Source organism: Trichosurus vulpecula, chromosome 7 (assembly GCF_011100635.1).
Source record: "Trichosurus vulpecula isolate mTriVul1 chromosome 7, mTriVul1.pri, whole genome shotgun sequence".
Classification (NCBI taxonomy): domain Eukaryota; kingdom Metazoa; phylum Chordata; class Mammalia; order Diprotodontia; family Phalangeridae; genus Trichosurus; species Trichosurus vulpecula.
In genome coordinates this window covers 58,692,211-58,836,389 of record NC_050579.1, presented here as the reverse complement: position 1 = coordinate 58,836,389, position 144,179 = coordinate 58,692,211, and the positions used below count along the sequence as shown (strand labels likewise).

At 41.8% G+C, this 144,179-nt stretch overlaps 4 protein-coding genes and 2 pseudogenes across 4 annotated transcripts; 4 read left to right on the top strand and 2 right to left on the bottom strand.

Annotated features, from left to right (window-relative positions):
• Positions 1 to 16,885: 16,885 nt before the first annotated feature.
• CHI3L2 (chitinase 3 like 2) lies at positions 16,886 to 33,208 on the top strand. Its single transcript, XM_036767993.1, has 10 exons — positions 16,886 to 16,952; positions 23,157 to 23,186; positions 24,737 to 24,938; positions 25,905 to 25,961; positions 26,939 to 27,089; positions 27,580 to 27,704; positions 28,012 to 28,141; positions 30,575 to 30,763; positions 31,617 to 31,733; positions 33,044 to 33,208. The coding sequence occupies exons 1-10, from the start codon at positions 16,886 to 16,888 to the stop codon at positions 33,206 to 33,208; spliced, it is 1,233 nt and encodes a 410-aa protein (XP_036623888.1).
• Positions 33,209 to 54,641: 21,433 nt separating this feature from the next.
• Positions 54,642 to 55,113, top strand: LOC118856807 (40S ribosomal protein S13-like). The gene has a single exon (XM_036767312.1). It carries the CDS (start codon positions 54,642 to 54,644, stop codon positions 55,095 to 55,097), a length of 456 nt encoding a protein of 151 aa, XP_036623207.1. The 3' UTR covers positions 55,098 to 55,113.
• Positions 55,114 to 64,844: 9,731 nt separating this feature from the next.
• On the top strand, positions 64,845 to 80,971 carry CHIA (chitinase acidic). Its single transcript, XM_036767310.1, has 11 exons — positions 64,845 to 64,869; positions 67,346 to 67,375; positions 68,842 to 69,043; positions 69,903 to 69,959; positions 71,716 to 71,881; positions 73,473 to 73,597; positions 76,257 to 76,380; positions 77,627 to 77,812; positions 78,731 to 78,850; positions 78,961 to 79,102; positions 80,715 to 80,971. The coding sequence occupies exons 1-11, from the start codon at positions 64,845 to 64,847 to the stop codon at positions 80,969 to 80,971; spliced, it is 1,434 nt and encodes a 477-aa protein (XP_036623205.1).
• A 4,088-nt stretch (positions 80,972 to 85,059) lies between these two features.
• PIFO (primary cilia formation) lies at positions 85,060 to 90,566 on the top strand. Its single transcript, XM_036767311.1, has 6 exons — positions 85,060 to 85,084; positions 85,313 to 85,455; positions 86,774 to 86,872; positions 88,950 to 89,083; positions 89,859 to 89,976; positions 90,498 to 90,566. The coding sequence occupies exons 1-6, from the start codon at positions 85,060 to 85,062 to the stop codon at positions 90,564 to 90,566; spliced, it is 588 nt and encodes a 195-aa protein (XP_036623206.1).
• Positions 90,567 to 93,159: 2,593 nt separating this feature from the next.
• LOC118857528 lies at positions 93,160 to 117,804 on the bottom strand (annotated as a pseudogene).
• A 3,194-nt stretch (positions 117,805 to 120,998) lies between these two features.
• On the bottom strand, positions 120,999 to 133,969 carry LOC118857198 (annotated as a pseudogene).
• Positions 133,970 to 144,179: the final 10,210 nt, after the last annotated feature.

The window sequence follows — 144,179 nt, the reverse complement described above, 5'->3', positions numbered from 1 at the left end:
GTTAGAGCAAGATTTTCCCTGGGCTGCCTCTGGGCTTAGATGATGCAAATCATACATCCAGAGTAGGGAATGGGAAATTCTCTGAAGGAAATCAGCAGGTTGGGCAAGCAAGGCAATCAAACGATGGCATGCACAAATAAACACACCTGAACAAGCAGACCCTATACTTACATCCTCTCTTTGAATTTTACCCTGCCCTGGAGGTTTGTTGTTCAGCTGTGTTTGACTCTCCGTGACTCCTCTTAGGGTTTTCTTGGCAAAGACACTGGAGTACTTTGCCATTTCCTTCTCCAATTCATTTTACAGATGAGGAAACTGAGGCAAACAGGGTTAAATGACTTGCCTTAGGTCACACAGCTAGTGTCTGAGGCCAGATTTTAGTTTGGGAAGAGGAATCTTTCTGACTTCAGGCCCAGCACTCTATCCACTGTGTCACCCGGCTGCTTGCAAAGCTCGGCTCAAGCCCCAGCCACCTCACACTGGGAGACTGGGTTCCCAGAGGGGGGAACTTCCCTCCTCAGAGTTCTAGGAATAACCTTGAGGAGATGGGGGTGGTTTTCTAAAGGTATTGCTTCTACTCCCAAAGCTACTAAGTGTATGAGCTAGGACTCAGATCACATCTTTTGTTGCTTCTTCTAATGACCACCAATAAAGACCAACATAATCCATGGGGTCTTCAGCTCAAGGAAATAAAAACTACTGAGAATCAGGAGATTAGTTCTAGTTTCAGTTCTATCTGTAACCTCCTGGGTGACCTTGAGCATATTTCAACTCTAGGGGCCTTAGTATTCTTACCTGTATAATGAGGCAGGTTGCACTACAGGAGCATCTTCCACCTCTAACATTGTGATTCTGTGATCACAGTCGACAATCAAGAATAGTAATTGATTTACCTATTGTTGGGACAGCTAGGTAGCATGGTGGATAGAGTGCTGAGCTTGAAGTTAGAAAGATCTGAGTTCAAATCTGGCCTCAGACACTTAGTACCTGTGTGACCTTGGGCAAGTCACTTAACCCTGTTTGCCTCAGTTTCTTCATTTGTAAAAGGAAATGGAGAAGGAAATGGAAAACGGCTCCTGCATCTTTGCCAAGAAAACCCCAAATGGGGTCATGAAGAACACAGGACTGAAACGACTGAACAATTGTCATTCCCTGCTTACTGACATCAGAACAGGTTGGTCTTTTGCCACTGTGTGAGTTTGTATGTGCATACCAATATAATGTACACACACAGTAGCAAAAGACCAGCTTCTTCCTCAGCTCTTTATGGGGTCCCTGAGTTATGCACTGCTATCCAAGGGCTTCCAGTGACTAATCTGGGACAAAACATAAAGGAAATATGGGATAGCATTGTGATGATGGGTGAATGTGTGTGCCGATGAATATATAGAGGTTCATATATATGCATGTATACATACCTTGGGCAGCTTGCTAAGGTTGTCAGTTATAGATGGAATGCCATCTGCATCAGTGGAGAAAGAGCTCACGTCAATCACGGGCCCTTGTGGTATTGATGAATTTATAGATGCAGGCGCATGGATGTCTAAGTGCTTGACTATAATTTAGAAACATGTAAATTCAAGCAAAACAAGTTCCTTCATTGGTCATAAAGAAAAAAAATCTCAACCTGCACTCTGAGTCTGTCACCTATCAAGAGATGGGTACCATGTTTCGTGTTGTGTATGCACAGATCATTGACCAAGTCCCTCCTCCTCTCTGGCCTCAGCTTCCTCATACCTAAAGTGAGAGGTTTGGACTAAGTATCTTCTTAAGTCCATTCTAGCTCTAAAGTCTATGAATCTATTATTATCAAAGGCAAATTAGGAATAGAAATAAAACTAAATGTAGGTCCAGTAGAAATAAAAATAAAGGATGAATAATAGAAATAGGAATAGAGATAGTTAACTATGGATCTAATATAGGTAAAGCATTTTAAAAAAAAATCTGAGTCTATCAGAGAGCTCCTTATGCAGCTATATCAGTTTCTCTAGAAATCTCTTCTCTTTCTTCTGAATTAATATTATTTATAATTATATAATCAAAATTTCATTTTTTTATTAAATCAAATCCTTTTAGATCTTCTATCATCCCATCTTTTCTGTTACTGTTTTGAACTTGAGTTCCTAAAGAGGATCCCAGAAGTTCCTTACCTTTTTTAGTATGACAACCCTTAAAAATGTTTTTAATTGTTTTTTAAGTATGATTGTCACTTCTTAGTGTCTACCCCCCTCCTCCATAAATAGAATCCTCCCTTTTAACAATTAAGTATAGCTAAGAAGAACAAACACATTAGCCATCTTAGACAACATACGCTTTATTCAGTCCTTATAGTTTACTATCTCTGTCAAGAGGTGGAAATCATACTTGATCATCATTCCTCTGAAATAAAGATGGACAGTTGCACTAATTATTGTTTTGGCAGCTGGTATAATGGATAGAGAGTTAAACTGGGAATCAAGGAGAACTAAGCTGAAATTCCGCTTCAGATACTTAATGGTTGTGTGATTTGGGGCAAGTCATTTAATGTCTCAATCAATCTGTTTTCTCATCTGTCAAACGGCAACAGTAATAGCATGTATCTCACAGGGTGGCTGTAAGACCCCGGTGAGATATAATGTAAAATACTTTGAAAGTCTTCAAGCACTTTATATGTGCTATATTAGCATAATTCATGTTCTTGTATCTTTCACTGTCATTTTCCTATTCACTAATTTGATCATGGTATAAGTTATCCTGTTCATACTTACCTGCATCAGTTCATACACATCTTTCCAAGTTTCTAATACAGTTTCAGATCATTTTCTAGAATGGTTCATAGCTCCATTAAAAGTAAATTGAGGTGTATATGGATCCACATGACTCTTCCAATATTTAATATTTTCATCCTTTTGTAATTTTTGCCAACATGATAGGCATAAGGGAAAATTAATTAGCATTTCTCATTATTAGTGATCTAGAGCATCTTTTCATATGATTGTTGATAATTTATATTTTTAATTGTCTGTCAGTCAGGCATGGTGGTGCATGTCTGTGATCCTTGCTGCTGGGGAGATTGAGGATGGTGGCTTGCTTAAGCTCAGGAGCTCTGAGCTGCAATGGCCTAAGCCAATTGGGTGTCTGAACTAAGTTTAGCATCAATATGTTGAATCCCTGAAAACAGGGGGACTGATCACCAGGATGCCCAAGGGAAGCTGAAACAACCTAGGTTGGAAATGGAGCAGGACAAAACACTTATGCCAATCAGTCATTGAATGAGACCTATATGTAGCCACTGGACATCCAACCTAAGTCTGAAAACAGAAAGAAAGAAAGAAAGAAAGAAAGAAAGAAAGAAAGAAAGAAAGAAAGAAAGAAAGAAAGAAAGAAAGAAAGAAAGAAAGAAAGAAAGAAAGAAACAAAGAAACAAAGAGAAAGGAAGAAAGAAAGAAAGAAAAGAAGGAAGGAAGGAAGGAAGAAAGAAAGGATGGAAGAACAAAGGAAGGAAGGAAGGAAGGAAGGAAGGAAGGAAGGAAGGAAGGAAGAGATAGAAAGAAAATGACCTGTTAGTATCCTTTGTCTACTTATCTACTAGGCAATGGCTTTTTTATTTTATGTTTGTATGAATTATCCATGTATCTTGGGTATCAGACATTTAGCAGATGTGCTTTCTGTTAAAATTTATTTTTCCAGTCAGCTCTTTCTTTTCTTATTTTAGACACATGGAGCTATTTAGTTCATACAAAAACATTTTAATTTGATCAAGTCAAAACAGCCTCAACATACAATATGAATAAATTACTTTCCCATAGGAAAGAAGAGAAATACTAATATAAAAGACTCAGAACACACTTTGATAGAATGTCTTAAAACAGAGTTAGTAACTTAACTATTGTTTCAATCTGCTACGAGTCTGTTATGCAAAACTCATCAGAACACAAAAGTAGCTTACAGTATTGCTGAGGGGGTGTTTGACAGTGCACTTTATCTCTGCACTATCTCCCTCAAAGTCCTTGGCTTCTGGCACTTAAGGCCAGGAACTTGGTCTCCTTCTGTTGATGGTAATGGTCTCCAACAAAAAAATTCCTTGTCGCTAATGGTCAGCTTTAGTCAATGGACTCAGGACTTTAAGACTTCTCCCACTCATAAGGTTGCCTCCAGCCCTTGGCATGTCCAGTTCTAATGCTCAGTCACTTATTCAGGAAAGGAAACACAAAGTGGAACAGGATCTAAGGACCCAGCTCAGATTCCCTGAGGGGATCTCCCTACTCTAGTGTAAAAGCAGTTACATGCGGTATTAAACAGTAGCATTAAATAGCAGTTTAATGATATTGTGATGGGAAAGGGCCGGTTCATCTCTTACCCTTCCTTCTATGGAAGTCTTAGAGTTACATATGCCGCCTGGAGGGTAAAAGGAAAAGAGTGTACTCAGTAAGGTGTCTCTCTTTTTAATCAACATGCCCCCTTCCCCGATTCCATTTTCATAGAGGTGGGGAAGGACCAAGGGACAACTTAGGTTTTTTGAAAGTAACAAGTCCTTTCAACCATGAGCCACCACACATCCAGAAGTATCCATTAAGTTCATCACTCCCCAAAGGGCCCGATCACTGGGTCATCATGTTCCTGGAGTCCCCAGAAGTTTCCAGGGGAGCCCTCCATGCACAGTCCCCTGCGAACGTTAATTCAACCTTTGCTATGCTGGGTTTATCGAACACTAGACTGCTATGTCCTATTCTTTGAGTCTTGCTTACATAGTCTGTTCTATTGATAAAATTTTCTAATTTTTAATCATACTAAAGAATTTTAATGATTACTGCTATTTGGAATAGTTTGAATTTTGATAATGCTAGGGTTCCTTCATTTTGACTTTTTTCATTGTTTCCTTTGAGCTTTTTCCTTTAAGCTTTAGTTCCTTTAGATGAATTTTGTTATTATTTTTAGTTCTATAAAGAAGCCCTTTAGTAATTTTCTTGTTATGGTACTAAAGTTATACATTTACTTTATATTATGTATGATATATTACATATATACATATTATGTTAATTCGTGCATTCATGTAAATTAATTTAGGTAGTATCTTCTTTTTTAAATATTGCTGAAGCATAAGTATGAACAGTATCAGTCTCTACAACAATAAGGCTTTCTTTACTTCTGTAAATAATGTTTTGTAGTGGGATTCGTGTGAGTTCTGAGTGTGTCTTCATAGGTTAATTCCCAGATATTTTACACACTTTGTAGTTATCTTGAATGTGGTTTTTCTATTTCTTCTTCCTCCCTGGATTGTATTAGCAAAATATAGAAAAGGTGATGGTTATGTGGGTTTATTCTATATCCTGCTTTGAGTTTTGTTGACTCTCTGAGATGTTCTAAGTAAAAGTTCATTAATTTCTTTTTCCTGTCTTATTGCTGTAGTTAGCATTTCTAGAACTACATTGAACAATAACCTTGACAATACACATCCTTGTTTTGCTCCTAAATTTCTTATATTGCTCCATAACAAATAATGCTAACTCTTGGCTTTGGAGAGTTTATCATATTAAAGAAAGATTCATTTATTCCTATGCTTTTTAATGCTTTGATATAAAAAAACCTGAATTTGTTGAAGGCTTTTCCTGTATCTCTTGATGTAATATCTCTTGATATAAGCCTTTTACTTTTATTTCTTTTATTATTAATACTGAAAAAGGCAACCAAGAAAACAACTGCCAACCTTTGTGGTATATAAGGACAGAGATTAGACCTGTGATTTCATTAACATAAGGAAATTCCAGGTGAGAGAAATCCTTCTATCAGTGCAGATAGATGCCTTCTCAACGATTTAAAATCTCAGAGCTGACTAGAGCATTGAGGGGTTAAGAGACTTTCTCAGAGTCACATGGGTAGTATGTGTCAAAGGCCAGGTCTCCTGACTTCCCATCCAGGACTTATTTCATTGCACCACACTGATTTATTTCTTCTTTGATTTTTCATAGTTAATACTGTTGTGTTCATTTGGGGGTTATTAATTTGATATTTTTCTAAAGGTTTTTTTTAAGTTATAAATCTTTTCAATCCCTTCATTTTGCAGATGAAGAAGGTAATGTTTAAAGAAATAAATTAATTTGCCCAAAGCAACATAGGCAGGAAGTAGGAGAGACTGGGTTTAAACCCAAATCTTTTGACTCCAATTCCAACCCTCTTTCATTCCTTCTCTAGGGAATTCTTCTTCTTCTTCTTCTTCTTCTTCTTCTTCTTCTTCTTCTTCTTCTTCTTCTTCTTCTTCTTCTTCTTCTTCTTCTTCTTCTTCTTCTTCTTCTTCTTCTTCTTCTTCTTCTTCTTCTTCTTCTTCTTCTCTCCTCTTTCTCCTTCTTCCTCTCCCCTTCCCTTCTTCCTTCCACCTTCTCCTTTCTCCTTCTCCTTCTTTCAAATTTTACCCCAAGAGCTCCAATTTCACTCATTATTTTTCTACTTGTTTCTTCCTCCATTTCTCTAATACACCTCCCATCTATTCTTGGAGTTTCTGCTGCTAATCCATGTGCTTTTATGGGCACCTACTTGTTATAATTGCAAAGATAATCTCTTTTTCAGGGATTCTCTTAACCTCTAATATTTGCGGGGGGTGCTTTCTAGGTTTACTTGTTTCTTTAGTCTCTTCACTAGCAATAGCTGGCGAGGTTCTCCCACTGGTTTCTTTCTGTAATCAACAGAGTCATTGTTATAATGATCTCCCAACACAGCACTCAGGGTTGTAGCAAAGGCCTTCTCAAAGTCAGGGAAAAGCCTTAGTTCTCAGTCTGGAGTGAGGCAGCTGGATACCTCTGCTAATGGCAGAGCTGGGGACCTTTCCCTTCATTGTGGTTCCATGAGTAAAAGTGCCTCTGGGCTCTATCTTTTCTATGTGAGGTCCAGATAGGATGAAGACAGTAGTGTGCTAGTAAATATTTAAGTACCACCCTTTCAAAAAAGTGTTAAAGATGCACTTTTAGGTGTAGTCTGTATTATTTATATTTTCCTCCATCACTTTCTTAAGTCTAGGCAATCAGCAAAACAATAAATCAAGCCCTCGTTTCATAGAATTTGTTAATTTCTAAGATGAAAATGCTCAAAATGAAAATTTAACAAACAGTTCTCCAAGCCAGTTCCAGCTGGTTAGAGACTGAGATAGGAAGATAGGAAACTGGTCTGATCTGACCTTTCCATTTCCCTCCAGGACCCAAAAGAGGGCAGAAGCAGAGCTGGAGCAGAGGTGGCCTCTGAGCTGGAGACCAAAACTGTGGTACTTTGTTATTTTGTCTTTTATTCTTGTAAAGATTACCTTGCAGTATTTTCTTTTTTTTTTCTGACTCACTTTCTTCTGATCCTTGAGGAAATTTTAGAAGGATTTAGCTGGATTCGAATGGAAACTTTCCTGGTGCCATCTTTTATCAGAAGCCAAAGATACATTTAACACCCAAAAATATCAAGGACCTTCACGTGAAGGTCACAGTCCTATTTTCATCTATTGTCTGAGAAAATACATGATAACAAAAAGCTTTAAGTCCCCCAATTAAAGTTACTTTCTATTTTATCAATCACAATAGGTTCTCTATACATTTTAAAAAATTAATAGCATGTGTCCATGACATATTACTTATTCAGTCTACAGAATGCAAACCAAAATGACTGTGCTTGTTGTCCATAAGGATTCACAGATCTGTTGCAATAAATTGTCATCCTTACCCCACTAGGGTCTGCAGTCAAACACCAACATAAACATTTAGGGTTTACAAATCGCTTTACATTTGTTATCTCATTTGAGCCTCACAATAGCCCTGTAAAGTAGGTGTTATTATTATCCCCGTTTTACAGATGAGGAAACAGAGGCTGAGATAACTTAATTGACTTGCCCAGAGTCACACAGCTATTCAATGCTCAATTTAATCTTAGGTGTTCCTGAGTCCACTGCGCCACCTGGTGGTCAAGATACATATTTGACTATACCTGGTATTCTTTTCTTTCACTACAAACTCTCGTGGTTATTTTCTTTTTCATGATTGTTATTGTGTAAATTGTTCTCCTAGTTCTGCATTAGTTCACACACATCTCCCCAGGTTTCTCTGAATCTATCACATTCATAATTTCTATAATTTCTTATGGCACAATACTAATCTGTTATATTTATACACTAAAAAAAAAGCTAGCTGTATGTCATAATTTGGTTAGCAGTCATTTTCGTGCAAGGTTCTCATCAGCTGACTTAACCAACTAACTCTTCCTTGTTAATCAGAATTGGGCCTAGGATAGCAGTTTTCTTCCTTAGTTTTTCTTCATTTTTCCCTCCTTATTTATGATTTATGATACTTTCACACTATTCTAAAAGCAACAGGGAGGAGTCTCAGAACAATCAGGGAAACAGATATGCAAATTGGGCCACATTTGAATAGCCTTAGCACCCACTCTTACTGGAAAGTTGGCCTCCTACTACCAGAAGAGGTGTCAAATTTGACTACAGCAATATTACACCTGGGCACAAAAGATAAATGTATAATTAATTTGCTTGCCCAACTGTCTTATGTAGTTGTTGAACTGGGGAAACAAGCAGCAAGATATCCATGGAAAGGATACTACCTGGGAGATTCTGACAATGAATTGATGCCCTTCCTAAGATCTAGAGGTTACCTCGCGTCCCACTTTCCCCAAATAACTAAATATGCCCAAGAGCAGGTTTGCAGCAAGCCCAATAATCTACTGGTTTCATGCATTTCCCTTCTTCTTCTGTAAATTACCCAGCTAAATGTGACATTTGAGGACATTTGGTCTTCCCCCTAAATGTGACAGCCACATGCTTATAACATCTGTACACTTACTAGCTCTGTAATTCATTGGTTCTTAGAGCCATTGATTTCCCTAGTTATTGCACTAACAGTATCTCCTCCAGGAAAAGTGGTAGGGGATTCTCAAGGTACCAGACTATCAGGAAGATTTGTCTTTATCAAGTGAAATGTCCTCAGTGTGGGCAATTTCTACTAACTCACATGCGCAGTCTCCTGGGCATCCTCCTTATTAGATCAAACTGGTTTTGCAAATGGCTTAGTGTCAGTTCTTATCTTTTATTGAGAGGCAATATGAGATAGTGGGTAGAAAGTTGGTCTTAAAAGCAGGAAGACTGGTTTCAATGCTGCCTCTGACATACATTGACTCTATAAGCATGGGCAGGTGACTTAATCTCTCAACATTCCAGTCAACCCTCTAAGACTGTATGTGAAAGGGGAGCGGGGTGTTGACAACCTTCTGTGGTAGAGGTAATTTCCATACTAGGAGTTCCCTAATCCAATGTAATCAGGTTTAGATTAAGATAGTACCCCCAGACCAGCTTCTCTCACAAACTCAAGGCATCCAGAATCTTATGTTCTTCTTATTATATTTCCTAGAACCTCCTTGTATTCTTCTCTAGCTTTCATGGTCTCTAGAACCTCCTTGAGTTCCTCTCTGGCTACCATGTTCTTTAGAACCTCCCAGTATTCTTCTCCGGTTATCATGTTCCCTAGAACCTCATATTCCTTTCTTCCTTAGATCTCAGCCATAGGCTGTTCCCTTTGTCGTTGTAGAAATGTAGGCAAACACACACCCATTTGAGGCATAAGACATAGAAGACTTAGGTGAGCTTTCCAGAATTGGGGTAACTTGTTTGTTTGTTTTGAGACTGAGTCCTCCCAGATCAACTGGGCTGGAAGTACATCGCAGCTAGGTGACATGGCAGATTGCATATGGGGTTTGGAATCAGGAAGACTCATCTTTGTGAGTTCAAATCCGGTCTCAGATACTCACTGGCTGTGTGACCCTGGGCAAATCACTTAACCCTATTTGGCTTAGCTCCTCATCTGTACAATGAGCTGGAGGAGGAAATGCCAAACCACTCTGGTATCTTTGCCAAGAACACCCCAAACACAATCGTGAAGATTTAGACACCACTGAAATGACTCAACAGTAACAAAACGTTTCATATTTCATAGCCCTGATCCCAATACTGATTGGCATGTAAGCTTTAACTTGCCTCATCTGTTCTACTTGGACTGGTCCTCCAACACTGATTGGCATGTAAGCTTTAACTTGCCTCATCTGTCCTACTTGGACTGGTCCTCCAACACTGATTGGCATGGAAGCTTTAACTTGCCTCGTCTTTCTTACTTGGACTGGTCCTCCCCTCCTTAGCCCTCCTCTCTCAGGGGCTCATCGTCTTTGTGCCAGACTTAGTTCAAATTCCCAATCAGTTTTAGCCCCGCAGTAGCTCAGAACTCCCAAATTCAAACAATTCACCTGGCTCTGCCCTCTCCAACAGCAGGCAGTACAAGTGTGTGCCACCACAATCATGGTCATAGTGTTTGTAACTCATAGATCCCAGAGTTCAATTACCAAAACATGATGATGGGTTTGGGCAACTGTCTTCTTTTTTATTATTAAGATTTTTTATTTTTAATTTACAACACTCAGTTCTGCATGATTTTGAGTTCCAGATTTTCTTCCCATGCCCCACTCCAAGATGGCATGGAATCTGGTATATCTTCTACATATAACTTCTTATTAAACTTATTTACACAATAGTCAAGTTGTAAACAAGAATTATGACCAATGGAATGAATCATGAGAAAGAAGAAAGAAAAACAAAAACAAAAGAGAAAAAAAAACAAAAGAAAAAAGAGCAAATAGTTTACCTCAATCTACATTCAGGCTCCATAGTTCTTTCTCTGGATGTAGCTCACTCTCTCCATCATGAGTCCTTTGGAGCCGTCTTTGAACCTTGTATTGCTAAGGAGAGCAAAGTCTATCAAGGTTAGTCATTACAGAATCAATATATCTCTGGTTGTGTATAATGTTCTCCTAGTTATGCTCCACTCACTCAGCATTATATTGTGTAGGTTTTTCCAGGTTATTAGGAAGTCCATATCTTCCCCATTTCTTATTGCACAATAGTATTCCATTACCTTCATATACCACAACTTGTTCAGACATCCCCCAAAATGCTCGAAATCACTACTGATTAGAGAAATGCAAATCAAAACAACTCTTAGGTACCACATTTCTCCTGTCAGATTAGCTAAAATGACAAAACAAGAAAATGATAAGTGCTGGAGAGGATGTGGGAAAATTGGAACACTGTTACATTACTGGTGGAGTTGTGAACTGATCCAGCCATTCTGGAGAACAATTTGGAACTATGCCCAAAGGGCTATAAAAATGTTCATACCCTTTGACCCAGCAATACCACTTCTAGGGCTGTATCCCAAAGAGATCACACAAGTGGGAAAAGGGCCCATATGTACAATAATATTTATAGTGGCTCTTTTGGTAGTAGCAAAGAATTGGAAATCAACTGTTTTCTTTTTTTAAGTGAGCTTGTGACTTCATATGTGGAGAACTTCCAGGGAGGAAACTCTCTCTCTACCAATGAAGATTGGTGCCTGCATTCAACTTATCATCACAGACTTAATTACCTGTAATACTAACAGGTTAAGTGACTTGCCTGGAGTTGTGCAGTCAGAAGAGGGTCAGAGAAAGGACTTTAATCCAGGTATTCCCTACCCAGAAACTGGCTTCCTATTCACTCTGACACACTGCCTCTTAATCGTCCTATATATACATGCATATATATGACATCTTTAAATGTCTATCATTCTATACTGAATAGAAGATCCTAAGTACAGAGAGGCTGATCTAGCCTGACCTGGGCTCTGGGTTCAATAACTGAGTCTTTGTTCTTTGCTGATCCCCCTGTTGCCTTCCCTCCTGTACCAGATTTAATGCAAACTGAGTGGCCCGGATTTCCTTTGCAGGTGTCGTTCTCAATCTATTAAGCCTGGCACTTGCTGAGTCTCTGACACAAGCAGGATTGCCTACTTGGTACTCCAAGGGCAGAATATTTAGAATTTTTCTTTTTTTTATATACTGTGCCCTAAAAAAGAAACAGACTTAGTACTGCTGTAGGTATACTGTGTAATAATACTAATGGATCACATTTATCTAAAGTTTACAAAATGCTTTATGTGTATTATCTCATTTGATTCTTGCAACCACTCTGTGAAATAGGGTCATCCTCATTTTACAGATGAAAACACAGGCTGAGAGGTTGAGCAAATGATCATCTTTCCATTTGGCTATTGATAGTTTGGCCTTCTTTCCTTGAAAACTGTATTAATTTGACCATTTATCAATTGGGGAATGTTTCTTACTCTTATAAATTTGAATCTGTTCCCTATACATCTTGGAAGTCAGGCTTTTTTGGGCAAACATTCTGCAAAGATCCCCCCCCCCCCAATTACTTGCTTTCCTTCTAATTTTAGCTGCATTGGTTTTATTTGTGCAAAACCTCTTAAATTTGTACAATCAAAATTGTTTATATCAACTTCAATGTGGAAAGTGCTTTTATGTAGATTATCTCATTTGACCTTCACAACAATCCTACGGAGGGTAGGTGCTATTATTATCCCCATTTTACAGATGAAGAAATGGAGTCTGGGAGTGGCTAGGTGACTTCCCCAGGGTCACACAGCTAATAAGTATTTAGAGCAGGATTTTAAATCAATTCTTTCTAAATCCAAGGCTAGTACTATGCTACTTCACCTAGTTACTTAAAATTCTTCTTCTTAATAATAATTAACATTTACATATTGTTTTAAGATTTAGTCAATATAGCACAGTATGTTAGTTGCTGTTAAGCATTTTAGATTCTTCTTGATCCCATTTGGAGTTTTCTTGGTAGAGATCCTGGTGTAGTTTGCCATTTCCTTCTCCAGCTCATTTTACAGATGAGGAAACTAAGGTAAACAGGGTTAAGAGATTGTGTTGCAAAGCAACCTTATTTGCTGCAGCTTAATTTAGTTTTGGTTTGGATTGGTTCAGAAATGACACAGAGTCTCAAGTGCATATTATATATAATGTGTATAACTACTATTCATTAATGAATAATAATATTGGTCTCAATCAATGAGTCCCAATAGTCATGTCATAATCAGTAAGCCCCAATGGGAAGATCACAATCAGTGAATCTCAGTAGGTATGTCACAATCAGTGAGTCTCGGTAGGTACCGTATTTCCCCATGTATAACATGCACTCTTTTCCAAAAAAATTGGGGTCTAAAAACTGGGTGTGTCTTATACAGCGGTTGTAGATTTTTTTTACTTGCATTTCCCACTTTTTCGCGCTTGTTGTCTTTGCGTTCATTGTTTCGCATTTGTTACTGGTATATTAGGTTACGTTTTGTCATGTTCTGCCCAGAAATTGCTCAGAGAAGATTTTAATACAGTGCTGAATTCAAGTTAAAAGTGATCCAGTTTGCAAAAGTGAATGGAAATCGTGCTGCTGAACGTAAATGTGGTCCTCCTCCAACTGAGAAAACAGTCCGAGACTGGCTATGAGAAGAAGAAACCCTACTGAAAATGCCATGGCAGAAGAAGGCCATGAGAGGCAAGTCAGCAAAATGGCCTGCTTTAGAGAGGGAATTGAAGATATGGATTGAAGAGCAAAGTGCAATTGGAATTCCTGTGTCCACGAAGATGGTTCAGCATGAGGCAAGAATTGCTGATGAAAAAGAAGTGATTGGTTTCAAAGGAGGACATAATTGGTGCTTCAGGTTCATGAAACAGAATGGACTAAGCATGTGTACATGCACCAGACTTGCCCAAAAGATGCTTGAAAGCTATGAGCAGATGAATAAAACTTGGGTTCAATAACTTTATGTAATACATTTTTTTTCAAATTTCGGGCCCCAAGATTAAGGTGCATCTTATACATGGGGAAATATGGTATGTCACAATCAGTAAGTCCCAGTAGTTATGTCACAATCAGTGAATCTCAGTAGTTATGTCACAATCAGTAAGTCCCAGTAGTTATGTCACAATCAGTGAGTCCCAGTAGTTATGTCACAATCAGTAAGTCCCAGTAGTTATGTCACAATCAGTGAGTCTCAATAGTTATCCAATCTTACCACAATTGATCAGTACCGAAGGCGGAACTATCGACATCTGTATCACGCAGCTGAGGAGTCCCCAGTCAGCCTCTAGAGTCCTGCTGGGAAGGTCCCGGGCTACGAGTCCTCACCACAAGGGAGACTCCCCAAGATAGCTTAGGACTACCTGCCTTTAATAGTTCCTTCTAACCAAGAAGGCATTTTGCCAATTAAATGCATGATCTTTGGTAAAGGAGCTCTTCTCAAAACATCCTTGAGAGCATCTCTGCTTAGAAATGCTTGGTTCCTGGAGGGGTGGCTAGCCTCTCCCAGGAGCAAACATCATAAACAGTCCTTCATATCTAGGTAGGAATAAGATTAGAGTCAGATTGCAGGCATATTGAGCAAGGTCAGAATGGCCTAATGAATTTATATGCTGGTGTCTGAGGCCAGATTTGAATTCAAGAAGATTGTTTTCCTGACTTGAAGCCCAGCACTTTATCCAATGTGTTACCTAGCTGCCCAGTACAAATATATTTGTGTGTGTGTGTGTGTATGTGTATATATGTGTATGTATGTATATATGTGAGCATGTATGCATGTATTTCTGGTTCTACTTACTTTACCCTATATCACCTCATGTAAGTTTTTCCATATTTCCATGAATATTTCTTATTTTATCGCTTTTTAATCACAAAATAATTTTCCATCATGTTAATGCCTTGCCCTGCTCTGCTTGGGTCCTGTGATTTTCTTTTTGCAAAGAGCTACTGGTAAGGAATGGGCTTCTAGTGAGGCAGAGCATTGACTGTTCTGAAATTCATAGCCTGGAATACTGAGAAATGAAGTGATCTGCCCAGGGCCACACAGCCAGCAGACTCTGAGGTCAGCCCTTCACTGCCCTCCCTCTCCAGTGTTAATGTCACATAATTGTTCAGCCACTCTTTAATTATTGTTGGACATATGGGTTGTTTCTGATCTGTTTGCTGTTGCAAACAGAGCAGATAGCAACCTTTTTTTTTCTTTTTTAATAAAGATAGTTTCTTATTTCTTTTTAATGATCTTTTTATAATCAATTCCTAACAGTGGACTTGATAAAAATTAAAGGGTCATAGTCCCAAAGACCAGACATGGAAGTGGGTGGAGGATGAACATGCCCCGTACTGGTTAGCCTTCAGAGGAAAGAAAATGTCAAGAGCAATCCATAATCAAGAAAAGAAGAGAAGGGACTGGAGAGCTTACCTGAGGCTCTGCTTCAGAATGAAACATAATGAACCCTATCCACAATTACCAAGTATTTAATCTAGTTTTTTCCTTGTGTTCAGATTTCATGTACTTCAGACAGGCCAGCTCCAGAACAAGCAAGGGGTTTTCATGTAGCATATGTGAGAGAATGAAAAGTTAAAATGGTATACGCAGAAGGATTTATCCCCAGAACCACATATTTCATCCTTTGGAGAACCTGTGTTCAGTAGTGCATATCTGTATTGTAAGCTATAACCTGAGGCCATTTCTGAGATTTTTTTGGATCCTAGGTGTGGTGTTAGCTGGGTGGCATAGTGGATCAAGGGCCAGGCCCAGAGTCAGGAAGCCAGAAGGTTAACGGGAAACAAGAGTTCAGAAGGTATGAGCGTTCACACTGGAGACCCAAGAGGGAAACTGAAAGAATAGGACTCAATAAGTGATAGGTTGACTCCTCCCAATCAAGACAGTCATCTGAGTCCCCATTTCAGAATGATTCTGATGATTCCTGGTTTACCTCAGTTCCCTCCACCCTTTGGGCCTCCAGTGAAGCTGATGTTGGCCAATTCAAAGTAACCCCCTTTTCTTCTGGTCAAAAAGGCCTCAAGTCAGCCAGAGGACTTTCCTCCAAGATAGTCTCTCTGCTAGGCAGAGCCCTGAAGAGGTTTAAGAAAGGACCAAACGGATTGGCCCAATAAAGAGATGTGAATTCAGTGTACTTAAGAGTACGCAACAGGACATGGTCCACTAAGCGTCCTTCTTCGCTGCATGGTAAGTTCCAGTCTCTACATAGATTCGAGGTTTCTCTCTAATCATCCTTTATACAAATGGTTCATCTATTTGTGTAGAAAAGAAATGAAGTGGAGAGGCAGGAATATACCAGGCAGTCAAATGAATTTGCAGGGAAGAAAACTGAGAAAAAGGGGGCCTTGTGAGTACCAAAGATAGAGGAAGAGGTTTCGAAAAGCCAGGTAGGAGGAAAAAGAAAAACAAATATGTCCCAGGTCAGGGGAATGGAAAGAGAGGAAAAGGAAGAACACAGATCACTGCCATGAGAAGAGCACAGAGCCAGTTTGGTGTGGGATGACAAGGAGGCTTGTCATTTAGGGAAGGTTCTTACTTGTTATTGTTGACTTTTGCTCATGGTCATAGATGAAAAACTCTACTGAAGTGTGAAGGAGATACTGTGATCTAGAGAAAGAAGCAGTGTGTGTTGTCATGGGAAGAGATGGAAATTTGAAGTCCAAAGATCTGGATTCAAGTTTATGTTTAACCTCCCCTAGGTCTTAGGTTCCTTACTATATAAAATGACTGTAGGGTTCACATATCTAGAGAAGAAGTTCTTAACTTGGTGCCTGAACTTTTTTTAAAATGTATTTTGATACCTGCATTTCCACGTAATTTATTTCCATTGGAATCTTATGAACGTGATTTTATGAATTTATAGAAACATCTATTTGCAAATGCATGTCAGGAAAACCCAGGATCTTGGCTTCAGAGTAAAGCATGTGGGACCAGGGAGGAGGCCAGAGTTGCAAGAGTATGTCAGCCTTATGGGGCTGTCCCTCTAAACCCCTGTGACATGTTTAGAGAAGAAAACTTGTGATGTGTTGAGAGAAAGCATTGTTTAAGTGTCTGCTTGACTTCCAGAAAATTGTGCAAGGTAAATGAAATCAGGGAGTGGCAAGGGGATTGATGGGTGGATTATACAGCCTCCTTCCTGTAAGTCAGGCTTTTAAAATTGGGACATAGAAGGACCCAAGAACATGAAGAAGACAAAGCAAGCTGGTGAACTGGGAATTGCCATCATGGGCCAGAAGTTCCTCTGGTGGGGTGAGTGTGGACCCAACAGACTCATCAGGCAGAAGATTTATGTTGGAGTAGGAATTAGATGGTGGGGAGAGAGGATGCTCTGTGGAGAGATTCAAAAATGAACATAATAGTCTAGAGAGACTAGTGGAATAATTGAGCCAGAAGTTTCATTTCATATCATTTAGTTCAGTTGCTTCCTTTTTATAGATAAGGAAAATTAAGCCTAAGGAGTTGAAATCTCTCCTGCTCTTCTTGGGGATAAAATGGAGGAATGTGGACTAGTCCACGGTCATTAAGTAGATTCAGACCTGGTTCAGAGGCTTAGCTTATGTACTCTGTGTATATGCCTTTGGCCATGTGGTATCAAATATTTTTAAAATCAGAAACTTGGATAAGGGTATAGATGCCATACTTATCAAATTTGCAAATGATACCAAACTGGAAAGGAGAGCTAACACATTAGTTTAGGGAAAAGAGAGTCAGGAATACCAAAAGATTTTGACAGGCTAGAGCATTGAGCCAAATCTAATAATAGGAAATTTAATAGGACTAAATGTGAAATTGTTGGATCATAAAGCTAGATGGGCTTTCTTTAGGGAGTAACCGAGCAACGTCTGGAAAGTTTGTTCAGAGAACTGAGTTTCTTGTCTCTTTCTACAAAAGAGACAGCAGTGGTGGTCTGAGTCCCTGTGGATAATGACCAGTGGCTTGGCCTCCTTAGTGAGCTACCAAGAAAAGTTGTGGTCCACTTTGGTTGGGGGCCACAAGATACAGGCTGTGCATAGAGATTGAGAATGAGAAATAGGACAAGGGAAGCACAGAAAGTCTATAGGTCTCGGTTTCCTTATCTTTAAAATGAGAGAATTGAAGCAGATAAACACAAAGGTCTCATCCAGCTTTAGCATTCTGTGAATCTGTCTTGAGACAAAAGGAACAAAGATGCCCTGCTTTGAATCTCTGCACTCCTCTCTTCTATCTCCATTGATAGTAGGGACTGGAGATACTGTGGAATTTCCTTAATTTATTAACGCTGGATGAAGCATACTTAACCCTAGCAGTGGGCAGGATCCTGAATATGAATTTACTTTGTATACCTTTCCTCTTCAAACCACCAAGTCCATTCATTCAGTTGATGATTCTTGGGCATCTTCTGTGTGCTGAGTGCAAGGCAAAGGACTTTAAGGTTATTTGTAATTTCTAACTATGTGCTTGGGGGATGATGTCATCAAAATTCCTGTGGGGTGGGGAAAGGGAAGGTAACTATTCACACCCCAATTATGAGAAATCACAAGTTCTTCCTCCTCTTTCTTTTCTACACTAGTGTATTCTTTTTACCCTACCTTCTTTTTTTCTTCTTAAAACCAGCAAAGCAAAACCAATCTACTCCAGGTCCTCTTTTTTTTCTTATTTAACTCACTCAGTAACCTTTGAAGACGTAAAGGTTTTGAAGAAACATTTGTTTCTTTTCTCCCTATTAGGAAGGAAGGAAACAAGCATTTATTGAGTATCTGCTGTGTACCAGGAACTGTGCTAAGCACTTTACAAATATTGTCTTATTTGATCCTCACGACAACCCTGTGAATCAAGTGCTATTATCATTCTCATTTTATAGTTGAGGAAAATGGGGCAAACAGTGATTAAGTGACTTACCCAGAGTCACACAGAGGCTAGATTATGTTAGGCTGTAAAATGTTAGCCCTTCCAATTGTCGAAATAAATCTGTTTTTCTAGGTTTTTCTTGACTCATGATTACGTGTCAAAGTTTCTGCTTTTCTCTGATCTTTTCATTAAGAATGTTAGAAATTTCTGTATTTCAATGCAGGTCTATTGTTCCCCTGTAGGATTGTAGTCAGTGTGATGGGTAACCTATTTTAGATTTTAAGCCTGTATTTTTTGCCTTTGGAAATACTGTATTCCAAGATCTCTGCCAGGTCTTATAGAATCCTGACTATGATCCTCTGGTACTTAAATATCTCCTTTCTGGATGCTTGCAATATTTTTTCCTTTTCATGGAAACTCTGGATTTTGGAGTGGCATTTCTGGGACTTTAAATTTGGAGATTTCTTTCAGGAGATATTCAGTGGATTCTTTCAATCTTCACTTTGCTCTCATTACTAATTTCTTCAAATATAGTATCCATTTAAAAAAAAATCATGGCTCTCACTAAATCCAATGATTCTTAAATTCAGTCTGCTACTGTTAAGTCAGTTGGTTGTAATATTAGATATCTTAAATTTTCTTCTGTTTATCCAGACTTTTATTTTGTTCTGATATTTCTTTATATCCCAGAGAGTCACTGATCTCTGTTTAGTCTTTTCTAATTTTCAAAAAGTCCATTATGTAAATAAAGTTTATTACTTTTTCTTCTAAGCTACTTATTTTCTTTCAAATTCTTTCTTCCAAAACTCTTATTTTTTTTTTTTTAAGTTTTACCTCATTTCTTGTGGCTGGAAATGAGTCCACTCTCCAGCGGCTGCTATATATTTTTTTTTTGGCGGGAGGGGCGGAGCGCCGATGTTAAGACCACTGTGTGCCTCTGTGTTTTCAGTTTAAAATGTAGTACTGAACTTTCTTCTTTTTAAACCTTCTTTTTAATATACAGGTCTACAAAGGGTCCCTCAGAACCTCCATTTTAAGGAAAGCACCCACACTAACCACGTCTTCATCGTTCTACAGGTTCCACTCTCGACTCTCCGAACTTTCTCCTGCCTCCCAGCAACCTCAGCCCCTACACCCCCCACACCCCGCCCCCCACACTCTCCTCACTCTCATCTGTGGATGTACTTCTCCCTCTCCTCCCCCTTTTCAGCTTCCTTTCAGGTGTCATCTTCCCCAATTAGAATGTAAACTTCTTGAAGGGAGGGATTCTCTTTCTTTTGTGCTTGTACTTTTATTCCCAGTATGTGGCATGTAGTAAGTAAGCACTTAATGCTTGTTGACTTATCTATAGGAACACACTCTTTGTGTAACACTCCGTTTTCAGCTACACGATGATTTATATTGATTCTGTTCCATTTTCCTTTCTTTCCCAGTGCCTGGACACTCTGCTTTCTGCTTATGGCTGTTTTGCTTATGTCAGCAATGTATAATTGCTTATGTCAATATGCTTATGTCAGCAGACTGAGTTATGGGATTTGGAGGGCACCTCTTACTCTCTCCCCAACATTTTTTGTTTGTTTGTTTTCATTCATCATCTTTCTTCACAGCAGCTAGATTACATTATTCAAATTACCCTGACCTGGGCTGCTTTATTTATTTATTTATTTATTCATTTATTCATTCATTCATTTATTTTTTATTTATTTATTTAAAAGATCTCCAAAAAGAGAACACGGGGTGGACTTAGGTAGGGATTAAAGTGCCCTCTGTAAAGAAATACAAAATAGTTTTTCCAGTCCCTTTTATATTTATAATGTGGTAGAGTAGAAAAAGCTTTGAAGTGGAAGTCCAGAGACTACTAACTGAACTGGGATCTGAACCCAGGCCCTCTGCCTCTAAATAAAGCCTGTTTTTCCACTCTGCCACCAGGGAGTGGTTTTACCATTTCCTTTTCCAGATCATTATACAGATGAAGAAACTGAGGCCAGATTGAACTCAGGAAGCTGAGTCTTCCTGACTCCAGGCCTGGCACCCACTTTTACCCGGCTGCTCTTGGAGGCAGTATAGGGATGAGGTAAGCTAGGTTCTCCTGGAATACCTGAGAATAGTGCTATGAATAGCAGGGAGGAGGCATGTGGCACATTAACTCTTTAGCCATCAGTGCTTCTAATTCTAATTCCAGTGGTCTCTTGGACTACAATAGTGATCCAGATGTAGATAGTCATTTGGCTCTATACAGTTCAATGTTTTAAATCAGAGTCGTGAATATTGTAAACTAATTATTCGAAATTTTTTTTGAGGGGAGAAGGCAGGGCAGTTGGGGTTAAGTGACTTGCCCAAGGTCACACAGCTAGTAAGTGTGTCAAGTGTCTGAGACTGAATTTGAACTCAGGTCCTCCTCACTCCAGGGCCTGTGCTCTCCTCACTGTGCCACCTAGCCGCCCCTATTCTAAATCTTTATTGATAAAACTGCTACTATGCATGATCCTATTTATCTATAATACATTTTTAATAAAATTGTTTATTTAGACAGAGGTCCTGCAGAAATTAGTTGCCTACCCTACCCACCCATACCTTAGGCGTGGTCCTGCCTTACTCAGCAACTTCACCAATTCCTATAGGACTTTTTGTAACTTTCAGAAGGCAGAACTAGGAGTAATGAGTAGAAGTTGAATATTGGTCAATTTATGCTTATTAGGAGAAAAAACCCACAAAAACAAAAACATCCTAAAAATCAGAGCTCTCCAAAGGTGCCTTCGTGGGTGCCCCCCCCCCCGCCCCCCTCCTTGCACTGGAAATCTTGCAGCAGCAGCCCCAGTAGTAGTAGCAGCAGCAGCAGTGGTAGTAGTAGCAGCAGTAGTGCTAGCAGTAGCAGCAGCAGCGGCAGCAAGAGCAGCGGTGTTGGTTTTTCATGATAAAGTAATGTGTGAGTTGCTCACATACAATTGGCATGCTGTGGTGTGTTGTGAGTGTCCTTGTTTTTCACAACAAAGTGTTAGCATGTAACTGGTGCATCGCTAGCGTGTAATCGGTTTGTTGTTTAGCTTGTTGGGTTTTTTTCATGATAAAGTGTTAGCATTAGGACCTGAAATATAGGGGCCTAAAGTGACAGGGAACCCACATTCTCATTCACAGCTAAGGGGAGTGAGTAAAGGAAATGAGAAGTCAGCTTGGCAGAGGCGGTGCTGCCAGTCCTTAACTTCCACTCTCTCTCCCCTTGCAGTTTGTAATTACATAGCTATCCTCATGCCCACAGAGGGGCCTAGTACCTCTATGGCCTCTAAAGCATCCAACCCAGGCTCATTAGCGAAGTAGGAGCTAGGGAGGCAGCCATTTGGGGAACGACCTTTCCCTTTCTCCTTGTATCTCCTTGAGCTATTACTATGCCATCCTTCTTTTCCCTCTTACTTAAAATTTCTTGGGGAAATAGTCTGCACCAGCTAACTTCTACTTCATTCAATCATGTGTCCAATAAACCCCGACTCCTGGATCCTTATAATGTAATTTACATTGCCACTACTTTACTGAAATCAGTCTTTCAAAAATCCCCAGTGATTTTCTAATCATCAAACCTAGTGGGTTTTGTTTTCTTTGATTTAATTCTGGCTTTAGCCGTTTTTTGTAGCCATTGACCATTCTCTTCTTCTAGACATTGTCTTCTCCCTGACTTTAGAAATGCCACTCTCCTAACTGACCTCCTATCTCTCTAGCCTCTCCTCTATGTCCTTTGCCAATTCTTTGGCCTCTTTTTTCAACTCCTTAACATGTGATGTATGTTCTTTTGAGATCTGTCTCTGCCTTCTTCAACTGTTCTCTCTACTCTCCACTTTGATAACATCACCCTTTCAGACAAGTTCAGAGACCATATCTACCCTGATATGTAGCAGGCATTTAATAAATGTGGGGTTTTTGCGTTTTACATAAAATACTCAGGCTAATGCAGGAGTAGAAGCCAGACCTTTCTCCATGAGTGGGAAGGTTCCCATGGCCAGCTCCCTGAGCATGGGAATTATCCTTTCCCAGGATGATTAGGTGTTAGTCAGACTGGAAGAGATGAATAGCATCCATTGTCCAAACAATAAATGGTACTGGTTCCCTCTTCCCACTATTCTCCCAGGTACAGAGTTCAAGGAAGGAGCTTGATTCCCCAGTAATTAGAAAGAAAAAAACTGTTCCTTCTCTCTTCCTGGCCTGCTTCCATTTCCTCATATGCCAATGGATATTTTAGGCTAGACAATTTCTTCCCCACCTCCACAAGCAATCTGAACTCATTTGCAGAAGATCAGACTCTGCAATAGACATTATGAGGTACTTAGACTTCTGCTGCTCTATCAGCCCTCAGGAAATATGAAGCAAATAGAGATGATGTCATAGTCTAGCCCCAGGGAGGAGATGCTCCATTTGCCCCTAAATGAGAACACCATCCTTGGTTAGGACTTAATGAGTGATTCCAAGGTTGCAGTGGCCCAGGGTGCTCTTTTCTGGAGTCAGAAAGTCCTCAGAGGAGCTGAGAATGACTGGAACTGAGTATATTGGGAGGTCTTGTCCTAGTGGTGGGTCATACCATGGATGGATAGTTCATCTCTGGACTTATAAACATCTCCTTTTTGGTCTTTCCTTCTGCAGGTTTCGTGACTTTGATGCTACTTCAAGGTGGTAAGTAGTGATTCTGTTACATATCTTGCTCTGGCTTTCTGGGTCTGGCATAATGGGTAGAGAGATGAACTTGGTGTGAGGAAGACCAAAGTTCAAATTCTGCTATTTGTGCTTTTCATTTAAGTTCTCCTAGCCTCAGTTTCTTCAACTATACCATAAGGATTATGATAACACCTACCTTATTGAGTTGCTGAAAAGATAAAATAAGATAACATACGTAAACCACTTTGCAAACCACAAAGCAGTATATAAATACTAGTTATGATGATGATGATGGTGACAATGATGATGATGGTGGCAATGATGATGTTGGTGATGATGATGGTGGTAATGATGATGATGATGGTGATAGTGGTAGTGGTGGTGATGATGGTGATGATGATGGTGGTAATGATGGTAGTGATGGTGGTGGTGATGATGATGATGATGGTGGTGGTGGTGATGATAACATTGATGATGATGGTGATGGTGAAAATGATGGTTGTGGTGATGATGATGATGGTGGTGATGAACCTTTTTGTGCCTCTTCCCCTTGGCCTCTCTGTACTTCTCTCTTTCTTTCTATATGTCTCCACTCCTGTGCTTCTCTCTCTCTCTCTCTCTCTTTCTCTCTCTGTATTTCTTCATCAATGTCTGTCTCTGTATTGGCTGTCACCCCTATTCATCCAGCAAACATTCTTGGAGTATTTATAATGAATTCTAGCTGTATCTGTGTTTCTTTGTGTTGGTGAGCTTCTCTGTCTCTAGCTCTGCCACTATCTTGAGAAAGGAAGTCAGATGTGTCAGAGCTAAGACTCAAACCCAGTTCTTCCTGGCTTTGAAGCTTGTTCTCTAGACAGTATGGAACACTAATTCTCAACACCATGATATAAGTAGTCAAAAATTTAAAGGTATCTTAGGCTGAATGAATAAGAGCATGGTGTCCAGGACCAAGGTTGTTATAATCCTGTCTTCTCAACTCAGGCCAAAACTAGAGTACTGTGCTCCCTTCCTTACTGGGCAAAGGAAAAAACTTAGACAAGATAGAGCCTCTTCAGACTAGGGTGACTAGGATGGAGAGCATGGGAGGGACTAGAAACCACGCCAAAAAGAGGAATGGTTGAAATAACAGGGGATGTTTAGCCTAGAAAAGTGAAGGCAATGGGGATGTGACAGTTGTTTTCAAGTACTTAAAGGTCTGGCCATTAGAAGAAGTATTCCACCTGTTCTGCTTGGTACCAAAGAGCAGAACTAAGAAAAATGGGGTAGGAGGGAGGAGTGACTAGGCTTGATGTGAGCAAACGTTTCCTAGTAATAGGAGCCGTCTGGGAGTGAACTGAGCTGCCTCAGGAGGTAATGAGTTCCTCATTCTATTGAAGCTCTCCAAGTAGAGACAGATTCATCACTTGTCTGGAATGTGGTAGAGGAGGATCCTATTAAGATGTGGGTTGGACTGAATGATCTCTGAGGTTCCTTCAACTTGGAGACTTTGTCATTTGTCTAAGAAAGACTCTAGCAGTTGATCAGGTCCTACAATTGGTGCCATGAACTCTCTCCTTTCCCCTTTACAGGCTCTGCCTACAAATTAATTTGCTACTTCACCAACTGGTCCCAGTACCGACCTGGGCTGGGATATTTTGTTCCTGAAACCATCGACCCACATCTATGTACCCATCTTATCTATTCTTTTGCCAATATCAACAACAACAAGATCACCCCTAACGAGTGGAATGATGTCACCCAATATCACTCCTTCAATGATCTCAAGAAAAGGCCAGTGGGATAAGGATGAGCATGAATGGGGTGTGGGGTGGGTATCTAAAGCCATTGGATCAGGAATACCCATCTTGGGTTGGTCTAGATCCTTGTTTGCTCATCTAAAGCAGGATGGGAGGAAAATGGGAGAGCCTTGATAGTAGGATCCCCCTTTCATGCAGGGGCGGGGGTGGGGAGTGGGGAGTAGAGCAGAAAAGATGAGGATGACTTCTCTCTCTTATTCCTCTTGAGTGGCCTGGTTTGGGCAAAATTGTGTAGTAAGTGGTCATCTCCATCATCTACTATTTTCCTTTACCTCTCTTCCCAAGTCCTGTGCTTAGTGTCCTTATACTGACCCTGGCTGCTCAAAATACACACACACACACACACACACACACACACACACACACACACACACCCAACTCTGATTCTAGCCAGGACTGCCCTCTCCCATTCAGCACCTCATGTGCCTTTTCCCACCTCTTCTCCATCAAAATCTACTTGTCCTTCGTTCTAGTCCATCAAAACCACATTTGGGTGTCTAATGCCCGCTATATGACAGAGGATGATGAGGAGTTAATGCTTCTTCTCCTAAGTCATTATGAGAAGTTATTAAAAAGATTACTGAAAAGACACAGGCAGCCCTAAAGAAATTTGTGTCTCATTTGGTTGCTGTGACCATGACAGTTTGGGCTGTTAACAAACTAGCCCCAGCTCAGTACATCTGGCAGATACCATCTTAGCAAGGAGTAACTTTCAATTATGGAACTAAGCAAAGAGTTATTTGGTTGTTCAAAATGCAGAAAGAGCCAATGGATCCTCCAAGAGTCAATATTAATTAGAAAAATTGCATCTTAATGAGGATTTTCTAGAAACATAATGTCTAAATTCAAAGAAGTGTTTCTAAGTATGGCGATGTGGGGTACCATAACAAGATGGTAATGAAGTCCTCAGTGAATCAAGCTCAATTTCCTTCCATTGCAGAAATCCCAACCTGAAAACTCTGCTGTCCATTGGAGGTTCCGTATTTGGTTCCAAAGGGTAAGCACATAGCTTCTATTATTTATTTCAAGTGGTCAATAAATGTTTATTAAGCCAGTACTATATGCCAAGTATTGTGCTAATCGCTGGGGGTACAAAGAAAAAGTAAAAATAGTGCCTGCCCTCAGGGAGATTATATTCTAGTGAATTTTATATATATATATATATATATATATATATTCTCCTGGGGAGGGGTAGATGTGCTCTCGGTCAATCCAATTCTGTATCCTCAGGGTTTTCTGAACAGTAGTTGACATTTATATTATAAATTTTAAGGTTTATAAAGCATTTTACATACATTGTTTCATAACAACCATATGCGGAAAATATTACAAAAATTGTCTGCATTTTACAGATGAGGAAACTGAGGCTGGGGGAGGTTAAGTGAGAACTATGGTTCCCCAGTTAGGATGTGTCAGAGGGGAGATTTGAATCCAGGTCTTCTTATCAAAGGGTGGAGGAGGTTGCAAGTCAAAGGATAAATGAGTGAATTAAAAGCACTTATTAAACATTTACTGTGTGCCAAGAACTGTGCTAAGATGTCAATAAAAAGTTAAATTGTCCCTGCCCTCAAGGAACTTACATTCTAATCAGTGGAGATTGCACACAGAGGGGAGTGGTGTTCAGGGAAACCTGTTTTGATTTAGACTCTAGGAAATCATAGGGATACAATAGTCAGTCCCTTGACATGCCTTTTACAGAGGCAATGTTGGTATTGAGTTGATTATAGTTCTTGGAGAAGATGTGGGAGAGGAGCGAGGCACAGAAAATTGTTGGAGTGAAGATGGTGATCCATGAGCCCATGGAGCTCAGGCCTACGGGGTTTGTGCTCTGCTGAGCCATGGTTTCTGGAGGTCCTCTTTAGACAGTAGAAATGAGACTGCAGTTGGGAATGAACTTCCTTGGGCTCTGGGGTAACATGTTATGCTGGCCTCTTACCAGTTCTTTCCAAAAGATAGCAGACTTGTTTCTACCAGGTTCCATCCCATGGTGGATTCTTCTGAATCACGATCAACATTTATCAACTCTGTGATCCCATTCCTGAGGCACAATGACTTCAATGGGCTGGACATAGACTGGATCTTCCCTGAGCTGAATGAAAAGCCTTTTTTTGCTTCTCTGATTCACGTATGGCCAAGTCCCATGGAGTAGTTGGTCCATTCCCCATATTGGGTGTAGAGTCTCATGCTGGGTATTACAAAAAGGAGGAGCCTTGATCCTCAGCTGCTGGCATCTCTAAGGTCTATTGGGGAAAACCCAGGCCTCTCCCTCTTAGTATGACAGAGCAGATCAGATCTTCTCTTTGGCCAGCTCCCAGAACAATAGGGGTATAGTCTAAGTCCTTGAGGGCTAAGGAGAGGTTGTTATGAATCATGTGGGGCATAAGAAGCTTGGGGCAGACTCTGTTCTGATTCTTGAGGGGCCTCAGGAGGACAAGGATGGGTGGCCCACATGGGTGGCATCTGGGCTTCTGTCCTTTCCTAATCAAAAGATTCCTGGATTTCTAAGGCTTTCTCAGGAAAGGAGAATAATTGCTTTGTGGTATTTCCAAAGCCCCAGGCTAGAGTCTTGTTCTCAAATTCTAACACTTAGGCATCTCTCTTCTTATGTCCCATAGGAGCTAGCTATTGCTTTTCAGGAAGAGGCCAAAAAGTCTGGGAAGGAGAAGCTTCTCTTGTCTGTGGCGGTGGCCTCAGGAAGGCAGAAGATCGATAACAGCTATGAGATTAAGGATTTAGCAAGGTGAGCATAACTGGAGTCAACTGATCTACTCCTCTGCCTTTAATCCAGTTTGGACAAATGATCTGCTGGCTGTGGGATTTGAGGAAGAGGAGGATACTTCTTGTTTTTAAAGGTTTTTCTAGAAGGCCTTCTTTAATCACCTGTCCAGACCCTGAACTCGTCACACTCAGGAAGTTTTTCCTTCTATCAAGCCTTAATCCTTCATGCTATACCTTAAGCTTAATATTCATGATCGCTTATAGCTTCTTATGGATTTTCAGGAAAAAAAAGAGCTTTTTTCACTTCCTTTGCCCTCTGGATTCTCTAGTGATGTGGATTTCGTCAACCTCCTGTCCTTTGACTTCCATGGATCTTGGGATAATCCCTTGGTTACTGGCCACAACAGCCCTCTGAGGAAAGGGAAGCAGGACCAGAGGAGCAGCGCTTACTATAATGTGGTAGGACTGAAGAGCTGAGATGGATGGCCAAAGGAGAGGGGCTTTTTTTAAAGCACAGTCCTAATTAATCTCTATACAATATGCATTGTGAGCTCTAGTACAGTGATATGATTCATAAATATATCATTTAAATATGATATATAAAAGTTCATAATCTTCCTCTTAATTTCCCCTTCAAGTGAGAAATAGGATTTATAAATATATCATTTATATATGGAGCAGTTAGGTGGCACCATAGTGAATAAAGTGCTGGGCCTGGAGTCAGGAAGACTCATCTTCCTGAGTTCAAATCTGTCCTCAGACACTTACTAGCTATGTGACCCTGGGCAAGTCACTTAACCCTGCTTGCCTTGGTTTCCTTATCTATCAAATGAGCTGGAGAAAGAAATGGCAAACCCTTCTAGTATCTTTGCCAAGAAAATCCCAAATGGGGTCACAAGGAATTGGACATGACAGAGCATTCATATATAATATATAAAAGTTCACAGTCCTCATGTTTTACTCTTCAAGTGAGAAATATTATTTATAAATATACCATTTGTATATCAGATATAGATATACACACATACATATATGTTTATATATGTGTGTATGTATATATACATATTATGTATGCATACATACACACATATATACATACATATTATATATATGTATATCTACATACACACACACATATATGCTTTGAATAGGGAACCAATAAAACTGCAACTGTAGAGACATAGAAGATGCTGGCCAGTCAAGACTCATGAGCTCCTTATCTCAGAAAAGAAGGAAACAAACATATATTAAATGTCTAACATGTGCTAACATGTACTTTAAAAATATCATCTTACTTGGTCCTTACAACCACCCTGGAATGTAGGTGCTGTTATTATCCCCACGAGGCAGATGGTCACACAGCTAGGCCAGACAGGATTTGGACTCAGGTCTTCCTGACTCCGGGCCCACCGTTCCATTCACTACACCACCTAACTGCCTCTTCACAATGGGGCCTATGGCAAAACTAGCCATCATCTTCACCAAATGGCAAAGTATGTGCTGGCTCGTTCTTCATCTCCCAGTTTGAACATCCCATCCTGACCCATCTCTACTAAGTAACAATCATGCCTAACCCCAGTCCATCCTGAACCCCACCCCTACTAAATGAGCATCTTTTACATCATCATGTTGACAAAAGAAGTGGGCATCTTTTATCTGATTTGATCCAAATGATAACCCTTTAACATAGGCAGAAGAGGGATATCTACACTTGACAGTGAGGAGATCGATTTATCCAAGGTAGACGTATAGACATATAAAGGTCTGGGAGAGGTGGTGCAGACAAAGGCTGGGAAAAACCCCATGACTTTTAACCTTAACCTCACCCCACCTTAACGTTGCTCTTTTCAGAATATGCAATTTTTATTTTCCTGGAAATTTATTTTGGGGGAGGGCGAATGTTTGTTTTTTTTTCTGAAAAATTTTCCAGGCCTTCACATCTTTCTTCATTTGGCTTGTCAGCTTGAGAAACGGTGCCATGATTGATTTATGTCTTCCTTGCTCCCACTATGTTTCTGTCTGGTCTCAGTTTGATGCAGTACAAGGCGCACTGGATTTGTAATTGTGGGATCCGGGTTTAGAACTTGGCTCTGGTTTTTTACTCAGGCCACTTGGGCTCACCGTGTGTTCATTTACATCTGAAAAAAATCACCAAAGTAGGTAACGCCCAAGGGCCTTTCCCAGTTCTGAGTCTTATGATTCAGAGTGTTTTCCACTGTAGGGGACTCTCCGCATCAGGTACCTACCCTCCCACTTCTCTGATCAGTTCCCATAATTCATTCAACCAGAATTTGACGAGCACTCACCGTGTGTGAGGAGCTGGGAATAAGGAGAACAGATCCCATCTCACAATTTCTTTCTGGCCTCCATTGTAGCCCAAAGAGGAAAAAAAGTTCCAAAACTAGTCTCTCTTCTATGCTTATCTGTTAAAGTGGGTGACTCTTTTTGGAGATCAGAAAATGACTAGTTCTGTTCCATCCCTATCCCCAAGGCAAATGCCATAAGCAGTCAACACAAAGAAGATAGAATGAAATTGGCAGCCTTGGTGACAAAGACCTACATGTCTGGCTTTCTAATTTCTTCTTACATTTCTTGCCTAGTTTTTTTTTTATGTTTTAAAATTCATTCATTCATTTATTTTAAAAATAATATCCTAGCTTCTTTAGGGCCAGAGAATCATATGTGAAGGACAATGATCAACTTATTGCCAGGGATCAAAGCACTCCCCAAATAAAACTGTGTCTCCATGCCTTAGAAGATGAATTTAGAACAGAAAGAGAGAGATGTGTTGGATCCCAGTGAGTCAGGGGTGGAGGCAGAGACGTACTAGGTCCCTTCATTTCTCTCCACACTCAGGCCTCAGTTCAATCTCAGTTTGCCTTCCCTCCCCAGGAATATGCTGTGAACTACTGGAAGACTCAAGGCATGCCAGGGGAGAAGATAATCATGGGTATCCCTATGTATGGCCGCTCCTTCACCCTCTCCACACCTGCGTCTAACTCAGGTGTGGGGGCCCCTGCCAACGCTGCTGGCACTCCTGGCCAATTCACTGCAGAAGCAGGCTTCTTGGCCTACTATGAGGTACCCAAGAATTTTTACCTGCACTAGACTTTCTGCCACACATTACCGTCACGTGGGATGCCCAGCACAGAGTAGAGAGAGGAAATGAATCTCCAGGAAGCCAGTATACTTGCTCAGAAGGCTCCAAGACTCAGGTCGCTGGTAATCTGTGCTGGTCTGTGGATGGGAATGGGAGGAGGGAGTCCCTTGCTACCTTTCAGTCTTTCCCAGAATGCATGCAGAAAAAGTGGAGATGACTCTGGAAGTCAGTGAATCAATCACTGAATAAACATTGAAAACCTACTATGTGTAAGGCATGGTAGGTGCCACAAGGATGAATAAGGCTTTCTCTGGCCTTATGGCATGGTTGGGAAGACACAACATGACCGATTCTATTCAGACCCAGAGGGCTGAACTATCAGAAATGGGTAGAAGCTGTTGATTCAGATTTCAGTGGCTATAAGGGAAAACTTAACAGTGAGAGCCCATCCAAAAATAGAATGGGTAGTCTTGGAAGGAATCTCCTTTGGTAGCCGACTTCAGGTGGCCACTTGAGAATTCTATAGCCAGGTGTCCTTGCTTAGTTTAGGACAATGTTTCAGAGCAGAGTTCCTTAACCTTTTTTTGTCATGGGCCCTTTGGGAGTCTGGTTAAGCCTCGAGGTTCCTTCTCAAAACAATAATATAAACTTGTAAAACGAAATACATCAGATTGCAAAGGAAACCAATTATCAAAATATTAAAACAAAACAAATCCATAGATTCCCCAGAAATCCGCAGTGATTGTGGATACCAGGCTAAGCATCCCTGCCTTAGAAGACTCCAGGGCTAACTGCTTTCTCCACCCTCTCCCTACCTCTTCTTCATTCTCTTAGGTATGCCAGTTCCTACAAGGTGCCACAGTCAAAAAAATCCCAGAACAACAGGTCCCCTATGCAGTCAAGGGCAATCAGTGGGTTGGCTATGATGATGTGGAGAGTGTGGATATCAAGGTAAGTACCAAGGTGATTGAGACAATGAGAGAGCCCTAGCCAAACTCAGGACACAAAGAAAGGGGGCATAGAAGCCCCCAGGGTGGCTCTAGGATGAAGTTCCAGGGACTTCTTTAGGCTGGAGTCAATAGTGAATCTTAATAAGGCCTCTGAGGACCTGAGGCATAGAAGATTGAAAGGGTAGGGGGAGGGAGAAGAAAGAGAAGAGCAGAGTAAGGGAGCAAGAAAGTAGGAAAGAAAGAATGAAAAAAGGAAAGAAGGAAGGGCAGCAGAAAGGAAGCAAAGGAAGGAAAAAAGATGGAAAGGAGCAAAGAAGCAAGGAAGAAAGAAAGGAAAGAAGGAATGAAGGAAGGAAAGAAGCAAAAAAGGAAGAAAAGAAAAAGGAAAAGGAGGGAAGGAAGGAGGGAGGGAAAGAAGCAAAGAAGGAAGAAAAAAAAAAGGAAGGAAGAAGGGAGGGAAGGAAGGAAGAAAGGAGCAAAACAAGGAAGGAAGCAAGAAAGGAAGGAGAAGAAAGCAGAAAGGAAGCAAAGAAGGAAGCAAGGAAGGAAGGGACAAAAGGAGGGAAAGAAGGAGAGGACAGATGAAACAAAGAGGGAAGGAAAGCAGAAAGGAAGTAAAGAAGTAATGAAGGAAAAGAGGAAAGAAGGGAAGCAAAAAGGAAGGGAAAAGGAAAAGAAGGAAGAAAAAGTGGAAGGAAAGAAGAAAGATAGTAAAAGAGAGAAACAGAGAACAAGAGAGAAGAGTAGTGATGATGGCAGTGAGCAATGAAGTTCTCTCCCTTTTAATCTCAGAGTCTTCTCTGGAGCACTACTAGGACCACCAGTTATTTGCCCCTGTTCTGGGCAGGGGTTGCTGGGAGCATCTCTCTTGTTTCCATTCCCTTCTATTCTACTTTTGCTCCTCACAGTTAGCATCGCCCATCTGGCCATCTCCAAGGCCACCGTAACTGAAGCAATTCCCTTTATGGTCCATGGTCCTAGAGTCCTAAGCACTTTCAAACCCCCTGGGATCCTGATGTCAGCATCTGCTCAATTATTCCATGGAGCATTGTTGTGTAGGGGAGGAAATGGGGGAAAGAAATTAAGGCATCTACCCTGTCCTCCAAGGATGTAGGGTCTGTGGGCTCTCTCAACTGTCCCTTCATACCAGGAAGTCCTTTTCTCTGTCTAATCTAAATGTTTGCTGGTAAATTATTAACCCATTCCCTCATCTGGACCAGAGTCTGCTTTGGAGTCATTCCCAGAGACCTAGGAGGACCACAAGGTACTCTTTTCAGCCTCCCTACCCACATTCCTGTATATTTCCTTCAGGCCCAGTATTTGAAGAACTCAGGATTGGGAGGGGCCATGATTTGGTCCATTGACCTGGATGACTTTACTGGTGAATTCTGCAAAAAGGGTCGATTCCCACTCCTCCAGGCAATCAAGAAGACACTGGACTCTGCCAATAAAGGTATTGGAAGCCAGAAGGAATAGTTGCCCATCAGAGGTAGTTATGGGAAGTGGGAAGGGCTCTGGACTTCAAGTCAGAAGACCTAAATTCAAATTCCAACTTTGTTGAATACTAGCTGTGTAACTTTGGTCAAGTCATGTCTCTCAGTTCATTTACGTAAAAATGAGGGAGTTAGACTCGATACCTTCAAAGATCATTCTGAGTTCTGACATTCTACGATAGTACAAGATTAGAGAAACGATATACAAATACATTTGGGTATTTGCATTGTTGGGCTTCTAGGTGGCGCAATAGTACATAGAGTGCCAAGACCAGAGTTGGGAAGACTCATCTTCATGAGTTCAAATCTAGCCTCAGATACTTCCTAGCTGTATGGCCCTGGGCAAGTCACTTGACTCTGTTTGCCTCAGTTTCTTCATTTGTAAAATGAGCTAGAGAATGAAATGGCAAACTGCTTCAGTATGTTTACCAAGAAAACTCCAAATGGGGTCATGAAGAGTCAGACATGACTGAAAACAACAACATTTGCATTGTTATACAGACATTCATTCCATTACTTCTCATCTCTGTCCCAGGGAAGTTTTTCTAGACGCTCTTGTGATCTCTGATTCTCTGAGGCTTGGCAAATAAATAAACAGACAAAGACAAACAAAACTAAACAAAAACAAAACCAGAGCCCTCTGACAGAAGGACTTGATGAACTATTCCTCAGATTCTAATAGGTCGTGTCCTTGTTTCAAGAGCAGAGGGTCTTGGTTTTGACTATTTTCTTCTCTTTTAATTCACAGGTTGAAGTACAAACCGAACATAGGGACATTCCGCCATCTTAGCAATGCTCACAGATATAGATGCCCTAAGGCTGTGCGTATCCTTGCCTCCCTACCCACTCCACCAGACAGCCTCACTTCATTCTCAAACTGCTGAATAGAATAAAATATAAATGATTCTACCTAAGAAAATTGAGTGCTGCCAATTTACCCTTACAATAGCATTCTGTCTTCACATTCAGACAGTCCCAAATCTGATGGGGCTCAAGTCACTCCACCTCCTAATTTGAGACCAAATTGTACTTTTCTCATTATCCCACCCAACCTTCCACTTTCACCCCTGCTTTCTGAAACCTCGTCCTGCAGGACTAGGAGACATTTGCCAGGTATATCTATCACTGACTACAGAAAGTCTTTTGCTTTCTTCCACCCAAGGCTTAGGGGTGGACTCGAGAAAGAGAGAACTAACATACTAATTTGCTTCCTAAAGGCCACACAGAAACCAGTGATCAGCTCAATGCATCTCAAGAATTCTTTGGGGTCTGTTCCTTGGGCCCTAGACTCTGAACTCTATAGAACTATCCCTCCCTCACACCTGCTTCTGAAGGGAGGGAGGAGGCATTTACCTTGCAAACATCCTGGAGCAGATAAGGAAACTAGAAGGGGGTGTCAGTATTTGACTTAGAGAGGATTCTGACCTGACCCTTTCTTCCAGTCTTACCACCCTGAAGAGGTCCCAGGATCATTGTTCATGGGAATAGGGAGTCTCCCCAAAGGGTGACAAACCTGATTCTTAGAGGCAGTGGTGGTGGTGATAACCAATGATGGGGCAAAGAATGGAAGGGTTACCTGACTTGAAACTCCCCTCCTAGAGTCATACTATATACCAAAGAGTATTTTTAAGGACAAAATAAGAAAGAAAAAGAAGAGAAAAAAGTCTGACCAATAAATACATTGGGAAAAGTCTGGAAAATACGTGTAGACCTTTTACCTCTGTAAAGGGCTGGGGTGGGGTGAGTGTGGTCTCTTATCTCATTCTTCAAGTTATTCTTGTTCTTTATAACTTTCCAACACTCACTTTGTTTGTGTGTGGTTGTTCCTTCCATTTCCATCACTGTAGTCATGTCTGGCTTTTTTTTCCATTTGTATCCCCAGCTCTTGGAACCTAGGAGGTACCTAATAAATGCTTTTTCATTAATTAATTAGTTCAGTCATTCGTTCATGGACAGGAACAAAGCTGATAATATCATGAAGAGCAAAAGTTGGCTACTGTTGTGGCCACTGTTGGCCACTTTAGTGTGGATCTCAGGGTTCAATTAAAATTCACAGAGTTATTAGTTATGAGGCAAGGTGGTAAGCTATAGAAGTACAAACACACACCAAAAAAAAAATAGTTCCTGTCCTCAAGGAGCTTGGTTTTACTAGGGGATACTATAGGAAAACAGATAAGTTAATTCAAGATAAATTGAAGAGAGAGTGCTAACAACTATGGGGAGGAGGAAAGGATTCTTAGAGGAGGAAGCTGTTGAAGCAGTTAATTGTGTAATACTGCATCTAGACATCCTTTAGAGGGAAAAGCCCTTCAGAAGCTTAGATCTGCACCTGGGATCTCTGCCCTATTAAGCATCGACCTAAATCCTTAAAGGTCCTTCACTCTACTCACATTTTCATGAGATTATTTTGAGATTAGAGATTGTTTCACTCTTTGTCTTTGTATACTCAGAGCATTTGTATTTGTGTTCTGGCCCATAGTAGGCACTTAATAAGTGTTAGTTGATTGATGGGTGAAATGAAAAGGTGGTATCCTAAAAAAACAATTGCGAACTCCAAATCAAAAGATACCCAGAGTCATTTGGCATCAGGAAACCATGGAAATTGCAGGTGTGGGAGAAGGAAGTATTGGGACTGAGGGTGCACTGGGCAGTACCAATGGGAATGGCCATAGCCACTGATTCAACAATCACCAAAACTATTCATTCTCTACCATATGCCAGGCATATATAAGATTCAATGAGTTCAATCATTTTCAGTTGCCACTCTTCAAGACCCCATTTGGGGTTTTCTTGACAAAGATACTGGAGTGGTTTGCCATTTCCTTTTCCAGCTCATTTTACAGATGAGGAAACTGAGGCAAACAGGGTAAAGTGACTTGCCCAGGGTCACACAGCTAATAAGCATCCGTGGCTGAATTTGGATTCAGATCTTATGGAGTCCAGGGCTGGCACGCTATCCACTGCACCACTTTGCTGTCCTACCTTGTATAACAAATGCTATTTTTGAAGAAGGGAAAAAAAGAAAACCAAAAAGGAGAAATCAGCAAAACTGATCCATCTATTAAAAAAGTAAAAATACATGCACTATACCATACCCCTGCATTCCCTCTGCAAAGAGGTGGAGTAGAAATATCTTTTCCCATCTCTTCTTCAGAGCTAAGCTCCAAAGCTCTTCATCATTTTGTAACATTCATTTTTGATGGTTTTGTACAGGTGTTCTTCCCTTTACCTTGGTGTAGTCATTGTGCATCCTTTATAGAAGCCAAAAAATGACAAAGCAACCCAGTGAGTAGGGATTGAGCTGGTCGAGAGAGCCTGAGGTGAATGGTATAGAGGGGAAAAGACCTCATGATGGTCAAGGCCCAGGGAATACAGACCGTAAGGGGAGGGGAGTACAATCCACAGAGGGAGTGGAGTGAAGACCATGAGCCCGATCTTCCTTGGGTCACTTCTCTCCTTTCTTCCTCACTCTAAGATACATGGATCTTATCAATGTGATGGCTTATGACCTGAGGGGCTCCTGGGACGGCTTTGCTGGACCCAGTGACCAGGGTGACTACATCTACTTTAATGTGGTAAGGAAAGCTCTGTCATGAGGGCTTGGACATGATATCCACCGTGAGCTTTTGGAGAGAGGAGAGGAGAAGAGGGGAAGGGAGGGGAGGGGAGAGGGAAGGGGAGAGGAGGGGAGGAGAGGTTTCCCCAAGAAGGGAAACCTTTTAGACTTCTATCTGAGGTCAGTCAGAAATGTGATGACTGGACATGAAAGCCAGCTCAGAATTTTAAAACTGGATAATAACAAAAGTGGATAACAAATATACAGACAATGGAGAGTAATTTGTATAATCTATTAAACACCAAAAGAGAAAAGAAATGGCTCCATTTGAGGCCTCAGTTGTACTTTAATTGTTAAGATTAGAGGGAAAACAACAAATTGAGAACATTTGTTTTCCAAAGTCATTCTCCTAATAAGTCTTTCTGTTAAGTACCTCATCCTTACCTCTTCTGGGCTAGGTGCTAAGAAGGCTATAGAGATAAAGAAGAAATGGCTTCTTGCCCTCAGGAAGCTTCCAGTCTACATTTTGAGCTCCTCCACTAGACTGTGAACTTCTCAAGGGCTGCCTTTCTTTGTATTTTTAGCGCTGGCACATAGTAGGCACTTAATAGGTGCCTATTGACTGACTGACTAGTACAAAATTGGAAGGCCAGTGCGGTGGTCCTCTTTACTTAGGAAGCCTGTCCACCTGCTCCAAATAGAAGCTTCTTGCTTCCCTCTTTCCTTTTCTGCCAGACTATCTTGTGTCTATGGGCTGGCCAGGACCTGCGTCCAGAGATAACAGTATTAGCGTGAAGTACAGACAGGATGGATTACCCCCACAAGCTACAGGGCACATACCTATAGCTGTCCCAGCTGGATAGCTTTCTAACTGCTTCCCCTCCTTTGTGCCTGAGGACTATGTCATGAACTACTGGAAGAACAATGGAGCTCCTGCTGAGAAGCTGGTGATTGGGTTTTGTGCTTATGTCCGGACCTTCACCCTCACCAACCCCTCCAACCACGGCCTGGATGCTCCCACCTCTGGCCCTGGTACTGGTGGACCCTACACCCAGGAGGCTGGGACCCTTGCCTACTTTGAGGTAAGGTCCAGAGGGGGCTCAGCGGATCCACAGGGATCTCTACATCTGCTCAGCTTGGAAAACAGAGTATGAGAGGCTCCACTCTGTCTCATAGAGTGCCAAGTTGCTGCTTTGGGTGGATGTGGGGATATGGGCACAGAGAGGGGTGGGGATGGGACTGTTCAATTCAATTTAACAGTTTTAGTAAGTACCAAATTTATTAGGCACCAAAAATGTGTGTACAAGGCACTGATAAGTATGCAAACACAAAAAGACTCAAAGAATCTCTACTCTCAAAGGGTTTACAGTCTCCTGAGGATATAACAATCCCTGTGTTGATAGCAGTACCCACCATTTCCACTTTCCCAAGCACTGTGATACCTGTCCTCCCATATTAGATCCTTCCATGAGCACAAGGCAAATTGTATCATTTACATACATAAAATGAGGCCCAATGAGGTTAACTTGCCTAAGGTCACACAACTCATTAAAGGCATAGTCACGACTAGATCTCAGGTCTGCAGGCTTGAGTTTAGTGAACTTTTTAGAGGTTATTCAGTTTGAAACCAAAGGAGGGGGATTTAGTTGAGACTAAATTTAGTTCAGCTTCCCTTCGATCCGACTAATACCGAAGTAAGTTAGAGGGCAGTGCATTCTCCCAGGAGAGGAAAATGGTAGCCAGGTTTGATGGAAGAAACGGCCAGAGCAGAAGATTGTTCTGGAGTATAGAATGTGTTGCCCCAGAACAGCTGGAAGGGGACTAAGAGGTTGTCAAATACAATCCTAGAATTTCACAGATAAGGAAACTGAGGCCTAGAGAGAAATGACTTGTTCAAGGTCTTCCAACTATAAAGCAATAAAGTCTAGAACCTAGTTCTCCTGACGTCTAGATTTTGTTATTTCCTGTCCTAAGTCTGTGGCTTCCTGAGAGGTGCCACCAAAGTGTGGAATGCCCCTCAAGAGGTTCCCTATGCCTACAAAAGAAACCAATGGATGGGTTATGACAATCCCAAGAGTTTCACTATCAAGGTGGGTCCTGCTTCTTTCCCTTATACAGTTTGATGTAGGGGTAGGGGTCCCACAAATCCATGCCTACAGTAATCATTAGTGGTATCCTACCATCCTTCTGTCTGTGCTACATTCTTCTATCCCTCTCTCACGTGTTTCAAGTCATTTTTTTCTCCCTCTTCTTTCTTTGGTCTTAGTGATTCACTGCTATTGGCTAGCTTTGCTGGCATCCTCAGGATCAAAGGAATTGAGTTATGAGTGACCTGGGGGTGGTTTAATGATGCATAGAGTGGCTGTATATCCCCATGCATTTTCTGTCATCCCAGAGGCCTTCTCTGTCATGTAGTTCTGAATCAGGGGTTCTTAATCTTTTTGTGTCATGGACTCTTTTGATTGGAGTTTGGTGAAGAATCTGGACCCCTTTGCAGAATCATGATTTTAAATACAGAAAATAAAAAACATAGGATGACAAAGGAAGCCCATTCTATTAAAATGAGGATGTTATTTTTCCCATCTTGTTGTACATTTGCCAAGATATCCAAAGAGGCAAGCTCAGCTCCATTTTCCAATCTTTGGGTTACACCCTTCTCACCCCCATTCTCTACTTTCACCCTGTGGTGGACATGCTATATCTCTCACAGCACAATCCCACCAGGAATCCTAGGGCTGGCATGAATCATTCAGAGAGCATTCTCAGCTGGTGTGACATCAGGCCAGAGTTGAGAGAGAAACTGCTACTTTGGATCCAGGACTACCTCCTTTTCCTCCTTGGCAAGACTTTCTCATTAAAAAATCCCCATTAATCCATTTAAAGTTGGACAGCTCCTCACAAATTCTCCTCCCTTGCCTACACACCATCTCCTTCCTTGTATGGAGCCTGGGGGTAAAGGAAGGTATATTCTCTACCTCATAGGATCATAAATTTAGACCTAGAAAGTACCTTAGAGGTCATTGAGTCAAACAAACAAGAAAACTGAGGCTGAGAGAAGTTATGTTACTTGCCCAGGATCACATAACCAGTAAGTGTTCAGGGCAAGATTTGAACTCAGGACTTCCTGACTCTAAATTCAGTATTCTATTGATTAGGGCACCTCACTAGCTCAGTCTGCCTTTCTCTCTCAGCTTCACTCTCTTTTCTCAGCCCCTAGTTCACACCTCTTAAGACAGTAACTCTGAAGGTCCCAGGGCTTTGGCTGTCTGGAAATTCCCACTGACCGTACACTTACATGCTGTTGACTCCCCCAATAGGCAGATTGGTTGCTTAAGAACAATTTTGGAGGAGCCATGGTCTGGGCCATTGACTTAGATGACTTCACCGGCACTTTCTGTGGAGAAGGGAAATACCCACTCATGAACGCCATCAAATCTGCCTTGGGTGGCTCCACTCCCAGTAAGTAGTGATTCCACCATCCAGGGAGCCCCAAAGCAAAAAGGTTGCTGAGGAAGAGTATCAATCTGGAACTCTTCCCACATTGATTCTATTTTAAACACTTTTAAACCTATTTTTTTCTACTTGCCTTAGCATGTCTAACTTGGAACTGGCAAAGGAGATGAGGGAAGTCTTATAAGATCATAATTTACTGAGTGAATGTCCCTTGTGAAAATGTTCTCCCCACAAACGGGTTTCAGTAAAATGGGCCAAGCAGGTAGAGTATTTGAGGGTAGAGGAGAATCATTCCCTTTTCACTTTAATTCCTTTGAAGCCTACCATTGGCCACTGGAATTGATGAGGAGACAGGAAAAGTAAGGAGAAAAAGGCAGAGAATGGGTAAGACTAGAACAAAGAGAAGTTGGGGTGGGACAGGAAGGGCTCTCTAGATCAGTTTGCAGCCTGTTCAGGAAGTAAGGCAACAGAATTATGCCAGTTTGAATCTGTTTCCAGGCTAAAATAACAGTGATAATTAGCAGAACACTATGGGAGAAAACTGGTTCTCGGAGGCTATTATCTAGAATGCAGGGTGTTGCTTCTGTTGGACTTACCCTGAAGGTAAGCTAAGCTACAAGGTGCCGCTAGCTTTTGGTAGAGTTTGTTGATCCCTGGTCAGGAACTGACTAGTGAATTTAGGTGTACTGACTCCTTCACTTGCTTTCCTTGGAAAGCTAGGAGGCATCGCAGCACACAAAGCACTGGTCCAGGAGTCAGGAAGAGCTGAGTTCAAATCTAGTCTCAGATAATTCCTAGCTCGGTGACACTCGACTGTAAAATAGAGATGATCACAGCACCTATCTGGCGGGGGTGTCATGAGGATTAAATGAGATCATGTTTGTAAAGTGCTGGGGCTCTTAGTAGAACCTGGGTAAATGCTTCTTCCCTTAGATTGCTGAGTGCCAACCTCTACCCTGGGCACTAGTGTTGCCCCCGTCACAGCAGCCCCTGGTGGTGGCAGGCAGCAGATTCTGTGCTGGCAAGTCCAATGGCCTCTATGCAAACCCCAAGAGCAAGAATGCCTTCTACAACTGTGTGAATAGGAAGACCTACAAGGAGGCTTGCCAAGCTGGCCTAGTCTTTGATACCAGCTGTTCATGTTGCAACTGCTCATGAGCTTTCATGAAGGAATGATCATTAAAGACACTCTTTGCAACTAAATCCTGCTTTGTTTGTCGTTCTGAATTAGGTACCTGGGCATTAGTGATCTGCAAAGCTCAGGGGATTGCTGTGGACACTGAGTGGATCATGGAGCTGTAACTAGCATGGGCCAAATACAACTTTGTCCTCAGACACTGACATGTGGAGGGGGGAGCAGAGGAATGAACTTTTTAGGGGTGGGAGACTTCCTGTCCATGGTAACCACTATCCCCACTCCTCACCTTTCAGTCTTTCTCTCTGGGTTGCCTTCTAACCCTTACAGAGGTGAAGGCAAAAGTTCCATTTCCCTCAACTCAAATACACCAGTCACCTTTGCAAAGTCCTTTGTGCAGCTGCCCTGCCACCTGGTGGCCTCTTCCTCTATGACAAACTATTTTTATCCTATGAGACAAAATTCGTACTTATGCCTCTTGTGGGCTAAGACTTCTCCTCCCTCCCCGCACCATGGAAATTTGTCCCCATGCAATGTCTGTGGCAGCAGGGGGTGGACGGATATTTATCCTTTGCCCCTTTTCCAAAACAGCTGCAATGGCCCAACCCTCTGAAGCTTCTGCCCAGTGGTCTAAGGATTGTCTTCACTTGGTTAAAGGAGATATACTCCCCGTCCCCTAGGGAGTGATTGCATGGAATGGGAGAAGGAGGAATTGCATGATCCACACCTATGAGTGGTCCTCCCAAACTGGTGTGGTGGTTGGGGCAAGGAGAGAGACTGGAGTGTTGTGAAGAAATATCTATTACCTTAGCAGCCTTTATTAGGTGAACGTGGGGAGGAGAAGTACCAATACTTCTAACAGCAATAGTCATTGAGTCACAGAAATGTGACTCAAGTTCAGTTCTTTAATAGTGTATTTAAAAGAAGGAGGGGTGTGTGTGTGTGTGTGTGTGTGTGTGTGTGTGTGTGTGTGTATGTGTGTTTTAACATTGCAGGTATACCCATGCTTTATGCAATTGAAACTCTGGTATGTACAAGAATGATCAGATAGGGGGTGATTTTTCACTTTACAAAAACTTTTATCACAGAGGTACTTTAACAGACACTCTTCTAATGCTTTGAGAGTGATTCAATTTTTTTCTTAAAAGCTGAATTCTAGGTCTGGTACTTACCACCTGTGCATTTAAAATGCACTTGCTATGAACCAATCCCTCAGCTTCTCTTGGTCTTGTTTTCCTCATCTGTAAAGTGAGAGACGATATTTAAGCTTCCTTCTAATGTTGATGCTATGATTCCAATTTTTCAGAAATACATCTACTGAGACAAAGAACACGACTGAGTGAACCTTTAACACATACAATCCACTTTCATTGATATGCTCTAGGGGGGAGGGAATCAGCATCATAGATGGAGAGCTGGAAGGAAACTCAGAATCTAGTCCAACCCATTCATTTTATAAATGGAGAAAGTGAGGCATAGGGACATTAAATGGCTTGCCCAAGGTTATAAACTAAGAGTTAGGATTTGAATCTGGGTCTTCTGAATCTTGAACTTTGATTCTTCCTACTTCCCCCATGAAGTTTCAATCCTAAAAGTTGTATTCTAGGTCTGCTTCTTACCACCTGTGCATTTATTAATTGCTTGCTATGCACCAAGCACTGAGACAAAAACAAAAATCATCCTTGCCTACCAAGAGCTTATACTCTACTGGAGGGCAAACAGTTTTGCCCAAAGAAGTGAATACAAAATACATACAAAATATAAACCCATGCCCCAAGGCCCTCCCCAGACTCTGGGTTCACATGGACTGGTTCTAATCCTGGAACTGATCCAGAAAGGGCATTTTCCCTTTGGCTCATTATCTTGGAGCTTGGAATGTACCCTGGAAAAATATACAAACATATTTCATATCTAAGTTTCCACAGACTTGGGTTGAAAAAGTCCTCAGTTCTTATAGAACTTATAGAAACACCCAAGATAACAAATGCATATGATTGGAGGCAATCTTTATTTCACCCCACAGAAAAAAAGAAGGTGCAAAGGCTTTATAGGAGCCCATCAACAGCACCAGCAGCAACAACACCAACATCAGCAGCAGCAGCAGCAGTGGTAAAACATATAAAGCACCCACATTGGTTCGCAATGGAAGAATTGGTCTCGGTTTTTCCCTAGGGATAACATTCTGATCTATATTATCTCCCACACGTGTAGCACCACCTATACTTTAAAATCTCCCCAGAACAGAAGCATATTTGGAGGCTATTAGATAGGTGATTACTTTCCCACCAGAACTACAATGTCCAAATAAGTTACTGTAATAATGGTGGTGATGGCATGGTCATGATCTCTTGTGCCCCTTTCTTCCATATTAGAGCTTTAATCCTTAAGCAATAGGAACCATATGAACGATCCTCCTTTCCTCCAATAAGTATACTGGGAAGTAAATCCCCTTCTCTCTTTAATAATAGCTAGCATGTATATAACACTTTTAGGTTTTCAAAGCACTTTATAACTATCATTTTTTTATCCTTATAACAACCCTGGGAGGTAGGTGCTATCATCTTCATCACTTTACTGATGAAGAAACTGAGGCAGAAAGAGATTAAATGATTTGCCCAGGTTCATACCGCTAGCAGATTTCTGAGACTGGATTTGAACTTAAGTCTTCCTGACTTTAGATCCAACCCTCTATCCACTGAGTCACCTCACTGTCTCTTTAGAGAGAATTTGATCTCTAGTTATGCCCTTGGTGGGCTAGGGTTTCTCATAGCACTCAGTACTCTGGGCAACCAGGGGTAGAATGGAGCCCATACTTTGCCCCCTTTCCAAAGTAATTGCAATGGACTGAGCCTCTGACAACTCAGTCTAGTGGCCTAAGGATTTGCCCCACCTGCTTGAAATAACTTGGGTTAGTTGCCCACAAAGCAACCTCCAAGGTAAGATTTGCCCAAGAATATCCTTGCTCTTGGCACAATGCTAAATTCTAAGACCATGCTGCTCTGGAAATGAAATATTCCCTATTCTACTGCTTCCATTTGAATTATCTTAGGAAAGTTCTGAAGGGCACTGGCAAGATGAGGTAATGGACCCTGAGGTCCTTTCCTGAGCTGAACTTCCAAGCATTCAAACTCTACTGCAGAGGGCAGCGGGGACCAATGGACTAGTCTCATTGTTGAATGCCAAATTTATGCTTGCCTAAAAGACTGTTTTACAGAGAACTCATGCAAGGCAGGTGATCACCTGGTGATCAGAAGAAGCAATACAAAGACACTCTCCAGATCTCTCTGAAGAACTTTGATACTGATTGTAAGACATGGGAGACACTGGCACAGGATCATCCAGGATGGGATGCCCACATCAAAGAAGGTGCTGTGCTCTATGAGCAAAGCAGAATTCTGGTAGCTCAAAAGAAGCACAAGGTGTGCAAAGTTAGAGACATCTACCTCCCAAATGGTCATATGGACTATTTGTGCCCCACCTATTGTAGAGCCTTCTGAGTTCATATTAGTATGATGTCATTTTGGTCCTCTTCAAGCATGAGGGACAAATAACACACAAGAGGTTAGTGTTGAGGAATGTTCTCCACAAACTTCTCTCTCATCTCGGTTTCTACCATGTGTTTCTGCAGGAATGCTATAATGTCCCTGACTACAGTTCCCTCATAGGTTAGGAAAGTCCATTCTCAGGAACTCTCCCCTTATCCAAGTTAATTGTAGGTGAGCCTTGACATAGACAATTCAAATGACAGGTTATACTAAAAACCATTTCTATTTGGCTTTTGAATGTATCACTAGAGAGCATCTGTGTTGTAACAGAAATCAGAAAAACAGTGCTTAAGTCTCAGTATTACAATGTGTGACCTCAGTTGAATTATTTAACCTCTGGGTTTTAATTTTTTTCATCTGTAAGATGAGAAGGTTAGCTAGAAGAAATTATAGAGTCCAGGAGAGAAACGAACAGTGGCCATGTGAGTGAACAGAAGGGGACAGATTCCAGAATGATTGTAGAGGTAGCCTTGATAAGACTTGGCAATTGATTGGATATTGGGAATGAGGAAGAGAAGAAAGTCAAGAGTGAGCCCTTGGTTGCAAATATGGGGTGACGGAAAGAAGGGTGGTACCCTGAACAGAAACAAGAAAATCTGGAAGAAGAATGAGTTTTGGAGGGAAGGTAATGAGTTCCATTCAGAATGCAGTGACTCTGAAATGCTAATGGACCTTCAAGTAGAGCTTTCCATCAGGTAATTGATGATGTGGGACTGGACACTAGAAGAAATATTAAAAATCTTTGCCGAAATCTTGGAGTCATCTGCTTAGAGGTGATAATTTAACTCAAAGGAAACTGTTGAAATCATAACAGAAAGAAGAAAAGAGAAGAGAAGGAAAAATAAAAATAGTAAGAGGGCTCAGGACAGAATCTTATTGCCCACTTGGCCCAATACAAATGACAGAAGTAGATACCATGGCATAATACTGGGAATTTCCCCAAATGCGGTCTCAAGGAACTTTTATAGCCTTGAGGTCTTTACCACTATGATGATGCACCATACTTCCTTTGGCCCTTTTTTTTTAACCTCAAGCCACTATCCCACAATAGCTGTTTTAGCGGCTATTTCTTTTCTGTCTATTTAGTCATCCCATAATTTCTTTGGGAAAAAATTGCCTAGGAATCAATCAGAATGAGCCTGGGTACCATGTTGACCATAGAGACCTATATATGGGCACAGTCAATGGTTTGTGGTTGAGGGATTCCCCAGTCAGACTCTGTGGTCATCCTGTGGTTGGTGTAGTCTACTTCTCATTGTCCTCACTGATACCAGATAACTCCACAAGAGCAGAAGCATCCTGGCAGTTTAGCTCCTAAAGGCAATTCTTTCCAGATAATGTTCTGTCAAGCATAAAATGCAGCCCCTTTTTTAAATACTTACCCACCATCACCCCCACTTGCTAAGTCTGTCATTTAGTGGGTATACCCATCAAATTACAGAGCTAGAAAGTGGGGGATTTTAAAATGGGGAGTGAGGAGAAAGATGTACCCCATATCCTTACTGACAGGACAATTTCTTGCTGAAAGTTAGCAACAATAGTGGGAGAACATTAAAGTTAAGAGTTAAATGTCTGGAACTCAAATCAACTCTGCCTTTTTCTGGCTCTGTGGCCTTGGACAAGTTTTTAAACTCTTTGAGTCTCAGTTTTCATGTATCCAAAATGTAGATAATGGCACCTGCCTTACTTGGAAAGATGTTGATACTTGCCTTAAAATAATACATCATCACATGATGGTCAAATGAGAAAATATTTGTGAAATACCTCTATAAGCCATCAAGGACTACTAAAATGTCAGATTCAACTTGATCCCACAAACATCAAGTGCCTCATATGTACAAGGAACAATGCTAGACATAGGATAAAAAAAATAAAACAGTACCTGTCACATACATGATATACACATGTCATACACATGCATGTACATCTATGCATACATACCTGCATGTATATATGTTTTCTGTTGTATACCATACACACATTAAGATATATTGATATACATACTATGTACATATGCGTATGTGTATGCATATGTATGTATGTGATGTATTTATACACATATACAAACATACAAACATACACACACACACATATATATAAATCCAATCTCAGACACAAGCCATGTGACCCTAGGCAAGTCACTTAACCCTGTTTGCTCATTTATAGGAGAGACTGCATTTGGGTCATGTAATATTAATTCAGCTCTTCTTCCCATCTCGTGATTCTTTATGATTGAGAGAAATGATTATCAATAATCAATGATTTAGGGAGATTCAGAGTTTCCCCCTTTTGTATAGTCCTCATTTCAAAGTCATCTCTTGAAGGACATTACTGATAATGAAATTGGATCAACTCTCCTCTATTTTGGTCAAATCCCACTCAATCTTACAAAAAATTTGATCCCATTGTGTGTGCTCTATCAGGTTTGAGTGGAAATAAATTCTTTGGTTAGATTGCCCAAGATGGTGGGGGGGGGGGGGATGGTCTTGGGTGTAGATAGTCTCTTTGTACAAGAATGACATGTCACTCCTTCAGCACCTCATTGGAGGAAGCCCACTTCTCATTGTGATGTTCATTCTCTCATTAATTGTTGACCAATCAGAGTTGATTGCCATCGTCAGGTACATCTACTCTTCCAAGGGCATATAAATTGTGAGCCCACTGCCATGAGGGGTCTTGGGCAATCAAGAGTTCTACTGACCTCTTTTATTATAATGCTACCCTTATTTTTTTGATAATTTTTTAAATTTTACACTTAAATACTACTTAAATCCCCACTGGCCAAAGGCTAATAAGCAGCCTAGGAGAGCCAGGATGATAACCTACTAAGTGCTCATCCATCGTGCTTTCCACAGTAGCACACCTGCTGGTGCTGGAGGGCTAAGCTGGTCTTATCTTAGAAGAGGTGATACAGTGGATAGAACTCTAAACCTGGAGGCAGGAAGACCTGAATTCAAATCTGACCTCAGACACTTATTAGCCATGTGAGTAAGTCACTTAACCTTGTTTGCCTCAGTTTCCTCAGCTGTAAAGTGAGAATAGTAATTGGCACCTACTTCCCAGGATCGTTATTATGATCAAATGAGATAATATTTGTAAAGCACTTGGCACAGTGCCTAACACATAGTAGGTACTTAATAAATGCTTGTTTCCTTCCTTTTGTACTTTGGGAAAGGTTTGACAAACTTTTAAACCAAAGCATCTGCAGGACCCAGTGGCCACTGTCCTTGCTCCCACGACCTTGGGTCAGGTAAGTATATCTGGTAAGGGTCCCAGAATATTGGGAATATTGGGGAATATTCCCCCAGAGAATTGGGAATCCCAATCAATCGACAAGCATTTATTAAGCACCTACCATATGTCAGGCACTGTGTTAGGGGCTGGAGGTAAGACATAGATAGAAACATCTATCTATCTATTCATCTCTTTATATCTATCTATTTGGCAGCTAGGTGGCACAGTGGATAGAGCACAGGGCATGGAGTCAGGATGGCATCTTACTAAGTTCATCTGGTCTCAGAAACTTTCTAGCAGGATGACAATGGGCAAGTCGTTTAACCCTGTTTGTCTCAGTTTCTCATCAGTAAAATGAGCTGGAGAAGGAAGTGGCAAACCACTCTAGTATTTTGCAAGAAAATCCCAAATAGGGTCTCTAGTTGGACAGAACTATAAAACTGAATGACCACAAGATTCTATCTATAAAAACAGACATATATATATATATATATGTACATATACATAGATAAATATAGATAGACATAGATATATAAAGAACACACACACACATATATACAGAGAGAGAGAGAGAGAGAGAGAGAGAGAGAGAGAGTGAGAGAGAGAGAGAGATGACTAGATAGACCTATCTATCTAGATGTAGATCTATCTCCTATCCAGCTACATGACATAACCTGGCCAATATACATTCTTCATCCACCTGGTTTTTCCTAGGTACAGAGATAGGCTAGGTTGATCTCTCTTCAGTGGTCCTGGATACTACCAGCACCATTTGTCTGCAAAGAAGAACATATGGCTGACCTTACAACCTACAGGGAATTCCTAACCTGTTTGGACTCTGTGCAGCACATATAGGACTTAGAAGGAATCATAGAAGCGGGTTCTTGGAGACAGAAGGGATGCCTGAGGCCACCAACCTGTACCTGAACCCATACTCCAACAATGTCATCAGTAAGCAGTCAGCCAAGCCTCTGCTTGAGGACCTCTAGTGATGGGGAGCCTATTACTTCCCAAGGCAGCCCTTCCCAAAATTTGACAGCTCATTGTGAGGACATTTTTCCTTATCTCAAACCTAAAACTGCCTCTCTGTAATTTCCTTCCATTGTTCCTACAGCATCCCCACAAGTGATCATCCGATCAGAACTTGAATACCCCTAGGGCTGAGGAACTCACTACATCAAGAGACAACAGGTAGGATTTTAGAAATAATTTAGTTCAACTTTTTCATTTTGCAAATACAGAAGGTAAATGATTTGCTTAAGTTCTCACAGCTAGTAATACAAGATTTAAACTTAGATGCCCACACTCTGCCTCAGTTTCTTCAGCTACAAAATAAAAGTGATAATACCCAAAGCACTTCCTCCCTCACTGGGAAGCTGTGACACTAAAATGAGGTGAAATAGGTAAAATACACTGAAAGCTTTAAAATATAATGTGGGAAAAAGAGTTAGAACTAGAGAGGAAGAAAACCTGAGTGCAACTAGGTAGCTCAGTGTTGTGGATCAAGGGCAGGACCTGGAATCGGGAGGACCAAAGCTCATATCCCACCTTAGACTCTTCTTAGCTGTGTGATCTTGAATAAGTCACTTAATTGATGCTTGCCTCAGTTCCCTCACCTGTAAAATGGGGATAATAATATTATCCAGGGATGTTATGAGAATGAAATGAGTTGTTTGTAAAGTGCTTTGCAAACCTTAAAGCCCCATATAAATGCTAGCTATTATTATTATTATTAAGTCCTACTTCTGATGCTTACTACATGAGTGACCTCATGCAAGTAATTTAACTTCCCTGGGCATCAGTTTCCTCATATGTTAAATGAAAAAGTTAGACTATATAGTTTCTGAGGTCCCTTCTGGATCTAGATTGATGAATCCATGTGAGGGAGAGGAGGAGGAAGAGGAAAAGATGAGTGGATGAACAGATGATTAAAGGGTGGAGGACAGTAGGAAGAAGAGGCTGGCTATCTGGATGCATGGGTGGATGGGAAAGTGGGAGACAATGGGAGGAGGAAGAAGAAGATTGATGGAGGGATGGTTGATGGATGGATGGGTGGGTGGGTAGGTGGATGGATGGAGGGATGGATGATGGATGGATGAATGGATGGATGGATGATACGAGAGTAGAGGACAATGGGAGGAGGGGGAGGAAGAGGATGGATAGGTGTATGGATGGGAGAGTGGAGAATAATAAGAAGAGGAAGAAAATGAGAACTGGCTGGGTCTGTGGCAGGAATGACCTCATTGGAAATTGTACATCCTTGAAACATTAATATAATTTTTCAATTATCAAGGAGCTTTCAAAATGACTGTCAAAGCAGTAAAAGTTTCTTGTTTAGGAACAAAAGTAAACTTTATCCTGTCTCAATTCTTTATGTTTTCTGGGGGTTTTCCCTCCCTTTTACAGTATTTTGGAGAAGCCAGTGTTGCTAGACACTTTGATTTAAAGAAAGTTGCCCTAGGAAGACATTCTAAGCCTAATTAGGAAGCAAAAAGGAGAGTGTAACAGTTTCCCTCTTCAAAACTGCTACATCCAAAGCTTCAAAGAAAAATGTGAATTGGTCTCAGGCCCAAAAAGAATTATTGGAAAAGCTCAAAAATGATTTTAAAACTGAAATAAGAGAGGTGTAGGAAAATGTGGGAAAAGAAATGAGAGTGATTCAAGAAAATCATGAAAAAGAGTCAACATCTTGGTAAAGGAGGCACAAAAAAACATCTTAAAACAGAATAGGTCAAATGGTAAAAGAGGCACAAAAATTAACTGAAGAGAAGAATGCCTTAAAAAGCAGAATTGGCCACATGGAAAAAAAGGTACAAAAATTCACTGAAGAGAATTCCTTAAAAAGTAAAATCATCCTAATAGAAAAGGAAGTAAAAAAGCTCACTGAAGAAAATAATTTCTTAAAATTAGAATGGGTTAAGTGGAATTTAATGACTTCATGAGACATCATGAAGCAACAAAACAAAATCAAAAGAATGAAAAAATAAAAGAAAATGTGAAATATCTCACTGGAATAACAATTGACCTGGAAAATAGATTGAGGAGAGATAAATTAAGAATTATTGGACTACCTGAAAGCCATGATCCAAAAAAAAAAGCCTAGACATTATCTTTCAGGAAATTATCAAAAAAACTGCTTTTATATTGTAGAACCAGAGAGTAAAATAGAAATTGAAATAATCTACCAATCACCTCCGGAAAGAGATCCCAAAATGAAAACTCCCAGGAATATTATAGACAAATTCCAGAGCTCCAAGGTCAAGGATAAAATACTTCAAAGCAGCCAGAAAAAAAATTCAAATATCATGGAGTTACATCAGGATAACACAAGATTTAGCAGTTTCTACCTTAAAGGATCAGAGAGCTTGGAATATGATATTCCAGAAGGCAAAGGAGGTAAGATTACAGCCTATAATCACCTATTCAGCAAAACTGAGTATAATCCTTCAGGGGCAAAAAATGGATCTTTGAGATGTGGAACCCTGCTTGAGCCTCTTTGAAACGCAGTCTGTGTGAACGCCAAAATTAAGCTGACTGGGAGGATTCTCCAGTTTATGACTGATAAGGACCAGGCAACCCGAGCCAGATACTATCTTGATTAATGGCATTTCTCTTATCTTGTTTTATGGACACTGTCCTGTTGTGACAAACTTATTATGACAGTTCCTTATTTATGGCTGACAGACCCCAGACATCCTGGGGGCACTCTCTTGTTCTATGGAAGCTATGATTTTGTTGACACAAGGCATCCTGAGTCACAGAGGAAGGAGGGAGACACTTCCTTACTCTATGGGTATATAATCTGTGCAGCCTGGCCCCAAAGTGAGGTCATTTCTAATGAATTCCCATGCATGGGCACATGCATGTCCACTGCTTTAAGAAAAATTAACATGCACCTACAACCTGACCCTGTTTGTGTTTCTTAGAAATATATGATAGAAAATATTATGGAAAATAGAAATATATATAGAAATATAGAAGACATAAAAATATAATAAAAGAACAAATAGTTCTTAGAATTCTGGCAAGTTGACAGTTTTGGTGCCACATTACTCAAATAGGACAGCAACTAGAGACTGTACCCTTCCCCTGACAATGCTGGGATTGGCCCCTATAGGACTTATTCTCCTGAAAAGTTCCCACCCTGATTGGGTTGGGGTGGGGTGGGTAAGTCCCTTCTCTATCCCCTGCTCCTATCATCACACTGTGCTTGTTCATTGCAATCCACATTTTTCTCTCTAAGCTGGCTCTGGGGGCAAAGGCCACTTGAGTAGGTCTCCTCTGAAAGGTAATCAGATATCCTCGCAATTCAGCCCTTAAAAACAAACAAAAAAAAGACCTTTAAAAGCCAACAAGACATCAAGACTAAGGTGGGAGAGTTTCCACCACTGGTTTGCTGAAATGGCAGAGCAAGAACTTAAGGCAGAAGCTTCTTCCCTTAAAGTTTGTAAAGCCACTTCAGCTTCAGTACCCTTTCCCCAGCACCATCTAATCCCCTTCTTCCTCCCCTTTCCTTTGAGGGCTACAGTCCCTCAAGCTCCACCCTGCTTAAAGACCAGATCCTTAAACTTAACCGCACTGAGACCTGCCCCTTTAAATCTGCAGGTGCTCTGAGGAAAATTTGTGGAATCAAGTTCCCATCTGCCCCTTTTTCTCTCTCTCTCAACTAGGAGAGGTGTACTGGGCCACTCTATCACCACGTTGGTGGATACAGGGGCCACCCTGCTGGTCTGGGACCTTTGCAAATTGCACTCCCCTTTTCCTTGGAGTAATGATATGCATGATGGGGGTTTCTAACAAGCTCCTCCAAATCTTTCTTTTCCCTGTCATTCATATTTGTCTGTGTCTGTGTCTTTGTGTTGTAAAATGTTTGTATCATGTTTGTGCTGTGAGCTAGAGATTCTGTCACCTTGAAAGATTTAAAATGCAGCCATCCAGAAAAAAAAACTTTTAAGGGCTGTAGCTAGAGAAAACTCTGGGTAAGATTAATGCACTTTTCTGTTATTTTAAGGTCATAGCTGAAAGCAGGATTAACTCCCACCTTAGGCTTTCCATGAAAGATTAAATTATTTTAAAAGAGGAAAACCTTTTCTCTGTGATCCCAACACTGGCCAAGTTAGGGGCTACAGAGACAAGTTAGATAATTAAAGTTGTAGGGCCACTAAAACAAAATATCTTAGCAGATTCTGGAGGTTTGGAGATTAATCATTAAAGAGTCTAGAAATGAATTGTTTTAAGATTGCAGGGGGGAAAAACTCCTGAGACTTTGGGATAATTCCAGAAACTCACCCCCTTCTGAAACACCTCCTCACAATTCTGATCACTCAGCACTCTCCACTCCCTCCCCCAGAGTCAAGTGTATCTCAATATGTGGATTTCTAACAGCTTATGTTTCCCTGTTAATCCCTCACATCTCAGATTAGATTAGGCAAGTTATTTTATCTCTGTTTGCCCCAGTTTCCTGATTTGTAAAGAAGAAAATAATAATGGTTGTTGTTGTGCGATCAAAATGATATAATGATTATAAAGTGCTTAACACATGACTGGCATACGCTAAGCACCACATCATTATCATTTCTCTAATTTAATGTAATTTTTCATACCTGATAACTTTAAAGTGGCTTTAAAATGCCCAAGGTAAAAAGATCAATGATTTCTATATGTGATAATTTGGAAATGCAGCTGATGTCATCTGAAGTTTTTTGTTTGTGTTATTGTATTTCTAAAATTCTCTTATATTGTAAAATTATCTTTTTAAAACAGAAATGGAGTTAGGCAAATCAATTTCTAATCTGGATTTTGTTGCATATGGATCAGGCTTTTAAAAGGGTGTGATTTAAAAAACAGATAATTTGGGGGTGGAGCTAAAATGGCAGCTGGAAAGCAGGGACCTGCCTAAGCTCTCCCCCAAATCCCTCCAAACATCTGTAAAAAATGGTTCTGAACAAATTCTAGAGCTGCAGAATCCACAAAATAGCAGAGGGAAACAGGTCTCCAGTCCAGGAGAGCCTGGATGGTCACTGGGAAGGGGTCTATCACACAGTGCTGAGAGCGGAAGGCAGCCCAGCATGGGCCGTGCTGGGACAGACCATACCCAGAATCAGCCAGCCAGAACAGGCCTTGGGGCCATGAAACAGTGAGCTGTGGCAGTTACCAGACTTCTCAACCCACAAACACCAAAGAGCAGGTTAGGGGGAAACTGCGGAATTGAGTTCAGAGTGGTCCGGCCACCAGCTCCGGGGGTGAAGGAGGTAGTGCAGCGTTAGCTGTTTCCCAAATCCCTGGATCATACCATGGGAGGAATCTAGCGGCAGATCAGTGAGGGAGTGCAAGTAGCACTTTGTGGGCACAAAGACAGATTCTCTTGCTGTGCCCTGCTTGGATCTGTATTGCAGTCCTGGTTTACAGTTCTTGGGGAGGAAGAGTGCTCCTGGGACAGAGCCTGGGGTGACAGTAGAATAGAAGTAGCTCTGGCTTCCAGATCGTCGCCATCATGGGTCACATGCACGCTCCCAGGAAGGGCCTGTCCCAGTCTGCTCTGCCGTACCACCACAGCATGCCCACGTGGCTGAAGCTCACCTCGGACGATGTGAAGGAGCAGATCTACAAGCTGGCCAAGAAGGGCCTGACGCCCTCCCAGATCGGTGTGATCCTGAGGGATTCTCATGGCGTGGCACAAGTACGCTTTGTAACTGGCAACAAAATTTTGAGAATTCTAAAGTCCAAGGGACTTGCCCCTGATCTTCCTGAAGATCTTTATCACTTGATCAAGAAAGCTGTTGCTGTTCGAAAGCATCTTGAGAGAAACAGAAAGGATAAGGATTCTAAATTCTGTCTGATTCTGAACGAGAGCCGAATTCATCAGCTGGCTTGGTACTACAAGACCAAGAGAGTGCTCCCACCCAATTGGAAATATGAATCATCCACAGCCTCTGCTCTGGTTGCATAAGTTTTGGTTTGTGTACTAAAATGATAAAGTCACGTCTAACTGAAAAAAAAAAGAATAGAAGTAGCTCTGAAAACAGCAGTGCTTGGACCCTAAATCTTGGGACAAAGTACTCTCTACTCTACAAGCAGTCATATCCTGACAAAAAGCTCAAGGGTCAAGTAGTTGGCTGGGAACATGAACAGGCAGCAAAAACAAACTCAGACTCAAACTCAAACTCTAGATTCCTTTTTTGGTGACAAAGAAGAGCAAAACATACAGCCAGAAGAAGTCAACAAAGTCAAAGAGGCTACATTAAAAGCCTCCAAGAAAAATATGAATTGGACTGAGGCCATGGAAGAGCTCAAAAAGGATTTGGAAAAGCAAGTTAGAGAAGTAGAGGAAAATTGGGAAGAGAAATGAGAGTGATGCAAGAAAACCATGAAAAACAAGTCAATGACTTGCTAAAGGAGATCCAAAAAAATACTGAAGAAAAGAGCACCTTAAAGAATAGACTAAATCAAATGGCAAAAGAGCTCCAAAAAGCAAAGGAGGAGAAGAATGCCTTGAAAGGCAGAATTAGCCAAATGGAAAAGGAGGTCCAAAAGACCACTGAAGAAAATATCACCTTAAAAATTAGACTGGAGCAAGTGGAAGCTAGTGACTTTATGAGAAATCAAGATATTATAAAACAGAACCAAAGGAATGAAAAAATGGAAGACTGTGAAATATCTCATTGGAAAAACCACTGACCTAGAGAATAGATTCAGGAGAGATAATTTTAAAATTATTGGACTACCTAAAAGCCATGATCAAAAAAAGAGCCTAGATATCATCTTTCAAGAATTGTCAAGGAAAACTTCCCTGATATTCTACAACCAGAGAGTAAAATAGAAATTGAAAGAGTCCACCAATCGCCTCCTCAAAAAAATCCCAAAAAAGAAAACTCCTAGGAATATTGTCGCCAAACTCCAGAATTTCCAAGTCAAGAAGAAAATACTGCAAGCAGCCAGAAAGAAACAATTTGAGTATTGTGGAAGCACAATCAGGATAACACAAGATCTAGCAGCTTCTACATTAAGGGATCAAAGGGCTTGGAATACGATATTCCGGAGGTCAAAGTAGCTAGGATTAAAACCAAGAATCACCTACTCAACAAAACTGAGTATAATGCTCCAAGGCAAAATATGGATTTTCAATAAAATAGAGGACTTTCAAGCTTTCTCAATGAAAAGACCAGAGTTGAATAGAAAATTTGACTTTCAAATACAAGAATCAAGAGAAGCATGAAGAGGTAAACAAGAAAGAGAATTCATAAGGGACTTACTAAAGTTGAACTGTTATGCTCACATTCCCACATGGAAAGATGACGTGTGTAATTCATGAGACCTTTCTCAGTATTAGGAGACTTGAAGGGAATATAGACATAGGGCACAGGATGAGTTGAATATGAAGGGATGATATCTAAGAGAATGAAATAAATTGAAGGGGTGAAAGAGGAATATATTGAGAGAAGGAGAAAGGGAGAGATAGAAAGGAGTAAAGTATCTCACATAAAAATGGCAAGAAAAAGCAGTTCTGCTGGAAGGGAACAGGGGGCAGGTAAGGGGGAATGAGTGAATCATACTCTCATCAGATTCAGCTTGAGGAGGGAATAACATACACACTCAAATGGGTATCTTACCCCACAGGAAAGTAAGGGGAAGGTGATAAAAAAGGGGGGATGATAGAAGGGAGGGCAGATGGGGGAGGAGGTAATCAAAAACAAACACTTTTGAAAAGGGACAGGGGGACAGGAAAGGATGGAAGGAAATATAGTTAGCCTTTCACAACATGAGTATTGTGGAAGTGTTTTACATAATGATACATGTGTGATCTATGTTGAATTGCTTGCCTTCCTAGGGAGGGTGGGTGGGAAGGGAAGAGGAGAGAGAATTTGGAACTCAAAGTTTTAAAAGCTATCCTGTCCTATAAGAAAGTAAGGGGAAAGGGAATGGGAGGGAGTAGGGTGAAAGAGGGGAGGGCTGACTGGGGAATGAGGTAATCAGAATATGTGCCATCTTGGAATGGGGGGAAAGGTAGAAATGGGGAGAAAATTTGTAACTCAAAATCTTGTGGAAATCAATGTTGAAAACTAAAACATTAAATACATTGAAATAAATTGGAAAAAACAGATAATTTGAAAACTGTTGAATATTTAATGAGGCATATTTAATTTTGACAAGCAATAATAATAGTGATAATAATAATGACACTTATTGTAATAGCAAATTTTCATTGAAAATCTTGGTTATTGTGAAAGCATATAAGGTGGTTTAAAGATGTAGCTTCAAGCATATTAGCAATGAGATGAATGATTTTCTGTGCAAGGTAATTTGGAAGTGCATTCACATAGAGTGACAATGGGTTTGTTTCAAGTTTTGAATACATAATATTGTTTACAGTATTGTTATTTCTCTAAATTTTCTTACATTGTGTAATTTGGTAAACAATTATATCAGCTATGTTGTTGGAAAAGAAATTCCTCTTGTAATCTTTCTAGGTCTTAGATTAAGAAGGCCTGGTAAACTTTGTCATTGTGATAAGGCTAATCTAATTGGGTATGTTCTTCTTGGTTTACAAAAACCGAATCACCTCCCCCATTACAAACAACTTTTTGATTAGAGGGAGGTGGTAACTAGGAATTTTGTGGTAACTAAGAATTTAATTTGTTATAGTACTTTAGGGATTTATTTATGTTACTGAAAGACATTTTACACAAACTTAGTTTTGATAAATTCCGGTTTTAAAGATTTATTTTTGCTTTAAGGTTGAAAAGAGATAGCTATCATTTTAGAGGTTTCCAACTTTATTTAATTTATTTCATAAAAGTTTAGTGATTATTCTTTTTAACATCAGGATAAATTTTAAGCTGTTTTAAGAAAGGGAAATACTTTCTGGAAGAAATGTTTTGTAAAAAATCTTTTGTGTGATTTTTAGAAGGCCTAGTAGATTTTCATTTGTAAGCTAATTTATTGCTAAATTACTGTGATGAGCTGTAAGTCGGAGAGATCTTGCAGTTTTGATCTGAATCAGTAGTCATGGTTGACTGTCAGCTATGACTCATGTCTGGAATCAAACAGAGCTAAGGAAGTTTTCCCTTCTGTTATGATACATGACATTATTATACCCATGTCCCTCTTTTTCCTTTTATAGTAGATTTCTATAAACAAGAAGTCTTATAAGTATAATACTAAGTCTATTAAATAATAGATTGATACTGGAACATCTCTGAGTTAATCTTACAGTTCTAGAATGGGTAAATTATCTCATGTAAGAGATGCAAAAGAGCAGCTTGTACAGTGGAGGAGAAGATGGGGGAAATGAGGGGGTGGTGCTTGAACCTTACTCTCATTGGAATTGACTCAAAGGGGAATTAACATACACACTTAGTTAAGTTTAGAAAGCTACCGCCCTCTACCAGAAAGTAGGAGGGGAAGAGGAAAAGAGAAGTGGTGTGGGGTGCTAATACAAGGAAGGATGAAATGGTGGAGGCTGTAGTCAAAGGCAAAATTCTTAAGGATGGACATGGTAAAAGGAGAGAATAGGATAAACAGAGTGGGAGCAATAAGAAGGGAAATACACAGTAATCATAAGTATGAAAAAAATTTGCAGCAAGTTTCTCTGACAAAGGCCTCATTTCTCAAATTTATAGAAAACTTAGTCAAATTTATAAGAATACAAGTCATTCCCAAATTGATAAATGGTCAAAGGATATGAAGATGATGTTTTCAGACAAAGAAATCAAAGCTATCTACAATCATATGAAAATGCTCTAAATCACTGTTGCTTAGAGAAATGCAAATAAAACAACTTTGAGGACACACCATGTCTCTCAGATTGGTTAATATGACAGAAAAGGAAAATGACAAATGTTAGAAAAGATGTGGGAAAATTAAGACACTGATGCACTGTTGGTGGAGTTGTGAACTGATCCAACTATCCTGGAGAGCAATTTGAAACTATGCCCAAAGGGCTATAAAACCAGGCTTCCCTTTGACCCAGCAATACCACAACTAGATCTGTAACCCAAAGAGATAAAAAACAAAAAAGGACCTTTATGTGCGAAAATATTTATAGTAGCTCTTTCTGTGGTGGCAAAGAATTAGAAATTGAGGGAATGCCCATCAATTGGGGAATGGCTGAACTAGTTGTGGTATTAGATTTTGATGTAATACCTTTATGCTTTAAGAAATTATGAACAGGATGCTTTCAGAAAAACCTGGAAAGTAGTATATGAATTAATGCAAAGTGAAATAAGCAGAACCAGGAGAACATTGTACACAGTAGCAACAATATTGCCTGATAATCAACTGTGAATGACTTAGCTATTCTCAGCAATACAATGATCCAAGACAATTTCAAAGTACTTAAGATGAAGTGCTATGTACCTCCTGATAAAGAACTGAAGCATCCTTTTTTTAACCTTTATTTTTATTTTTTTTTAATTTTGTGTTTTCTTTCACAACATGACTAATATGGAAGTATGTTTTGCATGACTGCACGTGTATAACCTATATCGAACTGGGAGAGAGGGACAGAAAGAAGAAAGGAGAGAGAGATTTGTGTATCCCAAGGCTGTGCTGGGCATAAGTCTAGGCATTCATGGAAAGTGAGAGGGGGGAAAATCTCTCCATCTCCTCTCCTGATTGCCTTCCTGCCTGGGAAGCCAGCCACAGTATCCTCCAAGATACACTGACTCCCACCACTTCCATTCATGCAACAGACTTTCAGCAGGCAGGCTAAGCATATGATAGAAGGTCTGCCACAACTCTAGCTGTGATAGAAGGCAGAACTTGATGTGACTACATCCCCACATGAGTACAAGCAAGTAGACTGCCTTGTCTTCTGGGATAATTCATAGCTCTTGCTCCCTCTTGAAACTGTTAACCTCATATATACTTTTCTTTCTCTTGTGTATATGTTATAGCCCCCTGGAAAAATGTAAATTCTCTGAGGGCAGGGGCAGTTTCATTTTTGTCTTTGTATTTCTGAAACTCAGCTCAGTTCCTTAAGTGAATTGAATTGAAATCAGGTTGGATTGGCAAAGGGAAGTCCTGCAAAATATAGATATATATGCATATATACCAGGGTTGAGATCTGACTTAAGAGTTTAAAAGAAGGTAGCATGAATTGTAGGTAGGTAGATAGAAAGAGAGAGAGAGAGAGAGAGAGAGAGAGAGAGAGAGAGAGAGAGATTGAAGCAATGGGCTAGGTAAGAGCTATATAAATAATGAGATAATGAAATAGTGAAATAGACTAATAGACTGATATATAAGTGGATAGTGATGAGATAGGTGCAAAGATAGTGAGAGATATATAGCGAGATAATGAAATAGTGAGAGTAAGATAGATTCATAGACAGAGACAGACAGACAGAGCATTTCTCATTTATTAAGCACTTAGTACGTGCCACCTCTGTGTAAGTGCCAGGCATATAAAACAATCCAGCAGGACAGTCTTTACCTTAAGACTTTAATCAGAGAAGCCAATAAAGTAGTGTGGGGAGGGGAATATGTGTTAAAGGCATGGGGTGGGTCTGGTTGCAAAGTGACTGGTAGTCCAGGTTCTGGGCAAGAGAAAGCAAAAGCTCACATATCAGAGCCTGGTCACTATGGGCACAGACCAAGGTTGTTCGTGGGGGAACACCAGAAGAGAGTTGGGGGTGAGAAATGAGGATGACGGCTATAGTCCAGCCAACATGGTACACTGAAGGCCTAAGGTTCCCAGCATGGGTGCTCCAAGTCACATTCTGACTTGGGATCCAGAAGGAGGTAGGGTGTCATACAGTGGTCAGCAGGCCCAATGAAACTAGAAAATTTGCTGGTTAGCAATCTTAGCTTTAAAGTGGGGGAGGGGACCTCAAAAGTTGAGCATGGCTACAGATGCCATGACTCCTGACCTCTAGGAATTCATTGATTCCTCTGCCTATCCCAACTCAGATGGAGAAAAATCTCTTGGGAGAACATTTTTTCCACCTTAGTTCAAATTAGATCTTTTCCCCTCGGTTCAAATTAAACAAGATTAGAATATTTCAAGGGCACCTAAGTGGTTCAGTGGATAGAGTCCTGGGCCTGGGCCTGGAGTCCGGGAGACCCGAGTCCAAATCCAACCTCAGACACTCAATAGCTGTGTGACCCTGGGCAAGTCACTGCATGTCATTTGCCTCAGTTTTTTCATCTGTAAAATGAGCTGGACTTAAAGGAGCCAGCAAACCACTCTAATATTTTTGCCCAAAAAAACTCCAGATGGGGTAACAAAGACTCAGACATGACTAAATGACTAAAATGACTGAATAACAACAAGAATTTTTCAAACTTTTAAAAAATGAGCTACAAATGTAATAGAAAGTAAATACAAAACCACAGAAATAAATGTTTACAGAGTGCAGATCTTTTATCCCATTTTTAGGTAACAGTGAATCATAGATTGTCTTGGCTGGTGCAGTTCATGGGGCACCATGCCATGGTTTCTTTTCCTTGGTTCAACCTTTTCTCCAGTATGCACTAAAAGATAGATTCTAGGCGATGGGCATGACTTTGTAATTGTAAAAGCAATCTAAACTCTATACAATATTCATGAAAACACAACTCTTCGGCATAACTGTTTTATAATAATTGTAATTCAGGGGTTCTTAACTTTTTATATTAATTCAGGGGGTCTTAACCTTTTTTGACTCATGGATGCCCCTTTGGCAGTCTGGCAAAGCCTATGGCCCCCTCCTCAGTCAGTTAATAAACATTTATGAATGTCTCCTACATGCAGAGCACTGAAATAAGCAATGGAAATACAAAGAAAGGCAAAGGATAGTCCCTGCCCTCAAGGAGCTCACAGTCTGATGGAGGAGAGAAGATGCAAGCAACTATGGGCAGACAAGCTACATGAAAGATAAATTGGAGATAATCAACAGAGGGAAGGCCCCAGCATTAAAGGGCATGGGGCAAGGCTTCTTAGGAAACGAAATATATGGAAATACAGATATCATTTTTTTTAAGTTCATGAACACTAAGTCAAGAACCCCTGTATTAATGGGATAAGTACACATTTTAGCCTCCTTAAATTCCCAAAGGAGTACCTCTGTATTGTCCAATAGGGTGATATTATCTGGGAGATAGGTGGTAACCCAGTGGGCATCTAGCATAAAGAAAAGCTTAGCCTAGTTTGTGGTGAATTTTCAGGGAGAAAGAAAGCCATAGATAGTTACAATAGTCCAGGAAGCCTTGGCAAAAAACATCTAGAGGATTTACAGGGGCCATCGTCAGCCAGGGCAGCTAGCTCCAACCTCCTTCCCACAATTCACAATTTACATAGCCACCTGTTCTTCCCCTTAGGTTTGTTTCAGCTGGTCACATAGGTCCTCAGCTTCTGAATCCCTCCACCCAGCAGCTTTCTGAATAAAAAACAGTTCAGTCATTATCAGTCACATGTCAGACAATTCTGCAATATCCTTCCAGTGGGGAGGGCTATTGATTAAACAGTAGGACTGGGTAGGGACAATGCCCTCTTGAGAATTTTATTGAAGTAAGAAAGATTGTGTCCATATCAGGATCCGACTGAATGCAAACCAAGACCAATCTGGGCCAATTCCAGCTTTTCTTTGGAGCAGGAAAATCTAAGGAATTGATATGAAAATTGGAAACTATTCTCACAAGGGGAAATCCAGGCCAGAAGCTCAGTACCTAGGAAAGGACACAAGTAATAGGTAGTATTGAAAAGGTGACTCTTTGTTAGATTCAATCTGTCTCCTCAAAGACAGGCATGAAGTATTCCAAAAGTCTCTGGAGTTTTAAACCTAAAGCTGTATTAAGTTTTTGGGACATACTGTATGTTCCCAGCTCCTTCCTGGCACTATTAGGTTGATATGACTATGGACTAGGTCCTTCATGTCCCCTCCTGACCCAGCTGTGCCAGTAAGGCCATGAGGCTGGGTGGTGACATATGGTAAAAAGAAACTGAGGAAGAAAAAGTTCTCTGTGGAGTATTCCTGTGAAACATGGCTCTTTAACAAGTAGCTCCGGACTTCTGAAAAACCCTACTCATGGAGGGGCAGCCTTCCCTGACTTTACAGGGACCCAGACTCCAAGAGACTCCAAGGTCTACTAAGTTAATCAATGCAAATGATTGGCACTTTGCTGCCAGGGTTATCTCCCATTGTTAATAAATTGCCACCCTGGCTTATAAATGTATCTCTTGTGAAATTGATCATGGTTTATGACCAAATCCCTAAACCCTAGAAAGTAAGTCAATCAGTGAATATTTATTAAGTATTTACTATGTGCCAGGCACTGTGGTAAGAGGTGAGGATTAAAAAAAAAATAAAAACACAGTCCATGCCCTCAAGGATCATAATCCAGAGCTCACATATTGCACATGGGGGATTCCATTTAGACGCAGTCTCAGACGCAGTTTGAATCAGCTGGCCAGACTAGACATTACATGATGGAAAACAAGACATTATGCCATTAGGCAATTCCAAATGAGTGGTAAAAAGAATAAGTGTTAGGAAAGTGGACCTGAGCTGAGCCTTGAAGGAGAGGTAGCATTTAAACAAGAGAGAAGTAAGAGAAGGCATCTGAGGCAAGGGGAAAAGCATGAGCAAAGTTATGGAGGTGGGAAAGTAAAAAATATACCTGGAGAATCATTTTCACTAGAGCAGAGGATAGATTTTAACTAGCAATTCTGGGATCTAGGGAAACCACCACAGAATGGATTCGGGCCAGCCACTGTGTGATATATTGATAAGGACTTACCTGGGATGTAGCTTTGGAAGAAGGGAAGAGGTAGCACCATCTATTAGCTTCCTAGTTTAACTCATTATTTTTGCTAAGTGTGTTGTATGTGTGTTAAGTGTTTTATCTATAATTTAACCTATAAAACTGTATTTCAGTATAATCAGGTGTTCCTATCTATTGAAAGAATATAGGTACTCTCTAAATTTTGGTACCTTGGGATAAAGTTCTGGCCTCGCTGCCATAATTATGGTCTAGGCAGAGGGAAGTAGCAAGAGATCAAATCGGAGAGTTGGGCTGAAATTCTTACCAGACATTAAAGTAATTTCATTGTATTGTAAATATTAACAGAATAAGAGATTACTTTCATCATTATTAACCATCATTTATTGAAAGTAGATTCTGTGCTAAACTGTAGAACAGTCAGGGACCCTCATGTCCCCCACTTTGAGAACCAGAGATCTCTAGATAGCTTTATCACAAAATCATGACTTGAATTTATTTCAAAGAACAAATGTATGTACAATGCTTAGAAATTAATGGAGTCAGCCTCTAGAGGGGAGAGGATTTCCTTGACCTTCAACCACAGCAACTGAGGCTAAATGATTACACGTAGAGAAATCATTCGTTAGTCCGATGATTACTTTCCAAGCTAGTGGTTGCTTCTATGCCGGGGCAAACATGCTTTTATTCCAGGTACGCAATGTCCACAGCACAGAACCCAGCTAGACTCCTTTTCCAAAGGCTTATCAGCTCTGGAAACTGCCCAAAGAGCTATTAAGCTGGTCCTTCCATGGCACTATCATCACTGTCCTTTGAAGGGGTGACTTTATTGTATTCCCTTTATTATGTGGAGTTGAGGGGAGGTCTGTTGACTTACTGATTAGCCACATGAACTTCCGGGTCAAATGCCCCCATACTTTGGTGCCCTCCTGATAAGATTTGGGTCAGGCACTATAAAACTTGGAGACCAACCCCTGCTAGACCAGTACCTACAGCAGCCATGGCAAAGTCCATCATCCTCACTGGTAAGTCAATGTTCTAAGGGGAAACTCAATCTCTGGTGACTTTCTTTCTTCCCTTTTCTTTCTGGGTCTTTAGTAAAGAATCACTATGTATGATAATAGGCTCAGAGACTTAGAGCTAGAAAGAGATCTTAGAGCCCATCAAGTCCAATCCTTTATTTTTACAGATGGGGAAACTGAAGGACAGGTTGGTTAAGTGACTTGCCCAAAGGTCACACATCTAGTAATTGTCTGAGGTGGCATCTGGACCCAGTTTTTCTTGTGTCCAAGCCCAGTGTCCTGTCTATTTTAATCTCATAATACTTTATCTTCTTCCATTCCACCTCTGATACTTTCACAGCCTGCCTTACATAAGCAACTCCTGGACCTGTTTTCTCATCTGTAAAATGTAAGGGGTAGAAATTCTTAACCTGGAGTCCATAAATTTGTGATATTATATATAAATATATATATGTGTGTGTGTGTGCTAGGTAGGCAATAGGACAGAGACAAAAGTGAAACAATCCCTGCCCTGGAGGAGTTATTGTACACAGTTAATAAATGCCTGTGTGTTTAAAAGAATTCAAAGACGTTCGAGATTCTGAAATGTCCTCCTCATCCAACCTCTGGTTTTCTTGCTCCCATGACTGACTTCCTATACTTAACTCACGAAAGACCTCTTCTCTCTTTGCTCCTGACGTAGACACGGCCATATCCTGGGGTGACTTGTTGGCTCCCCCTCCCACCTCCTTCTGGGTTTTTTTCCTATTTCTTCAGTAACCACCCTTGGTACTTCCTCTTGATTTCTCCTTAATTTTATTTACCAAATCAATTACAACAGCCAGGAGAAGAAAAGGAAAGCTGAAAAGTAAAGGTTGATGTAGTAGAGAAGACTCCAGGATGATTCATTTGCTCAGCTTGGTATCATCCTTTGTGGAAGCGAAAGCAGCACAGAGAGAACAAGTCAACTGTACACACACACACACACACACACACACACACACACACCACTTTTTTCAGATTAACTTTTCTTTGACAGTCTATTCTAACTCGTTTGGTTACATGCACCATGGAATTTGCACTGTTCCAGCAGTCACTCAAGACTCCATTCAGCACATTCTTCTCAGACAAATGAGATCTGATGCAAATGAACTGAATGGTCTCAGCCTAAGGCAGATGATGGATAGAAGGAAAGGACGATTCTGCAGACAGAGCCTCTGTGTGTTCTGGGAACCCTGGACAATGTATTGAGGAAGCCCGGACAATAGCTCTCTCATAGATAGCAAGCACCTGGCCCCCCAGTATGACCTCTGGGCTCCTAAAGAGTCTATCTGTGACATGGGAAGGTGGAGGCCTGGAATTCAGACACCTGCAGGGAATGTCCCTGCTATCCTCTGCCCTAGGAAGGAGACATGAAAGCAGTCTTTAGTTATGTTAATATTTTGTAGGAGAGGGATTAACCTTATTCAAGTTTGCTCCAGAAGTCAGAACTAGGGATTTTAGGTAGAAATGTCAGAGAGGTAGATTTTGGCTCAATCTAAGTTACATTTAGAGCTGTCCAAAAGTAGAAAGGACTGACTTAGAAAATAATAATAACAACAACAAAGCATTTATATAGTACTCTAGAGTTTGTAAAGGACTTTACATAGGTTATCTCCTCCGATCCTCACAACAGCTCTGTCTTGGATCATTGTATTGCTGACCCATTCACAGTTGGTCATCATGCAATATTTCTGTGACTGTGAACAATGTTCTTCTGATTCTGCTCATTTCACTTTGCATCAGTTCTGGTAAGTCTTTTCAGGTTTTTCTGCTGCCCATCATTTCTTATAGCACAATAGTACTCCATCACAATCACAGACTACACCTTGTTCATCCATTCCCCATTTTACAGATGACCAAACTTAGAGGCTAACTGACTAGCCTAGAGTTGCAGAGCTCATATATATCTGAAGCAGAATTTGAACTCAAGCCTTCCTGACCCCACGTCCAACACTCTATCCACCAATCCATCTAGCTGAAATAGTAGGCTCTCCTTACCTGGGAGCTTCCCAGCAGAAGCCGGGTGATCATTTATCAGGGACAATCCCTGCATAAGGTTAAGCCCGATGGCCTCTGAGGTCCCTTTCTTCTTTGGAATTCTGTGATTCTGTAGGAGAGCAGCCTACATACAGAGTGGGAACCTCTGTATGAGTGAAGAGCTCACCATCTTGACTATGGTGTGCATTAACTTTGGTTTTCTCCTTTGGCAGACGATAGTCTTAGCTTCCCTGAAAACCCACTTAGAACACTATGACTGAGATGAATTGGACCCCAAGAACTCACAGGACTGGGGGCATGAAAACTATTGGAACCAAATAGGATGTTCCCTGACAGAATGCAAGCTCCTTGACGGCAGGGACTAGGCAATTTTGCTGTATCTTCGGCACCTAGCAGAGTGTCTGGTATGTATTAGGTATTTAATAAATGTTTGTTGATTGATTTTCTCTTTCTTCTCTAGGTCTGGCCCTGGCACTGCTTGCTCAGCTGGGTAAGTCACAGGCTCCTGCTTCCCCACTGCCCACCCTACACAAACACACTCGTTTTTACAAGATCCTTGTAGACCTAGCCAATTCTCAAATATACGAAGGACAGCTAGTTGTCACAGTGGGTAGAAAGCTGGCCCTGAATTCAGGAAGAACTGAGTTCAAGTCCTGTTTCAGACATTTATTATCATCTGTGTGACTCTGAGCAAGTCACTGAATGTCTGTCTCAGTTTATTCAATTGAAGAATGTAATAAGAATGTAGTACATAGTAAGGTAGTAAGAATGTAATAAAGGTATAATAACGTCACCCGCCTCCCAGGGTAGTTGTAAGGATCAAATGAGAGAGTGTTTGTATAATGCCTGGCACCTAGTAGGCACTTTATAAATCATAGCTATTATTTTTGTGACCCTTCGTGAGCCCATTTGGGGTTTTCTTGGCAGAGATAGTGGCTCGGTTTGCCATTTCCTTTCCCAGCTCATTTTACAGATGAGGAAACTGAGGCAAACAGGGTTAAGTGACTTGCCCAAGGTCACACAGCTAGTAAGTGTCTGAGAGCAGACTCCAGGCCCCGTACTCTATGCACAATGCCCCCTAGCTGCCCCTAGCTATTATTAAGCGCTGATAATTTCTTTGTACATTATATAGGTCATTATTCAAGCTCAGAGAAGGCTAACTTACTTTAGTAGCTGGAGCTAACCACATTCAGAGTAGTCACTCTACTAACAAGGCCTGCTGCCCTCCACCAGATCATTGAGAACCGCCTGTAAACCCCCCACTGGGCATTCCATTAGCCTATAGAATGCTGAGCTTTGAGCTCAGTACCCGCTTGAGACACTTCCTAACTGTATGACCTTGGACGGGTCACTTAAACTCTTTCAGCCTGAGTTTTCCCATCTGTAAATAGGGATCATAATTGTATCTACTTCACGGAGTTGTTACGAGGATCAAATGAAATAACGTACGTAAAAAATGCTTTACGAACCTTAAAGTGTTCTCTGAATACTAGTTTGTTATAATTGTTATAAACTCCACTTGAGTGCCACCCCCTAAAGGAGAGCTGACCACCCTCTACTCTCTTACCCCCATTTATTAGTGCCCACCTCTACCCTGAAAGTTACATTTTATCTAGTTTGTATTTATATTACCTTATAATATATAAATATACCTTATACATAATTATGCTATATAGCTATATATAATATAATATCTTATATTTACCTGTGTACCTGTTGTTTTCCCCAGTAGAATGGAAGCTTCTTGAGGACAGGGACTATTTCATTTTTGTCATTGCATTGCCAGTGTATGCATTGCGCATAGTAGGTACTTAATAAATGCTAGTTGAATGAATGTGTAAATGAATGAATGAATGAATGTGTAAATGAATATGTGAATGAATGAATTGTGAATGAATGAATGAGCAGGCTCTGCTGCTGTCCCTCGCCATGACATCTGCTCCTTGCTGCCAACAGGCTCCGCCTACTACCTGACGTGCTACTTCACCAACTGGGCCCAGTACAGGCCAGGCCTGGGGAGCTTCAAGCCCGACAACATCGACCCCTGCCTCTGTACTCACTTGATCTATGCTTTTGCGGGAATGAGTGACAATGAGATCACCACAACGGAATGGAATGACGTGACCCTCTACAAATCCTTCAATGGTTTGAAAAACAAGTAAGGAGGTGGGAAAAGGAGGTGGTGGGTGGCCCAGTGGTTAGAGTGCTGTACCTGGAGTCAGGAAGACCTGAGTTCCCATCTAGCCTCAGACATTTAGCTGTGTGACCTTGGGCAAGTCACTTAACCTCTGTCTGCCTCGGTTTCCTCATCTGTAAAATGGAGATAATAAAAGCACTCACCTCCCAGGGTTGTTGTGAGGATCAAATGAGATAGTAACTGGAGCAGCTAGGTGGCACACTGAGTCAGGAGGACCTGAATTCAAATCCAACCTCAGACACCTGACACACTTACTAGCTGTGCAACCTTGGGTGAGTCACTTAACCCCAATTGCGCCGCCTTCCCCCCTCCAAAAAAAAAGACAAATGAGATAGTCACCGTAAAGCATTTAGCACAGTACCTGGAATAGAAGGTACTTAATAAACGATCATTCTCTTCCATTTCTTTCCATTCCCCACTGGTCTAGAAATCCCCATTGACCACAGAAATTCCTTCCTGCACTAAGATTTACAGATTCCTCTGAGGGAACAGAAGCTACACACCCTCTACTAATGAAACAGCTATGTTTGTAAATCAGGCACATGGCAGGTAACCAAAAAGATGCCGATGGTACTTTCTGTCTTCAAGAATAAACACACTTGATCTTGGTCCCAAAAGGCCAGGGGATACTCACTGACCGTGTTCACGCCACGAGGAATGTATAAATAAATGGAGGACAACAACCTCCCACAGTCCTCTGGCACCTCGTCAATCCTGCTTCAGGGACCGTCCTGTTGAGCTACCCAACCAGTCTCTCTCACTATGAGAAACTAGTCAATGCAAGGAGGTTTTTAACATTTGCTCTTTATTCTCTCTACAGAAACAGTGAACTGAAGACTCTCCTGGCCATTGGAGGCTGGAACTTTGGAACTGCCCCGTAAGTCCAGTACCAGAATCAACACCAGAAGGACTTAAAAGCTTCGTCTTAAGCAGGGAGGTGCTTTGCAGAGAGGTTAGGTCAAATTTTCCCCTGCCCTGAGGGATCTTACAGTATAAGACTGACACCATAACTGAGATGCAAAAAGGCCAAGATTAAAAGATATATACATAAAATAAGTAAATAGAGTAGAAATTGTCTGAACCAAGGACATTCTTCCTTGGGCTTCCTTCTAGATTTTTACTAACCTAGGAGAAGGGAAACTGGGTCCTATTCTCAGCTCTGACACTAACCAGAAATGTGGTCTGGAAAAACTCACCCTTTCTAAATCTCAAGTTTCTTCTCCTGAAAAATGAGAGTGTTAGATTCTTTGATCTCTGAGACCTCCCCAGATCTGACATTCTATAATTATTGAAGTAAAAAGGGACTCTGCCTGGCTTAGACCACAGCAGGAACATGGTATTTAGCTCTAGGTATCACATTTAGAGACAAACATGACACCCTGGAGCACATCCAAAGGTGGAGAAGGAGCTCCTAGACCATGATGAACAAGGATCTGTTAAAGAAACTGATCCTGGACAAGAAGCTACTTAAGGGGAGCCATAATAACCATCTTCTAATATTTAAAGCGTAATCATGTGAAAAGAGTTCATTTGTTCCACTTGGATTGGGATGGAAGAAATAGGAGCAATGGGCAGAAGTTGCAAAAAAAAAAAGGTAGATTTTTGACTCAATAGAAAGAAAAACTGCCTTTAAAAAGTAGAGCTATGCAGAAGTAAAATGGGTTGCCTCAAAGGGTGATAAGTTCTCCTTCACCAGAAGTATTCAAATGAAGAGTGAATGATAACTTGCTGGCAACGCTCTAGAAGAGATTCCTACTTAGGCAGAGGTGACATCGGATGACTTCTGAGGTTTCTTCCAATTCTGAGACTCTTTGTGATTTCTAAGGATCTGGTTATAATATGATCCCACAGCATGAACATTGAGGATCTGGTGTATTTGGTGTATTGGATAGGGGAGTGAATAACAAGGAAATTTTAGAGATTCCCCATTTGAAGTGTTACCATTTTACCTCCAATTAGTTGGGGAAGCTATAGGAATTCAGAAACTCTTTGAATGATACTAAATAATGATGAATTAGAACAGGAGAGAATTGTTAACATTAAATAGGAAGAAGGACTAGAAGGGGGAAGGGAGGAATATATAAAGGGACTACTATGTTCACATGAGTAGATAGAGCTGAAGTTAAGAGAGCAAGGGTAGCAGAAAACTGGAGAAGGGAACTGGTCAGGGCTGGGATGTACTTAAAGCTTTGAAACGACAGCGAAGAATTTGGACTTGTTCAACCATAGAGGACAGTACAGTGAACCCAGAGGAAGATCAGGGTCTAGACATGAAGAGTGACTAAAGAGATTTTTAAAAAGCAATTGCCTTCTAGAAATACTGGGAAAATTAAAAACAACAGGCTTTGGGAACAGAGACGATGGAAGGAGTGAAGGACACTGAAGAGCTGCCAATCATCAAAACTTTGTGGAAGTTTCCACCTTGAGAATAAGGGACAGTCACATGGTTTTACTATGATGACCCAAGAAAGGACCATGCTCTCTGGTTTCAAAGTGTGAGCTGGAGATGGGCACAGTCTGAGATGCATATCAACAGAGCTTTACACGTCACTCAGAAAGAAACGTGAAGTTTCACAGATTGATGTGATCTGCTTATGAATTTTCTTACTCCATATTCTTTCTGTCTCCTTCAGATTCACCACCATGGTTTCCACTTCTGAGAATCGCCAGACCTTCATCAAATCAGTCATTAAATTCTTGCGCCAGTATGAGTTTGATGGGCTGGACTTTGACTGGGAGTACCCTGGGTCTCGAGGCAGCCCTGCTCAGGACAAGGACCTCTTCACTGTCCTGGTCAAGGTAAGCTGGACACATCTCATTGTGATTTCCCTTCCTACTCCTTCCATCATCTGACTCACACTGAGCCCTAGCTCTCTCCTGATGGCAAAGCCTCTCTGGCCACCTTTCCAACACTGGCTGTGGTTTTGCTCATTCCCCCTAATTCACTGGTATGGAAATTGGAATACTCATTGCTTCCCATTGTCCTTCTAGGTTCTCTTTCTACCACCAGCAATCCTCCTCTGAGGCTCATTCAATCTATATTTATCATCCAATCAAGATTCTGGTGACTGTTGGCTACCACCTTCCAAGACCCTTCCTTTCTTTCCTAAATGAGTTAAGTGCCTAGCCCACAATATTTCTCTCCTCCCCAATTTTGGCTCTCATTCTAGGGGACTTCAACATACATACTTCAACTCCCCCAAATATCCTAACATCCCAGTTCCTCAATCTGCTCATTTCCTATGACCTACTCTTCCACCCCACCTCAGCCACACAGAAAGCTCATCATACCCTTGATCTTGCCATCACTTACAAATGTACCACCTTCCATGTTCATTAACTCTGAAATGCCCTTATCCAATTACAATTAATTGGCTTTCCCCCTCTCCCTCTGCTTTCTAATATCAAACTCTGTTCTTTATCCATACCATGACCCCCAGTCCCCCAGCTCCTTAGTCCTCTCCCAGGCCATCACCTCTGCATTAGGCATTCTCTCCTCTTTGCCCCACCTGGACTTTTTGGAATCAGTTCAGCTCTATACTGCCCTCTTCTCGAGTCCCTTGACCCTGTACCGCATTGCCAATCGTGCCCTGCCAAGTCTCGGTCTTGCCATCATCTATTGCCTTCACTACTGTATATGTGCCATTGAACAAAGGTGGAGAAAATCATATAATTGTTATAACTGAGTCCATTGCAAATTTTTGTTGCATAATCTCAACCGAGCCCTCACTGTGACTAGGCAATCCTTTTATACCTCCCTATTAATTCACCATCCCACCCACCACAGATATAAGATTCCCTCTCTCTTCTCTGTAATGTTGCATAGTCTGTGCCCCATGCCTGGAACAGTCTCCCTCCTCATCTCAGCATCATGGAATCCCTGGCTTCCTTAAAGTTTCAGCTCAATTACCAACACTTCCAAGAGGCCTTTCATGATTTCCTCAGTTGTCAGTGCTTTTCACTCCCCCAATTACTTTGTATTTATCTTGTATGCATTTTGTATTTATTTAACTATGTATATGTTCTTCCCTCCACCATCACACACACCCTCCCCCAATAGAATGTGAGCTTCCTGAGGTTAGGGACTGTTTCATTTTGGTTTTGGTTTTGGTTTTTAATCACTGATGCCTGAGATTTAATAAATGCTTGATGATCTCTGAGGTTCCTTGCAATCAATCAAGCAACAAGTATTTATGAAGTGATTACTATGTGCCAGGCATTGTGCTGGGCACCAAGGAGAGATCTATGTTCCCATGATCCTGTGAACTAAATTGAATTAGTGATGCATATGAATGAATCATCAATGGAAGAGCCTGGTTGAGTCCAGAGAGAAGGCAGAGAAGTCTAACTTTGGGCTACTGGCTGCTTGCTCTCTTCTGTTCACCCCCAGGAAATGCGTGAAGCCTTTGAGGAGGAAGCCAAGCAGATCAACAAACCCAGGCTGATGGTCACTGCTGCTGTGGCTGCCGGCATCTCCACCATCGAGTCTGGCTATGACATCCCCCAGCTCTCTCAGTGAGTACAACAGTTGGTTCTCCAAGTGTCTCTCTGGGGTTCAGTTGTTACTTGTGTTAGGACAGCCAGTTGTCGAGGTCTGTCTCAGAAGGTTCCAGGAAAGGTTCCCAATTTCCTATTTATCCCACAACTCCTTGCAATCTGGCCTTTGCTTCCGTCCCTCCAGTGAAATTTGTCTTCAAAATTAACAATGACCTCTTGAAGGCTAACTTGAATAGTCTTTTTACAATCCTCAGTGCCTCCTGTACCTAGTACTGTGCTTAGCATAGAGTAGTCACTTAATAAATACTTATTGATTGATCTTCAGCATTTCTCAAGTATTTGATGCCGTTGACCACTCCCTCCTTCCTATTATTCTCCCCTCCCTTGTTCTTTTCCCTCTCCTGGTTCTCTTGCTAGCTCTTTGCCTAGTCTGTCTTATTTGCTAGTTCATCCTCATCTTCCTCCCCCTTAAGTAAACATGTCCTCCAAGGATCAGTCCTTGACTCTTTTCTTTCTTTATTCTTCCATCTTATCCACTCCCTAATGTTGAATTGGTACCTCTGCACCCATAATTCTCCAATTTATCTAGCCAACCCCAGTATTCCCTTTGATTCTCAGCCCTTCATGTCTAACTACCTCCTGGATATTCCTTCAATACCAAAGCTAAACACATAATCTTCCCCCCAAAACTTGCATATCTTCCCAACTTCCTTCTTTCTACCCATAGCAACACTAATCTCCAAGTCACTCAGGTACATAAAGCTTGAAGTCATCTCTGGCCCTTCTATCTCCCTCATCCCTCACATCTAATCACTTTCCAAGTGATTGGTATTGGAAGTGGCATTCCAAGTGAAGTCTTGGCATTTTTATCTTAGCAATCTCTATCCTTGCCTTTCCACTCACTCAATCCTTCACCCTAGTTCATGCCTTTGTTACCACTTGGCTAGACTATGATAATAGCCTCCTAAAGGACCTCTCTGCCTCCAGTTTGTCCTTTATACTTCTTCCTGACATCATACCCATACATGTCACGCTTCTGCTCAGTAACTTGTTACTAATAATACACTTGGAAGAGAGTTGGGAGTATAGCTGGTTCCCCTTTCTGGTCAAACCTGGGAACTTTTCAAACAAATGGTTAACAGGAGATCCTACTTAGTCGAACCCTAGTCAGTAAGAGTAGTAATCTGCTCTAAATAGAGGAGAAAGGGTATTCCATAAGGACCTGCAGTTGCATGAGATTTTAGCAAAATTCTTAGCTCAATACAGATTTGCAAATCTAACCCAAAATCCCTCCCAAATTGAAAATACAATTCTGAGCAATAACCCTAAAGACACAGACACACATTCCTGTGAAGGGTACGCGATGACGTAGGCCCTGTTGGTCTGCCTGTTACAAAGCCACCCAACCTCCCAGAGGGGCTGGAGGGTAGTTGCTCCTGGCTCCCCAGCCACCCTCCAAAGTTCTGGGCTCTCTAATACGGCTACCAAAGGAGAGAGAAAAACGAAAGGAAGAGAATGAAATAGCTGCATGCATCTTCCATCTGCTCTGTGACCACTCCTTGTCCTCCCTCATGATAGAATTCCCACAGCACCTTCTACATTCTAAGCATATTACAGCTCTGGCAGCCTGGAGGGTTCTCTAGATTTACAAGGGGCTGATAGAGTTAGGATACATAGGGTCTAACCCTATGAATGGAAAGCTACCTCCTTAGACCAGTCAGTTGGCCTCTCACTGCTCCCTTTTCCAATATTTATCAGTCTGTTAAGGAGCTGAAAAGGGGAGGGTTCATTATTACATCTGATTTCCTAATAGCTAGGAAATAAGGAAGTATTAATTAATCATGGATGACCACTTTCTTTATTTTATCATGGGTTGTTTTTTGTCTGTGTTTTCTTTTACCACATGACTAATATGGAAATATATTTTGCATGATCACACATGTATATCTTAGATCAAATTGCTTACTGTTCAGGGAGAGGGAAGGGGAGGGATGGAGAGAATTTGGAAATAAAAATTTTTAAAACAAATGTTAAAAATTGTTTTTACATGTAATTGGGGAAAAAATAAAATATTATTAAAAAAGAAAAGAATCATGAATTAAAATATTGCCATGGATAGTTGAGGAAATATGTTCTTTAAAAACAAAAGAAAGAAAGAGAGAGAGGAAGGAGGGAAGAAAGGAAGGAAGGAAGGAAGGAAGGAAGGAAGGAAGGAAAGAAGTGGGGGAGAGAGAGAAAGAGAGAGAGAGAGAGAGAGAGAGAGAGAGAGAGAGAGAGAGAGAGAGAGATCAAAATCTATACCTGTGCTTTAAAGCCCTCTGGAACCTGGGCCCAGCTTACTGTTCCAGGCTAATGTCACACTACTTCTCTTTTATTCACCCTACATTCTAGCCAAGCCACATAACCAATCAGCTGTTCCCCACTTTCCTGTTTCCATGCATTTGCACAGTCCTGCCTCCATGCCTGGAATGCCTCTATATCTCTTATCTGTTGAAATCTTCTTCTTCCTTCAGAGCTCAGCCCTGGTACCACCTCCTTCCTGAACCTTCCCTGATTTCCCCAGCTGAAAGTCCATAGTGATGGCACTTATTTGTTTAACAGAATTGAGTTGAATGGGAGGCTGTCCCTGACAGGGGTACAGGAAATAAATAGCCATTAATTCTGTTCTCCAATCTAGGTATCTGGACTTCATCCATGTCATGACCTACGACTTCCATAGCTCCTCGGAGGGCTACACTGGAGAGAACAGCCCCCTGTACAAAAACCCCAGTGACACCGGCAGCAACACCTACCTCAATGTGGTGAGTGAAGCCCCTGCATAGACTCCAAGGACGACTGGAGGTGAAGAAGATCACCAATATGGGGCACAGAATGCACTGTCAATTCAGCTATCTGATCAAGTAATCAACTAATCGTTTCTAATACATGGCAAAGGCATTAAATTGTTATGCTGGGGAAACCGATCAGGTCATCAGTAATTAATTCTGCAATGTCAAGCTTACCACTACCATGACCACCACCATCACTCCTACTGCTGGAGGCCGCTAGGTGACACAGTAGATGGAGCAGTGGGCCTGGAGTCAGGAAGACCTCCAGCCTCAGACTCTCAAACATTGTGTGACCCTGGGCAAGTCACTTAACCTCTATTTGCATCAGTTTCCTCTACTGTAAAATGGAGATTGTAACAGCACGTATGTTGCAGGCGTTGTTGTGAGGACCAAATGAGATGATAATTGTAAAGTTCTTAGCTCAGTGCTTTGTACGTAGTTGGTGCTATATAAATGCTCACTCCCCCTGAACTAGGGAAAGGGAAGAGAAGAAGGATTTATAAATGCCTACAATGTGCCAGGCACTGTGCTAAGTGCTTTATAAATAAGATCTCATTTAATACTACTACTGCTACTACTAACTTATCTTTATAGAGGGCTTTAAAGTCTTCAAAGCACTTTCCGTATCTACTTTGATCATTTGACTATGCCAGGTAGGGCAGTAAGCTAACAATTAAGAATCTGCCTCCTGGATGGAATAAGTGTTCATTCAGCTATTCGTTTATTCAACCATCACTTGTTAAAATCTATTATATGTGAGGTATTGTGTTGAATGCTGAGGAAGACAATAAAATAAAATTTAAAAATCTCTTTGAGGGCAGATTCTCAAAGAGCATACCACCCCAAAGAAGAGAAAAGACAGTTCTCTATTCATTAAAATTAACTATAATTAATTATAGTTGTTACTTCTAATTAACTATAATTAACTATTATACAAAACATAATATGACATGCTTAAGAGAATTACAAACTGCTCTTGCTGATAGTAGACCCTCACTCTGGCCACAGAGAATGTCTGAAGTTCTCATCTGGAGATTATAGGAGAGCAAACATTCATCATGGAATCTTTGTAAATCTATAGAGTCCTAAAAAGTGCCAGGCCAAAATTTATATCCTGGTTGTTATTAATAGGGAGTAACCAGGGAAGGCTTTAAGAAAGATGAGGTATTTGAACTGGGCCTAGAAAGATGGGCCAAGTTTAAATGTGCTTCCATTGCAGGATTATGTTATGAACTATTGGAAAAACAATGGTGCCCCAGCTGAGAAGCTCATTGTTGGATTCCCATCTTACGGACACACCTTCATCTTGAGCAATCCTTCTGAAACCGGCATTGGTGCCCCTACCTCTGGCCCTGGTCCTGCTGGGTCCTACACCAGGCAGGCTGGCTTCTGGGCTTACTATGAGGTATGTGTCTAGAAGTTGTGTGAAAATGGGGAAAGACTGTTGTCGACCCTTAGCCTTCTTATGCTGTCCCAATTTCCTCTAATTCAAAGCAGAAAGTAGAAGGGAAATACCATAGAGCTAGAGCTAGAAGAGACTCCAGACGTCATCAAGGCCAACCTCTTCATTTTAGAGATAAGAAAACTAAGAATCACATGAATTCTTTGGGTCATACAGAGAGTTAAGTATCAGAGGCTAGATTTGAACCTGGCTTCTCTTTCTCTCTTTCCACGGTACCACACTGCCTTATTGTTCTTGTCTACCTTAGAAGGGCCACTGGAAGACCAGAAAAATCTGACTTTTAGGTAGACCCTCACCCAGGCCACAGAGAATATCTGAAATTCTCACCTGGAGACTGTGGGAGAGCAAACGTTCATCATCACAGAATCTTTGTAAATCTATAGAGTCCTAAAAACCGTCAGGCCACACCTTACATGCCAGTTGTTATTGTCATAGAACCAAAGAATGTTACATTGGGAAGGGATCTTGGAAATCATCTCTCTGAACCAGAGGTTCTTAACCTTTTTATGCTATAAACATCCTTTGGCAATCTGGTAGTCTGTGGGCCTCCTCTCAGAGTGATGTTTTAAGTACTTGAAGGAAATGTTAAGTTCCAGTTAAAGGACAATGAAAGTAAAAATGTAATTTTCCCACCTCAAATCCATGAACCCTCTGATACGTCGCAGCCTAAACCCCTTCTTTACATCTCTCAGTATCCTTATAATTACTAAAAATAATGATCAAAAATTTGTAAGGAATTAGAATCCCGATGTAAGGTGTTCACCAATAGGATTACAAGCTCTCCCCTTGAAGTCATTTCCACTCAACCCCTTTCTTGAAAACTTTTCTCAATTATCCTGCCTCATTGTTCTCTTTTCTCAGATCTGCCCCTTACTGAAGGATGGTGCGACTCAGGTGTGGGAGGCTTCTGAGGACGTCCCCTATGCTTACAAAAGCAGTGACTGGGTTGGTTATGACAACCCCAAGAGCTTCCAAATCAAGGTAGGGTATTTCTCTGGGCTCCCCTGAGTTTGTTCATCCCTATTTGTAGCCCAAAGCCTTGGGAGAACCCAAGATTGGGCCTGAAGAAAACATCTGTCCTGCCCCTACAGGCTGAGTGGCTGAAGAAGAATAACTTTGCAGGAGCCATGGTCTGGGCCATTGATCTGGATGACTTCACTGGGACTTTCTGTGACCAGGGAAAATTCCCCCTGATCAACACCTTGAAGAAAGCCCTGGGTCTGGAGAGCACAAGTGAGTAGGAGCTGCAGATGTTCCCAGGGTCCCAAAATGCCCCTTGTCTACTTCCCACACCCTACGACACATGAAAAATAACTGAAACAATCAACCACTAAATGCCTATCCCCATTCTGAGAATCAGATATTCACGTGTGTCCTCATCCTTGTAATGTCAAGAACATAGCTTGTGATGTAAGTGGAAATCAGTGATGGAGTAGGTGAAAAAAATGGCCAAGTTTGTTGACTTTGGACAGTTTTAAGGCAGAATAATGGACCATCGTGGCTTGGATTTATGGGGCCACAGACCTAGAGCTGGAAGGGTCCTCCAGCATCATCTAAGTCAACCCTTTCATGTTACAGGAAAAAAAAATGGAGGTCCAAGGTAAAAGAACACTGACTCTGCAGTCAAAGGTCCTGGATTCAAATCTCACCTTTGGTGTTTAATTACCTGCTTGACCTTGAGCAAATCATTCAGCTTCCCTGGGCCTCAGTTCCCCCTCTGCAAAACAAAGGAGTTGGAATAGCAGGATTCTTGTTATTTTTACATCATTTCAGTCATGTCTGACTCTCTGTAATGCTATTTTGGGATTTTCTTGGCAAAGATAACAGACAGGTTTGCCATTTCCTTCTCCAGTTCATTTTACAGATGAGGAAACTGAGGCAAACAGGGTTAAGTGACTTGCCCAGGGTCACACAGCTAGTAAGTGTCTGAGGTTGGATTTGAACTCATGAAGATGAGTCTTCACGATTCCAAGCTAGATTTTCTTAGGTCCCTTCAAACTCTATACGGTATAGACATGACTTGCCCAAAGTATAAAGCTTTACAAAGCACTTTTCTTATAACAACAAAATGGTGAAGTGGCAAGAGTACTGGATTTAGGATCATAAAAACTGGCTTCAGATCTAGAATCAACCACTTATTATCTGTGTGACTTTGGGTGAGTCCCATAAGTTCTCTGAACTTCAAGTGTCTCCTTTACAGGCTAGATGATCTTTCCGTTCCCTTTCAGATCTAAATCTAGTTTCCCATGAGTTGTGTGAGGTAGGTAGTACAAACACTAATTTTACAAATATTATTAGCCACAATATACACCATAAATAATCTTATTTCATAGTAATGGGATCATGGCTCAGGAGTTGGAAGGGACCTCGGAGGCCATTTAGTTCAGCCCATTCATTTTATAGAGGCAGAAATAAATTCTATACCCCAGGTGACAAAAATAGCATCAGAGACAGGACTCAAACAAAGGTCCTCCTTCTCCAGAGTCAGTGAATATCCCCTTCAGCCATGTCACCTAACTAGGGTTTATGTGATGTTTTAAGTATATTATCTTTATTTTTTATATGTTACATATCCTTACAACCATTACAATGGTTGCATTACTTACACAATCCTTAATGTAATGTATTACATTACAATCCTTACAACCATTTTTTGGTAGATGGTATGATTTTTACAGGTCAGGAAACTGAAGTTCAGATAGGTTATAAGGGGCTCTTTTAAGGTTACAGAGTTTGCCATTCAAATGTAGGTAACCTGACTTTCCAACCAGTGCTCAAACCTCTCCTTCCCTAGTGCCATGAGCCTTTGTTAAGGCCACAGCGATTTTCTGCTCTGATATTCCAGGCTGTACAGCCTCAGCTGCAAACACATCAGCTTCCAGCAGTGGCGGAAGTGGCAGCTCAGGTGGGAGCAGTGGGAGCAGCAGTTCTGGGAGCAGCTCTGGGAGCAGCGGATTCTGCGCTGGCAAAGCTGATGGTCTCTACCCTGTGGCCAATAACAAGAATGCTTTCTGGCATTGTTTGAACGGCATCACCTACGAGCAGTATTGCCAGTCTGGACTTGTCTTTGACACCAGCTGTGAGTGCTGCAACTGGGCATAAACTTGACCTTCCTTTCCTTTTCCCATTCTCCCGACTTGATACCCTTTGCTTATAACTCTACAATAAAAGCCAGCAATGAAAACTCAAATGGTCTCCACCTTGTGTGGCTAATACAGAAACATTTTAGGTGAGAATGTTGGTATGAGGCAGATGTTAAAGACTGCATGGGCACACCCTTTGGGGTATACGTGGGAAGGGACAGCTTTTTTTTCCCCTTGAAGTCACTGCTGTGATTATAGCTTATATTTACAAAAGCTCAGTGGGAGTCCATCTGCTGGACTGTGATCTTCTTGAGAACAAAGATTTGTCTTTTGCCTTTCTTTCTACCCCCGGCTCCTGGAGCACAGTGCTGGGCACATAGTAAGCACCAGACAAATGCTAATTTGCTGATTGACTGAGATAACGAACAAAAGATTATTATCCCCATTTTACAGATGGCACTGAAACTCATTGACTTGACACAGAGTTAGTATATGGCAGATCCAAATTCAAATCTAGGTTTTTTGACTTGAAGTTAAACACTATTTTCACCTTGCTCCCCGAATTCTATGCCAACCCAATGCCTGTTCATCTCTGTGGTTATTTCAAGGTACCCAGAAATCTTATATTCCAGAGTCATTCATCATTTCCCTCTCCCTGATCATCTGAAGCGTTTCTCCGATCATTTAGCTCATAAGGTGATAGATGAAAGACCCAAGTTCAAATATGGCCTCCGACACTTACTAGCTGTATGACCCTGGGCAAGCAATTTAACTTCTGCTCACCTCAGTTTCTGCATCTGTAAAATGGAGCTATTAATAACACCTACCTCCCAGGATTGCTATCAAAGGAGATATTTGTAAAGTTTTTAGCATAGTAGATGCTATGAAAATGTTAGCTATTATGAAGACAGAGACACACAGAAACAGAAAAAGAAAACCAAAGAGAGGCACAGAGACATAGAAACTTAAAGAGAGGAGAGAGATAGAAAGTCAGAAACAACAAACTGAGAGGCGAGACACAAAGAGGGAGGAGATGCATAAACAGAGAGGAGAGAGAGACATAGGGAAGATTGAGGCATATTGGCCTGATTCTAAAGGCATGGTAAGGAGTTTTTCAAAAAAAAAAAGAGGTTTCTTTCTTGTATAATGTCTGATGTGGCTTTTAACCCCAGGCCAATCCACTACTTTTGGTGTCCCACTAGCCTGGATGGAGTTTGGGGGGGAGGGTTACAAATAGAATGAAATCTTTGCTCAAGTTACAAAATCTAATTACTTCCAGTAGCCCTGATCTCGTACTCCAGTGTTGTGTCCCCTAAATACTAGCTATTATTATCACCATCATCATCATCATCAGGGCAACTAGAAGACACAGATGATAAAGTGCTGGGCTTAGAATCAGGAAAACCTGAGTTCAAATTCAGCCTCAGACACATACTAGATGCATGATCCTAGGCATGTCACTTCACCCTATTTGCCTCAGTTTCCTCATTTGAAAAAGGAGCTGGAGAAGGAGATGACAGACCACTCCAATGTCTTTGCCAAGAAAACCCCAAATGGGGTCACAAAGGGTTGGACACCACCAAACAACAACAGCTCAAATTAGCACATGTGCTGTCTTCTTTTATTATCCAGCAAGATAGTGAAATAGCAAACGACTCCAGTGTCTGCCAAGAAAACCCCAAAAAAGTCACGAAGAGTCAGGCATGACTGAAAATGACTAAACAACAACAAAATTGTCATCATTATTTTTGTTATAGCATAAATATAAAGTGAATAAAAGTATAGCCAAAGTAGTTAGATACAAGATAGCTGGGGAGGGAGGGCACTAACAGCTGTGGGAGGTGGGGAAAGGCTTCGCGCACAAGAGAGTTCTTCAGCTCTGTCATAATGGACGAGAGGGACTCTATGAGGTAGAAGTGATGAGGCAGTGAATGCCAAGTACAGGGGCAACCAGTGCAAAAGCATGAAAAGGGGAGATGAAGGTTAATGGGTGAGGAACAGAGCCTGTGTAGTAGGACCACAGAGCGCAGGATGGGGAATAATGTTCAATGGGGTTGGAAAGACAGGCTGTGGTCAGTTGTGTAGGGCTTTCAGAGATAAACAGGAGAATTTAAATTTTATTCTAGAAGCAATAAGAAGCCAGTGGAGTTGGTGGAGTAGAAGAGTCAGGGCATCAGGTCTGTGTTCAAGAAAAATTACTTTGGCAGTCGTGTGGAGGATGGACAGGAGAGATAAAAGATAAGATAGGGAAATCAATTAGGATTAGTAATTATCAATTAATAATTAGTAACCTAGGTGAGAGGTGACCAGTGCCCAAACTAAAGTTGCAGGCTATAGGAATGGAAAGAAGGGTCAGGTGCAAGAGATGTGGAAGTACGCAGCAAGGTTTAGCAACTGATTGTTCTACGTGGGGTGAGAGTCAGTAAAGACTTAAGGATAATGCCGAGAGGACCTGAGAGATGGTGACGCTTTCAGTAGCGATAAGAAAGGATGGAAGGGAGGGTATCATTCAGTTGTTTCCATCTCTTCATGACCTTGTTTAGGATTTTTTTGGCAAAGATACTAGAGTGGTTTACCATTTCCTTCTCCAGCTCATTTGACAGATGAGGAAACTGAGGCAAACTGGGTTAAATGACTTGCCCAAGGTCACACAGCCAGTAAGAGTCTGAAGCCACATTTGAACTCAGGTCCTCCTACTCCAGGCCCAATACTCTAACCACTACACTCCCCTAGCTGCCCTAGGAAGGAAGGATGAGTTTAAGGGAAAAGATAATAAGTTTAGTTAAGACATCTCCAGGACATCCAATTTGAAATGTTCAATACGCAATTGGTGATGGAGGATTGACGTTCCAGAGATGGGAGCTGGATATACAGCTCTTTGGAGTCATTTACTGAAGGGATGATAGTCAAACTCATAGGAGGTGATGAGTTCACAGAGAGAGCATAGAGGGAGAAAAAAGCCTAGGACAGAACTTTTGGGAGCAGCCACAGTTAGGGAATTCGATATAGCTGATGAGCCAGCAAAAGAAACTGAAGAAAATCGGTCACACAGAAGAAACAGGTAAGAATGGTGTCCAGAAAAGTGGGGGGGGGGGGCGGTGCGGAGATTTGATTTATTAGAGCAAAACCTTCGGGGGTTCTTCTCCAACAGGGTGTTGTACGTCCGTATGTTAAAATCATTAAAGATTCTTCCAAAACTGTTAACAGAAATAAACCTACTGAATGACTCTCTGATTACAAAGGACAGGTAAGTAATCAAACTGAGATAGATATACAGATACAGAAATAGAAATGTATAGATATAGATATATAGAAATATATATGCACATTGTGATGGAGAGAATCCAAGGAGAAGAGTTTCCCTGAATGTCTTTGGTCTTTCTTTCGTTTTGTCTTGTTGTCCTTCATTAAAACAATCATTTATTATTATTCTGATCTTACTAAATTCCGTATAACACGAGTATTTCCACATACACAGCGGAAGAGAAAGAAAAGACTGTACACGAAACCGGAGGTCTCTGTTATGCTCTCTTTCTACTAGGACCCCCTTGCCTTCCTCTTCTGTAGAGAACACCAAAGTTACATTTTCCCAAGCACCGGGGAAAGCTCATCTCATTAGATGACAGAAGCCGAATGAATGATGAGTCTAGAAAGAAGAAAATTAAATGAGCTTTCTTTTCCCCTATTACAAGTATTAGCTCCGTCCCCAACCCACACCCCCCAAAAAAGACACACTTGAAAACACGTTCGTTAGGCGTTTGCAGGTTAAATTTAAAAATCGAGTGGCATCCACCTTTTACAAACCCGAAGTCTGGTGACTTTCAGCAACGGAGCTGAATTGAACAAAGACAGTTTAGTAGTATTGCCGCCTTATTCCTATGATGACTGAAGGAGAGAAGGCGAAAGACAACTCAGCGCATTTGGGGAGGGATCTCTACGCACATCGGTTCAGCTCGGTGCTGCCTACCCCGCCCCGCCCCGCCCCGCCATGCCTGGGGTACCTGGACTTCCACGCAATCGATGCCGCAGGCCTCTCCCCGCTCCTCCGCCCTCCCCCGCCCTCCCCTTCTGTTGTCCTGACAACCCACAGTACACATAGCTAGCGACATGAACTGGGAATGGGACGTGTCAGGTCAGTGGGTTTCCTCCGATCAGCTTTTGGACTGGGTAGGGGTGGCGTTGGGGTTCAGACAGAAGAGAGGACACGGAGGAGACTTTGGCACATTGGCTTGCCATACAGTACTGCCGTATGGAGGCCACCACTAATGACCCTCCCCACACACACACACAGCCACACTTTTGGTCCGTCGGGGACCTGCACACTCTGCATTGGGCACTTCTGCTCTTTCTTGACCTTTAGAAGCGCAGCTGAAATATTGTTTTGGATCATGCCAACCGAGGAAAATCTTCCCCTTCTTCCACCCTCCAACCAGACTAGGTATTAAGAATGTGCCCCTTATGGGGGCACCTCACAGAGGACCTGGATGCTACTTTAACGATGAGGTGAGTATCCTATGTAGGGTATGATGTGAGTATCCTCATTGTGCTCTCTGGGGTTTAGTGGTCCTCCTTTCTCAATTCTCTAGGATCCAGTGTGTGATGGGAGAATAACTGCCCCATACCTGACCAATCAAATATCCCACCAGTGGTTTGTTTAATGAATCCCCTCCTTGCAACGATGCTGAACCTCCCCCATCTCAGCATGAATCTATGAGGTGAACTCCCCCAGTTCCTCACTGTTATTGTGTGCTCACCCTGCCCCTCCATAAGTCAGTCCCTTGTCTTTCCACTCCTCTTCATCAATTCTGTGTGCTAAATCTTCCTCACTTCTCATATTGCCAATATCCAGTGATATGGTGTGCTACCACCCCTTTGAGAGTGTTTTCTAAAACGACCCAAATAATGCTATATGCTGAACTTCCTCCTTCTCAATGACATGGAGGGCTGAGCATCCACTCCCTCTTCCCTCCAATATGATTGCATGCTGAATCTCCATACCTCTGGCCAAAACCCAGTCATTCCGTTGTTTCCTGCCTCTTGTAGCCCTGACCCCACTCATGCCCTCTACCCAACAGCCTCAAGAAAAGCCAGAAAGCGGGGCAGCTAGATGGTTCAGTGAGTACAGCACCGGCCCTGGGGTCAGGAGGTCCTGACTTCAAAGGCAGCCTCAGACACTTGACACACTTACTAGCTGTGTAACCTTGGACAAGTCACTTAACCCCAACTGCCCTGCCTTCTCCCCTAAAAAAAAAATTTTAAAAAGCCAAAAAGCCAGGATTTCCCTCATAGGCCTTTGGGACAAACCTGGTGCTTTCTCAGACACCTAATCTATGAAATTCCCGAAACACAGGCAATTAGGTACTTTCTTATAGCAGGCTGGACCAGCTTTCATCAGAAAAGCTCTGGGGAAAGGGCTCCAAAAAGTTAAAGGTTTGGGGGACCAGGGAATGGGAATGAACTATTTTGTGGCCTGAACAGTATATTTGCACCTCAATAACTTCTGAAAAATTCTTATAAATTTATTTGTGTCATGTATATAAGTAAACCTGGACAGGTTAGAATCATACATTAAGAGCTGGAAAGAACCTTAGAAGTCCCTTACTTCAAACCTCATCAGTAAATTCCAAATCCAGCTGCTTTCCTATGACTCTACATTGGTGTGCAAAGATTAGCAGGGCAATGGAGGAGAAAGGAGGAAGGAAGGTCTCTTTGGTCCAGGTACTTCAGAATGAAAGAAGATCCCACATTCATTGATGCTGGGGTAAGCAGCTTGGTAGGACTTGCTTCCTGACATTGTCTTTTTACATGTATAAACCTGTAGAAGAATAACCTGGCATACAACCTTGCTAAGGTCCCTATGAGTAATAAGGGCTATATCATTGGATCCAGGACGAGCCAGCGATTTAAAGCGGATCGTAAGGTGAGTGACAATTTTGTATACTTTGATTTAAAGGTCATCCATGCATCTACACTAGGCTGTGAGTTCCTTGAGAGAGGGAATTCCTTGTGCCTTTCTTTGTCTCCCCAGTACTTAGCATGGTGCCTGGCACATAGGGGCTGCTGAATAAATGTTTAATGCCTAGATTTGACCACATGCATGTATGTGAGAGAAAAAAGATGGGAGAACAGAAAGGCAGAGGTCTCAACCCCTCTCATGGAACTGTATTTTCAGGGAGGGAGGACAAGGTGCTTGATGATGAGATCGCCTGATCTATGTCCTTGTGATGGCACAATAATAACAATGATAGTAGTCCCTTTTTCTATAGGGCTTTCAGATTCACCAAGTGACTGACAAGATCCCTGGGAAGGAGGTGGTATTATCGCCATCTTAATATGAGCAAGCAAGGGTCACACAGCTTGGAAGCATCACAGCAGGGATTCCAAATCAGTTCTCTGGCCCAGCACTCTTTCTTTTTTTTTCTTAAGATTTTATCAGTGCTCTTTTGTTTATATTATTGTCGCTTCCCAATGACTCCCCTTGCCTTCCACTAATACAACCTGCCCTTGTACAGATAGGATATCTGTAATATCTTGTGAGGCCAGCGAGGTGGCACAATAGTAAGTGTCGGGCCTGGTCAGGAAGACATCATCCTGAGCTCAAATCTGGCCTCAGACACTTATTAGCTGTGTGACCCTGGGCAAGTCACTTAACCCAGTTTGCCTCAGTTTCCTCTCTGAAAAAGGAGATGATAAACCACTCCAAGTATCTTTGCTAAGAAAACCCCAGATGGGATCAGGAAGAGTTGAATACCACTGAACAACAGCTGCTATTGTGCCACCTTCATTTATTATCCAGCCAGATAGGGAAATATCTGAACTGTTCGCCCGATGGCATACCCCTGAAGTCGCCAGCCCAGCGGTCTTGTCTGAGGTTCTCAGCTCTATATCCATGAGGGAGTCTTCCATATCTGAAGGGCAGTCAGAGGCATTTTAAACAGCACTTGCCACTGACATGAAGTATTACTCAGATAAATACAAAATGGGAAATATGTGGCTCTGCTCTTTGCCTTCGCCCTGGCTTTTTAGTTCCTTTTTCTGTATCTTCCCTCACTGGGGTTTAAGTTCCTTGAGGGCCAGGACTATTTTTTTGTTTGTATTTGTATGCCCCGTACTTAGAAAGGTGGCACATAAATGCCAATTTCCTTCCCCTTTCTTCCACTTCCACCTCACATCTGGAATTTCCTCCTTCTTTCAAATGACTTCTTTCAAATAATCAATAAATTATTATTGTTTAGATTGGGGCACCTAGGTGGTACAGTGGATAGAGCACTGGACATGGAATCAGATATCTGGCCTCAGACACTTATTAGCTATATGACCCGGGGCAAGTCACTTAACCCTGTTTGCCTCAGTTTCCTCAACTGTAAAATAATGAGTTGGAGAAGGAAATAGCAAACCACTCCAGTGTCTTTGCCAAGAAAACCCCAAATGGGGAATCAAAGAGTAAGAAACTACTGAACACCAATAATTATTTAGATCTTTAAGGTTTTCAAAGCACTTTACAAATATCTCAATGGATCCTCAGAAGTCTGTGAGGCGGGTAATATTTGTTGTGAGGTAGGTCATACAAGTATTGCTGTGAAGAAGGAGAAGGAGGAGGAGGAGGAGAAGAAGAAGAAGGAGAAGAAGAAGAAGAAGAAGAAGAAGAAGAAGAAGAAGAAGAAGAAGAAGAAGAAGAAGAGGAGGAGGAGGAGGAGAAGGAGGAGGCAGAGGAGGAAGAGGAAGAGGAAGAAGAAGAGGGAGGAGGAGGAGAAGAAGAAGAAGAAGAAGAAGAAGAAGAAGAAGAAGAAGAAGAAGAAGAAGAAGAAGAAGAAGAAGAAGAAGAAGAAGAAGAAGAAGAAGAAGTTGTTGTTGATTCCTGTTTAGCTTGAGGTTGATCTGCCCTCCAGATCTACACCAACTCCCCCCCACCCCCCCAAGCACCACCACTGAAAGCCTGTGTAGCCCACCTTTGTATATGTAAAATCTGTTCAATGACTATATTTTCTTGTAAATAGGAGGTGAAGCCCAGTCCACGTTCATATGACTTACAGAAAATTAAGTCCCAATGTGCTCTTCCTCCTTATGCTCCGTTTAACTCCATCTCAAATCGATTTGATGAGAGAGCCACAGACTCATCTTACTTTCCTGGGTATGTCAAATCTTTGGTTCTCTTTCATGTCACCACGGCGGTAAGGAAAGTAGCCAGCTAGGGGTGATCAAACTCTGTCAGAGTTAGCGATTCATTCCATATTTAAATCCTCTGAGAGAAAACATGAAATACCTGCCTAACAAGGAATAAGAGGTGGAATAAGAGTGTATTCATAGTTCTGTGGGAAAGAGCTAGCTTGGGTCTTCCTAAGACCTTTCCTCAGGGAATTGATGCTGTTGCTAATTATTAGTGGACTTCCAAATCCAGCAGTTCTTAAACTTTTTTGTGTCCCTTTGCCAATCTGGTTGAAGCCTCTAGACCCCTTTTTAAAATATATAAAATAAAATTCATAGGGCTACAAGAAAAACAATTATTAGTTATTTAATTTTTTTTAAGTTTACTGACCCCAGGTTAAGAACCCCTGTTGCATCATGGTAGATTTTCAGGCAAAACTTCCCAACTTCATCTTGGATACCTGCCATTAGCCATGAAATTTGCAATCTTGGGGATCCCCAGTCACCTCTTGGTACAGAATAGTCACAGGAATGTTTTGTTCTGGGGACCCTGGTACTAGGGAAAGGCAAGGCAGAGCATCTTAAATCCTAGCATTCAGTGAAACATCTAGCTAAAGATCCGTTATTCCTTCCCACCCAAACAGGAAATCAATCAGTCAAGCCTTCCCCAGTAGTCAGAGTCCTGGGAATTCTGCAGTAATGCATGGGTTCACATAGGTGGTAACAAAAATATTAGACATGGTATGAATTTGCCTCCTTAGCCCTGGAACCTACAATCCAGAGACCGCGATTTCCCGGAAAGTCACTTGGCCAATGAAATTTGGGTCTCCAGATTGGGCTCAAGTGCCAGTCCTAAAGAAAAGGACCCTAAAAACTGAGGTACGAATTAGAGAGATGTTCATTCATTCAATAGACCTTTTAAGTGTGAGCGTCACCATGCTAGGTTATGTGCAATACTTGCCTACCTTCAAGGAGTTTAGAGTCCAGTTACTAGAAGAATATGTCAAGTGAGTTAGATGATCTCCACACACACACACACACACACATACACACACACACACACACACACACATATCTGTGAATTCATGATCTGGGTACAAATATCGGGTAATTAGAAAAAATTCTAAGACAACATATAAATATTTGTATATTTGTATAGTGAGAGAAATATTACTGTGGACCATGTAAATGTAAAATTTATGTTTGTAATTTTTCATTTGAGTGATTAGCTATTCCCCAGGAATAGCTAAAGATCAGACCCTGAAACTATATTCCCCAGGAACAGACGCAAGCAAGGTAGCTGCAAGAACTAGGGACAGAGGACATAGTCTCCTTGGACCACTGGGAGGGGAAATGTTACTTTGAATACCTGATACTCACTAGCATCATTTTCATTACAGCTGATAACAGACAAAGAATTCAGGATACATCGGAACCGAGTGGCCTACCTAAGCCTATATTACCGCTGAGAGATCTTTCTGACATCTTGTTCATTCCCCCCAACCCAACTTAGTCTTAACGCCATGAGGCAAGGTACCCCTGTTACCCTCTTGTCTGCCGGGGTTGAACCCTAGGCGGGGAGTGGTTCATTCTAAGTTCCAAAATAGTACTTCTTAAAAACTCAAGAGTGTGTTGTCTTCATGTGTCAGTTTGTCAAATATATGTGTCAAGTATATGGGCCTAGTGATCCCTGCTGTGAGACCCCTAGGATGGGTTTATTTGGAGGGAACACAAACAAATAGCCACCCTCAGCTCCCCACCCCGGTGAGGTCAACAGGATCCTAGATTTAGAGCTAGGAGGGACAATAAAGGTCATTAGCCCAACACTCTCATTTTACAGATGAGAAAAATGAGGTTAAATTACTTGCTTAAGGTCACCCGGGCAGGAAGTGACAAAGTCCAGATTTGAATCCAGAATCTCTGCTTCCTAAACAGCACCCTTCATACTTTAGTATGTTCCTCACATTCCATTTTGTTACTATCTTTTTTGTCCCACTTATGCGTAGGAGGTAAGGCTAGGGTCTGGGTATGCCTGGAAAGTCCAAAGCAGGCCTTACCTAGGCCCAGGCCCCCTCTAGGTGCAAGGGACCCTTTTTACTGGTTTATTAGGACTCGTTAAGGTTTTTAAGTCACTCTAGGTCTCTGTAGCATGGACCTGGTGGTGGTTTTTTTTGTCTCTCCAGTAGTGGCTCAAGAGCCCTAAAACCAACCAATCTCCTCCCCCTCCCCCAAGGATCTTCTAGTACTAGTCCCAGTCTGAAGGCCACACAGCAATGCTGCTAAGTATTTCATGGACCAGAACCCTGAGGGCCCCCCAAGAGTCATCCCAGCAGGTACCTAGGAGCTCTTCGAAGCCACATTTAGGGCAGTTAACCAATTCAAGCTGAACAAAGCTGCTGGAGATTTTTGGCTACCAGAATTATGAAGAATCTCTCCTTGGATAAGTGGACTTTGTCAAACTCTTTACCAAACTCCCATGGCATAGAGGGGCAGCTATGGTCTAGTGATAAGAAAACTGGGGAGAAAGTAAGAGAAGCTTATTTCAAGTCCCACCTCTGCTGCTGATAATCTGTTGATGTCAGACAAGTAATTTTCTCTGGACCTTAGTTTCTTCATCTGTAAAACTGAGAAGCTGGTCTAGATGACCTCTGAAGCCTCTTGTCTCTCTCTAGGCTATGGCATGGATCCTTCAGGATGCACAGTCTGCATGTTCTGCTTTACTCTTAAAAGCAAAGATCCTTTATTACCGTATTTAGGCTTCTATGGGTGGCTATGGTAGGGGAGAATCTTAGGACTCACCAGTGGTTATAGGAAAGCCATTGGCTTTTTCCTCCTAAGTGTATTCCCAGCCACAGGTTCCTGGAATAGAAATGGTCCTGAATGATTATGTGAGGGAGCCAGAGATGGTGGAAAACTCTGCTGCTGCTGCTGTTGCTGCTGCTGCTTCAAAGGGTCAACCAGAAAAGCAGCCCCAATGGTTTAAAGGCTGGGATTAGAGGCAGCTGAATGCAGTTGGAAAGGCCCTTGAGGGCAAATTAAGTCGGAGAACAGAGATTCAGCACCACCCAATGCCCCTCCCCCCCTGCCCCGCTTCTCACACAAGCCCGCGGTATTCTGGTCTATGTTGACCAACATGATGATGACTATGGCTTCAGCCAGAAATGACCTTGACATTATCCTCATTGAAATAAGAATATTTCCCTTTCCATCTGCTTGTGTGAATGTGCCTACATGTACTTGATGTGTGCCCTTGTATGTGCTCATAGAGGGTTGGTGTGAAGTGGACATTCAGCCCTAATTTACAGTTTAGGCTCTACAGAGTGTTAGCAAATGTAAATGTAACACCCTCTACAATAATAGTCTGTGCTCTGAGAGCTGAGTTTGATCTGGGGGAGTTTTCCCGACCCTTTTCCCCAGGGAAGATCCCAGGGTTTTCATTTTGCAATTGGCTTTTATAAAAGAATTCTTCAAGATGGTATTAGGGACCCACAAAGCAGAAATCGAGCAAACCACCATGCTGTCCTCAAATCTTTACTCAACACAAAATACCAGTCTCTGCACCAGTTTTTTTTCCCTAGCTGTTACAAGCACAGTTAAGTCCTTTTTGTAATGTAGACGCTGGAGAGGCTGAACTAACACCCTTAAAACGTTTCCCTGCCCAATGGAGTTAGTTACTTTTCAGATAATGTTAGGAGGAATATGTACTGGGCAGGTAGTTTTTAAAAAATATTCCACTGATGTTATCCCATTGGTATCCTCATGATGTTAGGAAAAATTGGGAAAGGCCCTGAGAATGGATGAGGATGAGCCCTTGTGGTGATCATGGGAAGACACACAAGGCAGTCATCCATGGATGGACTAAGATGCCAGACTGATTAGATCACAGGTATATGGGTGTTTGGGAGAATATTTGTGGGGTGCCTATTATGTGCCAAGCACTGTTGGGGAAATTCAAGGATCAATAAAAAGCAAGTCTGCCTTCTAGGAACTTGTCATTGAGTGGGGCTTGGGGCGGGGTGGGGCATAACCAGAAGGCTTTTTAACAGCGTATTACTCTTTGTTTTAAGGCCAGTCACAGCACATTCAGTTCTCCTTAAAGATCAGGCCCTGGGCACACTGGAAATGAAAGGTCCTGCCTCCGGCACACTGGTAGAACTTGGTGTTGTTTTCAGGATGAGGCTTGGACGCGGTGTGGTGCAGGTGCAGGGGCTGTGCAAAAACTGCTGGACTTGAACCCAGAAGACCTGGGTTTGACTCCTGGCTCTCAGAGTTAGGAGCTATGTGACCATGGGCAAGTAATTTCACTTCCCTGAGAGCCTCAGTTTCATCATGTGTCTAATGGGGTTAATAACAACTATATTGCTTACCTTATATGGGTTTCTCATCAGGGAAGTGTTTTTAAACAATAATAAAAAACTCCTAAGGACATTTCAAGGTCCTTAATTTAGGATCAGTGATCAGATCATTTTTCTAATACATTGATAACTATATTTAAATATAATTGGTTTCCCATGTAGCCCTATGTATCTTTGTACATTTTTAAAAATGATTCTAAGAAAGGGTCCATAGGTTTCTCCAGCCTACTAAAGGGGTCCATGCCACCAAAAAGATTAAAAACCCCAATATAGAGCTTTAAAGTTTGCAAAACACTTTCTTCAAAACAACAATCAGTGTAAAATTCTATATAAATAGAAGGTATTATTATCCTAGTCCTCTTTGCCTCTACTCCATCATCACAGCTGCCACTGACCCACAAAGTGGGAGGAGGGAGCCAGGTGGCACTGTGCCTGTGCTGGCAGAGGCAATATCCTGGGCTTTCCCCCTTAGTGTCCCTCTCCCTTCCCCACCATACACCCTTCTGGCAGGAGCCGGATAGTGATCATGGGGCTAGAGGGTGGAGGAGGTGGGAAGAGTGGAAGGAACAATTTGTCCTATCTTTGCTAGGGCTTAGCTCTCTAGAGAAAGAATGTCTTGGGTGGGGGGAGGGAATGAGGAGGGCTAGTATTCTTTCTCTTCTGATTTGCCCCTTCCAAGGTCTGTTTATCAAACAGTGGCTTGATCAAGGCTAAAGATTTATAGTTGCCAACTGCTGTACTCTAAAAGCTAATGCTCTGCCAAGCTGATAGCAATGGGCACAGGTGCTTGGGACAGTTGCCAACCTTGGACTTGAGAATTTTCCTCAGTGTCCCTTAACACCTCTTCTCCTAGGCTTCCAGTTTCATCAGTTCAGACATTGTACTGTCCTTCTCTACTGTACTGTACTTCTGGCTAGTCATCTCAGCCACCAAGCATACTAGCCCTTCTTCTGAATTCCCTCCCCTCACTCACCCACCCACTGTGTAAGAGCTATAATAGCCACTTCTGGAAGCAACAGGAACCTTCAGTACTGGCCTGGAGCACAAGTTTCCTTCTCTTTGACAATGACATCCTTACTAGGCCAAGTCATTTCATTCAGGTTCAAGTCCTGGAGTCTGAGCTAAAAGATGTCTAGAAATGTGTCTTCCAAAGCTGGCACCTGTGAAGTTGATGAGTGGGGAGCAAAGTGACTACAAAAGCCCAAGGATTAATGTGTTTGGGACAATATGTGTATTACCTTCCCCCAAAGTAATAGATTTTTCTAATCATCCTCTTTAAATAATGTCAAAGCTGGTCTCCTCTCTTCTCCTCACTTCTCTCCTCTCTTTATATTCCTTTTTCCTCTGTCTCGGTACTTCCATCTCTTTGACTGCTTCTCTTCCCATGGACCCGAGGCAGGACAATGACTATCCCTAAACAAACCTACCTAGGATTCTCTTAATTTGTTCAACAATCCCTGTGTGTCAGGGGGTCTCACATGTCCAAAAGTCCCAGCTACACTTCAAGAGATTTCTACCACCTCTGGCTCATTGCCCCTACCCAGATCTGGGGACTTACCTATATGGCACTACCCATGATGTTGTCACCAAGTCCCCATGAGAGCAAAAAATAGCTACCAAAATTCAAAGAAGAAAAAAAAGCTTTATTTACAAGTTGAATGAAACAAAGAGAACTCTTATCTGAGCTCATGAAAATATTGACACCCTCCAACAATTAATGTTTTTCTCTGAAGACCTTTATAGCCTTAGACTCTTGTAGTCAAGTATTAAGTAGGGTTTTCTGGGGGTGGTGCCTCTTATAATTCCTCAGAGTTTGGTCCCTACTGCAGATCTCTAGAGCACCAGCACCATTCACTGCATCTCTGCTCAGCTGGAAATCATGGACAGCTTAGTGTAGCAGCATTACTGCCTGTGTTTCCTTTATATCCCCAGTGTTGGCACATAGTAGGTACTTAATAAATGCTTGTTGATGGATGGCTTAGGCCAGGGATTGTCAAATACTCTTTGATAGGTATGTGCATGGAAGAGAAAAATTTTCAATCCCTGTTGGACCTTTACATTCAATACCTTACTTGGTAATTCCCCAAAACTAAGTGGCAGTTCCTTCTTTGTTGTTATTAAGTTGTTTTTCATTCATTTATGACTCTTCATGACCTCATTTGAAATTTTCTTGGCAAAGATACTAGAGTGGTTTGTCATTTCCTTCTCCAATTCATTTTACAGATGAAGAACTGAGGCAAACAGGGGTAAGAGTTAAGTGACTTGCCCAGGGTCACAAAGTTAGGAAGTGTCTAAGGCTGTATTTGAACTTGTGAAGATGAGTCTTCCTAACTCCAGACCCAGCACTCTATGCACTATGGTGCCACCTAGCTGCCCCCTTAGCTCTCTTACAATGCTACCAATCTTTATCTTTGGTGTGGACTTCTATTTCTATTCCCCTTTGTGAACTTAAGGCAGAGGTCTTTTTTTCTTCAAAAAAAAGTTTTATTAGCAATTAAAGAAACAAGATAATAGGTTCCAATTTTTGTCTGGAAGGGACCTTCAAAGCCATCTTATTCAACTACCTCATTTTACAAATCAGGAAACAGAAGCCTAGAGAGGTTAAATGACTTTTCCAAGGTCACACAGGGGACAAACGGCAGAAAAATAATTTTAACCCAGGTCTTCTGACTGCAAATCCAGCATTCATTCCACTAATTAAGGTAAAAAGAAAGCAAACATGTAGAAGCACAAAAATACTAAATTACAGAATGCAGGAATCAAAAACTGTGAAATGTTTAACCTAATTATAGGAGCTGGCACACAGTTTTTCAGCTAACTAGCCCTGTTTCCATCTCCAAGGATTACAGTACCATGAAAATAATCATAGATGTTCCAATATCCATTCTAGGAGCTGAAGAGATGTTGAAAAATCTCTGATAAGGATTCTTAAACTTTTTTTGTATCTTGGGTCCCTTTGGCATGTTGGTGAAACCAGTGGACCTCTTTTCAGAATAATGTTTTTAAATACATAAAATAAAATACATAAGATTGCAAAGGAAATAGATGATTTTTTTAAAAAATGTTACAAAACTATTTTTTAAAACAACTTCATGGGCTCTAGATTCAGGATCCCTGTTCTGTGAAGGACTCAATAATATCCTCCAAATTAAATAAACATATACATTGATATTCAAAGACTTCAATGCAAAAGTAGACACCTGTTGAGAAGAGCAACAAAAAAATACACCAAAAAATATAGTTTTAAGGAGTAAGAAATGAGAGAAGTAGAGAAAGTGCAGGCTACACAGAAACTCATACTTCATGAATAATTTCTTCAAGAAATGAATCAAACATGACTCATCGACATTGACATCCATTGACATGGCATTGAACATGAGTAATAGCTAGCATTTATACAACTCCAAGATTTGCAAAGTGCTTTATGTGATTATTTTCTCATTTGATCCTTAAAACAACTCTGAGTGGCAGCTAGGTGGTGTGGTGAGTAGAGCACCAGCCTTGGAGTCAGAAGGAACTGAGTTCAAATCCAGCCTCAGACACTTGACTCACTTACTAGCCCTGTGACCTTGGGCAAGTCACTTAATCACCCTACCCACACCAATCGTCCTGCCTTCCCCCCTCCAAAAAAAAAACCCACAACTCTGGGAGGTAGATGCTATTCTTATCTTGATTTTACAGATGAGAAAATTGTGGCTAAAAGGATAAGTGACTTGCCCAGGGTCACAGAGATAGTAAGTACCTGTGAAAGAATTCAAACTCAGTGCTTCCTCACTCTAAGTCTAATATTCTATCCACTATGCAACTTAGCCACCTCTAAATACCAAAATATGTAACCAAAATTGGAATTCATTATATTTTAAGGGACACAAAATGACTTATGATGTGAGACATTCTCAAATCAGCTTTCTATGTACTGTTAAAGAATGACTTGTTAGAGTAAAGATCGAAATTAATATAAAGTTTATGTGAAAAAATGCTACAAATCACTAATAATTAGACAAACGCAAACTAAAGCAACTCAGGTGCCAATCAGATTAGTAAAGGGGGCAAAAAATGAAAATGACAAATGGTAGAGAGGTGGTAGGGAAACAGGCACATTGATGCACTGTTTGTAAAGCTGTGAATTGATCCAATCATTCTGGAAACAATTTGGAACTATTCCCCAAAAGTCACTAAACTGTGTGTACCTTTTAACCCAGTGGTACTATGACTAGTCCTATACCCCTAAAGAGATCAAAGAAAGAAGAAAAGGTCCCCTAAGTGACAAAAATATTTATAGTAGCAATTTTTGTGGTGGTAAAACTGGAAACTAAGGGGGAGCCCATCAATTGGGAAATGCATGAACAAATTATGGAATATGAATGAAATAAAATTCCATAGTGCTATAAGAAATTAAGAAAGAAAACCAATAAGACTGATAAACCTTTGGTCAATTTGGTTTAAAAAAAATAAGAAGAAAGCCAAATTACCAGTATCAAAAATGAAAAGGGTGAATTCACCTCCAATGAAGAGGAAATTAAAACAATAATTAGGAATTATTTTGCCCAATTTTATGCCCATAAATTTGACAATGGTAGGGAAATGGATGAATATTTACAAAAATATAAATTGCCCAGGTTAACAAAAGAGGAAGTAAAATGCCTAAATAACCCCATCCCAGAAAAAGAAATTGAGCAAGACATCAAAGAACTCCCTAGGAAAAAATCTCCAGAGCCAGATGTCTTTACGTGTGAATTCTATCAGACATTTAAAGAACAATTAATTCCTATACTTTGTAGACTATTTGGGGAAATAGATGAAGAAAGAGTCCTACCAAATTCTTTTTATGACACAAATATGTTAGTAATACCCAAACCAGGAAGAGTCAAAACTGAGAAAGAAAATTATAGACCAATTTCCCTAATGAATATTGATGCAAATTTTTTAAATAAAATATCAGCAAAAATATTGCAGCAACTTATCCCAAGAATCAAACACTATGACCAGGTAGGATTTATTCCAGGAATGCAAGACTGGTTCAATATTAGGAAAACTATCAGCATAATTGATTATATCAACAACAAAACTAGCAGAAACCATACGATCATCTCAATAGATGCAGAAAAAGCCTTTGACAAAATACAACACCCATTCCTATTAAAAACACTAGAAAGCATAGGAATAAATAGAGCCTTCCCTAAAATTTTAAATAGCATCTACCTAAAACCACCAGCAAGCATTGTATGTAATGGGGATAAACTAGATGCATTCACAATAAGATCCGGGGTGAAACAAGGATATCCATTATCACCCCTATTATTCAATTTGGTAGTAGAAATGTTAGCCATAGCAATAAGAGAAGGAAAAGAAATTGAAGGAATTAGAATATGCAAAGAAGAAACTAAATTATCACTTTTTGCAGACGATATGATGATTTACTTAGAGAATCCTAGAGAAGTAAAAAACTACTTGAAATAATAAACAACTTTAGCAAAGTTGCAAGATATAAAATAAACCCACATAAATCCTCAGTATTCCTATATATTACTAGCAAAACCCAACAGCAGGAGATAGAAAGAGAAATTCCATTTAAAGTTACTAGTAGACACTATAAAATATTTGGGAATCTACCTGCCAGGACAAACCCAGGGCCTATATATATCACCAAACATTTTTTCACACAAATAAAGTCAGATCTAAATAAATGGAAAAACATCAGTTGCTTGTGGTTAGGCTGAGCAAATATAATAAAAATGACGATTTTACCTAAATTGATTTACTTATTCAGTGCCATACCAATCAAACTAAGAAAAAAATTGTTTTACAGAGCTGGATAAAATAACAACAAAATTCATCTGGAAGAACTAGAGGTCCAGAATATCTAGGGAATTAATGAAAAGAAATGCTAGGAAGGATGCTTAGCCACACCAGATATTAAACTGTATTATAAAGCAGCAGTCATCAAAACTGCTTGGTACTGGCTAAGAAACAGAATGGTGCATCAGTGGAGTTGGTTAGGTACACAAGATGCAATAGCCAACAACTATAGCAATCTACTCTTTGATAAACCCAAAGAATCCAGTTTCTGGGCTAAGAGTTCACTATTGCACAAAAACTACTGGGAAAATTGGAAAATGGTGGGGCAGAAACTGGGCATAGACCAATATCTTATACCATATACCAAAATAAAGTCAAAATGGATTCATGATTTAGGAATAAAGGCTGATACTATAAGCAGTTTGGGAGAGCAAGGAATAGTTTACCTATCGGATTTAAGGAAAAGGAAAGAATTCATGACATGAGAGATAGCATTACAAAATGCAAAATGGATAATTCTGATTATGTTAAATTGAAAAGTTTTTGTATTTAAAAAGTCAATGCAACAAAGATTAGGAGGGAAGCAGAAAATTGGGAGAAAATCTTTACAACCAGTGCCTCTGATAAAGGCCTCATATCTAAAATATACAGAGAACTGAGCCAAATTTATAGGAATACAAGTCATTCCCCAATTGAGAAATGGTCAAAGGATATGAACAGGCAGTTTTCAGAGGAAGAAATTAAAGATATAATATAGGCATATGAAAAATGCTCTAAATCACTATTGATTAGAGAAATGCTTGGCTAAGAATTCACTATTTCACAAAAACTGCTGGGAAAATTGGAAAATGGTATGGCAGAAACTGGGCATAGACCAATTTCTTATGTTGTATACCAAAGAGATCACACAAGTGGGAAAGGGGCCCATATGTACAAAAATATAGCAGCTCTTTTTTGTGGTAGCAAAGAATTGGAAATCAAGGGGATGCCTGTCAATTGGGAAATGGCTGAACAAGTTGTGGTATATGAATGTAATGGAATACTATTGTGCTATAAGAAATGGGGAAGATACAGACTTCATAATAACCTGGAAAGACTTACATGATATGATGCTGAGTGAGTGGAGCAGAACCAGGAGAACATTGTACACAACCACAGAGATATTGCTTCTTGATGACTAACTTCGATAGACTTGGCTCTTCTCAGCAATACAAGGTTCAAAGACAACTCCAAGGGACTCATGATGGAAAGAGCTATCTACATCCAGAGAAAGAACTATGGAGTCTGAATGCTGATTGAAGGAAAACATCTGCTCTCTTTTTTTTCTTTTGGTTTTGTTTCTTCTTTCTCATGATTCATTCCATTGGTCATAATTCTTCTTTACAACTTGACTATTGTGTAAATAAGTTTAATGCAAAGGTATATGTAGAAGATATATTGGATTTCATGCTGTCTTGGTGAGCAGGGGGGGAGGGGAGGGAGGGGAAGAAAATCTGGAACTCAAAAACATGCAGTACTGAGTGTTGTAAACTAAAAATAAAAAAATTTTAATTAAAAAAAAGAAATTAAGAGACAGTTTCAGAGAAACCTCAGAAGGCTTGTATAAACTGATGCAGAATGAAGTGAGCAGGAGTATGAGAAAATTGACACTATAACATCAATATTGTAAAAATAAACAATTCCAACCGACTTAAGAACTCCGATCAATGCAATATTCAACCATTATTCCAGAAAATGGAAGATGAAGAATACTATCTATCTCATGACAGAGAATTTGTGGACTCAATATGCAGAATGAGAAACACATTTTTAGATATGACCAATGTAAGAATTTCTTTTTCAGTAGACAGGGGCTCAGGAAAAGAGAAAAAATAAATGCTTAATAATTGAATAAATGAAATTTATTTAATAAAAATGAATACAAAGCTAGAAGGAAGAATGAACATGATTTAAAAAAACTGGAGTGCTATGAAACAATTCCAATCTCGCCTGTGAGACTGGAATTTAATAAAGTGATTGACACCATATTGGGAAATGGATGGTGGAAGAACATCAATACTGAATACAACAATTTCATACAGAAGTTTAACTAATGCAAATCAATTGCCATAACAAGGAGGTCAAGAGAGCCTAAAAACTGCCTTGGTTTTGGACAATTTGTCAAGTGGAAAGGTAAGGGCAATACCAGCTTAGACCATAAATCCATTTGTACAATCTAAAAATTGCAGGAGATTATGATCAATATTGCTTCATAAAAGGCAGTGATTAATAACGGAAAGAGACCTGACCTTGAAGCTACAATTGCCTGTGTTCAAGTCTCACCTCTGACAAGGTTTGTCTGTTGAGTTTTTAAAAAATCACTTAACTTCTCAATGCTATAGACAATTCTCTGAACTATAAGAGATGGTACAGTATCTGATACTGAGTAAATTTCCTCACTGGCAGTTTTCTACGTCAAAATCACTGGACCAAAAAAAGCTTTATAAAATAGCAAGAAATAGTAAAGAGAGGGAAAGGTAAATGGCACAGGAGGACCTAAGTTCCAATTCCCTCAGACACTTACTAGCCCTGTGACCCTGGGCAAATAGAAGAGAAGAGGAAGAAGACAAAGAAGACGATGACGATGATGATGAAGGAGGAGAAGGAGGAGGAAAAGGAGAAGGAGAAGGAGAAGGAGAAGGAGAAGAAGAAGAAGAAGAAGAAGAAGAAGAAGAAGAAGAAGAAGAAGAAGAAGAAGAAGAAGAAGAAGAAGAAGAAGAAGAAGAAGAAGAACTAGTTAAAGAAAAGAAGAAGAACTAGTTAAAGAAAACTTGGTGAGAGCCAGCTATACAAAGTCATCTGAGGGCATTTAAGGATGAAACCTGAAGGACAATAAATAGATGAAGCATGGAAAACATCTGCAAAGAATCTCATAACAAACTGCACCATGAAGGAATGTGGAGTCACATTTGGATGCCAACTTGACAGTCCCAGATGTGTTTCTAGATGACAGAAATGACATCGAAGGAAAAAAAAGATGTAAAAAGCAGTTGTATGAAGAAAGAGAATATAAAGGACATCTATGCTGGAAGTTTTATCATCACGGCACTAAGGGATTGATTTTCAAGGTTTCTGAAGGAGAAAAAGACAACAAAAATGAGGGAGGGGGGAAATCTCTTACATTATTTCCATCCCTCACTCAAACAATTGAGAGAATGCCAATAATTCCCAATCCATTTGCCTATTTTCTCTGCTCTATAAAACTTTTATGAGAATAATCTATACATAAGTCAAGGGCATTCTTATAGAAGAAGAGGTACTCGAAAGGAACAGATAGGCTTTATCAAGCAAAAATTCTTGCAAGACCATGTGTTTGGCATCATATAAATAAGTGAAAGATGTAAAGAATACAATATCCCAAACAATGATTATCATTTGTTTAATTATGAAAAAAGAGTTTGATTTGGCAAATCAAAACACCTCCTTAAAGGTTCTTCTTCAACCAGGTGTCTTCCATGCATATGACAAAATCATACCAATATTACTTGAAAGATGTAACAATAGAGATTACCTTGTTCAACGACTTTCTGATTATTAAAAGAATGGGTGACGTAGAATAAGCGGGAGTAAACAAACAAAAGATGTTCACCATTGGACTGGAGGAAATCCAGAACAGAGTCCAAGGTTGAAGAAGGATCCCTTGTTGATAGTGGGGTCCTCTGGGTATTCCTCTTTGTGGATAATATTGTGATGATGCCTCAAGCTCTGAAACATTGAGATCCCTCATGGCTAACAAAGATTTTGGACTACATCTCTGCACAGAAACATCCAAGTGAATGATCCTATTGCCAAGAATGCCTATGTGATATGCAAGTTGCATGGGTAAGCCTAAGAACTCATCAATTTCAGATAGAAAGAGATATATAGATATGTATGAGTCTAGAATTCAATAATATCATAGAACTAGCATTGCAAGAGGCCTCACAAGTCACATAGTCCAATCATTCATTCTACAGATGAAGAAACTGAGTCCTCCTGTTGACTTACTCACTTGCTCAAGATGGAGTAGGTACACCAGAGAAAGCATTTGAACCCTCATTTGAATTCCTGCCTCAATAGGAAGAGGAGGGAGGATTATTTAACTATTTTAATGACTCAAGTCTTTCCTTGAAAGGTCCATCTTTTTCATTTCACTGCTCTTCTGGAGATGTTGTATGAATGGGAGTCAAGGAATAGTATGACACAGAAAAACTGAAGCCAAGGCTCAGCGTGATGCCATTGAGGGCAAAGCACCGATCTTGGAGTTGCAAGACTTGGATTTAAAGCCTGGCTCTGCTACTCAATAACAATGTGAGTGACCTTGGGCAAGTGACTTTCCTCTCTGAGCCTCAGTTTCCTCATCTGTAAAATGAGGCGAATGGAATAAGGTCTAAGCTCCCTTCCAGCTCTAAACACTATGTTGTTGTTCGGTCATTTCAGTTGTGCCCAGCTCTTTGTGACCCCGTTTTGGGGTTTTCTTGGCAAACATACTGAAGTAATTTGCCATTTCTTCCTCCAGCTCATTTTACAAATGAGGAAACTGAGGCAAATAGGGTTAAGTGATTTGCCCAGGGTCACACAACTAGTTAAATTTCTGAGGCTGGATTTGTATTCACAAAGATGAGTCTTCCTGACTCCAGGACCAGCACTCAGTCCACTGCACCACCCAGCTGCCCTAAACTCTATGATTCTCCTGCAAATCAGAAAAGCCCATTACAACCTTGACGATTGAATTCAATAAACATTTATTAAACAATCACTGAGTAAAAGACATGAGAAGCAGCAGGGGACATTGCATAGAGAGACAGTCTTGAGTCTGTTAGACCTAAGTTCAAATCCATTTTTGACACATATTGGCCAGTAGTACAAGCCTGGGTAACTCATCTAACCGTTCAGCAGCCCCTGAGGCAGCTCGCTAAAGTTATTAGCTGTGCATTGGTAAAGAAATTCTTCCCCAAGACCTTCCTACGTTGATGAAATAGGCAAAGCACTATACGTAAACCCTACTATCAAAGAGCTCACATTTACCCACTTACTTGGATTCTCTTACCACCGTAAGAGGGTAAAGGTCACTCTAGATGGGTAACCGTACACATAGCACCAGAGTGCCCTGAGGATGACAAGCCCATGTTCTCTCTCCAGGGAAGATAGTACAATGGATCCAAGTGAAATAGATCTTATTTCTCTATATTCCTTCTGGTTTTACTGTCTTGACTCTCAAGAATGGGAAGACAAGTGTTTAGATAATCTTGGGAAATGAAAGGCATGGCTTACACAAACCAGTCTTACCTTTAACAGAGGCTTGAGTTGAAATTCTAGGTCTTGTGGGAAAATATCAGAACCCCCTCCCCAATAACTTCCTTTACCTTTGTTAATCAGGCCCAATAGAGCCTGCTCCTAAAGCTGGGGCCCCCACAGATACATCAGAAGAAGTGAGCTTCATGGTATGTCCATAGGTGAAGAACCCCATGATGAGCTTTTCTGCAGGGACTCCATTGTCTCTCCAGTATTTCATGGCAAATGCCTGTGGGAACACCCGGCTTGAGGCGCAGGAATAAGTTACCTTGCCTTTCCCCACCCTCCCCAGAGGGGAGCCATGGTCAACTTCATCTACTTTAGCCTTACTCTGTTAAAGTAGATAAAGTCACCATGGTCAGTAGAGCCCAGATACAGGGGGCTGTTATGTCCTGTGACTGTGTCCCAGCCCCCATGGAAGTCATAGGTCATCACACTGATAAAGTCCAGGAAGGAAGCATACGTGGCCCCTTGGTCTTCGCCAGCTCTCCTGGCAAAGAAAGAGCACTGAAAATATTAGTTATGATTATATAATTCCATGAAGGGAACCTTAGTGGTTATGTAGTTCTCTGTCCCATCTAATGCAGGCTTCCCTTCACCAATACCTGAGACACAGGGCCGTCCAAATTGTTTTTTCCAAACAGTGGACATAAAGGGTGTCAACCAGTCTTACACAAAACACTTGATCATTCAGACTTTCGTTGCAGACCTCCAGCGAAGAAAGAGCCCAGTACCTTCTGGGCACCCCATTCCCCCCAAGAGAGCTCTAATTGTTAGGAACTGCTTTTTTCATTTGGTGTCAGTTTGCCTCTTTACAATTTTTAGCAGCTGTTCCCCCCAATTCTACCCTCTGGGGCCACGTAAAATGGTTCTAAACACTCTTCTGTATGATAGTTCTTCAGATACTTGAAGACAGCTCTCAGAGGAGAAAGGAAGAAAGGAAGAATAAAAAGGATATAGTAGAACATAAACTCCTAAAGGGCAAAGACTTTCACATTTGAAGCATAATAGGTGCTCAATAAATGCAGAAGGAAGGAAGGAAAGAAAAGAAATAGAAGATAGACACAGATCCAGGATCCATTCATCTGAATATTTGGTCCAAAGCCTTACATAGAGTAAGCAAGTATAACTAGGTCCCAATTAGTGCAAATAATGAAGCTTAGAAAGTGATCACTTACATCTGAATCACCTTATTCAAAGTTATAATTATGCGAAATATGGTCATTGGTTCCAGCCCAACAGAAATATGCAGTGTGAATTCAAATAATAGAACTGATAAATGGGATGTATTATTCCCACTAATTAGGACCTATCTGTAATACTTAGTTGAATTAAATTGACTAGTCTGGTTGAAGTTGTAGGTGCCCTGCGAAGGGAAGGACAATGGGGTCAAATCCATGCCCTGGGTTAGAATGGGCTGGGGCAGATAGGTGGTGCAGTATGGGACAGCTAGGTGGTACAGTGAGTAGAGTGCTGGCCTTGGAGTCAGGTGGACCTGAGTTCAAATCCGACTTCAGACACTTGATACACTTACTAGCTGCGTGACCTTGGGCAAGTCACTTAACCCCAATTGCCCCGCCTTCCCCTCCTGCAAAAAAAAAATGTTTTTAAAAAGAATGGGCCATTTGTTCTTCCATGCCCAACTCACGCTCCAATCTTGGCCATCTCATAGCCGGCATCAAGAGTCCCTTTGCCAGCAGACGCAGCTGCTGAGACAAGCAGCGAGGTCTGTTCTTGAATTGGGCCTCAGCCTCAAAAGCTGCTAACATTTCCTGGAGAGAAAACAAGAATGATGGTGATGATGATGAAAATGTTTGTTCTGGGTCAGATAGAGATTTCCCCAAATGACCCAGGTTGGATTTGAAGTACAGCATTATTTTAAGGAAGACAACCTTCTAGGGAATACTAATAGCGGACATTTGTATAGGTTTACATTATAGACAGATAGATAGATGATATAGATAGATATTATTACATGTCATATATTATATATATTTTATATAAGGTTTACAAAATATATACATTAGTTCATTTGATATTCACAACTACTTGAATGAAGTAAGCATCCCGTTTTGCATGAAGTAATTGCAGCTCAGAGAGGGTAAGTAATTTGCCCAAGGCCACACAGCTATTAAGTATCAGAGACTGAACTAAAACCCAGGTTTTTATCCTACCTCTAAACCCAATTCTATATAGCACTTTGGAGTAGCTGGGTGGTGCAGTGGACAGAGCACCAGACCTGGAGTCAGGACAATCTGAATTCAAATCCAGCCTCAGACACTTGCTGCGTGACCTTGGGCAAGTCACTTAACCCCTCTTTGCCTTAGTTCCTCCTCTGTAAAATGGACACAACCTGGAGAAGAAAATAGCAAACCACTTTAGCATCTTTGCCAAGAAAATCACATGAACAAAGTCCACGGGGTCACGTAGAGTCAGATACAACTGAACCACAGCAAATATAGAAGTTTATAAGCACTTGCCATACACGAGGCCTTTCTAGATGGTACATGGACACATGTGGGGGCTAGGATGCTTGTCCTCTTCCTGCCCTTAAGATGTAAGATCAGCTTTGGGACCTGAAATATCTGGATAGTTGCCTCCAGCTTTCTGCTTCCATTTAAGTGAGGGGCTCAGGGCCAAAGGAGCCCAGCAGGGACAAGTAGCAACAGGGGCCACACTAATCCCATCTCAGTCAGAATAGTGAAGTGCTGCTTGTCCACAGGAGGGCTGCCCCGGGACCCTGGGTACTCAAAGTCCAGTTCGATTCCATCAAAGCCATGCTGCCAGAGGTATTCAATCACAGAGTCAATGAAAATCTTATGGTGGCCAGCTGTGGCCACCATAGTGGTGACCCTAGCAAGAAATGTAGTCATAGAATCACACAGCTAGAAGGAGTCTTAGAAACCATCTTGTCCAACCCATTCTTTTTAAGGTTGAGGACCCTGAGGTCCAGGAAGAAAAGTGACTTTTTTTTGTGGTCATGCAGCTGGTTAATGGCAGAACTGAGACGACTAAGATCTCCCAGCATTCCCGGTCCAGAATATGGTCATTACACTTCTCCTTTCTCTAATTTGGACTAAGCTCAGGGGCAGACTACCTAAATAAGCTCCATAAATCATACTATTAATTCATATTTCTATAGCATGCTAAGGTTGGCAAAGTTCTTTTTTCCCCAGTGCCCCATGGAGTCGTACAAATATTATAATCCTCACATTTTTCTTATTGGAGAACTGAGAGATTTCATCAGAGAGGTTAAGCAAGTTGGCTACAGTCACATAGCTATTAAGTGTTTGAGATTCAGTTTAACCAAGGTCTTCCGATCCCAGCTCCAGTACTCTTTCCACCAATACTGCACTGCCTTTCAGAGAGATGAAGAGGACCAGTATGGATCCCTGGACTTAAGCAAATGGATGATAAAAATCCAAGACAGATGGTTATCCATCCTTTTCTTAAGGCTAATGTTTTTGCCACTCCAGGGTTATTGTCCTGATTTCCCCCTTTCTATTCTATCTCAGTCATTGATTGCCCTCTTCGGACTCTCCTTATCCTCAAGCTTCTCTTCTCCTTGAGACACCAGAGCTAACCCTGCCTCCCCTCCCTTCATCCCACCCTCAGGGGCAGGAAAGGTTCTCACTTCTGAGTGCCAAAGTTCTACCTGCCAATAGCCAGGAGTGTGACCGGGTTCTTGTTGCTGATGAAAATGGAGAGAGAGATAGCAGAAGTTAATTATCCCCAGCAAATACCCTGGAAACTGCTTACTATCATATCTCAGTCTTCAAGTTCTGGTGGAGAAAGAGCAATATACCCAGCAGTGACTCCATCTTGAGAATTCCCTTCCTTAAAGGGAGTAACCTATCTTGGAGAAATGGCCATCCCACTTTCCCTAGCAGCGGCTGAGGCTAAAATTGGAACCTCCATCCCTGGAATTCTCAGCCCACCAGACCACATTCCCAAAGTGAGTAAGTGGGGAAAGGAGCAGGGAGTGTAGAGGATAGCCCAGGAAGTATTTCCTATTCTGCAGCCACAAATGTGCATCTAACTGATAAAAGCATTTATATTCTCATAATCCAAGGATAAACTCAGGGGGACTCAGTCAGACATCTATAGATACCTCAGAAACATTTACTTTTTCTTTTTTAGTCCAGATTATAAAAGGATTTTATTCCTCTTTAAATCAAGAAACGAAGTAGGCTCCCCATGTGGATTTGAGTCCTTCCACCCTAAGCCCCCCAAGACAGATGATTTCCAGAGATAATGCCAATCCATAGGGCCAGGTTAGGAGTCATTGCCTCTTCCCTCTTTCTTGTCTCAGTCTTGCTGGACTTTACCATCATCATAATACTGAGCAGTCTTTGACAGGAGTGGGGAACCTGTGGCCTCAAGGCTACATGTGGTCCTCTAGGTCCTCAAGTGTGGCCCTTTGACTGATTTCAGCTTAGATCCATACATGTGGCCTCGAGGTCACCTAGGCAATAGCAATGCTTGCAATTATCAATATCTCGGGCATGAGTGTCGTGTGATTACATGAGCAGAATTAAGTGGAGGATTGAAGTAAAGATCCAGATAATTCAGGCAGGGAGAAAAAAATGCCAAGTAGTTGTTGAGAGAAAAGAAGATGGCTTAGCCTAGGTCACCCAGAATTAGGAGTTCTATAGCCTAAGGTTTTCATTCTCCTCTCCCCACATTAGCTCTCTTCATTTTGTCCACATTGACCTAGGCTACAGCCCCAGAGAACAGATTGGGGGTCCAGGCTTCCTTCTGATTCATGCTTCCCACAGTCTGCCCTCTCCACCCTCCTTCACTCCTCGGTCCCTTCCCCATCTGTTCTCAGAGCTGGCTACTGACTGCTCTTTCAAAGCCTGGAATCTCAGGTAGAAAACATCATCATTCTGCTCATGGGGGCTATCTTGTTATTGCTCATGGTGGTAAAGGCACAGATGAGGTGGGTACACATGTATGGGCCCACATTCTCATGTACTTGGCAGGGTCTGGCTGGTACTGGGCCCAGTTGGTAAAATAACACACGAGCTTGAAGGCTGCACCTGGTGAAGAGGAAGAGCAGATGCCATGACTCAAGAGCATCCCTCTCAAGGAGTACCTTCTGGAAAGCAGACCCCCACGTTCTCAATGAGCCTAAGAAGGGCTCAGATTGAGGCAGAGGCTCATAGGAACTAGAGTCAGGAGGAACTTTGAGGCTCAGCTACTCCCTCCACAATCACACACAAGGCTGACAGATTTAGAGCTGTTTACAATGAATGCTTTGAGCATAAGCCCAGAAATGTGATTCTCTCATGAGAACAAAATTTAGTGACGGCATAGCTCCTAAATGAACAGCCTGCTGGTGCTTTTCAGTTGTCTCTTTAGAGGTGGACTTCAGAGGCTATCCATTCCAACTCCCTCTTTTTACAGCTGAGGAAACTGAGGATCAGAGAGTTTAAGGCATGGAGTCTATGTCTCATTGTCTAATTCCAGAGCTCCATCCATTGTACTATCCTGCTTCTCAAATCAAATGGGACTAAAAGCTGAGGTTTTTCCTGGACCATATCTCCTGTTGACCTAAAGTGGGGTAGGGCTGGGTGGCAAGTGTGACATATCCATTGCCTTCTTGGAACCTTTGCTCCTGACATCCAACAGTCATGTCATCATAAAGACTGACCCCCAAACCTCACCAGAGTTCATCTACTCCTTCCTCAAGAAGAGATCCTAAGGACCACAGAGACACCAACTCAGGTGCACCCCTCCCAATGGGTGCTTTCTAGAAAGCAACCCCTCCATCTCCCCAGACTTCTTCTGTACATTGATTTAGGGAGTGGGGGGAGGAGGACAAAGGAAGTATTCTGATTTATAAGTAGGCTCTTGGGGATTGGAATTATAATGAGATCGTCTAATTCACCTCTTACTACAGACAGGATTTGGAACTTACAATGTCTTGAACCTTAATCGGAAAATGGAGGCTACCCCTTCCTCTAGTGCCCAAAACAACCCTGGAGTCCCAGCAGGAACTCAGGGACCCCACGACCCGTCCATGAGCCAATTGGTGGCCACTGGAGGTGGGGGTTAGGGGGGTGGAAAGGAGTTTACTGTACTTATCAAGCTGCAACTGAAGCAGCAAGACTAGACCTGCTAAATAAAGGAGAAACCAGGACAGTGTGCTTTCCACCTGCCCTGCCTGCGGTGGCCACGGGCTTCCCCTCAAACATGGAATAGACCTGCTTTGCCACTCAGCCCAGTATATTCATTCATCTCCCAGTTACTCCTGTATAGATAATGTTCACTGCCGACTCTACAACCCCTTTACAACTTCTCCAGAGCCACACGGCCTCCTGAACTGAGAGGGGCAGCTCCTAAGCTTTTAGGAATGCTTTCAGATCTTATTCACACACTGGTATAACAAGCCCTCTGCTTCTCCAATTCTGGGCCTTGAACTTGTGGAGGAGAGACAGAGCACCAAAGACAATGAATCAGGAGCTGAGTGTGGAAGACTCACCCAGCCCAATGCACTCCACTCGCCTTGACTGATGGAGCAGAACTGCAGGATGGGCAATCCAAAAATTGGCTTAGATTTGCTACAGCCAGCTTCAGGCTAGAAGGGAACCATTTGGAGTCAAAGAGGAGGAAAGAAATGGTTTCGGGGCTTGAGCTACTTCCCAGACCAGAGCAACATCTTTCCCACTTACTATGTGGCCCCAGCCCACAGAGCCTTGTTGCCTGGAGCTTTCTATATAGGCGGAGAAAGCAGTCCTTATCACTATGGAAGGCAAACGCTGCCACAGGCAACACAGCTGTGGGCACTCAGGGACTACAACTCAAATTTGTTCTGTTCCCAAGGAACTAGGGGTCAGCCTGTTCTATAGCTGTAACTATATTAGAAGTGCCCCTCAATCTCCTATGAAGAGATCTAGGGACCCCTAAACATCTAGCTCTGCCCTCCCCCCATTTAAAACAATTATAGCAACATTGGAATTGTTTGGGAATAGATTAGGACTGTTCTGAGGGTCATTGATAAACTTAAGAGTGTCCAGGGGCCAGCCAAGATGGCAAAGGACCTCAAATTTATGTCTGTCCTTGGTTGAAGAAACTGAGAATATTTAGCCTAGAAAAGACATAGAGAAGATGATGGATGCTTTCAGTATATTCAGTCATTAAGTACCTACTATGTACCAGGCATTGTACTTGCTAGGTGCTATGGATGCAAAGAAAGGAAAAACATTGCCTTCTTCTCAAAAAGTTTACCATATAATAGGGGAGATAGGCAAACAAACAAGATATATACGGGATAAATTGGAGATAATCTCAGAGGAAGGCACTAAGATGAAAAAGGACTGAGAAGGGCTTCTTGCAGAAGGTGGGCCTTTGAGGTGAGATTTTGGAGGAAGTCAGGGAAGACAGGAGATGGAGATCGAGGAGGGAGAGTGTTTCAGGAATGGAGGAAAGACAGCAAAAACATTCTAAGTCAAAAAGAGGAGGTCGAGGATTAGCAAGGAGGATCAGCAGGTGTCACCAGATCATAGCATAGGTGGAGAGGAGTTAGGTGTAAGAAGTCTGAAAAGGAGGAGAGGGGGCAGGTTATGAAAAGCCACACATATATTTGACCTTGGAGTTAAAAGGGAGCCACTGGGGATTCTTGAATGGGGTTGGGGATATATGGTCAGACTTGCAATCTGATGGCTAAGAGGAGGATGGTTTGGAGTAGGGAGAGACTTGGAGCAGAGAGACTAGCCAGGAAGAGTTAAATGTGTCCTACTGGGCTCCAGAGGGCAGAACCAGGGGTGGTGTGTGGCAGATAGAGAGAAACTAGTTTTGGCTTGATATCAGCAAAAAACTTCCTCACAATTAATGCTATTTTATAGTGGAATTGGGCTGCCAAAGGAGGCATTACACACATACATACATACACACACACACACACACACACACACACACACACACACACACGCTGTGGCACTGAATGGCCAGAGGTGGCTGAATGCCATGGAGAGTGAAAAGAGTACACAGACCAGGCGAGAGAGTACAGTACAGCTCCGTTTATGAAGCTGAAGAAAAGAGCTTATACACCTTTTTAGGCAAGCAGATCAACAAGTTCACGTGCGAGACATTTGTTACATTGCATGACTTCCTCATGCTTTGTTCCCCTTCTTGCTGTAACAATATTGTGTTAACAACTCACAGGTGGCATTTAGCACGTGTGTGCCAGGAGGCTTGGAGAGCCTTCATCCTGAGCAGCAAGTGTGTGACAAGGTGGGGTTTGGAGAGCCCAGGTGCTGAGTTATCAGCCCAAGGGCAAGAACAGGCTTCAGGGAAAACCTGGTCTGTATCTTACCCCAGAATGGACTTTCTCAGAGCTGGCCCTCTACACACACACACACACACACACACACACACACACACACACACAGAGAGGAGGTCTTCAGGCAATGGGTAGATAGCTATTTGTCAAGTTGGTCGTAGAGAGGAATTCTTAGTCAGGTACAGGTTAGACTAGATGCTTTCTGAAGTCAGTCCTAACTTAGGAATTCTGTGATTCTGTGAAAAGGGACCAAGAAAGAAAAAGTAGAAACAATTACACCCACCCCCCACCCCAGCCCCACCGTTGAAGGACTCCACTCTTCTTACTCCAGACACTGACCTGGACACTTGAGAGGGAGAGAGAGAGAGAGAGAGTCAGAGAGAAAGAGACAGAGAGAGACAGAGACAGAGACAGAGAGAACTGAAAACCCCAAGCAAGCAACAGGTACAAAACATCCAACAAGCTAAAAACAGCCCTCAGTCTCTGTTAATGAAAGGAATGGATAATCCTCTATTTAGCTTAATAGTGGATGAGATATTTTCTGCAGCAGTAGATTAATCCCTTTAATTACTTACAGTTACAAGGTGATAAATACCCTGGTTATAGTAAAGGTTAAAAAAAATCAAAATATTGTTAACAGGATTTTTCCTGAGCCAGTCTCTAACCTGAGAATGACTTAACAGCAGGCCAGAGACAAAGTGCCAGTAATCAGGGAGCCATTTAACTAATTAGTTTCATCATGAGGAACAGATTTGCAAATTGAGAATTCTCCTGATGAGAATTCCACTTTGCTGAAGTGAAGACAGAGATTATATTATATAAATCACAAGTGGGAAGGGAGGCGGGAGGGTGGTTTACAGACCATTGTTCCCAGGGCCAGAGTGGTTTCCCACGACCAGCCCATGAATTCCACAATGCCAAGGTACAGGTGTCCTGAAGTTCTGTGGGAACAACATTGTTCAAGTCTTTGGGGGTCGTTCCTTGGTGGGTCACAAGACCAGAGTTCTGTGACGGGAACAGGTTCTACAATCTTTGATTCGCTTCACTTCAGGTACACGGGCAGAAGGATGCCAGTGATTGTGAGTGCTGTCAAAGGTTTGATTTATCCTTTTTGGCTGCCGTGTGAGCTCTCTCATGAGAGGCAATTCTGGAAAATTTAATCTATTAATATATTCATTACACATATCATATTGATTATTATAAAAATCATAATTCCCTTTACAATATCAATTAAGTAGTTGATAACTCATTTATTTTAAGTTCTAGTCCCTAAATACCTACTTGCTTATCATCCTGTTTATGTACAAGCTGACCCATTGATTACAGTTTCTATTTAGGGATTTTTTTAGGTTCAGTTCTCTAGTACAGCAGGCTTGGGCTGAGACCGCAGAGATGAGCTTCTGCCTACCCTCCTGGTTTGTATCAGCTTCATTGCTCTGAATTTTTCTCTCTTCTCAACAGGTAAACTAAGGTCTCCACTGCTTCAGTCCCAACTTTCCACCTTTGGTTCTGTTTTTGGCTATAGACTCATGAATCTTCCCCAACAAAGGGGGAGGCAAGGGTACAGGGGGTATAAAAGTTAGCCAGAGTGTAAACATTAATCTGATATGATATGAGGAAGTTTTATTCCCACAGAGAAAAGGGAATGTTAAATAGCAGAAGATCGTGGAGCTTCCCACCTTCCCACCTCAAGCATCCATACCCCCAACTCAAATGCCAACTGAAGATGCCATAAGGGAGAGGGGTTCAAGCGAATGCCACATCTCCTTAACACCTACCACTGAGTTATCTACTTTGATCCTTGAATTCCCTAACTAGCTCCTAGGACACCAAAGCTTTGCCTCTTTTCTCTCTTCCAGGTATTTCTAAATTGCCTTTTAAAGGATACACATCAAGATAGTTTCCCCTAACTCAAGAGAGTACTTGGAGTTGGCTTGTAACAACTCATGGAGAGCTGGTTGTTAAATCTTCACTGTGAGCATTTATACCTCGAAAATTAGTGAAAGCTGCAAACCAGGACTTGATTTATTGTTTCATTGATTGTCTAGTCTTAAGGAAACAATGGAGGGAGTGTTAACAATGCAGATGAAACATAAAAGTGTAACAGTGGCCTACATTTGAGTAGGGGGAGCTGGTTGTTAAACATTTACCAGTTTAGAATTAGGGTTAGAGTTCCTACCCTAACCCTACTCTAACTGTTCTGAATTTCACTTCTCAGAAGAATTATCATTCTAGTCTTCCACTTAACCTCTCAAAGGGGCCAGACCCTTATTCCCTCTGAATATTTTGAAACAATCAAGAGAAATTACTGGTTAAACAAATTGAATTAAACAACCCAAGTCTGAAACAATCTGTTTTCTGCCCTGTGATTTTCTGGATTTTTTTAGGCTTGGAAAAAGAATGGGAGCTGTATGATGGAAGCTGAATTGTCTAAGATATTTTAACATAAAGGCAGTGCCCTAAGATCATTAACGTTAGGCTATGGTGGAACTTTTAAAGAAAAGACAGTTGACTTCTTGTCCCTGATAGTCCTTCACAAACGGCCCCATGGTTTATCTGTTCCCTTGGAGAAATCAAAATTTGGGAACTCAGCTCTTAGTGGAAGTGGTTGGAGAGGGGAGATTTCAGACCCTTACCAGAGAACATTGTACTCAGCCACTCCAAGGTTGAATGTATCTTTTCTCTTCAATTTCATTCAATTTAATGTGTGATAATCTATACCAGTCGGTAGCCCTTATTCACACAAGTTGAAACAGAGATGAGATCTATGTAGGAATCCAGAGAGAGGGAATCAGAGCAGAAATGCAATCAAAATAAGTTATAGCATTTATATTTTCAACCCTGGACTAAATAAGATGAGAAAGAACCAAGATTAAGGCATTAATAAGCTGAGAGCCACAAAGAACTCAAGCCATTTTCCCCCCCACTATCTCAGAGGAAAGGACACTTAAGGAGGGCTGAAAGCCAGAGGAACCCAGTTCAAGTCCACGGAGACAATCCATGTCTACAAATGTGCTAGAGAAAATACAGACATTGGAACATCTGGAGCTGGGAGTGCCATGTTCAGATTCCTCATTGCTAAGATCCCTTTCTTAGCAGCAGCTCCAAGCCACATTCCGTCATGCCAGAAGAATCACTGTTCTCTGGGGACCCAGAATGTCCTTGCATGTGGGCAAAAAATGGTTCACAAAGTCGCACCAATTCCTTCACATGGAAACTGTAAAATGAAATTTAAGTCCTCAGGAATTTAAGTCTGTTGCTTATCAATGGAAGGCAGCCCAGATGTAGCCTGGATTTTTATAGGAAATGATCTTGAATTCATTGTAAATGAGTTTGCTCTATGGTGGGAAGTGATGAGGAGACCCTCCCAGGTACGTGAGATGGGGAAGTATGAATATCAGGAGGATGGTTGATAAGCTCCCCCTTTCAATTTGATGAGTTTGCAGGGTCGTGAACCTTTGGGGCATCCTTTGGGAGCCATCCCACAGAGAGGGGAAAGGACAAACATTTATTAAATGCCTAGTGCGTGCTAGGCACTGTTCTAAGCACTTTACAAATATTATCTTTGATTACCAATGGACCATCGGTACCTTGCTGGGAGAACAAAGGACTTCTCCCAAGATGAACTGGTCAGCTAGGGCTCTGGGAAGAATGAGCTCTTGTCAGAGGAGTCAGCCCACCAACAGCTAATATTTTTCCACAATTGAAGAGTTTGCAAAGAGCTTTATGTCTCATCTGATCCTCCCACAACCCCGTGAGAAGGGCTATTATTGTCTTCATTTTATAGAAGAGGAAACTGAGGCTGAATGAGGTTAAATGACTTAGAGTCACACGGTTAGTATTTGAGGCAGGATTTGAACTCAGGGCTTCCTGACCCTAGGTGCAACATTTCTATTCACTCTGTCACCTAGCTGCTAAATGATTCTCCTTCCTGTTTGCTTTTTCTCTTGTGCCTTTCTTCTAGAGTAGGGAATTGGGGTGGGGGGTGGAGGATTTGTCTCTCCCCTCCTTCACCCCATGCGGCAGAATCGCATGCTGAGCTTCATGTCCTTGTCCAGGTGGCTTGAGAGGGAAGTTCTTGGAACTCAAATTGTTGGCCACTTTCTGCCTTTGTTTTCCTTTCTAGGTACAGAACTCTTTTAGGGGTAGAGGTTAGGATATTACTCCTACCCCAGATGGTCAACAGGACAGGGGGCAGAGGGAAAGCTCTGGTGGAGGCAGAAAAACTACAAGGCAAATTGCCCCTTGGGATAACATCTACTTACCCCTTAACTCCCCCTGGAGAAAACCCCACCCTGGGGCCCTGCTCTCTCGCCTGGTGACCCCCTCACCCAGACCATCATTTCATGAGGTGCCCCAGCCATGCCCATGGCACTTCTGACAACCCACAGATGAGTCTGGGCTTTCCCACCTCTTCACAGGCCACCTGTCCTCCCCTCCCATCTCCCCCCTGCTCCCCAGATCCCCTTCATATGTTGTCTTTCTCTATTAGAATATAAGTTCATTGAAGATGACTGTCTTTTTTAACACGCATTGCTTATCATAGCTCCACCACAGTAATCATTTAATAAATGCTTTATCATCTCAATCATCTATTATCTTTGTATCCTTCTTCCCTTCTTCCCTCTTGCCTTCTTCCTCTCTCTCTCTCTCTCTCTCTCTCTCTCTCTCTCTCTCTCCCTCTCTCCCTCCCTCTCTCCCTCTCTCTCTTTCTCTCTCTCCTCTCTCTCTCTCTCCCTCTCTCTCTCTCTCTCTCCCTCTCTTTATCTCCCTCTCTCTCCTCTCTCTCTCTCTCTCTCTCTCTCTCTCTCTCTCTCTCTCTCTCTCTCTCTCTCACATAAGATCCCAGAGGTAATAGGGGTCTCAGAAGTCATTGAGTCTAATACATACCTGAAGCAGGAATCTCGTCTTTAACATTCCCAACAAGTGGTCATCTAGTCTGTACTTGGACATCTCTAGTAATAGGAAATGGACTGCCTCTTAGGGTATCTCATCTTACTTTGAGACAGCCCTAATTTTTAGGAAACATTTCCTTTATTATATTGAACTGAGATCTGCCCCTCTAAAGCTTCCACTCATTGACTTACCCTAGTTCTGACCTCTGAGACCAAGCAGAGCAAATATAATCTTTCTTCCAAGAGGCAGACCTTTATGTTCTTAAAGATTATGTCTTTTCTTTGTCTTTTCTTCTCCAGGCCAAATACCCCAGTTCTTTTGTTTTGTTTTAGGTTTGGTTTTGGGGGGGGGGGTTGGTTATGGTTTTGAATTCTTCAAGATCCTGGTCACTCACCTCCAGACACTTTCACTTTGTCAATAGTTCTCATATTGTCATTGTCCTTGTCCTTGTCAACGTCCTTCTAAAAATATGATACCCAGGGATGGACACAACATTCCAGATGTGATCTAACCAGAACAGAATACAGTTGGGCTGCCCTAACTATGGACACTGTGCTTCTATTATGGGAGCCTGTGATGGTATTCAATGTTTGGCAGCTACTGAGGATTACAGTAATTCACTGACCCTTGAAAACAACTGTTGCTAAGCTTTAATTAAAAAAAATTCACTAAGAATGGTCCAAGTAGGGGCAGCTAAGTGGTGCAGTGAGTAGAGCACCAGCCCTGGAGTCAGGAGGACCTGAGTTTAAATCCAGCCTCAGACACTTGACACATGTACTAGCTGTGTGACCTTCGGCAACTGCCCTGCCTTCCCCCTTGCAAAAAGAAAGAAAGAAAGAAAGAAAGAAAGAAAGAAAGAAAGAAAGAAAGAAAGAAAGAAAGAAAGAAAGAAAGAAAGAAAGAAAGAAAGAAAGAAAGAAAGAAAGAAAGAAGGAAAAGAAAAAAAGAAAGAATGAGCCAAGCAGAGAAGGGTTTTAGAGGAAAATCTGATGCAGGATGGTTAGACCAGGCCTTCTCACCCATTGGAGGAGCAGTGATCTACAGATAAGGACAGCTAGGGCAACTGATAAATAACTATGACTGATGTCTATGATTCCAAAGGAATCCCATCATCCGCTGTGTTTAACCTTATCCTGGTGTATTCAAAGCAGGAGTTTAACAATTGGCCGGGGAGGGGTGGGGGTGGGGGGGAGATGTGTATATGCACATTTTAAGTTTAATTTCTTCATTGCTTTCTTAAATCAAGACAACACACAATAAATCAAGCCCTGATGTGTAGTGTTTGCTGATTCCTGAGGTGTAAAAGCTCAAAATGAAAACTTAGCAATCGATTCTCTTTCCAGCCAGATCTGGTCAACTCTAACTCACCCCTGATTCAAAGGTACCTGAGATCTGGTTATCTCCAGACTGTTCTAGGGGCTCCAGCTCTTCTTGTCTACCCCAAGGTAAAGCCGTACTACTCTTAATTCCTACAGGCCATTAAGAGCTGGCCTGCTGCCTGGATGGAGCTGGTTGCCTGAGAGAGGGTTGTCCATGGGGCTTCTTTTCCTCAAAACAGGCCAAAGCAAGGATTCAGGATAGCAGTGAAACTTGAATCTCTCTTGTATGAATTTGTCTCCTGTGTTGGCTTACTTGCTATTATTAGCCCTATGAGACATAGTGTAGCATATTGGACAGAGAGACAGCTCAGGAGTCAGGGTTCAAGCCTGGCCTAGTCATTCAACCTCTTAATTCCCCCCAAGCAACTCTCTAGCTATATCTATACAAAGATATACACAATTATAGGATCACAGAACTAGAGCTCGTTAGATTGTAAGATCCCTGAGGCAGGGATTGGTTTTTGCCTCTTTTTGTGTCTCCAATGTTTTTAGCAGTGCCTAGCACATAGTAGGTGCCCAATAAATGTTGATTAATTGACTGATTGAGGTGAAATGCTTCATAATCCTTCTAGTCCAGGAGTTCTTAACCTTTTTATGTCATGGAACCCTATAGCAACCTGCCAAAGCCTATGGATTCCTTAGCAAAATGTTTTTAAATGAATAAAATAAAACATGTAGGATAACAAAGAAAACCAATTATATTGGAATGTAGTTATCAAAACATTTTTTGATGTGCACACCCTTTGACCCAGCAATACCACTTCTAGGGCTATATCCCAAAGAGATCACACAAGTAGGAAAGGGACCCGTATGTACAAAAATATTTACAGCAGCTCTTTTTGTGGTGGCGAAGAACTGGAAATCAAGGGGATGCCCATCAATTGTGAAATGGCTGAACAAGTTGTGGTATGTAAATGTAATGGAATACTATTGTGCTATAAGAAATGGGGAAGATACGGACTTCATAATAACCTGGAAAGACCTACATGGTCTGATGCTGAGTGAGAGAAGCAGAACCAGGAGAACACTGTGCACAACAACAGACATATTGATTCTGTGATGACTAACCTTGATAGACTTGGCTCTCCTCAGCAATACAAGGCTCAAAGACAGCTCCAAAGGACTCATGATGGAGAGAGCTAGTTACATCCAGAGAAAGAACTGTGGAGTCTGAATGCAGACTGAGGCTCTTTTTTCTCTTCTTTTTTGGTTTTGTTTCTTCTGTCTCAAGATTCATTCCATTGGTCATAATCCTTCTTTGCAACTTGACTATTGTGTAAGTAAGTTTAATGCGAAGGTTTATGTAGAATCTATATCGGACTGCATGCCATTTTGCGGGGGAGAGGGGAGGGGAGGGAAGGGAAGAAATTTTGAAGCTCAAGAACATGTAGAACTAAGTGTTGTAAACTAAAAATAAAAAAATCTAATTAAAAAAAGATAAAAACAAAACATTTTTTTAAAAAGTTCATGGATTTGATCTAGTCCAAGGCACCCCATTTTGCAGATGAGAAAACTGAGACCCAAGGAGTTTAAGTGACTTGCCCAAGGTCACATGGTATAAGTGTTTAAACAGATACCAATCCACATCAGTGGAGGGAGTTCCCTCACCTGGAAGAAACCAATTAAATCTAAGTCTGGTTAAAAAAAAACACCCCATAGAACAAATAAAAGGCTTTATTTGAGAAATATTTCTGGAATTTAAATCTGTAAACTGACCTTTTCAAAGGCCAAAAATATTGAGAGTTTTACATCTTATTACATTAGGTAAAAGAACACTAAATTCAAAACCATTGAGAGGAACATGACCCATCTACAGTCTCCATAGACAACCTGAGAGGAGACAGAGAGAAAGGAGGCTAGCCGGCCTCTAATCTAGGCAGAATAGGCAAAGCCCACCCTGTTGTTGGCCATGTCATAGGCAGAGTAATATTCCTTGAGGAAGACATCTCCCAGAATCCACAGAGGCTGCCCATCGGGGGAGGGCAGATAGGTGGCCTCGATCCCAAGTCGGCAGTAGCCATCGTTCTGTTAAGGAGAAAAGAGAAAGGATTAACTAAACCTGGATCCTTTCCCAGGAACTTCCCCATTCCATGACTCCCCTGGCTATACCTCTGAAGCTTTGTTTATCCTCAACCAATCTCCTCCAACTGATTCCTCAGAGCTGCTGAGATGTTACCTGGGACACAGAGAGGGTTAGCTAGGCTCACCCTCCTTAATCCCTGCCAAGCCTGGAGGCCAGGATACTTACATTAAAGACATAGGCAGAGGGAGGCAGAGGGAATTGGTACCCATTGATGACAAAGGCCATGGTGGGCATATCCTGGATGTAGCTGCAGTTGACCACAAACTATGGAAGGAATGAGCAGAGCAGATGTGAGCCTTGGAGCCAGAGTAAGGCACTACCCACCCCTCACCCCAATTACCCCGGGTCATCCTGTCAGATTCCCCCATGCCTAGCACCTACAGCAAAAGCTGTCATTGAGCTATACTGTTGGTTCATAAGAAGACTCATGACCCTGAGCTTTCCTTGTCTCTAATCTCTAAACAGTACCAGCCAGAATCCTGGAATTGAGTGTGAAAACAGGCTGTCAGAAACACAGAGGGGCAGACTCTGACCTCAGAGACCTCTAGTTTAATTTTTAAGAGGACATTTAGACACCCCCAAAACTCACATCACCTGTTATCACATATAAATATAGATAGCCACACATAAAAGGTTATGTCCTTGTCACTGTAAACCAAGATTTGGACTAGCAACAAATAACTGTTTACAGAAGGGGCTCAGTCATCCCAGGCTTCCCACAGGAATGGAAGTGGGGGAGCAGCTAGCTACCTTCCCTGCCATATGCTTCACAAATAACACAACCCTGAGAATTACACAATTTCAGACTTGAAAGATTCTTCAGAGGCTGCCTACTAAATCGTGCCTCGAAGCAAAAATCCCCTCTACAACATCCCCAACAAGAAGGATGCCAACTTCTGGGGATGGAAATTTAGGATTTCCTAAGACCTCTTAGTCTTCGTTGAAGTGGCTAATTGTTAGGAAGTTCCCCCTTAGAGCAAGCCTAAAATCTTCAACATCCCCCCTGTTCTGGCCCCTGGGGCCAAGCAGAACTAGGCTAGTCCTTCTCTTCCATATGACAGCCCTCCAAATATGTGAAGACAGCAATTATTTCTCTCCCTCTTCTCTCCTCCATTCTCATGAACCCTCCACCAAAGCTTTCTCTTCGCCAGTCTCAAAATCTCACCCTCTTTGTGAGGTAAAAGAAACATACTTCCCAACAGCATCAATGAGTCTATTTAGTACTACCTAATCTCTCTCCACTTCTCTCTCCTTCCCTCTTTCTCCCTCCTTTTCTCTGCCTCTCTCCCTTTTCTCTCCTTTTCTCTCTCCTTCCTTCCTTCTCTCCTTTCTCACCTCTCTCCCTCTTTTCTTCCCTTTCTCCTTCTTTCTCTCCCTCCCTCCCTCCCACCTCTCTGCCTCTCTCTCCCCCCTCATTTTTACAATCAGTTTAGATGAACTGTGTGGCTCAGATCACTCTCTCTCCTTTTACAGCTGAGGAACCCAGTAACCAGCACTCTATGTTATCATATACTGGTAGGTAATACTCAGCAGCAGCTCCTGCCCATCCAGGGATACTCCATATTCAAAGATCCATTCCCCTCTGCTCTAACCCCCTCTTGTTCTCTGCCCACCCACCCCTGCTGCCACCCTTCATAGGCTGAGTTCAGGCTCCTCCTGGCAGCTCATCCCAGACCTCCAGAGATGCCCTCAGCCTCTGGTCACTCACGTCACCATTCTGAGCCTGCTGGGCTCCTGTCGCTTGCAGGAAGGCATTCATGTACTGCTGAGGAACAGCCAGAAGGAGGGTTCCTGTATCCACAATGGCCTGGCAGCCCTGGGCACACCAGCCAGTGGCCTGGTTACCCATCGCAAACCTGAGGGGGAGACCAGACCCAAGGCTGTCAGATTGTTCAGCAGGCAATTGAAGTAGTCCAGAAGCCATATCCCTCCCCACCCCAGCAGGCCCTGAAATTCTACCATTCAACTGGAGAAACAGGACAATACACACATGGAACATGAACTAAACTAATAAATGCTAAGCCCCAAGTGGGTGAGTACTGGGAAATGAGTACTGGAGACATTCAAAGGAAGGAGAAGTCATCATGGGCCAAGATGGCGCAGAGGCAAAAAGCCACAGAACTTTAGAATCATTTGACATCTTAGAGACCATCTAGTCCAATACTTTGATTTTACTGATAGGAAAATAGTGACCATGAGAGGTCAGGTGACTTGCCCTAGGTCTCAAAGCTCATGAGTGGCCACACTAGGATCAGAACTTGGGTCAGAGTTGGCTTCATGAAGGAGGAAGGATCTGATCCACCCCTTAGAGGATGAGCAACAGTGGTGAGATAGAGAGAAGAAAGAGGGGAATTTCTAGTAGGAAGTATGGAAATGCGGAAAGATGTGGCAAGGTACGGGGACAGTAAAAAGACAACTGTGAATGGATAGTTCACGATGGGGAGTAGTGGAAAATGACTTTGGACATACTGACTGGAGGAACTTGTGAGATCCTCGAATGTTAGGCAAAGGGGGTTAGATTTGATTCTGTGGACAAGGAAGAACTACTGAAGATTTTTGAGAATAATTAAAATCTTATTGGTAATCACAGGCTTAATACGCTACAATTGTAAAATGTATTACTGTTTCTAAAAGGCTTTCTCGTACATGACCTCATTCGAGCCTCATAACAACCTTGTGAGGTAAATCAAAGCAGGTATCAGTATCATTCCCATTTTATAGATAAGGAAACTGAGACTCAGAAAAGCTAAGGCAGGGACCCAGATTCAAGAGGCCCAAGAACATCAAGCTGCTGGTTTCGAAAGATTCAGGTGACCAGCCAGGGGCATGCTGGAGTCACTTTGAATCAGCTACAGATTAAGGGAGTGCTTATGCTTCAGAAATCAGCAAATTCTGTGAATCAGGGCTTCGTTTAGCATTTCACTGATGGTCTAGACTTAAGAAAGAGATGGAAAAAATTATACTAATGCAGATTAAACCTGAAAGTACATTATGCACACACACACACACCCCCGCCCCGAAAGCTGGTTGTTAAACATTTACCAGCACACTGCTGCCAGCAGTATTAAAATGTAAAGGGTTAGAGGTCAGAGGACCAAGAGTTCAGATCTACTTTGGTCTTTAACTCACTCAAGAGACTGTGAAGTCCTTAAGAGAGTGTTCCATCATCCTCATGACAGGAGAAAATGTCCCCATTACCCACCTCCCTTTCTTCCATACCCAGGAAATAATAATTGCTAGCAACATACAGCATTTTAAAGTTTGCAAAGCTCTAAAGAGACCAGAAAACAGTTTCTTATGAGGGAAAGGCCGTGGAAACACTATTTCTTGGCTCCTGGACAGATCAATGAAGTGACTTACTCCTCAATGCCAATCTGCCAGTAAACTTGTTGAGTCACAGGGGTCCAGGTGATCTGACCAGGGTAGAGCTGAGGGTCCACACCTCCAAGGATGAGCTCCCCTCCATACTGCTGAGTTGGTTGGCTGGGAACAGAGAAAGAATATGGCAAGTTCCTCTGGCGTGGGGCTTTAGGAGGGCTTCCCTGGGTATTAGCTGGCCAGAAAGCCCAAGTTTAGAGTTAGGTTGGACAGTCAGGGTTAAAAAAGAGTCATTAATCCAAGAAAGAAAAAACAGGCCTGGGTACCAATGATGTTCTTGAATGCAAACTATATGAAGACCCCCTAAAGCTGAGGTCAGGATGTTTGGGACTGGGGTCTAGGTGGAGAAACCTCTCCAGCATCACTTGGAGCTAGACCTGATGGCGATTCCAAGTGTGTTCTTCATAGGCTGTCCTGCCCTTGGTACCATGGAGGGCTAGTGGCTTTATACTGACCTTGGCTCTGCTGGCTCACTGCCCTTGGTGGGGAGTGTCTTATAAGAAACACCCCTGGGGGTGGGGGAAGGATTAGGGGCTCTATGGATACAATGACATTTGGGGTAGGCAGAAGCTGGTAGAGAACAATTTTCTACATCACGGTCCGATTTGGGGGACTCCCGCCTTCTGAGTTCCCTTTAAATAACCACAGGCTTGCCCCACTTTAAGCAAACCCAAAATATGAAAATCCAGGTATGCCAAAAAGAGTATCAGTGGGAAATGATTCATTTTACAAAGGTTTCAGATTCTTTATGTTACAAAATGATTTATCCAATTATACTTAAAAGTTAGATTTAAAATATGATTTCCAAAAATTCAATTTACATACAACTTTTAGGAACTTGCCTCTCATGTAAAATGTAGACCACTTGACTAGTGCATAAATTAATTCAATGCGAAGTTATACATGATAGTTATATGAGACTTCATGCCGTCTTGGGGAGGGAGGGGGGAGGGAGGGGAGAAAAACTGGAACTCAAAACTATGTAGAACCGTGCGTGGTAAACTAAAAATAAATAAAGAAATTTATAAAAAAAAAATGTAGACCACACATGTCTTATTCTGAAACCCATAGTGTCAGAGCCTTTTGTGATTAATAAGAACAGTAATAGCATTTATATAGTGCTTTAAGATTTATAAAATGCTTTACATCTGTTATCTTACTTGATCCTTAAAACAACCCTGGGATCTTTGATCCTCATAACAAACCTCATTTCACAGATGAGAAAACAGGCTGAATTATATCTGCCCCCAGCCCCAGAAACATGATTTCACTTTTGGTTGTAAGGCTCTAGGGCAGGGGTGGGAAACCTTCATCCTCAAGGCCACAGTTGGCCCTCTAGGGCCTCAAGTGCAGTCCTTTGACTGAATCCAAACTTCACAGAACAAATCTCCCTTTTAAAAGGATTTGTTCTGTAAAACTTGGACTCAGTCAAAAGGTCACACCCAAAGACCTAGAAGGCCACTTGTGCAGGCTGCAGGTTCCCCACCCCTGCTCTAGGGCAAACATGACTGGTTTCAGACTAAGCCTATAGGCATGATATGATAGAAAGAGCTTTTGAGTTGAAGTTCCAGGACCTCGATTCAAATCCTAACTTCCTCAGAATCATAAAACTATAAGTATCTGAGGCAGGATTTGAACACAGGTCTTCCTGACTCAGGTCCAGCAGTCCAGCCACTGTACCAAGTAGCCTTTCTGACTGACAAGTCCCTGGAGCACTAGGCACACTGAGGCCCTGAAGGCCTTGATCCTTGACTGGCTCTCACCGGGAGAAGTAGAAGCTAAAGATGGGCTCTGTGAGCTGTCCCTGCTGCAGCAAACCCTGCATCACTGTTGGAGAACTGCCTACAGCCATTGCTGGGTATGCCATGCTCATAATCCCATCAAAGTCCGAATAGTAGAAGGGGTTGGTGGGCTCGTTCTCACTCAGGCCAAACTCCTGGTTATGGACAACAATGTTCTGAACCTGGGGAGAGACAAATGAATTGGGTCAGAAATCCCCACCCCACAAACGAGCATCAGGACAATGGAGCCAGAGAGAATCCAGATGGGGAAGCAAAGGAAGCCAAGTGGTGGTGGGTCTATGAGGAATCAAATACAGCTTAACAAATAAACAGAGGGATTAAATAAAGCCCAGGACCAGAAGGTGAGGCTAGAAACCTCGAGAGACCTGAATTTCTCCCTGGAGAATCAGAAGCATTATGTAGGTGGCCTCTTCCAGGGCTAGACCACAGCTGACCTTGGGTCTGACCATTTATGATGTGACCATGTAGGACGGAGCAGAGAAGGACCAATAGATTTATATCTGCCCTCTAACTCTGATAACACGATTTCCCTTCTGGCTGTGAGAATCTATAAAAATGAAACTGATTTTAGATTAAGATGTGATTTTAATTTGGAGTCCCAGAACTTCCATTTACACCCAGGCTTTGCTACTCACGACCCCTGTGATCTTGGCCAAATCGTTTCTGCTCTCTGATCCTCAGTTCACCAATTTGTAAAATGAGAAGATTGGGTTAGATAACCCCTAAAGTTGCTTCTGGCTCTAAGTCCACAGTCCTATGAGGAATAGTTAAAAAAAAAACTCTAGGGAAGAGAAGATTAAAAGGGGGGAATGGTGAAACATTGAAATATTTGAAGTCACCTAAGACTTGTACCATCACATGGAGAACAGAACCCACCGGTTTATTGCGCTTCTCCAGAAGGGAGAGATTTTGACTCAATATAAGGAATGTCTGAAAGACAAGTGGTATCTTGGATTGAGTGCTGGCCAGAGCTCATCAGCTCCTGCCTTACGGAGGTGATCACAGGCCATCCAATTTCTCAAGGACCCAGATATGCTCTAAGACCATAAATTAACAAGCCGAAATCACAAGGCTGGACCACCCCTCCTAACCTATACCCATGGGGGTGCTGGAAGCAGCTCAGAACCACCAGCTCTGTAAAATTTTCATTGTGAGCATTTACATCCAGGCAACGTAAATGCTAACAGGATTTGATTTATTGTTTTGTTGACCGTTGTTGAGACTTAAGGAAGTGATGGGGAAAATGTTGATAAGACAAATTCCATTTAAAAGTGTGCTGTGCAGACTATTTTTTTTTTCAGAGAGCCAGTTGGTAAACATCCACCAGCACACCCCTGCATCTGTCACACTAAAAAGTATCTAATAGAGCCATCCAATCACGGAACATAATGCCTAAAAGATAGAAAGAAATATGCAGGTGGTGCCTGGACCATTCCCACCCCACTTCTTTGCTGAGGTGGGAAATTATGGGTGTGCAACACTGCACATAAGGTCAGACTTTTTTCAGTATGTTGATGAGTTTCAATGAATTAGGCTTTTTTTTTCTCTTTTGTAATTTTTCATTATAAGGTATGGCTCTGGGAGAGAAATGAGAGGGGGGAGATACTAAAATGCAAATGATTGAAATGCAAAAGAGATCAATAAAAAATTAATTTAAAAACTGTCCTGGATGCTCAAAGATATCAATAAAAAATTTTTTAAAAATCTGCTCTGGATAGATTTTAATAAAACAAAATTAACCTTAAAAAACCTACCTGTCTTGGATGCTGAAAGATATCAATAAAAAAATCAACATAAAAAAAAAACAACTGCTTGTCTTGGGTCTAAAATATATCAATTAAAGAAAACTGTCACGGAAGCTGAAAGATATCAATGAAAAAAATCAACTTTAAAAAAAGAAACCACCCTTCCTGGGTGCTAAAAACTAACAATTTCATTTAAAAATTTAAAAAAAAAAACACCCGTCATAGATATTGAAAGATGTAAATCAAAACACAACTCTCCCGGATGCTAAAAGATATCCACCAAAACTCAATTATTAGAAAGGGCCACCTGTCCTGGATGCCGCAGGCGGGGCCCTTGAACCAGGGCCAGGCGGCTTCCACAGGGCTGTGGGCTTTCAAGAATCCATGGTTCAGTGCCCAGGGAGGGGCTGCTTTCTCGTCGCGGAGAGGTGCGGGAGGGGGCGATCGAAGCACCCACTCTGTGCAAAACACGCCTCATTCGAGTCTCGACAAGCGTGGGAGGCTGGTGCCGCGGTGATCTCCATCTTTCAGTTGGGGAAACTGAGGCAGGCGGCGGTTAACTGACTCGCCCGGGCCCCCACGGCTCCTAAGTGGCCGGAGCGCTCTCGGGACCCGCCGGGGTGTTCTATGTTGGCTCCTGCGCTTCCTGGCGGGCAGCAGGATTCGCACAGTGACCGTGGCCGGAGCGGACTACTCACGGTCACGGTGTCGTGGCCCAGCACCGCAGTCCGGCCGCCGCTTTCGCAGGACAGCGCCTACGTCCGGCCGCCGGGGCTGAAGGTGGACGACCGGCCGGGGCTGAACCTGCGGTGATTGGCTGCGGGGACACAGAAGGTGTTGGCGTCTCCCGGGCGGGGTGGCGCCCCTCCGCGCTGGACCGCCTGCTTCCCGTCGGGCAGGCCGTAAGCATCTATTAGGCGCCTACTGTATACCACGCATCGTGCTCGGGTCGCCTTGCTGTTTCCCCGCATTCATTAAGTGCCTGTTCCGTGCCAGGCACTGCCGAATGTGGCATTAGAAGCCCTTTCCTATAACCCAGTCCTCCCGTCCAGTCTTTTCCCCCTAACGCCCAGCCCCCCATGATCTTTGCTCCGCTAACACCAGCCTTCCATGTTGTCCCTCGAAGCAGTCAGTCAACGAGCATTTATTAAGCACCGTCTAGGGGCCTGATATTGACGTTAATCACTCCATGGCCTTAATCGGGAGAGGCAGGCTTTTCTCCGTAGTCCCTCAAGCCTGGGGTGCTCGCCCTCCTCCCCCCTACCCCCTCTCCTGGCTTTGCCCTCCTTTCCTCAAGACCCTCCTCAAATCCCATCTCCAGCAGGAGGCCTTTCCCAGCGTCCTCTGCTCCACCCCAGGGGCTAGGGCCTTACGGCAGAGGTTACCCTCCACACAAAATCGTGTCATTCAAGGCCTTCTAAGAACCTGCTCTAACGCACTCTGTCTCTGTCTCTGTCTCTCTGTGTGTATGTGTGTCTCTCTGTGTGTCTCTCTGTGTGTCTCTCTGTGTCTCTCTGTCTCTCGGTCTCTCTGTCTGTCTGTCTTCTGTCTCTGTCTCTCTGTGTCTCTGTGTGTGTCTCTGTGTCTTTCTGTCTCTGTCTCTCTCTGTATGTCTCTGTCTCTGTGTCTTTCTGTCTCTGTCTCTCTCTGTATGTCTCTGTCTCTGTGTCTTTCTGTCTGTGTCTCTCTCTGTCTCTCTGTGTCTCTGTCTCTCTCTGTGTGTCTCTGTCTCTGTCTCTCTCTTTGTCTCTCTCTGTATCTCTGTCTCTTTGTCTCTGTGTTTCTCTGTCTCTGTCTCTGTGTCTCTGTCAGTGTGTGTCTCTGTCTCTGTCTCTCTTTGTGTCTCTGTTTCTGTCTCTCTCTGTGCCTCTCTGTGTCTCTCACTCTGTGTCTCTCTCTGTGTGTCTCTGTCTCTGTCTCTCTCTTTGTCTCTCTCTCTGTGTCTCCATCTCTTTGTCTCTGTGTCTCTCTCTTTGTCTCTCTCTGTGTGTCTGTCTCTTTGTCTCTGTGTTTCTCTCTCTGTCTCTCTGTATGTCTCTGTCTCTCTGTGTCTTTCTCTCCGTCTCTCTCTGTGTGGGTCTCTCTCTCTCTCTCTCTGTATCTCTGTCTCTCTCTCTCTGTGTCTCTGTTTCTGTCTCTCTCTCTCTCTCTCTGTGTGTCTCTGTCTCTCTCTGTGTGTCTCTGTTTCTGTCTCTCTCTGTCTCTCTCTGTGTCTCCCTGTCTCCCCCCCCACCCCAGTCTCCGCCCTGATCCCCTGGCTGAGTTGCCCCAGGGCCGGCCTTCTGCCCTTTCTCCGACCTCGTAGTGCAGGCCTGGCCATGGCGGCGCTCCCCCTCACCCAGACAGAGTTATGTCTGTGGGGTCTCCCCACCCCACCCCACCCCCCGGCCTGGGCGCTCCCCGAGGGCAGGGGCTCCTCTGCTGGCTCCCCACTTGCCTTTCTTCCCCCTCAGGGGCCTAGGCCGGAGCCTCACAGACGCCTTCCTGAGGAGCTCGCACCTGCCGGGCCTCGGTCTCCTCCTGTGTCCAAGGGGGGAGGGGCGGGCCCACAGGAGGCCTCTGGCTCTGAGGCCTGAGACGCCCCTGGAGCCCTCGAGCCAGCCTGGCTTCCTGTGCCCCCGAGGACCCAAGGGTCACCGAAACATGGCGGGAGGGTGGGGGAGCGAATGGGCCCCTTTGTCTTCCTTCCTTTCCTCACCCCTCCTCCCTACTTTTCTCTCCCTTTCTTTTCCCTCCTTCTTCCTTTTCTCTTTCCTCCCCCTCCCCTTCCCCTCCCCTCCCTCTTTCCTCTCTCCCCCTCCCCTTTTCTCCCTTTCCCTTCCTCTTTCTTTACCCTCCCCCCTTTTCCTCCCTCCTTCCTCCCCTCCCCCCTCCCTCACCCTCCCTTCCCTCTCACCTTCTCTCTCACTTTCCCTTTCTCTCCTCCTCCCCTCCCCCTTCCCTCACTCTCACTTCCCTCCCCTCCCCCTTCCCCCACTCTCTCCTCCTACCCTCCCCCTCCCTCACTCTCCCTTCCCTCTCACCTTCTCTCTCACTTTCCCTTTCTCTCCTCCTCCCCTCCCCCTTCCCTCACTGTCCCTTCCCTCCCCTCCCCCTTCCCTCTCTCTCACCTTCCCTCTCTCCTCTCCCCCATCTCCTCCCCTCCCGGCACTCACCACAGGCCTGGGTCTGGCAGTAGGTTGAGGGCCCTCACCGGTTGGAGGAGCCGGTGTCAAAGAGCACCAGGAAGTGCTGGGTCGGGGGGGGGGAGGGGGCGATGCTGATCTGCCCTAAGTAGAAAGCCTGCAGACAGTGGTGCTGGAGCGAGGGGATGGCGCCCCCCGGAGGGCGCCCCCCACCTGGCAGCCCCAGCCGCCCTCCTGGAGCAGGGCTTGGGCCTGGCTGTCATCTAAAGGAGAATGATCAATGTGGGGACCCACTCCATGGGGGAGGGAGGGGAGAGATGTCCTGGGAAATGCCGGTGGTGAAGACACACGAGATAATTTAAAAACCAGCTCCCCAGGGAGCCGGAAGTGAGCAAAGGAATCCATGGAAGAGGTCTAAGAAAGGCCTGTCCGGCCTGGCCCACGTCTGGGGCCACCATCCACTTAGGCCTCCTCCAAAGAGCCTCTTCTGTGCGGGCACGGTCCCGGGCACACAAGGTTTAACAAACCCTGATTGTGGGTCCCCCGTCCCTTCCTTTAGTCACTCAGTCAGCAAACATTGAGTCAGCGTCCCCACGTGCCAGGTATGGTATGAAGTTCTAAGGATAGAAAGAAAGGTGAAAAATGGCCCCTGACTCCAGAGGGCACAAGCAACTGACTCGGTTTACCTTTCTGTCAGTTTCCCACAGCAGATTTGGGGCTTGGAATGTGCCCGGTGCTGTGCTGAGCTCTGAGGGCACACACAAAAGTAAAAACCCCAAATCCCCTGCCCCCAAAGGGCTTCCACGCTGATGAAGAACGCCAGCTATACCAGGCCTGACCCAAGTATCCCAAGGTGGGGGGCCCTCCAACCTCTGGATACAGCCCATCTGCCACAACTTAATTCTTATTTTTAAAAAGAGGGGGGATGTTTCTGGCATCTTGCCTCTTTTCAACTTCGATCCAAAGCTTCTGCTCTCTGGAGCCAAAGAGACTAATAATTCCTCTTGTACATGAAACCCTTCAAATATTTGAACGCAACTACCGTGCCGATCTGAGCACTTAATGGGCAAGGACTGTTTCATTTCTGCCTTTGTGTTCCCAATACAGCGGACAGAATGCCAGGCCTGGAGTCAAGAAGGTGTGAATTTAAATCTGGTCTCAGACACTTACTAGCTGTGTGACCCTGAACGAGTCGCTTAACCCCTGTTTGTCTCAGTTTCCTCAACTGTCGAATGAGCTGGAGAAGGCAATGACAAACCCCTCCAGTATCTTTGCCGAGAAAACCCCAAATGGGGTCACAAAGAGTAGGACACAACTGAAATGACTGAACAACAACACGCTTAACACCTAGCCCCTGAGTACTTCAAAAAATTACAATGCTTGTGCACTGATTATCACAACCTACCAAGTATGTCTCCGTGACAAACCAGCATCCTGGTGAATTGGTTTGGGGTTGGGGTCTTGAGACCAATCGGACACAAGATCAGAGAGATCACAATGCACTGGCATGAATATTTTGTACTTTTCTAGATTAAGAGAGCAGTAGTGCTCTGAACCCTAGAATACCTTCCACACAGATTGGCGTCCTAGACACTGGTCCTATGTCCCCCAAGGAGGCCCTACCTACCCTTCTGTTAGTTCTCAAGCTTTTGTTTCACATGCACAAGATCATCTTTGTCTCCATTATCCCAGCAGTTCAGGGATGTCACCCCATAACGGGGGCACCGAAACAAAACAAGATGGTAACCAGAGAAGACAGAGAAAGTCGAGAAGGGCGGCTAGGCAAAACACTTCTCCCTAGGGCTGTCAGCACCACAGAAACGCTGCTCTGAATTCTAGAAGGAGCTAAGGAGAGGGGCAGTGTCCCTGGATGCTCCTGAAGTAGAGAGGGTAGCCCTCACAACCAAGTAATTAGTGATAGGTTCATAAGCAACAGCATCCTTGTTGAAATGGTATTTAGCAGCTGGGTCAGCTTTCTTGTTGGTCCTCAGAAAATCCTCCAGCACACCGCTCTCTTCCATCAACTCACGGATGCACTTGCCCCTCCGAAGAACGAGTCTAGGAATAAGTGAACCCAAGAAATCAGCAGCACTCTGTCCCTATCAAATTATCCCTTTGATTATCTGATCTGGGAACCGAAATCATACCCTCCTTCAAATCCCTGCTCAAGACATCACTTCGAGGAAGGCTTCTCATGCTATGCCTACACAGCTTGAATAATTCCAACATGCTCAGTACAGATTTACTCTTGGGTTTACGGAAAATTCAAGAATGTCTAAATTCATTTTAAAGGTGAAAAAACCCAGACATAGGAGACTTTCCCAAGGTCATGCAGCTAGTTAGTAACAAATCCAGCACTATAATCTAGGTCTCCTAATGAATTTCCTCCCTGTTGATGATATTCATCTTTCTGCATCTCTTTTGTTTCTCTCTCTAGACTTGGAAGGCAGAGATCACATCTTTTCCTTTCTTGGTTCAACACACACACACACACACACACACACACTACCCACCCAGGGAAAGACTAAGGACAAATGAGTATGAAATCAAGAGGCAGGAGATGGTCTCTCAGAAACACCTGGGTTTCTAGGTTGTACCCCCCTTCTCCATTTCTTGGTCTCTGCTCTGAACCAATCTAAACCCCCAGTACACACCTGACAATACCCTCTGAGAGTTGTAGACAAACCAGGACAAGGATTAGACATTTCATGGTGCCGATTTTGAGTCACTCGCTGAAAAGAGGACACTCCAGAAACGTTGCAAAGAGTGAGGCACAAGATGGTCAAAGTGGTGCTCTCTCTCATAAGAGAGGGTTCTCCCTGAACTCCCAGCCTCTGGACACATGGCCCACTCACCTCTATTCAAGCCTGAGCCCCCTCATATCCATTAATTCTGTGTATTTCTCTTAATGACTGGTGTTAAGTCCTGACATTTCCATTGTGCAGTTTAGTGTACAAAGCAATTAATGGCTTTGATAATGAAATTAAACAATCAGGATTTGATATCAATGGTAAAGAACACCTGACAACAAAGGAGAATGGCACCTGTGCCACCCCGGAGTGAGTGCGACCAGATTCAACAGAAGGAAAGAGAAGCTTGTCCTTTGATCCCAAAGGACGTATATTTTCCTAAGGCTTGTACTGTCCTGGTCTTGGCTGCCTTTCCTTGCTCTCTGTCTATGTATATTTTCAATGTAGTCTAGAGTCTAGAGAGGAAGGAGGAGGAGGAGAAAGACATAGGAGAGAAAATGTGAGAAAGGACCCATAAGCAAAATCTATGCCTTAACAAATGCCCAAAGTTTATGCAACAAACAAGGATTTAAAGGTACTAACGAATTTGACTTCATAGGTATCACTGAGACTTGGTACAAAATCCATGGCTGGACTATGGTTCTTGATGGGCATATCTTATTTAAAAAAAAAAAAACAGGTAAAGTGGGTAGGACAAGAGGAATTTGCATTGTATGTTAGGAAGGTATATTCACATGAGGGAAATCCGAGAGCCAGATTGGGGGAGGTACGTCAGAATATGTGGGCAAAGGTCAAAGAAAGGAGACAGAGAAGTGATTTTGTCATAGAATATATTATAGACCACCTAGATAGAAAGAGGAAATAGATGAGGAGTTTGGTAAATAGATTACTAACCTGGTATAGAGGCTCAATACAGTAATAATGGGGTACTTCAGTTATCTAGATTTCTGCTGGTAATCTCTCTCTGCCAAAAGGAGAGCAGCTAATAACTTCTTGTCTTTCCTTAGTGAGTATTTCATCTTTTAAAATGCATAGGAACTAACAAGGGGAAATTTTATTCTGTACCTAATTCTCACTAACAAAGAGGAACTGGTCACTGTGGTGGAAATGAGACTGGGGGAAGGGTGGGGGGAAGTGAACATTCTAACTTTGACTTTGTGATAGAGAAGGAGAGTAAATCTGGAAAGGGTCTGGAATGAACTGGTAATTTGGGAAAGCATATTTCAAAGGGTCCAGAGAAAGAATAAGTAGAGTTCTCTCCTCACAACTACTCCAACAATGCTCTAAGAACACCAGACCAAGAAGTGGTTGAGAAAGGAAAAACTACAGTGCATCATCTTTTGAGCCCAGGATCACAAATTCAAACTATAAGCCAGTGACCAGGGAAAGAACTGTGGAACAGAATTGACTCAAAATCACAGACTTAGCACCCAAAGCCCTGAGCAAATCCAGGAATATGAGGACACTCAGAGCTGATTATAGGTTCAGCCCCATGCCAGATCCAAGGTGTATATGTATGAGGATTGGGGGACAAGGGTCTTCCAGAAGAGTCAGGACTTTGAGCTAGGCCACCAGTGCCTAGATGCCCAGGGTTTATCTTAGATTCAGTCCCCAGGCCAGCCCAGTAACTTGAGATTTCCCAAAGAAGGAAAAAGGAAAATTCTACAATGGTCCTTTAAAGAACTGGATAGTCTGAATCATGAGAGTAATAAGATGGAGTACTAAACATTTTCTCTGATCTCCACAACCTCTCCAAAACAGAAATTATGCACCAAGGATAAAGCAATTTCAGTTGTCTTGATGGCCTAGGAAGAAAGAAAAATAAAAGAACCATGAATTAATGCCAATCCTGAGCTCATCCAGCAGCCCTCCTCCACCCCCCACATTACTGACAGGGATGCTGCACTAGCCAACTGAAGGACCTGACACACAATGTTGCAACAAAACCCAAGCCCACATCCTAGCTCCACCCCAACCCAAGGCTATGGAAGTTTGCTTAGACCATGACAGATGGCCAGTGTTGAGCAGGACTCCAGGGCCCAGAAGTCTGCTGGGCCCATACAATCAGCCAGCACCACAGCAGCTCTCAAGAGTCAAAAGCTCACTAAGATTGCAACAGATCGTGCTATGACAAACAGAAGCCTGTCCTGCAAATATCTTTGTATGATTGCAGAAAAACAGAGGGAAAGGAGCAGAACATATGCTTGGGCTCAAACTAGAACTCAACCCCATACCACACATACCCCTCCTCCCAGAGCTGTGGAGACCCAAACTACTGAAATCACCCCCATAAGGCCCAGTGTTTCAACACTCTGAATGGCTTATATCAAGCCAAAGAACTGAGTAACAGAGGGAGCAGGGTAAGATACCAGTACAGGACATGGTTTGGGAGGAAAGGGGCAAGGAAGGGTGCAATTGACTCCAATAATCCTGAAGGAAAGAGCTCAGCATCAAGTTAGGATCATCTATATCCACCCAAAAGTCAACTGGGGCAAAGACCTAGGCTGCTGACCTGTAAATTAAAATGTCAGAAGAGGCTGAAACCCTTTGAGATCCATCCCCAAAGGAAACCACCATCGAAGAGGAGGGAGTCAGAAAGTGAGTAATAGGGGAAAATAAGTTGGAATTGAGGGAGACTGAAATTACCAAAGATCTCAGGAAGCAGATAAACAAAAAGGGAAAACATTAAAAACAGAAGAAGCTGTGGCCTCTAGATCTAGTGAATGAGTTTAGACATCTATGAATAAATACTGCAAAACAAAAGAAAACAATCCCAACACTTAATGATACAGAGGAATTTGTGCAATGTGAAGAGAACCCGGAACCACAATATGCTGTTTGTGAGTGGTTCAAAAGAGAAATGAGAATCATGAGATCAGAATTTATGATCTGTATAGCAAAAATAATGGGCAGAAAAGAAAAACCGGAATCTGTGATAGCAAATCTCTTCAAAGAAACAAAAGAGAAAACAAAAGATTGGGAATGCAAAAACAGAAATGAAGGATGATCTAGAAGAAGAGAAGCAGAAAAGAATAACACTAAAAGAAAATATGCTCACTATCCAAGCAAAATATACTGATCCCAAAGACAGGATGAATAGAGACAACCTAAGGGTCATATGTCTTCTAAAAGACCAAAAAAGTGAATACCATAATGCAAGAATAATGCGTGACAACTGCCCAGAAATCTAAACACAGAAAATTAAATACCAGTTGAAAGAATTCATAGATCATTTCCAGGAGAAAAAAAAAAGCTGAAGGCTGTAAACTCCAAGACACATAGTAGTTAAATTTAATAATTCAATTCAGAAACAAATTTTGTAAGTGATCAGGGAAAAGGTCTTCAAATACAAAGGAAAAGAAAATCAAATAACATAGAACTATTCTTCACCCACCAAAAAACACAGGAATGAAATAATGTGTTCCCAAGATAAATGAAACTCAGTATGTAGCTCAATGAAAAAAGATGAATAAATGCAAGGACAGCAACAGCAACAGAATGACGGCAGAGAGATTTTTATTATTCATTCATTTCAGTCATGTCCAACTCTTTGTGACCCCATGTGGGGTTTTCCTGGCAAAGATACTGGAGTGGTTGGCCTTTTCCTTCTCCAGGTCATTTTACAAATGAGGAAGCTGAAGGAAACTGGGTTAAATGACTTGCTCAGGGTCACAGAGCTAGTAAGTATCTGAGGCTAGATCTAAATCCAGGAAGATGAATCTTCCTGACTCCAGGCCCAGCATAGCAGAGAGCTACTTCTTTTTAAATGTACACAAGTTGAGGAGATAGTGGTGAAGGCAGAAGTTCAGTGGTATTTTATGACCAGAATCTGGTGACACACTGCCTACTAGTATTTTTGTGAGTCTGCATTACAAAATGGGCAGGTAAATGAAAAGAGAAATGTGTGATGTGCCCAGGTCAAATGAAGGGCTAGTAATGAGGGCTGCATACTGAGTTTCATTTATCTTTGGAACACATTTAATTCCTGTGCCTTTTGATGGGTGCAGAATGGTTTTGTGTTATTCTTTTCCTTTGTATTTGAAGGCCTTTCTCCTGATTACTTACAGAACTTGTTTCTGAATTGAATTATTAAATTTAACTACTGACCTTTAAGGTCTCAGAAAGAGAAGAGCCTTCAGAGAGGGCAAAAGGATTGAAAAGTTGGGACTGGGAAGGAAGAAGACCTCTCTTTGATGGTGGGAGGGGTTCAGCTAATAAATGTCCCTATGGGCAAAGAAAAATGTTCTATGTAGAAAGATGGAGAACTTGTGCTGAGTGTAGTCTGGGGGATCTGGTGCTTGAAAAGACCACTCATCCTACCTTGGGAAGGGGGAAGCTGGAAATCCTGGGGGCAATTGACATGTGGGGTAGTAAAAGGTTGTGAACCAAGAGAGGAGATTTTGAAGCAAAAGGGGAAAAAAATATAAGCAAGGGGAGGGTATAGATCAATGGTGGGCTGCATAATCAAGGATATGTTAGGGGCTGGTGGGCAGGGGAAAGGGGAGAGGGGTACCGTTGGGCAGTGATAACTGCACCTCTCTGATGCTTACAAGAATTGATATTGCTCTGGGAGTGAAGCCCAATGGAAAAGGAGAATCCATAGGGTGAGCTCTACCAAACAATGGCAAAAAATTACCTATGGGGAGAGCCCAGCATAGATACCTTCGAAGTTTTGATTGTATAAGGCAGGGCTGTCCAAAATGCAGCCAGCCTGCGGGGTTTAATTTTCAAAAAATGAAAAAATAAAATAGTAATTTACATGGAATGCATATTAGATTTTTTTAGATCCATCACTAATAAATAATCTCATTCATGTTAATTTTCTTTGGTGTTTTAAAGCAGTGTTACAGACGGAACATATCGCACAGAATTTTCAATCAATCTGTGGGATGTGTTCCGTCTGTACAATGCAGATTAGTTAGCATGCACGTACCTTTATACTGTTGTGTTGTTGCTTTGTTGTTTTGTGTTTGCTTTCGTGCTTCGTGCCTTCCCCTGTCGTATTGATGACACGTGTTTCCCCACTTTCTATTAGTGTACTGTATTTTTTATTCTGGGTGCAGCCCTCAAATAATTATTTTATTTTAATGCAGCCCTAAGATAACCTAAGGTTGGGCAGCCCTAGCATAAGGTATACAAAGAAAAGAGAGAGGCCAGATAATGATAGGGGTCATGAACCAGAGGATGAGGGTCTAGGGCAGACAGAGAGGATGGATAATAAAAAGAATAAGAGAAATTATTTTTGAAAAGAGGCACAAAAAATGAAATTTTAAAAACCAAAGAACAGGACTAGTTGAGAGGAAGAAAACAAAGAGAAAATCTATCTGACCAAAAGAGGGGAAGAGGGGAGAAGAATTATAAAACCAGATAAAAGCAAGAATGAAAAGGGAACTAATAAGCAAAATGCCAAAGGGAAAAGCATAACAAATGAGAGTTGGGGGTCAAGGGTGGGGCTAAGAAAGGGGCCATGGTTAAAAAAAAAGACACATGTATAATCTACATCTAATTGCTTGCCTTCTCAATGCGGGGGTGGAGCAGGTAGGTGGGAGAGGAAGGAGGAAGGCAAAGAATTCGAAGCTCAAACTTTTAAAACCGAATGGTCAAAAATTGTTTTTATCTGTAACTGGTGAAAAATAAAATACTACATGAAAATATTAATTTTAAATTTAAAAAAATTAAGGTAAAGTAACTGAAGGAACATGATACTCTATTTACAGCAAAAGACGGGGTGGGGAACATAACCCTGATATTGGAGACAAATGGAAGAAAATAGAAACATAACTTTCACAACTTTAAATGTGCATGGATTAAACAATCCAACAAAATAAAAAAGAGTGATAGAGTAGATAAGAAAACAAAACCCTACAACCTGTTGTTTATAAGAGACACATTTTAAAAAACTAAAGATCTACACAAAATAAAACTCAGGGAATGGGGAAAAAATGTACCATTCATCAAGTGAATCCAAAAAAGCGGAAGTTGCAATCATGCTATCTGACAAAGCAAAAACAAATATTCAAAAAGTAAAAAGGAATAAACAAGGAAACTACATTAACCACTAAAAGTAACCATCTACTGGACAACCATCTACTGGATAAGGAACCACAGACAATAATATCAATAATAAACAAATGCTCAAAATGACTTATCCAAATTAATAAAGGGAATATTATCTGAGCTACAAGAACACACAGACAGTAACACAATGGTGGAAAGAGACATCAAACAGAAAGAGAAGCAAACAAAATATGGAACTGTGTATATTACTAGCAAAACTCGAGTTAAAAGACAAAGTATTTTCTAAATGATACTGCAAAAGAATATGCATATTTCTCAGCACCACATAGAGTTTTTATAAAAATTGACCATCCAGGGCACAGAGATACTACAGACAGATGTAAAGAGACAGAAATACTTAATAGATGCTTCACAGACTATAATACAGTAAAAATAGTAATTGGTTCAGGAACAACAGACCCAAATCTTAAATGAGTTTAAAAAAACAAATCATAGAAACAATTAATAGTTATGTAAAAGAAAATTACAGCATATCAAAATTTCTGGGATTCAGCTAAAGCAGTCCTAAGGGGATAAAATTGTGTCCCCACAAATGTCCTTTAATGAATAGAAAAAGATGTATAGAAGAATAGAAAAAGCAAAATAGAAAAACTTTTATGCTAAGAACCCTACAAAGTGTGTGCATAGAGTAACTTTTTTAATATCACAAAAAGCATCTATTTGAAAACATAAACAAACATTATATGAAATGGGGATAGCCTAGAACCTTTTCTAACAAATACAGGATTGAAACAAGGATGCCCACTCTTCCCACCATTATTTGATGTAGTTCTGGAAATTCTAGTAGCAGAAACAAGACAAAAGAAAAAATTAAGGCATAAAGATTGATAAAGAGGAGATAAAAGCATCTCTATGTGCTGATGACATAATGCTGTAGTTGGAAAATCCCAGAGAATCAGCAAAGATACTAATTGAGACAATGGCTTCAGCAACAGTACAAACTACAAAAAAAAAATGCCTTGAAAGTCAACAACATTTCTAATAATAATAGTAAAAACCAAGAAGCAATAATAGAAAGGAAATCCCATTCCGCGTGAAGATGAAATACATAAAATATTTGGGGACCAATCTAAGAAAGCGCATAAAAGACATGTATAGATTCAATTACAACGTGCTCCTTAAAGAAATAAAGAACATCTTAGGGAAGAAGGAGGCAGAGAAAATTTAAAACTTATGGAAGTGAATGTTGAAAACTAAAAATAAATTATAAGAATAACTTAAATAGCTGGAGGGATAATCAGTGCTCATGGCTAGGCTGTGCCAATAATAAAAATGGCAATACTACCCAAATTAACTTAGACTTTTAGTGCTATATCAATCAAATTACCAAGGGGATACTTTATAGAACTTGATAAAATAATAACAAAATTCATTTGGAAAAACAAAAGATGTAGAATATTAAAGGAAAGGATGAAAAGAAGTTGAGATGAAGTGGGAATAGCACTTCCAGACCTCAAATTATATTACAAAGCAAAATTATGTTAAAATTACGTCTTATTCTGGTCCCCCTGACCATCGTCCCATTCATAGTAGATATATTTATAAGTAGGGGTAACAGCATGTAGTAAGATTGCAAAGGGGAACTTGTAAGTCGCATACAAACCATTCCAAAGATCAAAGGAGCATAATTTGCAAAATTTATCAAATTTTAACCAAAATTCACATCCAGATAATAGGTGCTGAATCAGGAGAAGCTGACTAGGTTCTGCTGTCAGGGCCTTTTGGTCCTGTGATATGTAAATCCCAAACAAATTCCAAACCTCCACAGTAAAGACCAGCAGATCAACAAAAGATACTAATAATTTTGAGATGATGTGGGCCCATTAACTTCAAAGTTTTACTGACAACTTTGAAATTATTTGGGTATGTTAATGAACAAACTCCAAAATAACATAAGAGTTGGTCTGTTCCCTTCAAAACTCTATAAAAATGAGACCTCAGCCTCCTGTCCTCCCCAAGCTCTTTTCCATTTCCATTGGTCTGTGCAGACCAGGCTGCCAACTCTAATCCATGGTTAGATGAGTGATATACCCTTTGCTTCTCCCCCTCCTCATTCTCTTCTTCATGCCACTTGCCTTCACCATCCCATCCCCTGTCCCCACGACATCTTGTCTCTGTGCCCCTTTCACCACTTACTTTTCTCTATACTTTCTGTGCTGTTTGCCCCCACACTGTCTGTGCTTTTTAAAGTGTAATTACAGCACAGTTTCCTGCTGCCATCATGGTCTTTCCTGGTTAGTTCCCAAAGAATCAGGCATGCCTATCCCATTTCATAATTTCATAAATTAATCATCAATTCAAAAAACATCTGGTTTTGGTAAAAGAACAGGGAGAATAATGGAACAGACTAGACAAAGGGAAATTCAGAAACAACAGAATTCAATAACCCAGTGTTTGATAAAGTGGAAAACATAAGTTACCTAGGAAAAACCTCCCTATTTGATAAAAACTCCTGGGAGAACTCAAAGGCATCCTGGAAGAAATTAGGAACAGACCAACACCTTATGCCACATTCCACAGTACATTCTAAATAGATATACTATTAAAGATCAGACTATTAAAAAAATTAGAAGAGAAGCAGATCATATACAACTCATAGCTATGGGTAGGAGACGTATTCTTAACCAAACAAGAGACAGAGGCAGTAACAAAAGGCAAAATAGATAACTTTGATTAATTGAAACTAAAAGGCTTTTAATTAATATTAATGCACCTAGAGATAAAATTAATGCACCTAGAAAGGAAGTAGTCAAATGGGACAAAATCTTTATATCAAATTTCTCTGGGAAGGATTTGGTGTCCAAAAATATTATATGGATAGATACATATACATATATCATTTATGTATATAGTCACATATATAAAATATATGTAACAAGTTATATATATTTATATGTGTGTATGTATGTATATATATGTCTACATATGTATATATATGTACACACACATATATATATATATATCACTAATCACTATTCCTCAATAGATAAGTTGTCCAAGGATATGAACAGTTCTCTGCAAAGTATTCACAGTTACAAGAAAAAATGCCCCAAATCACTAATAAAGCAAAACAATTCCTAAAGTTTCACCTCATACCCTGTAAATTGACAAAAATTACCAAAAAATAGCAATAATCAATGTTGGAGGGGGTGTAGAAATTTAGCAATGCTATTGGTTATATAGGCTGAGTCTCTGATAGAGGAACAGGGAGGGATACTCGCGATAACCTTAATGACATAAGAAATAGAAGACATAATTAAAAACTTACTAAAAATAATAATAAAATGGAGAGATGATGGCAGCTAGAAATTATGAAGAGTAAGTATGGCTTCATCAAGAATAGGTCATGCCAAACTAATTTCATTTCCTTTTTCTTTTTAAGCAGAATTACTAACCTTGTACTTGGGGAAAATGCTATTGATACAGTTTATCTGGATTTTATCAATGCTTTTGACAAAGTATCTTATAATATTCTTCTGGAGAAGACAGAAGGATACGGATTAGCTGATAAACCATCAGACGGATTCAAATCTAGTTGGATGGCCAGTCTCAGAGAGTAGTCCGTTTACGGTCCAATACCAACATGGCAGGAGGTCTCCAGTGAAGTGATCGGTGCTTTGTCCTGTGCTATTTAACATTTTTGTCAATTGTTCCAGTCCGTGTAAGCTCAGAACTTGGGGTGTTGAGTTAGGGGTTATATGAAGACTAACAGAAGTGTGTTTACTTGACCTAGGGAAAATAACACTCTCATAGTCTTGTTCCATACAGGCCTGGTTAGAGAAAAGGGACAAACACCATCTACTGGAGGAGAGTTGAACTGCAGACAACAGCAAATGGAGAAGCATCAGAAATCAGATGGCTGCCTATATCATCATACCTTGGGGGAGAACTAAATTGTGGACAGCAGCAATGCAAAGGGAAGGTTATGCTCATTCAGATTTAGTCCAACAAGTGTTTATTCAGTCCCTACTTTGGGCAAGCAGGGAAAACAAATAGACCAAAAAAAATCTCTAGCCTCAGGAAATTTGAATTCTAATGATGGGGGTACATGTGGACACTTATATTTCTGCATAATAATTTGAAGAGGGAGGA

Coding starts and splice junctions, on each gene's coding strand:
- CHI3L2 (XM_036767993.1), top strand. CDS start 16,886: ATGAAGAAGACAAAGCAAGCTGGTGAACTGGGAATTGCCATCATGGGC. Junction 23,187..24,736: donor TTTGATGCTACTTCAAGGTG/GTAAGTAGTGAT, acceptor TCCCCTTTACAG/GCTCTGCCTACAAATTAATT. Junction 27,705..28,011: donor GAGATTAAGGATTTAGCAAG/GTGAGCATAACT, acceptor TGGATTCTCTAG/TGATGTGGATTTCGTCAACC.
- LOC118856807 (XM_036767312.1), top strand. CDS start 54,642: ATGGGTCACATGCACGCTCCCAGGAAGGGCCTGTCCCAGTCTGCTCTG.
- CHIA (XM_036767310.1), top strand. CDS start 64,845: ATGGCAAAGTCCATCATCCTCACTG. Junction 77,813..78,730: donor GCTTCTGGGCTTACTATGAG/GTATGTGTCTAG, acceptor CTCTTTTCTCAG/ATCTGCCCCTTACTGAAGGA. Junction 79,103..80,714: donor CCTGGGTCTGGAGAGCACAA/GTGAGTAGGAGC, acceptor CTGATATTCCAG/GCTGTACAGCCTCAGCTGCA.
- PIFO (XM_036767311.1), top strand. CDS start 85,060: ATGAACTGGGAATGGGACGTGTCAG. Junction 85,456..86,773: donor GATGCTACTTTAACGATGAG/GTGAGTATCCTA, acceptor ATAAACCTGTAG/AAGAATAACCTGGCATACAA. Junction 86,873..88,949: donor GATTTAAAGCGGATCGTAAG/GTGAGTGACAAT, acceptor TCTTGTAAATAG/GAGGTGAAGCCCAGTCCACG.